The sequence below is a fragment of the Neolamprologus brichardi genome, chromosome 4 (assembly GCF_056152115.1).
Source record: "Neolamprologus brichardi isolate AB-2024 chromosome 4, ASM5615211v1, whole genome shotgun sequence".
Lineage (NCBI taxonomy): Eukaryota > Metazoa > Chordata > Actinopteri > Cichliformes > Cichlidae > Neolamprologus > Neolamprologus brichardi.
The window spans coordinates 1,355,361-1,492,962 of record NC_142107.1 but is presented as its reverse complement, the minus strand read 5'-3'; the positions used below and the strand labels follow the sequence as shown (position 1 = coordinate 1,492,962).

At 42.2% G+C, this 137,602-nt stretch overlaps 5 protein-coding genes across 7 annotated transcripts in view; 1 reads left to right on the top strand and 4 right to left on the bottom strand.

Annotated features, from left to right (window-relative positions):
* Positions 1–17,487: 17,487 nt before the first annotated feature.
* Positions 17,488–20,243, top strand: LOC102799753 (uncharacterized). Its single transcript, XM_087840233.1, has 5 exons — positions 17,488–17,758; positions 17,993–18,162; positions 19,410–19,553; positions 19,651–19,816; positions 19,909–20,243. Exons 1-5 carry the CDS (start codon positions 17,500–17,502, stop codon positions 20,103–20,105), a joined length of 936 nt encoding a protein of 311 aa, XP_087696359.1. The 5' UTR covers positions 17,488–17,499; the 3' UTR covers positions 20,106–20,243.
* A 3,014-nt stretch (positions 20,244–23,257) lies between these two features.
* On the bottom strand, positions 23,258–40,443 carry engl (endoglin, like). Of its 2 annotated transcripts, none has more exons than XM_006805066.2 (17): positions 40,167–40,443; positions 38,529–38,644; positions 37,936–38,108; positions 36,233–36,370; positions 35,977–36,151; positions 35,544–35,715; positions 33,567–33,711; positions 33,134–33,326; positions 32,337–32,506; positions 32,083–32,238; positions 28,083–28,163; positions 27,738–27,989; positions 27,095–27,589; positions 25,504–25,645; positions 25,330–25,431; positions 24,953–25,060; positions 23,258–23,974 (listed from the first exon to the last, which is right to left on the bottom strand). In XM_006805066.2, the coding sequence occupies exons 2-16, from the start codon at positions 38,596–38,598 to the stop codon at positions 24,954–24,956; spliced, it is 2,571 nt and encodes an 856-aa protein (XP_006805129.2). In that variant the 5' UTR covers positions 38,599–38,644; positions 40,167–40,443; the 3' UTR covers positions 23,258–23,974; position 24,953. The 2 variants fall into 2 exon arrangements, with proteins under 2 accessions (XP_006805129.2, XP_035769892.2); XM_035913999.2 differs by lacking the exon at positions 40,167–40,443 and adding an exon at positions 39,784–39,903.
* A 2,210-nt stretch (positions 40,444–42,653) lies between these two features.
* Positions 42,654–85,091, bottom strand: pkn1b (protein kinase N1b). 2 transcript variants are annotated; one of them, XM_006805065.3, is made up of 23 exons: positions 84,821–85,091; positions 84,539–84,670; positions 61,664–61,964; positions 60,462–60,607; positions 60,234–60,354; positions 58,445–58,590; positions 57,234–57,447; positions 56,953–57,147; positions 56,691–56,800; positions 55,508–55,651; positions 55,257–55,332; positions 53,488–53,617; positions 51,333–51,423; positions 49,248–49,339; positions 48,804–48,876; positions 47,460–47,551; positions 47,143–47,319; positions 46,642–46,704; positions 46,465–46,541; positions 46,213–46,355; positions 44,190–44,297; positions 43,928–44,008; positions 42,654–43,848 (listed from the first exon to the last, which is right to left on the bottom strand). In XM_006805065.3, exons 2-23 carry the CDS (start codon positions 84,563–84,565, stop codon positions 43,645–43,647), a joined length of 2,811 nt encoding a protein of 936 aa, XP_006805128.1. In that variant the 5' UTR covers positions 84,566–84,670; positions 84,821–85,091; the 3' UTR covers positions 42,654–43,644. The 2 variants fall into 2 exon arrangements, with proteins under 2 accessions (XP_006805128.1, XP_006805127.1); XM_006805064.3 differs by lacking the exons at positions 84,539–84,670; positions 84,821–85,091 and adding an exon at positions 65,893–66,183.
* Positions 85,092–90,379: 5,288 nt separating this feature from the next.
* Positions 90,380–127,021, bottom strand: prr36b (proline rich 36b). Its single transcript, XM_006805063.3, has 6 exons — positions 126,677–127,021; positions 109,653–110,384; positions 109,199–109,286; positions 99,184–99,404; positions 94,351–97,491; positions 90,380–91,430 (listed from the first exon to the last, which is right to left on the bottom strand). Exons 2-6 carry the CDS (start codon positions 110,275–110,277, stop codon positions 90,487–90,489), a joined length of 5,019 nt encoding a protein of 1,672 aa, XP_006805126.3. The 5' UTR covers positions 110,278–110,384; positions 126,677–127,021; the 3' UTR covers positions 90,380–90,486.
* A 6,179-nt stretch (positions 127,022–133,200) lies between these two features.
* The window catches only part of mcoln1b (mucolipin TRP cation channel 1b), a 13,182-nt gene continuing 8,780 nt past the window's right edge, over positions 133,201–137,602 (bottom strand). The window contains exons 12-13 of the mRNA XM_006805061.3: positions 136,021–136,227; positions 133,201–135,686 (exon numbers count right to left, since the gene is read on the bottom strand). Of these exons, the coding sequence (XP_006805124.1) occupies positions 135,552–135,686; positions 136,021–136,227 (342 nt within the window). The 3' untranslated portion in view covers positions 133,201–135,551. The remainder of the gene's footprint in view (positions 135,687–136,020; positions 136,228–137,602) is intronic.

Here is a 137,602-nt window from a genome sequence, read left to right as displayed (position 1 = left end):
GAAACAGAGTTAAAACATCTTCAAGAAACTTAAAGAAGTCCAGTCGCTTTTCTTTCTAAGCTCCTTAGACCTCTAATATTTCTTTTTTCTACAGGTTTTAGACCTGTAAATAAGTTATCATTGGCGTTATAACTATGGTCACCACTAGTTAACAGTGCTAGATTGTTCTACCTTTTAGCTTTGCTCTTTTTGCCTTCATAGCACACAGTTTTCAAATGAATATATGGAATCTTATGAAAAATTAAGTACTGCCGTGCTCCCCACCATTCAGTAGGTTGTAGAACCACATTTAGCACAGCTCTCTTGCACAGCATTTCAGTTAGGCTGAAGTCTACAAACCGAGCTCAAATCATCAAGGCTCTACCACTGTGCTTTAAGAGTTGGTAGGAGGTGTTTGTGCTGGTATGCTGTTTGCTTGTGGTGGTGTGTATCACGCCCAAACATCTCTACTCTGGTCTGGTTTGTCCAAATCCAAGAAATGCAAGAATTCTTATGGTTTGTTCAAATGTAACTGCCAACCGTGCTGCCATATTCTTTTAGATAGAAGATGCTTTCTCCTGGCCTTACTTGTTCAGTCTTTTCTAATTGTGCTGTCTTGGACTTTAACATTTAGCATGCTAATTGAGGCCTATAGAGGCCAAGATGTAGTTTTGATTTATTTCAGTTTTTCTGAGCATTGGCACCATCTGACCTTAGCGTGAGTTTGCTGGGAAGATTGTTTGACATAGACGTGAATGTTTAAAACCAGCAAAGTCCACAAACATCTGCTGCTACTTACGGCTGATTTAGACTTCTGCTATGAATCTTTGTATAGCCTACAATGTAATCTACGCAAGTAGTTGATGTCTCTGGTATTTAAGCTTTATGTGCTAATTGCTATGGGATTGTTTTATATGCCGTGTCAACAGAAAGAAATGCTGTGACTTCTTCCTTCCTGGCCAATCACAGCAGTTGTGGGCAGCTTTGCAGTTTGGTTGGCATACGTCAGATTACGCTGTAGTGTTTCAGAGGGGTTTCGCTTTTCGTCATACACACGGTTGTGTGAAAATGTTTTCATGTGTCTGTATGCATGACAGATGCAACACATCAAATTATGGCGTTGCAATGGAACTTTTGATTTAGCGAACAACAAAGCTCATTATTTTCTCCAAAATCTCCTTTTGCTTGCTAACATGTTAAAGCTGAAATATCTAATTTCCTGGCTATTTTAGAGACAGTTCAATAAGCACTAAATGTACTATTGACCTTACATTTCTGCAGCATGTAAAGCTGTATATTTAGGGGTAGATGCTAAAAGTATTTGACAGATGAAAGCTTCATTTTAGCTTTAGCTGAGGTACCCACCCCCAAGAGTCTGTCCATACTTATTTAAATGGGAGGGCTATCAGTATGTGCTAACTTACAGGAAGAAATTAATGCACTTTCATAAACGTCAGTCTACACATTTAGGGCAAATGCTTGTGTATGTGTAGTGGCCAGCTTCAGCACAGCTAAATGTGATAAACAAAATAATATTTGAACAAAAGTCATTACACAGAGAGCTAATCCAAAAAAACTGCTGTACTATGCTGTAAAATCACAAAATACTTGCTATTCTAATTTTCCTGCCTGTGTCAAATGGTCTATGTTCCTTACTACTTTACCCTAGATATTTTTATTTTCTTTTTATAACGTTTCCTGTAAAGTTATAATGACTTGCTTCACCATCTTTATAATGTAAATTGTTACAATCCTGGTCTGTTTCCTTGACTTGTTTTGTATATGAAAATTTATTTCAATAAAAAAACAACAACAAACAAACAAACAAACAAAAAAAACAGAGAGCTAATCAACTCAAGTCTTTGTATTTTTCTCTTGTTTTCAAAAGAGAGCACATTATGGTTTCCATGATCTCACTGCAAAATAAACTGAGGTTTTTCTATCTCTTTCGGGGAACGTGGCTACAAAATTAGAAAGCAGGGCTGTGGTGCGATGAACATTACAAGGGGCTGCTATCCTATAAACACCCATCGGTTTCAAAGTTGTGCTCTAAACCCTGTGGCTTCACACCTTTTCAACTGCAATATACAGATACTGTGACGCACTCACACACCCTTGCCCATAGGCAGGGATGTTTTGGGTGGGGTTGAGTTAGGTGACAGGATTCACACGACCATGTCATGAAAAACATCACAAGTTTGCAACAAACCTCACACATCAAATGGCTAACATCTTTAATCACAAGCAAACAGCCCAGACACCCTTCACAGTGATGGCGAGTTTATGGTAAACATTCTGTAACTCCGACGGAATTATTAGAATTAGTAGCTGACTTATGATCAGAAGCAAGGGCCTGTCTGTAAATGTTCAAGACTTTTTAAAAAGACACAAAGAAAGTACACCCGCTGTTCAATCTCAAGTTTAGGTATCAGTACCACAAAGCATGACATATTATACCGTGTCTTTGTTTATTTATCTAACAAACACCAAGAAAAAATGTAGGCGCACGTGTGACTAAATAAGCACACCCTTAATTCTTTAATAGGAATTAGGAGGGCAAGGAACAGGCAGGTGCTACAAATCACTTGATTAACTGATCATCGCCAAGTGTAAACACCTCTATAAAAGCTAACGCTTCGGTTGTTTGCTGGTCTGGAGCTTTCAGGTGTTTGTTAACACAATAGCGAGGAGGAAAGACATCAGCAGTAACCCTAAATAAGCAACTGTTGCTGTCCATCAATCTAGGAAAGGTGGTATATGAGGTGTAAACAATTTGAAGTCCATCATTCTACGTTCAGGACAGATGCCAGATCCCAGCAAAATCACCCCAACCCTGGCGTTTTGAGCCAGGCTGCCCACTATGATCAGTCAAAACAGCAATGCTAATGATGCAAAAAAAGAGAGAAATACAGTATTTAATCACATTATTTTCTCATTAAAAATGCATATCAAAGAATGATTGAACTCATTTTACTACTTTTTGTTTGTGGTACCATTGATGGTGTAGGTGAAGGGGAATTCTAGTTTCTTTTTCTCGCAGAAGGAAGGTAGGAGAGAGTTCATTGGGCAATCCAGTGTCAGTAATGAAAACAATGCTAGTTCCTGTATACTGTACCAGCAACTTGGTTTTGGCATTCGGTGTATGCTCTGCCTGCTAGCATCTTGCACCCTGGTGTTATGTGCTGGACTGTCTCCGGAGCATCTTTGCACAGGGTGTGGCTGAGGTGTTGTCTGGTGTGGTAGACCCCAACCTTGCTGGAGCTTCTGCTTTGAGCTTGTTCCTGTGCTGCCAGGATTAGTGCCTCTGTGCGGTTTTTCAGTCCAGGATTTCTCAGTATCAGCCACTTCCTCTATCTGCCGATGTGCATGTCGTGCAGGGGCCTGTCATTTCATGACAATTCCTCCTCTAGCTCCTCTTCTTTCTCAAATTTCTGCTGCCTGAGGTATTCACTAAGGGCATGATCAGTTTTGGCCATTTTCCTGATGTACTCATGGATGTTTGCAGCTTTCCTAGGTACGTGTTGTTGTCCTCAGTGTTTGCAGTGCTGCCTTCTGTTATACAATCTCCTCAGTTCTGTCTACCTTCCCTCTCTTTGTTGCCATCCGACTACACTTTCCCACCTTGAATGACATTCAAATGTTATTGCTATAGATCCTAGTGGTATGGATCAGGGAATCGATGTCTCATTCACTCCTGGCATACAGTTTGTTGTCATCCATGTAGAGGAGGTGACGGATGTTTGCTCCATTCTGTAGCAGGTATCCATTGGTGGGGTCCAGGCCTGTGCAGAACATCAGCAGGGACAGCATCTCCTTGGTAATCCAGCACTTGATGGTCACTTGTGCTTTTGGCTTGAAGTTGGCCTCTAGTGTTGTCCGCCACATCCCCATCAAATTCCTGATGAAGGCTTTTAGGGTACTGTGGACAGTTCCAGGCATTCCAGGATCCATGGATCAATCCAGTTTAATGGACCATGAGGAGTGGCCATTAAAGCTGCCCCATAGCCTGTATAATTATATCGACAAAGAAAAAAAGTTAGTTTGAACTATGTCTAAGCCAGATTACCAGTATGTCATTTTACCAATCCAGCCCTGCATGTAAGGCTCAAAAAAAAAAGAAAAAAAAGATGCTACATCTCAGAGTCTACAGGCCTCAGTCAGCATTTTAAATGTTAAAGTCCATGACACCACGATTAGAAAAAGACTGAGCAACTATGAGAGAAAGCCTCTTCTCTCTAAAAAGAACACAGCAGTACAGCTTAGCTATGCAAAGCTGCATCTGAACAAACCACAAGACGTCTTTGGACAGATGAAACCAAAGTGGAGATGGTGCCCACATGAACCTGGGCACATTGCTGTAAGTGAGAAAACCATGAACTCCTCTGTGTACCAAAGTATTCTCGAGTCAAATGCTTGGCTCGGTAAAGCTTGGCTAAAACTGGGTCATGTAACAAGAATTAGCAGAGGAGCAAATTTACCACATAATGGCTGAAAAAAAAAGCATCAATGTGTTGCAACACCCAATTCAAAGTCAGGGACATTAAGATAGCTGTGCATAAACAAATACCCGCAAACCTGTAAAGAACAGCAGGCCAAAACTCCTCCACAATGATTCATGGGACTCCTAAAGATACACAGAAAATGTGTTACTGCTAAAGATGGTTCTACAAGCTGCTGAATCATGGTTTGCAGGGCTTCTGCATTTGGTTTTTTGTTAAAGAAATAGAGAAGGTGTAATATACTCTAAGATTGTACATAGATAGCTTTAAGACTTGGAAAAACCCAGATAATAAATTTTTTGGTATGCCTGTAATCACAGGTCTATTTCCTTTTAGAGCTTGTGGTTATATATTTAGAGTCTCTCTGGGGATGTAGGCAGCAGCTGTCTTGGGTACCTTGTCATTGATGAGTTCTCACACCCCCTTACCTTTCTGTAACCCTGCTCTGTCATAGTCACGCAAATCTCAGTTGGATGAATGTGTAGGAGTGGGGATGCCCATTTGCTTGCTAAATTTGAGAAAATTTCTGTCTCCAATATTGTCATAGTTACCATAATTTGTTTGTCCTCCTTACACAGAGTAGTGGCAGCTGTAGTTAGTTTAGTGGCGCTGAGTTGGGTGGCAAGACTACAAACTCTTCTGGTTCAATAATTTGTTAAATGAAAAAATGCGAAAATTTGGTTTTAAATTGAATCTGTGGCATTTTCAATCTGACAGCAATTGATTGAAAAGAGTAGGAGGATGTGATAAGCGGTAACACAGAAAGAAAATACCTCAGCAAAATACCTCCTTCCTGTTCAGTGGGTGGCACAGGCCTGGTTGGAAGTATTGTGGCTTTGCTTTTGTACATGGCCCTGTAATATAGTATAATATTGAGAGCTACAGCAACCAGTTCCCATGGCTATAGATACAGTGTTACACAACATAAGTGCATCATATCGTAAAGCACATCTGGTGTTTTTCCTGCCACTGCTGTGGCCCTTTTATGTTACTGTATATAGTCTCATTTACTTTCACGAAGCGCTTACTTGACACACACTCAGGACATTACCAACATCGGCATCAAATTCTCACATAGCTGTTAAACTTTTACGATTTCCTCCCCTCAGCTAAAAAAGAAACTCCTGAACTGTCCATAACCTTTGCTTTTTTGCCAACCGGAGTGAGAGAAAGTTGAAAAAGTTGCGAGGAAATGAGTGTAAAACGGGTGGGTGGGGGTAAACTGTAGACACGAGAAGCTGTTGGCCGTGAGAAAGTGGCATAGCACTTCATTTGTCAAGTCCCCTGACTGAAACCACTGCAAGCCACCAGCCACAGCAGCTACACAGATAAACAGCAGCGAGACTGTAGGCCGACCTCGAGGCTGCCTATAACGTGAACCTTCTCTTCCTTTGATCGTCGATAATGATTCGTTTGAAGTAATGATGTCATTAAATGTGCTAGATACACCCACTCTGTTCTTGCCAGTTATAAAAAAGTACAAAGACTGTTTCGTAATTAAGTTGCTGCATATGCAGAATATCCAGAAACATCACTGAGATGTGCTGTCTGGCACAGTGGCTCTGAACATCACATATTATGGAAAGTGATCCATCTTAAGCTGTAGTTTTTAAGCTCGACTAACCTGATGTAGGTGTGTTTGCTCACACAGCTGACTTTTCTTACATGGTCTGGTGCAACTGTGAAGGATATAATGGATTTACTATTGGTGCACTGTCAACCTGATGTATAATAATTAATGACAGAGCTCAACTGCATGCTAGATTAAGCTGAAGAATAATCTGTCACTTGTTATTCTTGCATTTTATCTCACTGCTAAGTGTTTACTTTACATCATCACTATCAGAGACTTTGCAACCACCATGTGATAAAACCAAATGGATGACATCAATGCAGCTTTCTGTCCAGCGTTCTCCCTTTTGAGGTACTGTTTTTACCCATGTGACCAATTAATTACAATATTTATTCTCCTATGTAGCAGAAATACAAACCTTAGAAAAATATCTCTTAAATGGCTTTTAAGGTCACAGAGGACACTATCCAAGTGTTTCCAGTGGTATCTCTAATTATACAAGTATGTGTTAGTGTGTGTGTGTGTTTAATGACCTTTTTCCCTTATTTTAGTAGCTGCTGGGGTGTGGAGAAGGGTAGTTGGACTAAGACTGAGAGAGTGACAGTCGGAGTGTGACAGAACGGAGCAAACACCTCCAACGTGTGTGTGCATGGAAATATAAATAAGCACAGAATCCAAATGTGTGTGTGTGTGTTTGGGGTGTGTGTGCTACACCTACCCTGGGCCTGTGTAAAAAAGTAATTGCCCTGTAAGCGTAATAACTGGTTGTGCCACCCTTTGCAGTAAGAACTACAATGAATCTGGCGATGGGTCTTTCCAACGGTCTGCAGAGGAATTTTATGTTAGCATTCCCGGGTCATGGACCGAGGTTTTTGTGTTTGTAATTTCTTTATGAATTTTGTGATTCCTTGACTTTTTGAGAATGTTTTTATTTGGGTCTTCTGTGTATATTAATATGACTGATAGTTTCCTTAAGCATTTATTATATCCTCTGTGGGCTCTGTTTGTGTTCTGGTTCACCTTCTTGGTTATGTAATATTTAGTTATTATCCTTTGTGATCTCTTTGTTCCCTCAGTCAGATCCCCATGACTGTCTGATCTTTGATTCTGTCTCCATGTTTATTTTCTGTCCACTATCAAGTTTCCAGTTTTACTGTGAAGGTCTCTTGTTCCTTGTGTGTTTTGTTTAATTTAACTTCCCTCGTCTCATTATTCCAGATTTGCTCTCGCTGTATTTCCCACCTGTTTCCTCTCTGCCCCGCTCTCCCCTGTGTATCGTCTTTGCCAGAGTGTACTGTTCAGTTCACCAGCATCATTTTGTCCCATGGTCTTTGTACCGATGTGTCTCTTTTCCCCGTGTCAGTTTATTGGTTCAAACTTGGGTTCTGTTTTGATTTATGCTTTGTCTCATGTTGGTTTTTCATCAGTTCAATAACAGGCTCGCCTTTTGTTAACCTCCATCTGCCTAGAGAGTTTTTGAGCATGAATGTGTGATGGTCCTGGGTTTTTGACCCTGTCTTTATCTTTTTCGACTTTCAGATTCTGTTCATTATTAAATATCTTCCATAATTAATTAAATCCCTTGACTTTCAGTTTTCCTGCCATCATTTCTTCCCCTGTCTAATGTTTCCAGCTAACCACCCACCAGCTGCAGTGATAGCTAGCCACCTTTCTGAGCCTGCTTTATCTGTTTTGCCATCCTCAAAGAGCAAATGTGGTCGCCGGTAACGCCTCGGTAAGCCTGAACACTGCAGCAGAAGCCAAGCACCGAGGCTCTTCCCACCTGGGTCAGTCAACCAGGCTGTGGCTAGCTCTGAGTGCAATCAATGCTAGGTCCACTCTGAGGTTCCGTCCTGGATTGATTAACACAAAGACTGAAGACACTAAAGACGAGAGCTGCGAGGTGCACATCTGTTTCTGTACCTGCGTCAGTCAGCACTGGGCCCACAGAGTGTGTCGCTGCCCACTTCTGTCGTTGCTAGGTCCCAGTGAGAGACTGAACCTGGGCTGGCAAACCCAGAGACTGAGCACACTGCACTTGTCCCAGCTGCGAGGGTGAGGGAAACCAGGCAACCCCAGCCTCCAGAGCTGCCTGTGTGCCCTCTGCAGCCGCAGCCTCTGCAACCAAAGCATCCTGGACCAGCCTTTCTGCTTGCATCTACTGACACCAGGCTTTTCGCCATTGTTGACAACAAGGAACCTCCTGAGGTATCCTGTCAAAATGTGAAAGTTGGTATCCCGACTTATGCCATACAGATTATAGAGGGGAGAGTATGATAGTGCAAGGATAGAAACTGGAGCAAGGAAATGTAAGTAAGAGTTAAGTGAAGTTTCTCACAAAGAAAGTATAAAATGGACACACCGCTGAATAGACTAAACTAAAAGACTAACACGGGAAAATTAAAAAAAAATTACACAGAAATATAAATTCTGGGTAAAGAACAGAATTCATGGTTCCATCAATACAGAAAGTCATCCAGGTACTGAAGCCCCAGACTGCCATCACACTACCAGCACCAGGCGTGACTAATGTTCTTCGTGATATAATGTTCTTTGTGTGAAATGCTGAAATGCTAGTTTTATACCACATGTAATGAGACTATATATGTATGTGTGTGTGTGTGTAGTCACTTGAGGTACTTATGTCATGTTTACCTTATAATAGAGCGTAGGCTCTGAGAGGACGCCCAGCGTTTACGCTACGAAAACACGACCGAGTGTTTTAACCTGACAGCCTGAGGTGTTCTTCAGTAAACTGGACTACCCGACAGAAGGACCCGAGGCCCCGCTGCACTTTTTTGCTGTCGGTCGGTGGCGCTGTCACTTGGTGTTCGCTCGCTCTGTGGTATAGTATCGCTTCCTGTTCCTGCTCAAACACAGTGGTGTTTCTGAGTAGCTTATTTGCTTAGCAGTTTAATTAACAACTTTTAAATACATTCTTTTTTCACAGTATAATCTTCACGTGCTTCATCCGAAGCACACTTTCTGTATACTCACTACCTAATTTATAGCCAAAGTATTCACTCACTGTCTCTGTACTGTTTCGCTAGCTTAGCTTGTAGCCGACCCGTTAGCACCATGGCTACTTCACCTGCCCTTTCTGCACTTTCTTGCTCATTGTGTCAGATGTTTAGTTACTCCTCGGCCTCCTTTAGCAGTAATGATATCTGTAACAAATGTAGCATATTTGCAGCTCTGGAGGCCAGGATTACTGAACTGGAGACTCGGCTTTGCACCCTTCTCTTACCCTTAGCTAGCCAGGCCCCTGTAGCTGGTGCAGCCGAAGATAGCGTAGGCCCCGCTAGCTGTTCCCCGGCAGATCCCAAGCAGCTGCGGAAAGAGGGCGGCTGGGTAACGGTGAGGAGGAAGCATAGTCCTAAACAGAAGCCCCAGGTACACCACCAACCCGTTCATGTGTCTAACCGTTTTTCCCCACTCGGTGACACACCCGCTGGGGGTCAAACTCTGGTAATTGGTGATTCTGTTCTCAGACATGTGAAGCTAGAGACACCGGCAACCATAGTCAATTGTCCTCCAGGGGCCAGAGCAGGCGACATTGAAGGAAATTTAAAACTGCTGGCTAAGGGTAAACGTAAATTCAGTAAAATCATAATTCACGTCGGCAGTAATGACACCCGGTTACGCCAATCGGAGGTCACTAAAATCAATATTGAATCGGTGTGTAACTTTGCCAAAACAATGTCGGACTCTGTAGTTTCTCTGGTCCCCTCCCCAATCAGACCAGGAGTGACATGTTTAGCCGCATGTTCTCCTTAAATTGCTGGCTGTCTGAGTGGTGTCCCAGAAATGATGTGGGCTTCATAGATAATTGGCAAACCTTCTGGAGGAAACCTGGTCTTGTTAGGAGAGATGGCATCCATCCCACTTTGGATGGAGCAGCTCTCATTTCTAGAAATATCGACAAATTTATTAAACCCCTCAAAACATGACTATCCAGAGTTGGGACCAGGAAGCAGAGTTGCAGTCTTACACGCCTCTCTGCAGCTTCTCTCCTCCTGCTACCCCCCCAAAAACCCATCTCCATAGAGACTGTGTCTGCTTCCAAAAAGACAAAAAACAAACTAAAAACCAGCAACAAACAACTTAAACATTTACAAAGAAAGAACAATACAGTATCCACATCTGAACCAAAGAGTAAAACAGTGAAATGTGGATTATTAAATATTAGGTCTCTCTCCTCCAAGTCTCTGTTAGTACATGACTTAATAATTGATCAACAAATTGATTTACTCTGCCTTACAGAAACCTGGTTGCAGCAGGATGATTATGTTAGTTTAAATGAATCAACACCCCCGAGTCATTCTAACTACCAGAAATCTCGAAGAACAGGTCGAGGGGGCGGTGTGGCAGCAATTTTTCACACCAGTCTATTAATTAATGAAAGACCAAGACAGACTTTTAATTCATTTGAAAGCCTGATGCTTAGCATTGTCCACCCCAGCTGTGAAACTCAGAAACCAGTCTTACTTGTTATCATCTATCGTCCACCTGGGCCTTACACAGAGTTTCTGTCTGATTTCTCAGACTTTATATCTAATTTAGCTCTGAGCTCAGATAAAATAATTATTGTGGGTGATTTTAACATCCATGTTGATGCTAAAAATGACAGCCTCAACATGGCATTTAATCTGTTGTTAGACTCAATTGGTTTCTCTCAAAATGTAAAAGAACCCACCCACCACTTTAATCACACTCTAGATCTTGTTTTAACATATGGCATAGAAACTGAACATTTAACAGTGTTTCCTGAAAACCCTCTCCTGTCTGATCATTTCTTGATAACATTTACATTTACAATAATTGATTACGCAGCAGTGGAGAGTGGACTTTATCAAAGTAGATGTCTTTCTGAAAGCGCTGTAACTAAGTTTAAGAATATAATCCAGCCACTGTTATCATCGTCAATGCCCTGTACCAACACAGAGCAGAGCAGCTATCTGAACGCTACCCCAACAGAGGTCGATTATCTTGTTAATAATTTCCCCTCCTCACTACGTACGACTCTGGATACTGTAGCTCCGTGAAAACTAAGGTCTCTAATCAGAAGTACCTGACCCCGTGGTATAATTCTCAAACACGTACCCTAAAGCAGATGACTCGTAATCTGGAGAGGAAATGGCGTGTCACAAATTTAGAGGATCATCATTTAGCCTGGAGAAATAGTTTGTTGCTTTATAAGAAAGCCCTCCGCAAAGCCAGAACAGCTTACTACTCATCACTGATTGAAGAAAATAAGAACAACCCCAGGTTTCTCTTCAGCACTGTAGCCAGGCTGACAAAAAGTCAGAGCTCTTTTGAGCCAACCATCCCTTTAACGTTAACTAGTGATGACTTCATGAACTTCTTCACAAATAAAATTTTTATCATTAGAGAAAAAATTACCAATAATCATCCCACAGATGTAATATTATCTACAGCTACTCTTAGTTCCATTGATGTTAAGTTAGACTCTTTTTCTCCAATCGATCTTTCTGAGTTAACTTCAATAATTACTTCCTCCAAACCATCAACGTGTCTTTTAGACCCCATTCCTACAAAACTGCTCAAAGAAGTCCTGCCATTGATTAATTCTTCGATCTTATATATGATCAACCTATCTCTAATAATCGGCTATGTACCACAGGCCTTCAAGGTGGCTGCAGTTAAACCTTTACTCAAAAAGCCATCTCTAGACCCAGCAGTCTTAGCTAATTATAGGCCAATCTCCAACCTTCCTTTCATATCAAAAATCCTTGAAAGAGTAGTTGTCAAACAGCTAACAGATCATCTGCAGAGGAATGGTTTATTTGAAGAGTTTCAGTCAGGTTTCAGAGTTCATCACAGCACAGAAACAACTTTAGTGAAGGTTACAAATGATCTTCTTATGGCCTCTGACAGTGGACTCATCTCTGTGCTTGTCCTTCTTGACCTTAGTGCAGCATTCGATACTGTTGACCATAATATCCTATTAGAGCGATTAGAACATGCTGTAGGTATTACAGGTACTGCACTGCAGTGGTTTGTATCATATCTATCTAATAGACTCCAATTTGTGCATGTAAATGGAGAGTCCTCTTCACACACTGAGGTTAATTATGGAGTTCCACAGGGTTCAGTGCTAGGACCAATTCTGTTTACATTATACATGCTTCCCCTAGGCAGCATCATTAGAAGACATAGCATACATTTTCACTGCTATGCAGATGACACCCAGCTCTATCTGTCCATGAAGCCAGATAACACACACCAATTAGTTAAACTGCAGGAATGTCTTAAAGACATAAAGACTTGGATGGCCGCTAACTTTCTGCTTCTTAACTCAGATAAAACTGAGGTCATTGTACTCGGCGCTGAAAAGCTTAGAAATATGGTATCTAACCAGATTCTTACTCTGGATGGCATTACCTTGGCCTCCAGTAACACTGTGAGGAACCTTGGAGTCATTTTTGACCAGGATATGTCCTTCAACGCACATATTAAACAAATATGTAAGACTGCGTTCTTCCATTTGCGCAACATCTCTAAAATTAGAAATATCCTGTCTCAGAGTGACGCTGAAAAACTAGTTCATGCATTTATTACTTCCAGGCTGGACTACTGCAATTCATTATTATCAGGATGTCCAAAAAACTCACTGAAAAGCCTTCAGTTAATCCAAAATGCTGCAGCAAGAGTACTGACAGGGACTAGAAAGAGAGAGCATATTTCTCCTGTTTTGGCTTCCCTTCATTGGCTTCCTTTAAATCCAGAATTGAATTCAAAATCCTGCTCCTCACATACAAGGTCTTAAATAATCAGGCCCCATCTTATCTTAATGACCTTGTAGTACCATATTACCCTATTAGAGCACTTCGCTCCCGCTCTGCAGGCCTACTTGTTGTTCCTAGAGTATTTAAAAGTAGAATGGGAGGGAGAGCCTTCAGTTTTCAGGCCCCTCTTCTGTGGAACCAGCTTCCAGTTTGGATTCGGGAGACAGACACTATCTCTACTTTTAAGATTAGGCTTAAAACTTTCCTTTTTGCTAAAGCATATAGTTAGGGCTGGACCAGGTGACCCTGAATCCTCCCTTAGTTATGCTGCAATAGATGTAGGCTGCCGGGGGATTCCCATGATGCATTGAGTTTTTCCTTTCCAGTCACCTTTCTCACTCACTATGTGTTAATAGACCTCTCTGTATTGAATCATATCTGTTATTAATCTCTGTCTCTCTTCCACAGCATGTCTTTTATCCTGTCTTCCTTCTCTCACCCCAACCGGTCGCAGCAGATGGCCGCCCCTCCCTGAGCCTGGTTCTGCCGGAGGTTTCTTCCTGTTAAAAGGGAGTTTTTCCTTCCCACTGTCGCCAAAGTGCTTGCTCATAGGGGGTCATATGATTGTTGGGTTTTTCTCTTTATCTATGAAGCGCCTTGAGGCGACATTTGTTGTGATTTGGCGCTATATAAATAAAATTGAATTGAATTGAATTGAATTGAATAATAAAGGAACAAGTAAAATATAAAGTACTATACTCCAGACTATCACAGCGAGTAAACATCTGGATCAAAACAAAAGGAAAATGAACTTTTGCCTACAATTGTTTTTTCTTGCCTCGCTCTGCTTCACGTTTCAGGTTCCTAGAAAGGCAGTTTTCCGCCACCATCGGGGGAACGAGCAGCCCCTGAACCCCCCAAAACAAATGAAGTTGAAAACCCACCGAACCCACCAGCCCGTCTCGGCTCCCTGCACTCCTCTCGTCTGCTCTCCCTGAAAGCCCCTGGGAAAAGGTTGCCAGCCCCCCACCACATCAACCACAGTGCTCTGACATGCCTGTCTTTGTGCACATCAAGGGGAACTCAGCTTCAGTTTGTGCTGCTCACACCAGGAGTCAGATGAGTTGCTTGCAAAAAATACAGCCACACGGAGAAAAGCGTTGGTTTCAGTTTATGTGCCTTTGATTTGATTTCAGTCTGAGGTCAGATTCGGGCTCCAGAAGATATCTGTTCAGAAATGCCATTTTTTCCACTTGTGTCAGTGAGAACTTGCAGTGGGGAATTCTGACAATTTTGCTGACAATTTGGCAAAGAAGTCAAAGAAGTCAAAGAAATTTCAAAGTCTTCTTTGTTGTTAATGACAGTTGAACTCTTAAGCAGTGACTAACATACCTTAGATACAAAGGTAGATATAGGATAGATGATAGAAGATGTTTTCATCTTGTACATTTAATTACTCTTTGTAGCTGACATTTCCGGACAAACAAGGGTATTCATCTTGTAAAACGATAAGCAATAGTGTAAAATTGAGAGGTCGTGTGGAGTTTATGAGATATGTAAACCGTGGTACTTTTCCCAAGTAAGTTTCAGAGAAACAGCCGAGAGTTCGTCATGCCCACAGGGGGCACGCTGTTAAAAGCTGTACAAACAGGGCAAGCTAACATCTGGGCTAATTATAATCTGCATTTGATCAAGTGCTGTGGCTTCTACTAAACTTACATGCCATCTGCACATATGCTGATTCTAAGTGGTTTTTATGAATAGTAACATCTTGAAGCCTGTAAGTAGTACAATTTAAGAATTTTTCTGCTGTCAGTCAAGGGGTTTGAACATTTTTGGGGCTAAAATTTGGGCAAAGATTCAAGAGATTCCACTTTTGCTCAGCATTCGCACGTGCAAGCTGTAGAATGAGCTGTGAAATTCGGATCTATTTCTGTCTGTGCCTTCAGTTTGATTGGTTAATGTTTTTCTCTCTTCTGTCACTCGAAATAAGCCCGATCTTCCCTGGGAGGGTGTTTTTATCAGACGTGGTATTTTTATTATGATCAAGATAAATGAAGAACTGATTAGTTTATGATACTGATTTCTGTGATATCAGTGTGATAGTACAGATAAAGTAGTTTTTTTTTTCCCCAGTCTTCTTTAAGCGTTTTAGAGAAAAGCAGACATAGATTATGCTGTGCTGGGCACATAAAGGGTAAAGTACTTCCCCTTCAGTTCAAGGAAGTTAGGCTGTGTTTGATGTACAGTGAAAAGCACTAGTTTTTGCCTTTGCCATATATATGCATATTTATTTATTACTTTTCATGTAGACTGTAGATTGTAGATTTGGTTCTGGGAACCATAATTAATATAATTTGGGATCATTTTTACACCTAAAATGTCACATGTTTGTAAAGTGTGTTCAAATGTTGGGGTATTTGTAAACTATAAGAACTTGTACATTACGTTTGGCCTGTTCAGGCGTTTGGCAAACTGAGACAAGTAACAAAGAAAAACACAAAAAACAGGGGCAGCAGTGCAATTTTAGCTGGTTGCTAGGTGAATGCTAGGCAACGAGATGGTGTCATAATATATCCTGCATAATTCAGCTTTTGTGGATATGAAACTAAAACAGTAGGAGTGTCTAAATGGTAAAAAATGGATCAGATGATTGCCAAGCAACATGGTGACATAGCTGATGTAGATGAGAACCCTCAGGAGTCTAAAGACGTACAAGACTGCCAAGTTTGGCTGCTCAGCTCCTGATGGTCTAGGAGGAATCGTCTCATGAAGAAGCACCGAAACACATAGATAGAGATTTGGTGCATGATAACAATGTGAAAACCCTTTTTTTCACTTCTACTTTGACTAACCTTTGCAATGTTTTAAAAACAAACCGCCTCTAGTACCTCTTTCAAACTTGTTACTTTGGTTATTTTAGTTAATTCTGGTAACTGTATATGGGGTGGGCGGGGGTGCGTCTTGTCTTTGGAAGAAGAAGAAGGAAGTTGATTACTCGACACAGTGACGCTATTTTGCCTTTATTTTATTTACAACATAATTTATTAATTATTTACATGATTAATTCCTTCTAAACATTTACAAAGTGTAGCTTACTTAAAAGAAATACGATTACACATAAAGTGTACGATTATAACATGTAATGGAAGGTTTTTTAAGGCTGAAAATGTTAGCTGTATGGGTTCAGGTACAATTTAGGGAAGAATAAAAAATAAAAATATAAACTAAAACTGTGTGGGATAGGGGGACACCACATAAAACACTCCCACATGCTCATACACACGACAGGTAGGTCTACTGTGTAACTGCTACCTCAGTGTCTCAGAAGTAAAGGTTCAGATGTTCACATGAGAACAATGAGATATTCAAACTTTCCAGAGAATGCTTGGTGTATTTACAAGTACGCCCACATGTATAGTCATTAAATCCAGCAGTGACACAAGCAAATTTCTCCCACATTAAATAAGGTTTCATCGTGACTTTGGCATCATGACAACTTAACTGATAGCCCCAAGACACCAGCTGATCAACCCTTTCTTTCTTTTATATTTTTACATTTTTATTTATTTATTTTTGTTTAAGTTTGGATTTTATTGGGGTAAAAAAACAACAAAAATAAAAACTCCTATAAAACTGGCTGTTAAAAAGATGCCTACAGTGAAAATAACTCATTTTTTACTAATAGATGCGAACGGGTCAGGGCATTTTGCCACCTCGTGCCTCCAGTCAAACAATGCTCAGCAGCCTTTCAAAATCAAATCAAATCTCTTTGTGTCATGTCATCAGTCGATGGGTGTGAGAAAGTGAAAAGAGGACGTTGTCAGCTACAAGGACACAAGAAACACTCTCAACATCCAGCTGCGCATCACAGAGGTAAGAAGAGCAATTTATCTGGTATCCACTTGTTACTGTGTCATAGTTAATCTCAGCTATATTTTTCCACATTTCTATTTGCACCTAAAACATGACAAATGTAATCATCTGGTGCACTGTGACATTTGTGCAGGATATTATTTCAGCAGATAGCGAGGTTAAAATATTGTTACTTACTGTCACTCAGGCTAAAGCTAGCAGAAGATTTAGAGGCAACATTTTTAAGCAAGTTTGAATAAACTAGTTTTACATCCATGCTGTTGCCTCGCCTAGTTGTCTTTTCTGTTTTCGTTTTCAGGGTCTTCTCTTCCTTGTTAAATAAATGAAATTTTATAATGCTAAATTTCAGAGCTACAAATATTCGCCCCTTATGTGGTGACTAAAACAAAAAAGGTTGGTCACAATATGAATCAGTTGTTTTGTGCACGCACTTGTTTCATTTTGAAAACGTGCGAGTCAACATGCGAGGTCAAAATCCTTAATGGCGCCGCTGCTGTTATTATTCTTAAGAAAAAAAGAGAGAGAACAGCTAAATATATTGTTTGCACTTCAAATAAAAGTATAAAAAGTAGCAGAAGTGTCAGTTTAGAAGATGTATGACACCACAACAGGGTTATCCTCACTGAGGGCTTTGTGCAGGTGGCAGGCTGTATTTCTTAAGGAAACCTCAAGCTCTGGCATTGTAACTGAACACGTACAGGTGCACGACATCTAAGTGCACGAGGCTCTAAAAGTGACATGAAAGAGTTGGCTTATCAGACTCCTGCAGCTTTCTGATACATGATTTTTTTTTGCCTCCCATCAGTTCAGTCGACACTCTGCCATGCCAAGATCGTTCCTCGTCAAGAGTAAAAGGGCTCACCTCCTCAGCCCGTCTAAGGATGCCTTTAGACAGCAGTGCCTATCCCAGAGAGATGCTGAGGTGCCAGCGGCTGGAAAGGACGGCAGACGCCCTGAAGATGCTGCGCAGCCTTCGTCCCCCATCTATGGGGTCAAAGATTTTGCGGCCGAAGCCTACTTGCCGTGGAGTCGGGTGGCGGTCCGCTCTCACAGTGACCCCACGCAGGACCGTTGGCCTTCAGGTATGAATATTTCTAGCATTGTGTGTGTATGTCTGTGTATACCTGAGCTTGAAATACTACCACAGTAAATGTCAATGTGGTTTGTTATTTAAAACAATACCAAACGGATTCCGGTTACACCAAAGTTCTTTGTTTTTCTTGTACTCAAAGCCACAAAAAGAAAAGCAAAAATGGTTCAGAATGATTCACACATCAATGAACTAATGACATTTGTATTCTCATTCTTAAAAAAAGCCCCCTTGGAGAAAATAAACGCTCCTCTGCTGGTCTCGCCGTGGTTGGCAGACAGACACCAAGCATCTGAGAGAGAGCGAGAGCTGGAGAGACTGGTCTTCATGTTAGTCAACCACACATCGCACACTGACCTCAAATCTCCCGTCAGTGATTGCCCGCTGTGCGAGAAGGTAGGAGGCCTGTGGGTTGTGAGAATTATTAGTCTTTGCTGTTGATGTTCTTATCAGTGTCACAGAGAAAAAGAAATCACAAGTGGAGAGAATACTCTGAACCGCTTCATCTGTCTGTGCGTTCTCATGAGGAGGAATTTGAAATGAGTCCTGATCTCTCTAAAACTTTATTGATAAGAAGATTATACGATCATAAGCTGCATGATAAATTGGAATCTCATATCCAGAAAAATCTCTCTGCTTTTTGAATCAGCATCGATGACAGTCTAAAAAACACGTATGCTGTTTAAATTGAACACCATTTATAATCAGCTGTCCTGTTTCCTAACTGGAGCCCGGCTGATGTTGGATTTTTGAGCTCACACTTATTTCAATAATCTATAAAAAGACATAAAAGATTAAAAAACAAAACAGGATAATAATTTCTAAATATTACAAATGTATTTTTGGCACATCTTATTATTGAACAGATGACATATTTGCTTATAACAGCGGTATGTGTTCACAAGTTTTAACTATTTATTGTGATTTCTAGCAGCATCGCAAATACAAAAGGTTTATTATAATAGATAATTAATGCAAAGCTGGCTGACGCCTAACCCGCGTGTTCTCCAAATATTAAGAAAAGACCTTTTATTACTTTTATTCAAATGTTTTGCTGAAGATGAAATTCAATTTAAACAATCGAGGCGCTTTAACAGGCGCCATCTGGAAACAAACGAAGAGTGAGTGCAGTGTTTGCAGAGCATGCTTAGAAAGCTGAAAGTAACAGTTCATGCATTATTGGATCAACCTACATGCGCTAGTCTGATGCAGCCTGCAAGGAATATTGCCATTTACTCTGGTTACTCACAAAAACAATTGCACTTTTAAAGGATTGTGCACACTGTTTGAGCACCACTGGAGAATTGGCACAGCTGTAGCTCGTCATGTTTTGTGAATGCTTTGACATTTTAGGAAATGAGATAGATGAGATAAGTTAACCCAACGACTGGAGACGAGAAGGAAACAGCCAGCCCGGCTCTGCCCACCGCGCCAAAATCTGCTTACAAGTGTTGTTTTATTATGGATCGAACAAATGAAATGCAACAGTACACTAACATTAGACACTGATTACTCGTTGCAATCAATTTCCAAGGCAATGGCGTTTTGATACAAAGCAATTTTCCATACTGATGAGCTGTTTAAATTCCCCTTATTTAAATTGTTACTCACTAGTATTCTTCTTCATTGTCTGCCTCCCACAGTCCCTTTCAGAAGTCTTAATACCAGGGGGTGGTCTACAGGTTTGTAATGTTTTCTCTTCTCCACTGGCAACATCCCCCACGGCCACAGACATCTCCCACATGCCCTTTGGCTTCAGAACAATCAGCAGCTATGGTAGAGCTAAGGTACAGTAGCCTGATAATACTCAGACTCATAATAAGCTGAACCAAGCTAATCAACATGGTTCTTAATAGCTGTGTGTTTGTGTGTATAAATGTGCAGGAGCGTAGCTTTGGCTGCAAGGTGTGCGGAAAGGTGTTCAAGCGTTCGTCCACCTTGTCAACCCACCTCCTCATCCACTCAGACACTCGACCCTACCCCTGCCAGTACTGTGGCAAAAGGTTCCACCAGAAGTCAGACATGAAGAAACACACCTTCATACACACAGGTGGGTGAACGCAACAGTTTGATTTAAACCTTGCTCTTAAATGCTCCAGCTCTGGAAAAAAAATGTTCCCCTTTTTTCCCTCATCTGCTCAGGTGAGAAACCGCATGTGTGTAAGGTATGCGGTAAAGGATTCAGCCAAAGCTCCAACCTCATCACCCACAGCCGAAAGCACAGCAGCTATCGGCCGTTCAGCTGCCCCCGTTGTCAGCTCAGCTTCCAGCGCAGGGTTGATCTACAGCGCCACCAAGAGACGCAGTGTGGTTACGGGGACATGTACACTCAAACCTGAGCCCATGAAGCAAAGAAAGTAAAAGTGGGCAGGGTGACATCTGTTGTAAATGTAAAAGTCTGAAAAATATGCTTTAAGTAATAACATGCTTAGAAGGGAATAAATGCGGACTGGTTTGCTTGAAGAACTCTACAGGGACATCTTTGATTAAAAAAAACCTCACAAAAGTCATTCACAAATAATGATAAGGTTATTTTCTGAAGAATTTTTGCAAAGCAAACGTGTTCCGAAGGTAATGAGATGTTATTTCCATTGCAATATACGTGCGCCTGTGCGTGATTGTCCCATTACTGACTGAAGAGCATGCTTAATGTCCTGCTGCTGGGTCATGACACAGATGACTCACGGTGATCACTCACTGGATTCCCCTTGACTACTGCATACACATGAAGTCTTATTTGAATTTGCTTTCTGAAAATAAAAGAAAAGCACTTTGTTACCATTTCAACAGCACATTTGGTAAAAGTGTTTAAAGTTGCAATATTGTTACATTAAAGTGGTCAGTCGCTTAAAAAAGAACAAAAGACATCCTTCCTGTTTTGGTATATCAGCCGCAGAGTTGTGTGCCTTATCTTTAAGCTAATGGAAGTAATTGGTGTTTTGCAGTTTAAAGCAGCAACAATGGCTAATTGAGAAGAAAAACCAACAAAAATCACACACGAACTGTTTTCTTTCTACACCAACCAGCCATCTATCTTAGCAGGTAGCTCCAAGACAGGCCGTGCTTATGTAAGCACATGTGTATTAAAGTGTACTGAAGATCTACCCAGAGTTCAAGTTTAAGAATCATCACATCCCACCCAAACGTCAGCAGGTTCAGCAGTTTAGTTACAAATATGAGACACATATTTATAACACAGACTGCTGGGCTGAATTGCAAATGTGCGTTTTCATATCAAAATGTCGATGTTTTTATGCAGCTGCTTTCATGTGATGTTGTGCTGTAAACTATGACCATAAGACATGAAAGGAGGCTTCCATCATTAAAACCATTTTCTTTATCACATGAAACGAGAGCTGCTGAGTCTTTAAGCTCGGAGTCTGTCCCTACACAGCTCCTGTCCATGTCAGTCTTCCGTTAATCACGTATTATTTTTTTTAAATGCATCAAATCAGACAATAATAAATATATCAAAGTAGACTGAGAGCTTAAGTCCCCTGTAATTAAATGTAATTTCAGTGTATTTTATTTAAAACTACAATCTAATTATATTTAGCCACAAAAGCTTAAAGGCAGTGACACTGGAATAAGGTGGTAAAAAGTTTATTATACTGTAAGTAAATTTAAGTAATTTTAAGCAGATGTAAATATTATGAATGAATTCTGGATAGCGAGCAATTTCATGGTAATTGTGGGAAAAATAGGCAATATATTCCAATATTAAAATATGCTGTCCTTTTCGAGGCTTGGGCCATATTATGGAGTTATTATGTTCTTTACATCTTTATTTCATATTCATTATGTTGATGTGGATGATGAATGTTTAATTATTCAACTGTCCTTTTATTTTACCACTATAAATGTGACAAGGACTGTTCTGCCTTTCCAACTTACCAAAAATACAGTTGAAATTTGCAGGCTTATATGATCCTGTAACGATAAAACCAAGAGCCAAGTCTAACTTTTTTTTCACTATGACTGTTTAAACATAACTTTCAAAATGAGTGTTTGCTTTCCTGTAAAACACTGGAAAATCTGGCAAAGTTAAACCGCTCTCTTATTCAGCCTGTGTCCCAAAAACGAAAGCGTACAATGCAAGATGCTTTTCAAGAACATTATCAAGATATTACACAGTGCTTGACACTACTTCAATGTCATTTCTGTCTCCTTCGCTGTAAAGTTCCAAGAATTTGGTCCACTTTAAATGAGTTACAGTATCATTATTCCTTTGTTTCCTGTAAAAACCTGACTTGTTACCCCATTATTCTAGTGTGCCTACCTTTAAGTATCAGTAGGTTAATACACTGAATTATTATAATTTCAAATAAAATACATCAAGATTCCATTTAATGAGGGAAATTCCACCCTTAATTTACTGACTGTATTATAAAGTGTTACCAATTAGACTTTTTCCAATAAGTGCAATACTGTTAAGTTACTGCGTTCCATTTTTCCCTGCTGCTTGATAGTGTCATCCTGTGCGTGTGCAGATGGTGTTGGAGAGAGGACAGGATGGATGGGACTTAACAGTGAGATGTTTATTTAGGATGGGTGAAAAACCAAACAAGAATACAAAACAAAAGGCAAAAGGAGACTCAGGCTAACTAAACCGGGCAAAAGTAAACACTAGGAACACAGAACATGGAACCTGAAACATGGAGGGAGGTGAACTGACGTCCCGGCGAGGGACAAAGGGGAACTGACACATTGAGGGAGATTAGGGAAAGCGGCAGCACGTGGGAACACAGGAGGGACAAATTAGGAATAACAAGACAGGGGAAACCAAACTGAACACAAACATGAGACGAGGGACTGCCAAAACAGGAAGTAGCACGCCCACCAAGGGGATAAAAAACATGGAAACACATGACAGACTGGGGGAGACAAAGAATGAAACACATGGAGAAGAATGTGGAGAGCACAGAGACAGGGCGTGAGAGACAGGGCGAGAGACATGACAGACGGGAGGGGACACCAAGCAACAAACCACAGACACCAGATCATGGGAGCGGGAACATAAACCGATAACCCTAAAGTAACTTAAAAACTGAACTAGAGACCTCGAATAATATAGCAGGGAAATGACCAAACTCTACCATTTCTATTCACAAGAACTAAACAAGAAAACCAACTTAATAAAATCAAAAAATACATTTAACAAGATTCAAAAGGTCCCAAACACAGAACACAGTACCACAACAAATTGATCATTTCTTGAACTGAAACATCAAAAATGGAGAAACAAGTCTGGTCTTTTTTGCACGGTAACTGCCACAGTCTGAACCCCTGAGCAAGGCACAGAGATACATTTCACACCCAGATGCTGTCTACATCTCTTTGATGACTGCAGGATGTAAACATCAATGGCTCTGTCTCGGGTTGAGCTGTGAAACAGCCCAGCAGCACTTCTCAGTTTTCAAAGACAAAATTAAGGTTACTGCACCTTTCAAAATAAATCAGCACAATTTTGTGAAAGGTGTTGTTACTTCAAACCCAAAGATAACAATCAGCCACGGCATGTTTCCCTTAAGCTTTGCTAAGCATGTTTTGTCTATGACTTTGACGTTATGGTTATGCTGTTGAGATGGTTACATTTTTTTGAGACACGAGAGAGAAAGATTGAGACAGATTTTAGCTCATTTAATACATTTTATGTTTCCCACATACACAAAAGATTTCGCACACAGATAAACGCAGTTTTAACATCCAGCTGATTCACAACATAAATAGTGAAAACAAGTGTAAAAAGCTGACTGTTCAGACAGGCGCACTGTGACCTCATCTTTGACCTCGCATTCGCTCTGTACGGGCAAAAAAAATAACGTGGTTTCAGAGTGACTCGCTCGACCATGTTTAGATTCTGTCAGATTCATATATGTGCCTCCACATGTGATGATTCGCTGCTGCTTTTGAAATGACTCTGCATCGAATGGCTGACAACACCACACAAGACAAAGAAGCTCCTTTTCACTTTGAGTCAAAGCTCTTGACTCTTCGCTGCGATGAATTAGCGGCGCTGTATTCACTTTAGCATATACAGTATCAGTCTCTTACATTTCGGATGCACGGCAACGAGCCGTACTCGTGAGGAGAAATGCCCACACATGCACGCACACACACACAAAGAGAGAGAGAAGGCAGCTGCACACACAGAAGTTGTTGAAACCTCTGTCCCAGTTCTCCGTTCTCAGATTTGCAGGAGGAAATCCTGAGAAAGAGATAAAAGAATAACACTGTTCAGACCTATCGGGCATATCAAAGTTGAAATCTGCAGGTGCTCGACATAATGCTGATATATTTTCTGGAAACGACGGCGCTTCTAACCACAACAGTTTATTTTAAATGCACAGCTTTGACATTAGGTCTTTGCAGCCCAGCTGGAGTAAGACGTACAGTTCAACGGCACAGCGGTAGATGCACACCTCTATAAGTGAAACAGCACATAGTTAGAGTTTATAAGCTACCGAATACCACTGCTTTCACTTTAATGGTGGTTCAGTCATCACCCTAAAATAACAAGTGGTCTTATTAAAGTGGTGAAGTATATCCATGAAATTGTATTTTTGCACTAACAAGCTGCAACCCAAATACCCAAAAAGGTATCAGACAAATACTTGGGATTTCTCAGTATGGTGTGCAGTGTGTCCTCAAAAAAATTGAGGAAACCGGACAAGTCGAACGCAGCCACAGCCATCTGTAAAACACGGCGGAGGCTCTGTCGTGGTTGGAGCCGCATTTAAGCCAGAGGTGTGGAGGATCTTGTCAAAATTGATGGAATCATGGAATTTTCCTTAAACACAGCATCTCCATGCATGCAAGCGTTTCATTAAATTGCTGCACAATAACAGATATTAGGGCTGACCCAAATCCTCAGCACAGCAATGTGGGTTAACTGTTGATTCTAGATTGGCTGTAAATATGGATCAGTGTCTCTCTGTGTTAACCCTCCCATGATCTGGCAACTTGTTCAGGCTATACTCCTCCACATGACATGTTCCCCCAAAAGAGACCCTGTGAACTTCATAGTGATGACCAAGTTTTATATTTCCCCCTCAAACTAGAAAGTCGCACTGCATGATAGTGAAATCAGAATATGTTCACAAAATGTAACAGTAATAAAATGTGTGCTTGACACAGTGTAACACATTTAATTCCCCTTTGAGTTACCTTCACCATGAGCTCTTACCTCACACTGAGCTCGAGGACTGATCAGACACAGAAGGCGGGTTCCAGATGTTGTGTTCTCCACGAGTCTGGTCTTTTAGATGATCTCTATAAGATGCTGGCCGCTCGGCTGTGGAATAATACAGAAAATATGCAGATAATAAGGTGTATCCTGTTTTCCATCTTTGAAATGAATTTGGGTTTACTGCTAAAACTGCTCTCTGTTCAAAGCACACGATGCAAATTTAAGTTATGATAATTTGGAACAATTAACTGTGCTGCTGTTTCTTTCATAGACTTTCATAGAATAGTCTGGGATCAGTTGGTGTATAAGCCTGTATTTAAATGAAACTTGATAAGATGACAACATACAGAGAACGCACAAGCTGCCTTCATTACCTGTATAATTATAGATGCACCACAACCCCCCCATCAGACCGACACCCATTACAAAGGCTGCAAAGACGATTCCCATCACTGGTCCAGTCTCCACCACCAGGTCTAGAGACAGAGTGTGATATATTTTAAAGACAAAGACAGTAACATCAGCAAAATACAGTAAATGATACTCACTGCTGTGCTCCGGCTCTGGTCTGGCCAGTGGAGTGACGCTGAGTCTCTTGATTCGTTGGCCAGTAGGGTTCCTCATTTTAGGTGACAGTGAACTAATAGGGTGGGTGACCACCATGGGTCTGGAGAGGTTTCTGATCTCACACTGAAGTGGGAATACAGGAAAAGGTTTATGCTTTAGTTTTACTGGCTTCACCTTCCAGTGCCATGATATCAGAGGAAAGCGTAAGTGTTAAAAAGCGTAAATCATAATAAAGTAATTGTAAAAAGAAAGTAAACCCTGTTTCAGTTCTAAGGTTTTATACATCAGGACATATTAAACATAACCTGGTCCTTAGCAGATATGAAATTAGGTAAATATAACCTCAGAAGTACAAAACAAGACATGAACCTGTGTCATTATTTATTCAACAAAAATTAGAAAATTAAATGTTGAAGCTGTGTGAATATATCCCATAATTCATTAGCTTCTGGAATCACCTTTTGAAGTCAATTCAATTATTTTTATACAGTCTCATATCAAAACAGTTGCCTCAAGGCAGTCTGGTATAATAATAATATTTTTTTGTATTCTTACAAAGTTACTTCAGTTAATTGAGGTTTGCAGGCATTGATTTATGCACAGCTCTCTTAAGGCCCCATCACAGCATTTCAGCCAGGGTGAGGTCTGGATTTTGAGCGGGCAGTTGCAAAACCTTGATTCTTTTTTACTTTTTCAGCCACTCTCTTGTAGATTTGCAGCTGTGCTTGCAATCATTGTCTTGTTGCATGATCCAGTCTGGCTGAAGCTTTCGCTGTTGGACAGATGGCCTACTGTAGAACAATTTGGGATACAGAGGAGTTCATGGTTGACTCAGTAACTACAGTATGCTGGAAAACAAACCCAAATCATGAGGCATTTGGTATTCACCAAACACGGTGTTGTGCATTATAGCCAAACATCTCCACTTTGCTCCTGTCCTTCCAAAGGACAATTTTCCAGAAGCCCTTTGATTTGTTCAGATACAAATTTTCAAACCCAAGTCATTCTGCCATGTTTGTGTTCCAAACAGGTCACACCTATTCAGTCTTTTTCTAACTGTACTGCCGTGAACTGTAATATTTAACATGCTAACTGAGTCCTGCAGAGTGCGAGATGTAGATCCTGGGACTTTTGCAGTTTATCTAACTTTAGGACCTGATAAGGACCAGATTATTTCCCCTGATATACAAAACGATGTCCTGGTGTTTACCATGACTCTACTACAAAACTACTATATAAGGTTGCACATTCAAACGTGTTTTTAGCAAATATTTGGCTCTTTATTTTTTTAAAATAAAGCTGACCTACTTTCTTGCACAGCTTGGTGTGAAGGCTAACACGGTTCACTTTACCTACATTTTTTAAAATCTAAGACTAGGTAAGCTAACTGGCTCCTGGCTTTAGGTTTCTCAGTGAGCTTTCAAACACATAATGGTTATCAATCTTCTCATCTAATGCTCCACAAGATGCCTAACAGGCACTTTATACAAATGACCAAGCTACAGTTTCCCTGCTCCATCTTAGTGCTTTTGACAAGATGATTTATTTGCTATTTCTTCTGGGTTTTTTTACCTGATGCCCGGGTGATCTAGATAGAAGCAGAGGCATGCGTGGCCTGCCCTGACAGTCATTCTTTATAGTTTCCTTCATGGGTTCCCCTCTAGTTGTGTCAGAGACACAGAGGCGAAGGCTGCAGTGGAGGAACTGCATTGAGTCGTTATAAACTGGTCGTAGAATGAAGCTGAATCTTAAGGGCTGTATCTCCTCCTCCTCTCTCACACTCATGGTCCTCTTGTCTCTCCCTCCTCCACTTTCTGCTTTTTCACCTGTTTGATCAATTCTGCCATTTCCCAGGCCCTCTGTCTCTTCCGTTTCCTCTACTGCTTCAACGTTATCTTCAGTCTCCTCTTGCTCATGTTTTGACTTCGCACTGAAGGTCAGTGACGGGTCAGAGGAACAGCCGTTACTTATCACAGTCCAGAAAGGCAATTTTTTGGGGTCTGAGAAAGAAGAGACTACGCATGACTTCACTTCCACGACATCTGCGAGAGGTGCTTTAGCTGAAATCTGCAGCAGAAAAAAATGATGCAGAATATATCATAGTTATAATTAAGTAGCTTTCATGTTCATTAGATGTATTTAAAAAAGTAAGCTGTGAAGAAGTTAGTTTACATCACAATATCAAATCGAAGCAGAGAAAACACATGAAAAAGACCTGGACATAGACACGCTGGTCAGCGGTGATGACACACGGACCAATCCGCCTCTGCTCGTAGCTGTCTGTGACAAAAAGCTGCAAAAGAAGAACAGGGCCAGATCTGTGTCTGGGTGTTGGGAAGTGGCTTAGGTCTGGGGTGGGCCACAAGCCCTCTGGCACCCAGGGGACCAGTTCTGTCTGCACAGTGTTTACATTCTCATTAGCAGCAGCGCTGCTCGGAGGGCCAGGGACAGCAGAAAAACAGCTGAACTGAAAGAAAACAGCACAAGGTTATGTATGAAAAATCTTGCATGAAAACTGTTAAATATAAGACGAATGTAAACAGACACACAGATGTCTCACACGTATGCCAAGTGGACCTTTGGACTTCTCAGTCTCATTGAGTGAAAGGATGGTCTGAGGTTTGTCCCTCCATAGTAACAGCTGGTCAAAAAGGACAAACAGAGAAATCAAACTCAGAGTCACTCTCAGTCTCCTTCTCCTGGGGCATATCTTTCCACTGTGAAAATGAGTCTTTCAGGTGGTGTTTTCCTCACAAAAATATAAAATATACAAATAGTATCAATACCATCATAATGTATAAATTGCATTCATCCTGTGGTGTGTAAGCTTAGTTTTATGCCCTCTGCTATTTTCTGTTTCCGTTCTAAATTTTTACTCTGATGAGGCACTAATGATTGGTCAGTATAGAAACCTGCTCCTCTCATTACCTGCTTTGACTTTACCAAGTCTCAAATGTTCCCAAACTTGCTGCAACTACATGACAAAAATCTAACTTTAGAAGTTTGTTGCAGCATCTTTGGCTTTATGCCTTGATTAGACGTCTTTCAGAGAGAGTTGTAACAAAAGTATTTGAATAATTTGCAGATTAAAGTGACTATAACTAAGGACAGATCTACTGAATTTTCAAACATAGTTGCGCTAAAGAGTACATTGAAAATGTTGGGGGTGCAGGTACCCCAGACCCCTCTCTTCAGCTACACCCCTGCTTCAGTGATCTTGGGCCAACCCATTTGAGAAAACCTGACATCAAGATTTTCATATTTACAACCTTCAGTCTTCTTTAAGTCCCATTTATTTTTCTGTGACTTTCATCAACGTAGCAAGAAGGTTATATGTGTCATGGTTAGGGATGGGTACCGGTATCCGGTGCCATGATGGCACCGGTTCTGACATAAACGGTAGTAACCAGACCAAAAAGCAGCGCACATTTCGGTGCTTTATTTCGGTGCTTTATTTTGGTGCTTTTTTTCCTGAGCTATGATACACTTTAGATTCTAGCCAATCACTTTACATTTCCGAGGATAGTAGGCGGGCCCAGGTACGTACGTTCTTTTAGAGCAGAGCTACAGATTAAAAACGCCCAAGGCTAAGCGGTCAAAAGTCTGGCTGTACTTCACAGCAAAAGATGCAAACTCAGCAGCCTGCAACAAGTGCTTTAAGGTGATACTGTGCAAAGGAGGTAACACCTCGAATCTGATGAAACACCTGGTGACGCATAGCGTTTTTTTTAAAAGCCGAGAAATGCGCCGTATTTGATAGCTTGCTGTGAGACCTCACACCGAGCGCATCTACTGCAGGTGTGGTGCCTGTTATCGGACCCGGAGTTAGCAACATCCCCCAAGAACCCGAAGAGGAGAGTCCTGGCCCCTAGCCCTGCCAGTGTAGCAGAAATGATGACGGATGATGATGGCAGCAGCAGCCGTTCTTCTCTGCATGAGTAGCTTAATATTGTTCGTGTGTAATTTACGTTGAGTAGGCTAACCACGTTATTACATTAATGCATGTAAGGTGAACTAGCAAACATCATCATAGCTACATGCAGCTGTCTTCTTGTTTGATGGCAGATACTCCCTTCACCCTGGCCAAAAAGGCTAAAATGACCAAAGAAAAAGTGGAAAACAGTTAAACATGAGAGGTTTTTGGACAAAGTTTGTGTTTTTTCCATTGTTTAAGCACTGCTTCCAGCCAAGAGTGATACCATGTATGCCCCATAGCTGCAGAAAAGGCTAACATTGTTATTTTTTTTACAAAAAAAACAGCTGAACATGAGAGGTTTTTGGACCAATTTTGTGTTCTCCATTCTTTAAGCACCGGTTTGAGCACAGTTTAAGCACCGGCACCATTTCAAAAGTACTGGTTTGGCACCGGTAACGGATAAAACCTAAACGATACCCATCCCTAGTCATGATCAAGAACTTAAAGTAGATCAAGGAAGCTGAGGGATGTTCTCCCACAGACTTCTACACAACCAAACTTTTCTGAAAACCAGAAGAACTGCCCCCTGCTGTTCATTAAAATTAATACAGGTTTAAGGTACATCCCTCTAATTTTTACAGTCTATGTTCTAAACGTTGTCATCTTTTCTGTCTCGCCCTCCCAGCAAGGTTGTTAGAGCAAATGCAAGGAAGAGGAATCCTGGAGAAGATTGTTCACACTCAGCTGATAGACTATCTAAATGATTTTCAAATTCCAGAAGCTCTTCAGTTCGACTTTAAGCCGTTTCACAGCACAGAGACAGCTCTCATAAAGGTTAAACATGTATTTCTTGTTTTGTTGGATATGACTGCTGATTTGACACAGCTGATCTCTCGACTACAGCACTGTGTAGGAATTTCCGGCATTTTGTGGATAAAATCATATCTCTCTAACAGGAGCTTTTGTGTTAAGTTGAGTTCGGCTTCATCCTCTGCCATGGGGTTTAGCGCAGGGATCTATTCTTGGGCCACTAATGTTTCCATGTTTTCCTGCCACTGGGTGCGATCTTCCGAAAACAAAAAATTTCATTTCATCTATATGCTGACGATTGCCAGCTTTATCTACCTTTTCAATCACTCTGATAGCTCCTCGGTTAGACTCCTGTTTGATTGTCTTAGTGATGTTAAGTCATAGATGGCTCTAATTTTTTTTTAATTTTAATAAACGTAAAGTGGAAGCAATTACATTGGGTTCCTCTGGTACCCCAGATGTTGACCTTGCTGCTCTGACTAATCATTTGAAGAGCTCGGTTACTAATCTTGGGGTAAAAATCGACTCTGCACTTAGTTTTGATGGCCACGTAAATGAGGTGGTGAAATCTTCATCCTATCCCCTCAGACGTCTGTCAAAGGTTAAGCCTTGTTTTTCCAGGCCTGACTTGGAAACTGTCATCTATGCTTTTATAACCTCACGCTTGGATTACTGCAACTACCTTTCAATAGAGGTTGGCCAGGGCCGTCTGTCCCTCCTGCAACTGGTGCAGAATGCTGTGGCATGGTTTTTAACTGGTAAAAGAACATTTGAGCACATTACTTTGCTTCTGGCCTCCTTAAACTGGCTTCCAATTGAATTTAGGATCTATTTTAAAATCCTTTTACTGGTTTTTAATTTGTTTTTACTCATTTTTAATTAATTTTTATTAGCTGGCCTTTGACTCAGTGGGTAACTGACAAGTTATTTTATTGTTATTTATTTATTGTATTTATTATTCTTATTGTATTTTTTATATTCCTGCTGTACAGCAGGGCCATGTGTTGTTTTTAAGGTGCTATATAAATAAATTATGGTATATTATGGTATGCTAAGAAAGAGACACAAGGACGGATGAGCTGAAGCTCGCTCACCTGCTTCATCAGCTCTTCAGCCTCCCTGCCCGAATTCAAATTGGCCCAGATTGCCTCTTCACCTGCATTAACCCGCAGTCTGCCTGACAATCTCCAACCAAAGTCAGCCTCACCAGCTCCAGCATCATCATTACCTCTACAGTAATAAATGTGGTTCTGCTTGTGGGTTCAGCATTTGGACATAATTGGAATTCACTGCTTCAACACAGTTGCCTTAAGCCTGTGTTGTTTGTCTGTTTTTCAATCATGTTTCCATCCAGCCTCCCGCCTCTGAGGGGACATTTGCTCTCACTTAATTTGCCTCTGCGCAAACACCCATTTTAGGCTTGACCTCAGCAATGTTCTGGTCACAATGACCTGGGTCGCAAGTCTTACCAGGACAACTTCCACTTACCATAAATTTAAGTGGCTGTTATGCACCACATGCCTTTTTTTCCTGTACCATGAGTAAAGGACATTTGTTTTTGTTTTGAACGCAGACGCTTTCCTAACTGTGTTCTGAACGTTTTCCTGTTTGTCCTGTTTCCTCCCTTCAGATTTTTTTTTTATTTATTTTTTGACAGCTTGTTTTGAATTACATCCACAGTGATGCAGATTTTTTTCAAAGACAAGATCTGTATCATTCTTTCCCTTGTGTGACAGAAGATATAGAGAGGAAAGTTAGGGTTTAAGTAACAAACAAAGACAGAAAATTCTCCAAAGTTTCAATGTTTTTTTGTTGTTGAAATGTCTTATCTCACCGTGTTTTTGTACTGCACCCCTCTAGGCTCTCCCAGGAGCAGGCCCTCTGTTCCACAGGAAATGACTGGGAACACTAAAAGGAAATGGCTCCCATTGGACTCAGCCTGGCAAGTCAGGTCACGCAGAGTCACGGCAGCCACCGGGACAGACAAGCTCTGAAAGAGAGCACTGATGTGAGGCACTACAGAATATCACAGTGTGAACAGCTGCTTTAGGTTTGTCGCTGCTTCTAATTTAGATTTTAAGTTAAGACCTGCAGAATGCTTCTGTCCACCGTCACGCTGAGGCGTCCGCCCTCACAGTTCACTGTGAAACCCTCCCGGCCTTCTCCTGCTCTGCTGCCACCATTCAGCCACTGCCTCAACCTGCGCTCCTCTGCCTCAGGAGGCCTTGCAACCAGTGGATTCGTCACTGCAAACTTACCTGTGATACAGAGAGGAGATCAAGAGATACAACCATTCACTCAAACATCAAAATCCTTCATTCAGCTGAAAATACTATATGGAATAAATACTATGAGTAAATACTATGGAATAATTTAAATGAAAAAAGACCAAACAAATGATATATACTTTCTTTTGAGTGAAAAAACGAAATTCAAATGTTCAGTTTATACAGCCCATTCTCACTCATGAGGTGTAACATCCTGACGATTTGTCACGTCCTGCGGCGTTCCTGAGGAACGCGAAACTTGACCTTCTGCGTTCTTATGCTACGCGCCGGGTTATGGGTGAAATCCAGTAGAATTACGGTCCCGTGGTACTACACGTTCCAGCCATGTATTCCAGCCCTAGCCATAACCTTATCCCTAACCTTAACCAGCACTTTAATGGTGTTAAATAGTGCTTGCCAAAGCGATTTAAGAAAAATGAACGAACATGTGTAGATTGATTCCAAACGGTTCTCATGTTTCCTCATTTTTTCCGATCTTGTCATTTAGGGACGTGTTGGGTGCCCGGAAGCGTAACATGTTGACGATTTGTCACGTAGCGTAAAATATTACGCTTTGGAAGTGAGAACGTGTTGGTTCAGACACAGAAGAGTCCCGACCTGCTTCTCCCTCAGCCAGCTGGATCACAAAGTGATTGGCCAGGTCGGCCTCAGTGTATGAGGTCACCGTGGTGAAGCCACTCTCACGGGCCCAAAGGAGAAGGTCCGAGATGCTAGACAGGTCAGGGTCGAGTGTGCTGGCCACTGTTAGGCCAGGCTCAGGTGGGTAGGGTGGAGACACGCTGTTGGAGGACTGTGTAGACAGCAAGATGAAGCATAATACAAGTAAAGATCAAGTAGAGTCAAGGACACTGTGGCACAGAGCAATATAATAAAGTGTTTTAGACTATGGCCAGTAACGCTAGGACCAGTTCTTTTTGGATTTGGTCACAATGAGAATGATTTGTAGCCTTAGATTCCTGTTAGCTGTGTGTTAAAAAAACAAAACAAATTCCACCACGATGGTGATGTAAAAGACAGCTGATGCCCTTACATGAACAGAGATGCGACCCTGGACGCCATGAGCAGTAATGGCCCAGTTGACGGGCACAGAGCTGCTGAGAATCAACACAATCTTGTGCGCTCTTGAGTCGGCCACTGGAGGCACAAGCGATACAGTCACCTCTACCTGCATGGAGCTGAAGAAGAGTGGACAGAGAAAACAACGTTTAACCCAAACGGCATCATCTGGGGCCAAATAATTGAAGTAGTACAGAAAAAAAACCCTGCAGTTCCCTGAATCACCACAGGGGGCGACTCTAGAGTTGCTCTATTTCAAATTATCCAACTTTAAACTAGTTTCAGTACCCCTCATAACTACTCTATGATGGGTGAATACATTTTAAACTGAGCTTTTTATACTGAATTAAGGCTTAAGCTTTATATTGTTAGGGGCATTTCAGGGGGTTTAGCCCCCCCCCCCTAATAATCAGACCCAATAAAATTATGAATTATCTTGCATAAATAGGCTGTTGATTTTCTTTACTCATTTCAGGTATTACCAGCAAAATAGTTGCATGTTTAATCATCTGGGAATTTGTGTTTGTGCTGTTGGTGAATTATCTGATAATAATAATAAGGCTTACTTTGTGGTTCATTGTACTAATATACTGTACACTCTGAAGTGTTTTTCTTCTTTGTTAACCAATGTGCAGGTATGTGTAGCAGTGTAATGCAGCCTCATAACCAGGCTTAATAAAGATACCTGACAAATAGAGGTGGGTTTAGAAATTGATTTCCCCGATTCAAATCGATTTTAGCGTGAGTAAAGCAATATCGCTTCATGAAAACCTGAATCGATTTTTAAATATAAATGTATTTTGCCAGAAAAACTAGAATCTCAGCTTAAAGCCCACAAAACAATTTCAGCGACCACCAAAAAGCTAAAACGAGAGCAGAAACGGATTCTGCAAAAAGACGTAAACACAAAGCACGGATCATTCAACCAACGTCACGTACACAGTGTGCTGAAAACCGACATCTCACAGATTCTGATGCTGCAGGTTTTGTCGCATTCCGACCAAAATTCACTGAACCAGCAGCAAAAGATCAAAACTATGCTTCATGTTTGATAAACATCGCCACTAATTCCCTCTTACTTTTGCTGTTTTGCTTCCACTTCCTGCACAGCTCTCTCTCTCTCAGTGTACTTCAAGAACAGTTTCCCATCTCAAATCTCGGTTTTCTGCATTATTCGCTTCCTTATTATGCACCAGTCTACTGTTGTGTTCAGCGCTGTTGCACGTTGCTTTTTGTTTTTCTTAAAAATAACCTTCGACAAGAAAGCCTCATTTCTGATGTTCATACCAAAGAAACGTAAACTTTTACAAAATATGCCAAATTGCAAAACACTTAGCTGTGTCTCTAATAAAACCTCTGTAACTTTGCTCAGCCTACATCAGGTAATTTTCATATCTTGATTCACGGTTTTCTTCATCTTTTAATTTTCTGCAGAATATTTTTAAGGTGGTTATCTGCCATAAAAAGCCAGGCCAGGAAAATCTGCATCATGTTTTTCTGTGTTTTATCCTCTGTTACTTTGACACAAAGGCATCTGCTGTGATGCTTACATCTCTGATGAAGTCTCACAAGTATCAGCTTTCTTTTTATACATAGATATAAAAATATGGATATGTACTGAATTATAATATGAATTATAATTATAATATTACAGAATAATACAGAATTATAATATTATAATATGTCTGAGTCAAAATTGAATCAAATTGGGACCTTGTGAATGAGAATTGAATCAGTTGTAGAAATCCGTGACGATACCCACCCCTACTGAGAAATATCATAATTTCTGCCTAGAAAAAGCAAGATGGAAAAACCCAAAATGCTAAAATAAAAAATGGCAAACAGCGAAACAGAAAACATTGGCTACCATCATTTATATACAGGCTTTGTGGCTGTAAATCGATTCTAATTTCTGCTTTTGCCAGGACATCAAGTGGTTGCTTGTTCTCACCCACAGAGGCCTGAGCCTGATGAATGGAGCTTAATTACGTGGACCTCAGGGATAGCCCCGCCTACATTCAAGTGGGCACAACCGTGCACTTCCTGTGGCTGCAAGTCAGAGGTCATGTAGTTGCGAGAGATGAACATGGACTGCAGCTGACACACAGCAGGCAGGTTTGGATCTGTAATATGGAGACAAAGTAAGAGAAAGTTTTGAAATGGACGCTGACCTAATGCAAAAGTCTGGTAGAAGCAAGAGGGGAAATGACTCATCTGACTCATAAGCCATCAGATGTTTGCAGATGTTTGGATTCATCATTTGTTTATTTTACCGTAAATTATTTTTCATTTGTGGATATTTTTGTGTATAAAAACTGCAAAGCTTAAATACAAAATCACTAAATAAGATTTTTGAGCACAGGGATGTGGATTTGGTGGCTCACCCTCTCCCAGTTGAAGGTAGACTCGATTGCCATGTGATGAGTGTGTCAGAGAGGACAGGTTGCCATGATGCTTCAGAGCCCAGCGATGCAGTGCACGGGGACGAAAAGGCAATGAATGCACCGTCTGGACGTGCAAACGCAGGGCGCTGGACTGTACGCTGGCATTTGAGGACACCTAGCAGTTGAAGGCAAATATATAATGAACGAAACTGCAGAGTGCACTCAATCAAAACTGCTCTTCTGCACAATAACTGACCTGCACCAGGACCTGGAGGTTGGAGGGCAGTCTCTCGGCCTCCAACCACCAGGTAACTGGGACTTTGGAGATGAGCACTAGGTGGACAACCCTCATAGGAGAAGGAGACAGAGACAGAGGCTTCATCAGCACTGTCACCTATAGGGAGGAGAGGAAAAGGCAGCCCGCTGTACGTTCAGCACTTTAAAGGATAAATGTACTTCAGACAGTTAGGGTAGCTCCAAAGCTAACCACATGTAGCAAACTTAACTTAAAATACACCAAACACATTTACAGCACTTGTACAAATAAAAATGTAACAAATAGAATAAAATAAAACTTATTTGTTAGTCTTGTATTTGTGTGCCTGTGTAAGCAGCTAGAGCAATTAAATACATTTCAGCATTTTTGGTTGGGAAGCTAACGCTACTTAAAATGTTTGGTAGAACTTTATAATATGACCCACAACTAACAGTGTAATTATATGTACCTACAAAGGCTTCCCAGCAGATACAGTAGAATAAAGGGGTAGCAATTCAAGTTTTCACAAGAAAGAAGAAATAATTCTATTGTAAGAGTCGAGGTTTCCTCATTTTACAGCATAAGTGTAGCTTGTTTATCCACTAAATTACCCAGAAGTCACACGTCTTACAACTACTTACAGTATAGTTATTTCTTTCCTCTCAGATCATCTCAGGCTGTGTTTTTTTAACATGGCAGTTAGTTGACTACACTCTCGTGGACTCTGCAGTCACAGATCTCGATCCAAAAGATCACGCTTGGGATGTGGTGGAATCAGTAATGCAACTGTGTGACGCTATCGTCTCAATATGGATCAACATCTTATAATAGTGCCAACACAGTTGTAGCAAGATGTACCTAATAAAAGGGGGAGGGAGTATACATCTCCAATGTCACAGTGTACTAAGCCTGTGATCTTTTGCACAAATAATCGTCTGTTCATCATCGTGTTTGACATTTTTATCATAATTAGTCATTCTAGACTTACAGGAGGTTTCATGGAACTTTGACCCTCTTCCTTCCCCCAACAAGTCACAGAGGTTTCTTCCTGTTAAAAGGGAGTTTTTCCTTCCCACTGTCATTAAGTATTTCCTCAAAAGGGGGTCATCTGATTGTTGGTTTTCTCTGTATTTTTGTAAGGTCATTAGCTTCCCATACAAAGAGCCGACTGTAGATGTAATTTCACACAATATAAATAAAACTATCATCATCAATCATCAGTGAGAGTTTGCACCATATTTAAAGAAATTCCCTCGAGACTGTTGTGACTTTTATTATAAAGAAATGTCCACAAGATCATGCTGAGACTTAATATTATTTATTTATTTTAATGTTTTCCCATAAAATCTGCCTTTTTATAACAGAATCAGCTCAGTGGTGCTACTTCTGCTAAATTCTGTAGGTAATGCCTTTGTGATATAAAGAGAATTAAATGGATTTAAAAAGCTTTTTTGAGATAGTTGAGATGTTTAAAGCTAAACATTATCATCACATTTTAAGGGAAAGCATTTGGCAAAGAAACCTCTTAGTTTACAATCAATGAGACTGATTGATCAGCAAGTGACTGGAATCAGATTTTCCAGCTTTCTTACGGCCTATTTGAGTCAAAAATTTAAAGCTAAAACCCGGACTCAAATAAAAGCCCCCCTGCTCCTGAAGCCGGGGTCCTTGGTAAGGATGGTAAGTAATCGTTAGCCGGCTACCTTGTTTTCTGGGCTGTTGGTCACTCTTCTTAATGCAATGACATGAGTCTCCTTGTTTCCCCGTTCTCTAGCAGCACAGCCAGGACCTGCCTCAAACCTTTCCAGCAGACCCTGAACCGGATGTCGAGCGCCCACTGGACCGGCCACTGAGCAGTGCGGCTCTCCACTCTGAGCTGGAGAGGAACAGTGCATGCATCACTACAAAATGTGTTAAACCTGAAATATATATGCACAGGAAGTACATTCATATCTGCTGCAGCAGCGTGATCACTGTGTAAAATAACAAATAACATGAGACATGAGTGCTTCCCCATGCAGGCCTCGCTGAGTTTCACACTATCCTTCTGTATTCCTCCTTGTTTCATTGTGTTTCTTCTCCTCCTTTCTCTCCCTCTAATGTGTGGGTGACACAGTACTCTGATGTTTCTACATTTTCTCAAATCCCCGCCTTGTCCAAAAGAAAACTATGTAGCAACTTTCACTTTCATTCTGACACTTCAAGTAAAGACCTTTGGCTTGGGCACAGGAAATACCACATTTACAATTCGCTATGTCTTCACGCTGTGTCTCCTGCTGGGTGTCGTTGGACTTACCTTCTGGGTGCTCCAAGAGGAAAGAGAGGAAGAATAAAGTCCATCCAAGTCCATACAGCGAAGGCATCATGACAACTACTTCACCAGACTGACCGAATGCTTTTTTAGTGTAACACCTTAAAAACACAATCAAACGTGCAGTTTATGTGTGATTTTTAACTCAGAGTTATCTCAGTATGCCTGTTTTTCACCAAAGCAGAAAAGCTTCAGATAAGCTTGATTAATAATGATCAAAATAGGGACTTTTGGTTTAAAAAAGCAAGCAACCTTGATATACTCCCCCTGGACACATTATTAGAGACATCTGTTCAACTGGCCATTAATGTAAATATCTCATCAGCCAATCACATGGCAACAACTCACATTTAAGCATGTAGACATTGTCTGAGCTTCAGACCAGGGGAGAAACCTGACTGATGTAACATTGACATGGCCGTTGGTGTCAGACAGTGTGGTTCGAGTATTTAAAAAACTGCTATTTTGCTGGGATTTCCCCAAACAATGATCTCTATGATTTATATAGAATGGTCCGAGAAAGAGACAGCGGCAGCTCTCAGGGAGAAAATGCCTCACTGATGTCAGAGATCAGAGGAGAATAGCCAGAATGTTTCGAGCTGAAGACGACAATAACTCAACGAACACGCTTTACAATCAAGGCATGTGTAATAGCATCTCTGAATGCACAACTCTCTCCCACATAAACAGGACCTCATCTGTACCCTTAATGATGAGTTTTGATACCTTAGTAAATATAAACAAAGATGTTGTTTGATGAACATTAGAATAGTTCATGTGTTTTTCCAAGTTTAGGTGCATCAGCAGGGACCACCCTCAATAATTTCTGATGCAAGCACAGTTTATAACAGAAACTGCCCGGGTCAGAAAAGAGGTTCAAGGGTCACTCTTAGTAAGCTTTCAAGGATACAGAGTTAATGTACCCATCAGCTGATGGGGATAACACACCATCAGGTAACATCATGGATGTGCAGCAGCTGTTTGATGCTATTACATTAATATGGACCCAAAACTGCTGCAGAAAGGTGTACCTAATAAAGTGTCAGTTTTAAAAAAAACATTTAATAGCAACAATCAACCAATCAACCAAACATGTTCCTCTGGGAAAGAGTTTTGAATGAACTGTCACAATAAAAAACGGTTTCAGTCTTTTAAATAATACAAAAATATTTCGTCAAATTTATGAAATCAAAGCTTTTATCAAACCATTCTGACTTAAGTGCACTGACCCCTGACTTACTCTGTTCAGCTTTTTTTTCCTTTTTGCTTGCAGAAATGCGCTGACATGGAGCAGAACGTGCTTGAGCATCAGTCTGATCCATGCATGGTCCACGAATGTACTGAGAACCAGTCCATACTGCTCAGGAAAGCATGCAAAACATCCTGAGCAGAACAAACACGCGCTCTGCAGTCTGTGTGAGAGCTGCTAACTTGATTCATGCTTTAAGATAGTGAAACATGGAGCCTGGTGTTCTCATAAATGTATTTTTGTGGCTGCTGTTAAATTCCAAGAAAGTTCCGGACAGATAAGTCGTGCTAGTCGAGTCTTCAGGAAATTGCAGGATTCCTAAAAACTCTCTCCCTCCAGCGGTCTGCGCTCTTGGGGTGAATACAGTCACTCACCTGCGGCTCCTCGAAGGCACAGGCTGACTGCTGGTCCAGCTGTTTGCTTCAGACTTCACTGTATTCACAACTCTGCGCACACCCCTCTCATTTCCTAAACACACTATCACACACCTTCAACATGTCAAACAGACCAAATACAGAATAAGTTTAAGAATAAGGAAAAAAAGCGCAACTCTCAGCTGTGCGGGCCATCGGGCATCTTTAGCCCGCTGAGGTGCGTCTTGTAAGAAATAGATTTCTCCGGGTGAAATTCATTTTACACATGGAGTAATGCCGAAGGGGAGGGGGTGTCGGGGGGTGGGCAGCTGTAAAGACACAATTGAAGGGGCAATGGGAGGGACTGCGGGATGGTGTGACAGAGTGGAGAGAGAGACGGCGAGGAGAGGAATAAAAGGCTCTGGAGACGTCTCCAAACGTAGATGGTAACAGGAAGGAGGAGTAGAGGGAGAGAAGGAGGGAAGAGGAGGGAAAGAGGAGGACCAGGGTGGACCTCAGAAGTTTGACTGGCAGGGGAAATGTGAGAGTGATACCGGGAGGCGGGGTGGAGGGTGGTGGGGTATTTAAAAAAAACCAAACCCAGGCACACACAAACACACACATTAACTGGTGTGTCTTCTTATCCGAACTTCTGAAACACCTTTCTAAAGAAAACATGATAGCAAACCAGTGAAAGCCCACAGCAGCTTTTCCCCAATAAGCAGCCTGAGAGCTTGTTCATCATCTATTTTATGCGTGGATGGGGAGGGGCTTGTTTTTTTAGGGACACTGTGCTGATCACAAAATCTTGTTTTTTCAAACTTTTCAACTTCCACTTTCAAAGTGGAAAGAAGTGATAACAGTGAGCATACATTGTCAAGGTTGTGATTTTGCTCACCTGAAGAGCAAAATCGCAACCTCGCCAACCACAGAGTTTTTAGCTCCATCTTTGGTCTCCCCACTCACACTGCTGAGCCTGCTCGCTGTCCAGTGTGGTGTTGAATAGGCAGTATGAAGGCTTTTTGCCTTCTGGCCAAAAATGTTACTGTGGGAAAGGGAGTTTGCACCAAAGCTGTAGAGTTGTGAGCACAACAACTAAACAAGGAGATAATTCTGCTATAAATTTCAGAAAAGCCAAAGAAATCAGGCGTGATTTCATGTTGTTATGGAAGTTTAGACAGTCCAAATACCAAAGTTTTGCACGAGACAAAAATCTTAAACTGCGCTTTAACAAATGGGCATATCTTCTGAAATGTGAAGCTGACATGGATGTGCCTGAAACCTAATGTCTTTCTAATGGTCAGCAGGGGAGACTCAATGTGATTGTCCCAAAGTGTATGGGAACACAAAACCTCAGCTCCCTCTCTCTTAAAGCTTTCCTGATAAGTCGTGGAGGAAAATCAAATATCATCTCATGATGTAGAGTTTCAAAAAACCCAAACAGATTACTGCAGATCGTGCATTTCTCTGACTTTTACAGTGTCTACATCCTTCTTTTTATATACAGTCCATTAAGTAAACCTGAAATGAATCAGGGGGCTGTACCCAATCAAAATACAAAGATTCTCATCATATCATTGGTGTCACAGTAAGAGGGGGGGACAAGATTTACAGTATTAAAAGACTTGTCTAGTTTCCTCAGATTTTTTAAGAACAGACTGCACACCATGCTGACCTCTTTGTAAATCACCTTGTTGGTGAAAAAATACTATTTTATGTCTGTCAAAGTGTTTTATCTTAGAGTCAACTAAATCAATGGGAACAAACTGTGGTTTAGTGACAGGCTGCAAGTAAATAAAGTGCAATTTTTAAACATGATCTGTGTTTGTGTACTTTAATTGCGTAATAGTTCCCTTAAAGCACCAATAATGATGCCAGCTGGGACCCTGAGTAACTCAGACATGTTTAGTCATCCTTTTACATTTTACCTGTTTTTTTTTTTTCCGTCTAGGCCTTAGTGAGCAGGGATAATCGATCCACTCCCCAAATCCAAAATGCTGTGGGGTCAGTGTGACACAAGAAAGAAATTACACGCACATCTGTGTGCTGCTCTCCTGCAAATCAACCTTCAATTAAAGCAATCACAGAAACTCTGCATACATCTGCGCCATCGCTCAGTCAAAACTCTTTGGACTGGTCGTAACAGACTACATTGTTAGTTTTCATTTTTATTTCATTTTACTTATTGTTTAAAAAGTAAAATGTAAATGGTTTTTATTCATTTTAATGTCACTTTTAGTCCTTTTATTTATTACAGTACGGGGGTTTTCAGGTATTACGATAAACACCAAACACTTTTAGCCTAACAAACTGTTTGTACTGAAGCTTCCCGAGGCTTGTTGACAAATATCACTAAGCTGATATAGAATTAAAATCAAACACACTTCCTGATTATTCTTATTTTATCTTAATTCTGTCGGCTCAAAACATTTTTTCAGGTTTTTGTCTATTTTTTCGTTTTTCTTTTAGTAAACAAAACAAATTCTTCACACCTCTTTTTGAGTTTATTTTTAGTTTAATATAAAACCACAAACCTATCGTAAAGAAACATTTTCTTTGAGGAACCTGGAGTTCAAATCATTTCTTCTATCCGGACCGATAGGTTTCCTTTATTGCTCACATGTGTGTGCGAACAATGTGCTGATGTAAGATTATACAGCAGATGTGTGTGTTGTTGGGGGGGAGGGTGCATTAAATCACCAAATTTTCCAAAGTTTGGGTTCACATTTTTACTGAGTCAACACATTTCACCAGCAAATGACAGAGGAAGAAACACAGATGAGGAAAAAACAAAACTTTAAAATCACAAAAATTGTAAAAGCTTCCTGTCTCTGAAAAACGATTGGAGTCAAAAATCTGTGTTGTACCAAAAGTCGGTGGGAACGCAACACAAAGACGACTGAGCAAGACCCTCCACTTGCTCCTGCCTTTCTTTGGCTTAATCAAAAGAAGAGAGCCCCTCTTTCCTCTGGCTCCCCCGGGTGGTAATGTACGGGTGGTGCACGATTGCGGATCACATGGATACATTCATGACTGAGGCAGGGGACAGTGCACATGGCTAAACACACACTGTAGCAGCAACAGACAGCAGAGATAAAGGGACGACAGAGTGTAGCAAATGCAGGAAAAAAAGAGCGCTTCCTGTCAGAATCATCACATTTTTTTCACTCTTTGTGATTTTGAGGCTCTGTGAGCGTTTCAAACAAACAGCAGGATCTGATAACCTGGATTATCTTCAGTTCTTCTCGTGACCCCCCACCCCCCCACCCCCAAGACAGTCTGTTTGTCAATGCCTGTGTTTGGAACGCGCAATCATTGACGCTCTGCCCGGCCAGTGCTTCGTCTCATCGTGAGCACGCGGAGAAGAGAGTGCTCCTCGCTTCTCATCAACATCAAGTTCCTCTGTGCTTTTACAGCAGCCTTTCACTTCTCAGTCTCCTCTCAGAGTCTGTGGCTGGCAGTGGGAAGCTAATAACCCTTTGACCTCTGACCGCGGAGCCTAGCAGAGGTCAGAGACGTAGTCAAAATCCTTAAAGTAATCTTGCTCCCTACGGGAGAGGGCTCGGCGCTCGCGGGGCGGCGTGAGGGTGGGAGGCTCGTTGGTGAACTCCTCGTCGAAGTTGCTGACGTCTTCTTTCCCCACTATGTTGGGAACGAACGGGGGCGGGACTTTTCTCTGCAGGAGCGCCTCCCAGTCCATTACCTGAATGGGATTTAGGTTTAGGTAGCTGTCAATCAACGTTCTCGCCAAGGAAAAAAAATATGAAAGAAAAAATGCTCACCCTGAAAAAAGGCTGCTTTTTAACCTCTTCTGCATCCTTTTCTCCAGAACCGAGACGTCTTTCGGGATTTCTTCTCAACAGCTAGAAAAAAACAAAAATTTCATTTATGAGCACAAAAAAAAGTGAAGACATATAAAAACCTTCCTAAACAGAAAGCGCTATATAAATGCAATCCATTATTATTATTATTATTATTATTATTATTATTATTAGAAATACACAAAAGCCCAAAATAACTTTAAGAAAGCATCGTCAGTCTGACCCGTCTCATGATGCCGATGGCCTCAGTGGTGAGGAAGCGCGGGTAGCGGACTTCATCGTTCACTATGCTGTCAAAAACCTCCTCTTCATCATCACCTGGGAAAGGAGACTGAAACAAACATTATACATTACACATCTGTAAAATCTGATTAGGTTAGCTAACAAATAACATCAACCAGGAACAACTAATGAGTTGTAAATAATTTTTTATCTTTATGTTATTTCATCCAACATTTTGAAAGGAAAAAACGGCTTCAAAATGTCACTTTTTGATGGTTTGACCGAGTGAAATATCCCATTAATGCATGCAGTTGTCTGGTCTGTTTAAATAAATGTCTCCACTATGAGAATGACCCAGTGTGATAAAACGGCAAGTGCTCAGCTATCAGGGAAACAGCTGCTTTTGTGACACTGGCTATAAGTAAAGAGTTAGACAGCGTCTGTGAGAAGTCTCGTAAACAGGTTTTAGTCTTCGAGGTCCTGCCGACAGTTACTGCCTGTATTATGTTACAGCTCAGCTGATGGTAGAAGTAGATGGAAGAAGAGGACACGGATGAGACTGAAAACATGAGGTAAGTTTACGATATAAGGCTTAATTTAATTATTCTAAAAAATAAAACGTTTTATTCATCTACATTCTGTAGCATACTCATCATTAGTTACAGTGGTATTACACTGTAACTAATGACTCTTGTCACACTTGGTTTAACATTTAACCAACCACACACTCAATATATTTATGGACAAAATGCTGACTTTAAGTAATTTGATTATATGTAAATTTTTCATAGAATATTGGTACATGAGTACAATAAAAATGTTACATTTAATGGAACCTGGTCAAATGAAATTTACATGACGGGTGTAAATTAAATTAATGATTCATTATTAAGATAAATAAACATTGGAGTTTATATATTTCAGCTGCTCTTTTAAGGAGCTTAGAAAGAAAAGCATCTGGACTTCTTTAAGTTGCTTAAAGACGTTTCCACCATTTGACCCTAGAACTGAAGAAGCTTCTCGGATGAGAGGTGAGAGTCCCAGATTTAAGCCCTGTGGGAGTTTCCCCCGAGAGGGACAAAGGACCCCCTAATGATCCTCTACCTAACCCCACGAGCCAAGGTGTGAAAATGGGTGTGGGTGTCACAATCAGCCAAGGTTTGGGGTGAACTCACTGTGAAATCTAGCCCTACCCTATTATGTGATTACCTGAGGTCAGAAGGCCCAGGACGTTGTAGAACATTTTTCTAATGCATAACAATACACCTGAAGCGGCTTAGCCACCATCCTTATTTAAGTAAGACAATAACCAGATCATGTTACAGCACTAAAGAGTTTGGATGCCTAATCACCCACTGACTACCTCTGCTGCACTATGACATAAAAAGTCTTGATGCTCATCATCCAGGTAAGTAAACCTCCAAAAGTTGATTCTGTTCAAGAGGCTGAAGACCGAGACTGAGACTGAAGAAGTCACTTGGATGAGTGACGAAACGTTTTTCCCACTGAAAATGCTACATCCAGATGAACAGAATCAACTTTTGGAGATATGATATATATATAAAATCTAAGTCCCACATCAAGCACGAAAGAGAAAATATTCTGCTTTCAAGCCTTAAGCTAACACCTTCATCTGCTATCAAACGTTTTAAAGTGTTAGAAACAGTAAACATGCCCCTGTCATGACTTTTTATGAAACCTAAAGATGGCATCTTCAGTGTTAGTGTTTCATTTTTTGTCATTTCATTTGACATCCAGGCAGGAGATAAGAAGCTCGAAGAAAGATGGGTATTCATGACATTTACACAACCTTTTCCCCACTCCTGTCATGCTCAGTGGGAAGCTCAGAAGGTAGCAAGTCATGTAACTCTGGGAATCTGGGATCATCTGATCCTCTGCGTCTGAGCTTGGCTCAGCGCTGCAAGGATCATCTACCCTTTCTACCCTAACAACAATCACATGGATGAGAGCAACGTCAGGAGAAAATGGCCCCTGTGTGAATGTGGTGACTGACTAGTTCTCACCTCTCCCACCAGCATCTCATAGACGAGCACCCCGAGGCCCCACCAGTCGACTGCCCTGGTGTACGATGTGTCGGTGAGCACCTCTGGGGCCAAAAACTCAGGAGTCCCACAGAATGTGCTGGTCCTGTCTCCATAACCCATGCCTCAGAAAAGAAAGAAACAAAGGGTGACCAACATGTGAGGGTTGAGTCAGATTTAACCAAACAGAAGGGAACAGAGGATCAGTGTGATCAACATATGATGAACACTCACCTTCTTTACAAAGCCCAAAGTCAGCTATTTTAACATAACCCTCAGTGTCCAGCAGCAGGTTGTCCAGTTTAAGATCCCTGATGGAAGAAAAGGAATCAGATTTATGTCGACTACTTCAAAGAGAAAGGAAACGCGTTACGTGTGGAATGCAAACACGGAGGCGATACAAACACTCACCGATACACAATCTTGTGGTCATGAAGAAACTGAAGACCCAAGACCACACAGGCAGAGTAGAACCTGTTGTAGAGACGACAGAAAGCAAGAGACACAGAAGAAAAGTGTGAAGCATGACTTCAGTCCCATTCCTCCCGGTGTATAAAGTCTGCGCACCGAGCCATTCATGAAAGAATGAGTCACACTAAAGAGCTCGCTGAATTCAAGCTTCGGTTTGTCAAATTTCTTCCCGCCTACATATCCCACAATTAACCGTGTTATTGTAGAGTGGAAGCATTTACGACCCACAGAAGCTCAGCCACAAAGGAGCCTACTACACAACGTTGCAGTGCGTAAAAGTCACAGACGCTCTGTTGACTCAAAAACTGCTTCAAACTTCCGTACACATTAACATCAGCAGCAAAACGGTGTGCCGGGAGCTTCATGGCACGGGTTTCCGTGGCCGAGCAGCTCGTGTAGATATGATGTATAGGTATACATGCATGACAAAGCAGAACTCACACAGCACGTTGCTCAGAAAAGACGTCTGCATGTATGTGCATCATGAGGTCTCCTCCTGCCGTGTACTCCATGACAAAACACACATGTTCTGGCGTCTGGAAGCATGCAAACAGGTTGACCAGGAAGGGATGGTGGGAGCCGTTGACGATCTCAAAGATCCGCTTCTCACACATCAGACTGGAGACGGACAGACAGAGGAAAGGGGGAGGGACGGGGAAGGAGGGGGGATGCACATGAGACAATCATTGTGTAATTATGAGGTGAATGAGCTCTTGTCGTGCAGCAGAGATGTGGTTAAGGTGGTAAAGCACAGCTACCTCTCCACTTCATCACGCGCGACGATGTCTCCTTTCTTCAGGGCTTTGATGGCGTACTGGCTGCCTGTTTTTTTGTACTCCGATAGCAGCACCTGAAGAGTCCGACAAAAGCTTTCGTTAATCACTTCAGAGTTTTTGTTGAGTAACTCTCTGCTAATGGAAATGAACTGGAACAAAGTAACAGAAGGCAGGTGTAATTCTGTAATTTTGTCTTTGTGATCAAAAAGCATATCTAATAAAGCACTCAGTACTCTCCCTCCTACCCAACCTGCCTCAGCCTGAAACCTAAAGCATTTTTCTTTTCAATAAATATGAACTTGGAGCAACCCTGCATTTATCCGGGAGGTATTTTTGCAGTAAGTGTGAGTATTTAGGGAAGTATGGTAAAATAGCCTGTATTTGTATAGCGCTTTGGTGGTGGTGGTGGTTTATTTGGTTGATCGTAGCTCTATTATGTGTTCCTTGGGCTTCGTTCAACAGTATGAATGGACACATTTGAGCTTTATCAGTATTTTCTGACAAGAATATTTTCGTACTCTGCAACTAAATTTAGAACGGCCTTGAACTATGTCCAGGCTGGCTGAGGAAATGCTTTACCTAATATATCCTATCCTCAATACTGATATTTGGTAATCCAATATTCCAATATATTGGCCAAAATGTTGTCTTACAGACATATGAAACATAAACAAATTTCACTAACAATTCTTATGGGTAGTTATTTATTTACTAGTTCATATTCTCCCCGACTCCGCTCAGATTAGCAGGTAATTTTGTTTGTGGCTCCAAACACCTGTTGCCAATAAGGAAGTTACAAAGTGCCCTCTGGTGGACAAATAATGCAAAGTCAACACTCGTAAAACGGTTAAAGGGTGCTTCCCACCATCTCTTCTATCATTTTTAAATATTCATTTATCTGCTGTTATAAATGAAAACGTTTTCAGCTATTTACATCAACAGATCTTAGTTATTATAGATACAGATATATAGATATATATAGCTAAGATCAGCTGATATACTGGCTAAGATTAGTAGGTATGATCTGCCACTCACAAATTGGTTGGATTCTGTGAAAAAGCCTAGAATTCAAAGCTCATAGGGGGTGTAATACCGAGATCTAATACCAAATGTATGATGGAAAGAATAAAACTGTTCAGTGTGCACGTTTCATCAATCAAACAGTTATTTCACATGCCCACATGAATGAGGCCCACAGAGCTAAAACAGGCTAAAATGCTCCATGGAGCTGCATGGAGCTTGCGTTTACTGACAGGCTGCTAATATTAAAATACTTATTTACACAACAGATGTGTATTTTATCATTTTGCAAATGAAACACAGTACCTTCCCGAAGTGGCCCCTGCCGAGAACAGCGATCAGCTTGAAGTCCTGCAGGGAAAGAGGTCCTTTGCTGGGCCTGAGAGAGGGAAATTACTATTATACAGCAAATGCAATAAATGTCTTTCATAACGTTCAACAAAATCTGTTACATACACCAGAATCTCGCTTTTCTGTTCTGCGTTTTAGCGTCTAACGCAGTAAAGCATGTCTTATTCTGAGGTGACATATGCAGTCATCCATATTAATGATGACTCAGCGTTAAAATCAGGTGTTAAAAAAAAGAGGTTACGAAATATGGCCATATTGTGTGAGGGGGTGTCTTCCTGGTGTCATGCTGTGCTGGCAATATTGCAAAAGACATGCTCAGGTGTGGGTTCAAGTGTGCGTGTGTGTGTGTGTGTGTGTGTGTGTGTGTGCGTGTGCGTGCGTGTGTGTGTGTTTCTGCACCTGCTTAAAGAGTTGTGGGATTGTGATCTGATTGGCGTCTCCTGAACAGGGACTTCTGGTTTGGACGGAGGCTCAATGACCGGCGTCTGTTCCTGTGATAACAGGGGAGGGGAAATGTGAAACACCAGCATACTGAATGACAAGAGACACAAAGGGGAGATAATACCAATAAGGGAATACAGCAAAAAGAGGGCAAAATGATGGAGAACATCTGTAGAAGCAGACAATTAGTCAGTGATGCTCATCGAGCCTGATGGTCAGATCCCCCTGTTGGCCGACAGCCTCGCTCCTCCCCTCTCCCCTGTCCTCCTCGCTCCCCTCTCACTGCTAATTAGTTGTCTAAAAAAACATCAGAGTAATTAATCTCATAATACTTCAACCCCGCTGAACACACCATCTGCCACGAGCCCCTCTCCCCCTCTGGCTCTCTCTCTGCTTGTCTAAATCTGTCTGTCTTCCTCCCTGGCCTCTTATATTTAAAGTCACACTAGCTCTGCTGGTATACAGTGTACTGACAAGCCATGTTGCATAAAGTGTATAATTTGGATTATTACATTTAGAATGCAAGGAATGAAATCACCAAATTAAAGCTTATATTTGAAAAGATGATATTTTGTCTCCTTGTTTAGTTCCTGTAATAATGTAATATTATTTAAAGGGATCATGGTGCTTTATAATGTAAAGTAAAGACCCTACAATAAGACAGAGAAAACTCAACACCCTATGAGCAAGCACTTGGCGACAGAAACTCCCTTTTAACAGGAAGAACAGGAAGGGTGTTCCCATGATGCACTGAGTATTTCTTCTTCAGTCACCTTTCTCACTCACTATGTGTTAATAGACCTCTCTGCACTGAATCATACTTCTTATTAACCTCTGTCTCTCTTCCACAGCATGTCTTCCTTCTCTCACCCAAACAGTTCCCAGCAGATGGCCCCGCCCCTCCCTGATCCTGGTTCTGCCAGAGGTTTCTTCCTGTTAAAAGGGAGTTTTTCCTTCCCACTGTCACCAAAGTGCTTGCTCATAGGGGGCCATATGATTGTTGGGTTTTTCTCTCTATGTATTATTGTAGGGTCTAGCCTACAAGATAAAGTGCCTCATGATGACTGATGTTGTAATTTAGCGCTGTATAAATAAAATAAAATTTCTTTCACATGCTAAAATAACAGAAAAAGGTCTGGTAGCTTGTTGTCCAGACAGTCTTGTATTTTTAATAATATCCCTTTTTTCTACAGTAGAACATTTCTACAGTACATACAGCAGATACTGGAAAAACTAATTTTTCTCCTTATTTACTTTGGTATTTCATGAATGGTCGTGGAGGAGATGCAAACTTATAAAAATATAGTTAAAAGTTCAAAATCTATGCACTCCTTTACTTTTTCCAAATCTTTTCAGTGGGTCGGATTGGAATCTCTGCCGGTCCAATTCTGTCCCCCGGGCCTTATGTTTGACATTAGCCAGTTCCCCTATGTGATGCAATTTTAAATAAATTAAATGATTTATTGTCTCTGGATTTAAACCAGAATAAACTGTGTATTTTTGATAATCGTCATAATCTTTAAAGCAGTTCCTGAAAATTATTTTCCTTTTATTCTTACTAAACTGCATTGTTTTTAATAATAACTGTTTCCCTTTCATAAGTAAGTAAAAATGAAATAAGTTTAATTTTCAGGCTCAGTTGGTTCTTTGCTTCGCTGTCACAGCTCCTCTATTTTCCACCTCTCTATTCTTCACTCCCACACTATCACCCTCTGCCGACTGTGTTCTTCACACTGGGAAAATCACACACATTTGGACTTGATCAAATTAAAGCTCCCCTCCATCCAATTATGTCTCATTAAAGCTGTCTCCCTGAGATTTCAGTTCTCCATTTGGCTAATTATTCATTCTTTCTGTTTCTGTCTCCGCTCAGGCCCCGGCTAGGCCGGTCTTAGATTTCACTGCAGCCCACAGGAAGGCAGCCTGTATGACAGGGAGCACTGTTTTCAAGACAGAGGCTGCAGGTAGGAAAACAGGAAAATGGTAACGTGATAGTATAAAGATGCCCATCTTTCCCCAACGGTATCTCTGCATCTCACTCACCACGGGAGCAGGTGAGTCCACTACATCTGTCTTGACTTCAGGTTTTACCAGATGGTCAGTTTCCAGGTTTAGCTTCTCCACTGAGATTTCCCTGCAGAGTGCACAAAATAAAGAAAAAAGAAATAAAACTTTGTGGAGTCACAAATAAAAGCATTACCGTATTTTCTGCACTATAACCGCACTTAAAATCCTTTAACTTTCACAAAAATCGACAGTGTGCCTTATAATCCGGTGCGCCTTATGTATGAATTCTGGTTGCGCTTACTGACCTCGAACCGATTTTATGTGGTACACGGCGCTCAAAAATCTGTCAAACAATGTTTTAGCAGGACTTTGGTAAGCTATGAAGCTGCACCGCTTGATGGATTGTCGGAGCATTACGGCCAGTGTTGCCAACTCCCCAGTAAGGAAAATCGCTATTGGATGTCCTAAAAGTTGCTAGAAGTCGCCATATGACGTCATCGCTTAATTTGCATAATTGGTCATGCTAATGTAATTGTAACCTACATTGTTGGAGAGAGAAATAACATCGTGGAAGAGACATAAAGTGAGTAAAAAACGTCCTAAATGCATTTAGAGTTTATTTAGAACTACAAATTAAATTTCTTTTAGCAATTATTGTTTTTTTTAATGTCACAATTCCAACCCTGCTCCTTTACCCGGGCTTGGACCGGCAAAAGTGACCCGAAATAGGCACTCTGGTGGAGTTACTCTGTGTGTGAATAGCAGCTGGGGGAGGACTATCCTCCGCCCATGAGCGCTTTGGCACGGGCGAGGTGCCCACGGCAGCACCGCTGCTTGTTGAGAGTAAGAGCGCGTTTTCACGTCAAAAAGTCGTCATAAATAAGTCTCCAATAACACCAGAAAAAGTCGCCAGATTTGTCGCAAGTCGCTTTTTAGAAAAAAAGTCGCTAAGGGGGTCTGAAAACTCGCTAAATATAGCGACAAAGTCGCCAAGTTGGCAACACTGATTACGGCTACCGTAGTCAGGAGCCTCGCGGAGTAATCTGGGTCCAAAACTCCCCCAAAGTCAAACGAACACTGCAGCATCACTGAGAGTTAAAAACTGTCTAAATTCTTTCATCTTTAATAAAATAATCAGCGTTGCTGCTTTACCAGGTGTAACAATTAAGTTTAACATCCATGAAAACAGAATTTATTAAATTTAACAGAGTTAGAAGTTAGCAGGAAGTTAGCTCGCTAGTTTCCACCTAAACATGAAATACCATGTTCTGACTGAGAAATTTCTGAAAAAATTAAAACGTACAGCTCTGCTGTCAGTTCCAACATAAATGAAGACAGAAAACTAAACAGCAGTGACGCTTATAGGGTTACTGAAGTTGGGCTAGCTGGTATATAACGATGTGCTATGTGATTGCTAGCGACACAGCTATGTTAGCATAACATAAACACAGTGAAGCTGGAGGATGAACACTAACTTTTTTCCACTCAATAAAAGTTAACGTGAGGGTTCTCAATGGTTAGGGACAAATGCAATCGAATGGCAGGATGCTGTAAACGGACCAAACTTCAGTCGGGAGAACAACTGAGATAATCCATCCACAATACAGGTTAGTCATTAATATACTGCAACAACATGGGAATAGAGCAGCTGCGAGAGAATTCAACATTAATGAATTAATGGTATGGAAGTGTAGGAAGCAAGAAGAAGAGTTGAGTAAAGTTTGACTTATCTGACTGTTTTGTTTTGCTTAATGCGCCTTATAATCCAGTGTGCCTTATGTATGAAAACAGACCCGTTCATCGACAGTGCGCCTTATAATCCGAAAAATACTATTTAGTATTTAGTTACTGGTAAAAAATGAAAATGAATACACCGCCAACAATAAAGTCAACTTCAAGAATACCCGCTCAGGTGTAACTCACACTGTCTAAATGATGCAATAATAACAATAATAATAATGACAATATAAAAATATAAATAATGGCAGACATTAAAAAGTTCTTTAAAGCAACATAAGATCCACCACCCATTAGCAACTGATCCAAAGTGGTCAGATATTGATTCCTTTAATCAGCTCTACACTGATCAATGACCACGACTTAAAATAAACATATCCTAAATTAATAACTGAAATGCATTAAGGCATACCATATGCATTTCAGTCCACCTGCAGACACATTAGTTACATACCCTGCACTGGTTGTGAGCGGGCTGCTTGTGAAACTGGGCGTGCTGCTTCCGCTTGGGATGACGTTCCTCAGCAGGCGGACCCAGGTAGCGATGTCCACGTTCATCTGACGGGCCCGCAGGAAAGCTTTACCTAAACGTACACATTGCCAAATGTGAAAAAGAAACACTTCAGCTTTTTCATGTTTTGTTGAGTTTTTTTTTCTTAATTTTTTACTGCTTTTAACTTGTACTTTCTGCCGTGATAAAAAAAATATTCCCACGTGTGGGACTAAAAGAGGTTTAGCTTATCTTATCTTTAGAATGTGTATCTCATAAATTAACAGATAATATTATTTCAAGTCCTGTGGTTTTATAAACAAAACTTCACATGCAGCAGGCTTGAAGCAAGTAAAATAATATCTTAATTTAGAATAACTGATGTATGTATCATTCAGCAATTCAGTTTATTTATACAGCACCAAATCACAACAACAACCACCTGAAGGTGCTTTGTATTGTAAAGTAATGACCCAACAATAATACAGAGAAAACCCCAAGAATCAGTGGGAAGGAAAAACTCCCTTTTAACAGGAAGAAACCTCCAGCTGAACCAGGCTCAGGAAAGACTTTGCTGCGACCACATGGACACAAAGGTGCTAGAGTTGCTTACCTTGCAAATAGTGGCCGAGCCACTTTACCCCCTAAGCTATACCAAATAATGTTTTAAAACACGCATTCCTTTTCCTTTTAACCTGACGGCATCTGAATGTGTGAATGTGCAACCCGCTTAGACATGCAGTAACGATCACTTTCAACATGGCACAAGTGAGAAAGTCACTCAGAGTCACTGAGGGGAAATTACAGTTGTGCACTTGTCTCTCCGACATGCTGAGTTGACAGCTTAGCTAACAATAACTTTTTAAACAGGGGAAAAACCTGCCATGTGACACACTCGCTTTAAGCCTCCGACTAAAAGTTTAAAGTTTTTGTTGGAGGTACAAACATACCTCTCCAAAGACCTCTCATGCTCATGTCAAATTTTGAAGCATAAAATCTTCACCACTGCTCACCAGTGCTGGCAATAATCCCAGTTAACACTAATAGGAGCTGCTTCAGGAAGCTTTTTGTTGTGCATTTATTACAATTCTGCAGCATCAGATGACAGAAACCTCTCATTATCTTCTCCAGAGTGAAAGGGCTGCACACATTTGCATGCAACGCAGAAAAACATTATTAATTACCAAAAATTAATTATCCCTGACCTGCTGACAGTGTCTAACACCAAATGACACCAAGATCTTTACTTCACAAAGAGCTCTAAGCTTTTTTATTTTGCCAAGACAGTTATGGATGTATCCCTATAACCTCTCTAATTATTAAGGCAGCTACCAAAAAACAGCTGCAGTTAAGAAAACTCTGACCTCATGCATTATGCATCACTTGGTGTACTTTCCATCAGTGTGTTCTGAGTACGTCTGAATGAAGCCGTGAGGAGCAATCATGCAAAGAGGATCCATGTCTGAATGACAGATCGCAGTCACAGACCGATAAAGCCAGCAGTGGTGACTTAACGCACACACGCTTCTCATCTTTTGTTCACTTGTGGAGTCAAGTCTCCTTTTCCACAAGTAGATGGCGCTGCAGAGCACATACACGTGGTTTTACACAGCTCTAAAAATTGATCCGCTTGTCAAAAAAACATGTGAAACAAGAAAAGCAGCGAGCTGGGAAAAAGATTTTAAAGTCTAAACGTGGATATAAAAAGGTTGTGTGTGAACACTGGAGCATACCGTGCTGCTTAGAAAAGACTTTCTTCTGCCTCTGGAGCCTTCGGCCTCTCTCTATGACTGGATTGAAGAAGGTCACCTGAAACATGCACAGTTACACGTTACAACTCTAGTCTGCGCCTGAGGTAAAAAAACACAGCAACCGTGTTTTTTAGGTACTTTTGTGTTTTAGTGTTTGCAGGCAAATATGAATGATGAGGTTCTGATGAGACTAAAAGGGAGCTGTAATGTTCGCGCATGTGTCTGCCCAGTACCTCAGCCAGCAGCAGCCCCTGTGGCTCCAGTTCCAGCTGGACTTGGTGTCTTTGGTTGTCCAGGAAATCCTCCAGCTTCAGGTACTTCAGAGCACACAGGGAGCGATAATCTCTCCAGTACACAGCGATCTCCATCTCCCTGGACTAATCACAAAACACGAACATTCGATTGCTTCAATACATTAAAAAAAAAACAAGTCCGCAGCTCTGCTTCAGGGAAACCGTGAGAAACAGGATCTAAGCTCATGCTTGGCTATCGCTATAGGAACGACATTTGCAGCTCAAAGACAGTGTAAACATTTAACAGGCAGTTTCTTCATCGTGGTTGTGCAGTGCGAAGTTGCTCCCCAGATTCAGGCTGTCAATGCAGAACAACACAATCTTCTTCACTATCTTCCTAACGCCCCTCTGCTCGCCAGATTTGCCTTTCTGTGACTTGGACAACTCCCTCCTCCCCACCAGAATGTAAATCTGGTTGAATGATCACAATTTTGACACACTGGGGGAGATCCAGTAGGTATCACAGAGGCACAAGGACGAAGAGGGCAAGACTTCCAGGGAGAGATTTATATATAGCAGCTGTGCTGGAAATCGTCCATTAGTGCGCTAGAACAGCGGTCCCCAACCTTTTTTGCGCCACGGACCGGTTTATGACCGACAATATTTTCACGGACCGGCCTTTGAGGTGTCCCGGACAAATACAACAAAATAAAACTAGTACCGGTACCGAAAAAAAGAAGATTTATTCATAACACACGTGAAAAGACCCAGGAAAACCGAGTTAACAATAAAAACAATAACAAAATAACACTGAAAACCGATAAAAACCCTGAAAACTATACATTTCACACCTGAGCCTCAACTCTTGCGGCCCGGTACCAAACAACTCACGGACCGGTACCGGTCCGAGGCCCGGGGGTTGGGGACCGCTGCGCTAGAAGATGATACTGAAGGGGAAATGTGTGAATTTAAACCAAGTATGGAATTAGAAACAAATCCAAGTGAAAAAAAACAAAACAAAATCTCTGCTCTACTTTAAAATGAAGGTATTTTTCTGGGTAACAACCCATCAAATGCACTGTAGTATGTGTAAAATCCAATGAAAAGCACTGCTTGACAGCTTAGGCTAGAACCACAGTGTTTCTGTGACAGTGTAACAGATTGAGAGTGTGTTTTGTCGTACTCTTTCCAGCTCTAAAGTGAAGGTCTGGTCCCAGGCCTGCTCTCCAACTGTTCTCCAAGCTGTCTGACCCACCACTGTGTTCTCCAGCTTCAGCACGGCGCTCACTTCCGCTGTTAAAGATACACAAACACTAAGTAAAAATGTCGACTGCCAACCAGGGGCTGCATTTTATTAAATTATAAGCCTCAAGTGTCAATTTGTTTTAGTTACTACAGTCATCTAGAGCTTAATTTAATGGGGAAAAAAGACCAGGAACACTTACACGAGAGGTCCTCGTTCTTACTGGGGATCTTGAGGCTCATGCTGCTGGTGCTCCGGCTGTAGAGGCCGCTCAGTTTGAATGAGGAGCGTCCATCTGGTGTGGAGTAAGAAGGCAGAACGACAGGGGTCCCTCTATTTCTCCCTGGGACGACCTCCAGCAGTCCCACACAGCCCAGAAGACGAACCTGAAGACTGCCTGGAAAGAAAAGATTTACGTTTTGAATAATAAACTCTGACTGAATATGCTGAAAGCTGTTTTATTCTCCTCTTTATTCTGTCTACCTGTAAGGGGTGATGGTTTGATCAGGGTGCTGTACTGGTTATGGACATATGGGGTGCTGTGACGGGAGCTGAAAGCTGAGGAGGAGGCCAGCACTAGCTCCTCCTTGATGAGGCAGGCTTTGGGATGATCCTCAGGCAGCTCCAGCAGTCTTTGTTCCAGAGAGCATCGGAGCAGGTCCAGACGCTGGGACGAGCCGCTCAAACCACACTGAGCCTGCGGAGCGCAGAAAGAATACAAAGCTGTGCGACTGGAGACAGATTTCAGATTTTTTTTGTGCTAACGTCTTTCTTGTAAATGGTGAAAGTCTTGTCCTTAAAAAACAGGAAAAATCCAGCAAAGACCTGAACCAGGACCTGAGAGAGTAACAGGTCTGTGGGTCAAATGGGCTTTCGGCTGAACCGTCAACTGTTCACTGAAGCCTCATAAGAAATGGTTTCACTGGATGCTTCAATAAACTGCTGCATCCATTTCCTATTTTTCTTGCAAAATGAGGAGGCTAAAGACTCCTGCATGGAACTGTAAATGTATGCACTGATCTTTTTAAAGCCACTGACATTATTTAGCAATGCTTAAAGGAAAAAAAAAGCCAGAATTAGAAAATGTAACCAGATCTCTTTGAAATGAGTTCTCTGGATTATGTGGATGTGTTCGCACCAATAAAAGTACAGGTCTTTGCTTCTGCCTTTTCCAAAGAAACACTGACACTTTAAGGATTGGCTCAGTATTTAGGAACAAGTGTTATGACTCTTTCACTTTCTTTCAGAGAGATACGTGACTGATATCACCACAAAGGTACAGCTAGTAATTGGTTAGCATTGTTTGACTAACATCTGTCAGTCAGTCTGTCAGTCTGCCCCAGGGCAGCTGTGGCTACAACTGTAGCTTGCCTCCACCAGTGTGTGAATGTGAGAGTGAATGGGTGGATGACTGGACGTGTAAAAGCGCTTTGGGGTCCCTAGGCGGGACTAGTAAAAGCGCTATACAAATACAGGCCATTTACCATTTACCATTTATCTGAGACTGGCAATTGTGAGAAGCAGCTAGCCTGGATCTGTTTAACGGTAACAACATACAGCACAGAACTCAGCATTTTCTATTACATCTACCCAAAGGAGAGACGCAAATGAAACTTTTTAGGGTTTAAAACAGATGATACTGCCAGGACTGTAGATCTCTGACCCAGAAAAAGTTCAACCATCTCCTCTCTGACCTCAGCAATGGCCTTCTTATCTTGGACCTTTCCCGCACCCAGCAGTCGCATCATGTTCTTGGCTCCCTCAGCCATGGCGTGCTCCACACGGTAGTGATGCCACAGCTCCTCCACACGCAGCTCCGCCCCACACAGGTCCGGCTTACCTGGGACAAGGTGTGAACAGCACACAACATGAACAAAGGGCAAAAATGACTAAATATGACATAGAAACAGAAAGTGTAACGAGGCTTTGTTTCCATTTGCTCATAAATATAACCTTAAACACTGTGAGAGTTCCACACAAACCAAAATTTGCAGGAGAAATCTAATTAAAGACATAAAACAAACAAAAGATGTTTTACACTTGGTCACCCCAGGCTAAAACCTCTATGGTGGGGTTTTAAAGAACAAACCGGTCAGTTAGCAATGATTAGCTAATTAGCCAGCAGTGTTAAGGCCTGGGTAGCTTCCAGGAGGATAAAAGACATCTGTCACGTTTATGAGGCCACCATCAGGAATCATCACCATCACTGAACACGAACAGCGTGCATTGCAGGTCTGCAAGCACAAAGCACTACTCTCATTAAGGAACCATGCTAGCTTGCTTGAATGAAGGCTAAATGATCTTTAGATCATTTGATCTGCAGATCATTTAGATGAAGGCTGTTTAAACAATGCTGTGTGGATGAATGAGAGCAAAATGGATTTCTCAGCCACGCAGTAAGACAACAATCTCCAAACACACAAGTTGCTCTACTAAAGTTTGCTTAAAGTCTTGACCTTAATCCCACTACTGTGGAAATATCTGAGGTGAAAGGCTCATGAGATTGCAGATACCCTCCACAGACACGTAACATTTGATAATTTTGTCTCATGTGTCACAGCGGTACAGAGAAAAGTTCTGTAGTATCGTTGTACTCATTTGACATTGTGTTTTTGTCTGCCTCATTTAAAGCCTCTTTTATCTCTGGTTGAGGTCGCTGCCGACTTGTGGAGAAACATCTGACTCATTTCTGGCGCCAGTAAACGCTCCACCGTGTCAGCTAGCTCGTCTGACACGCTGGGTACATTGTGCGCAGGTCCTTGTGAGTGACCGTGTAAAATAAACATTAAAGCTTAAATGCAAAGACTTCCACGGAGCTGAGAGGAACTGGAAAGTTGGGTAATACCCTCAAGAGTGACTGCATTTATGCACCAACAGTCATATGATCCGCGTTAACATAAAAATGGCAAACTTGGCAGTTTTAAAAAAAGCTGAAGTAGCAACACGCTGGAAGAAAAGTGGCACAGACCAAAACAAAAAACATCTTCCCAATGGAGGTGTGTGTCTTTATGTCAGCGAGCTTGGTGTCCTATCTAGCGTCGCTGCTGATCTGAGCTTTGTTTTATCCTGCCTGCTTATTCTCTTTCATCTCTCACTCCTTCCTTCCCAGCGCTTCGCTCTGTTGTCATCTCTGACTCAGTCCTTTCAGGCTCACTCCCTTCCTGGCTCCCCGCATCTGCCCGGCCTGCTCTCTAACCTCTGTTAAATGAGCCATGGCTTTTAGTTGTTGGGCAACATCAAGGGGATGCAGGAACATCAATAAGACTCTAACCTGAGAGAGTATGAGGGGGCTGTAATGGACACTGCGCTTGTGTGTGTGTGCGCGTATGAGTGTGTGTTTTTGACTGGAAGACTATACGCTGTGAAGTTCTGAACCAAGAATTGATCCGCCCGCATCATAAAATATGCAGTGTTTATAAGCTGAAAGACTGACAGGTGGAGTAAAGGAGGAACTGAAAGATGAGACAAAAGCACGATAGGTACTTTGGTTGTCCTCAGACTGCTCCGTTGCCTGCATGGCCTTTCGGATCTGCATGCGGATGATGTCGATCTTTGTCTTGCTGTCCTGCAGCATCTGCTGAGCTGTCTGGAGAAGCTTCTTGTCCTGAAAAGTGACAAGAGATCATGTCACAGGTTGAACACCGGAAGGTGCAGGTGACAGTAAACATAGTGAGTAAGACTTTTTGCTGGTGGTTGTGCTAGTTCGGTTACCTTGGTACCGCCACTGGAATATATTGGAATCATGTTCTCTGCTCCCTGTTTGACTTTCAGCTCAATGTTCAGCTGCCGCTCCAAAGCAGCTATGCGGTGCTGATTGGTGGACGTCTGGTTGACGGGTCCTGGAGACTTATTTGAATCTGGTAACAGAAAGAGAGTCGGGTCAGGAGGTCAGGTTGCTTCTGATGCAGTCTTTCAAACATCACTTTTGTCAAATGGTCGGACATGAAGCTAAAAACTGTGTGTAGGTTTTCTTTTGGTTGTTTGTTTTTTACTTGTTTTACTCCATAAAAGGCCAACATACAAGACATTTATATGTTTTTACATATTTCCCGCCTAAGGAGGCATCAGGTTTCAGTTTACGTTTCAGTTACAAGTGAGTAAAGTTTATATATAAAGACACTTTCAGATCGGTATTTTCCATCCATCCATCTTCTTCCGCGTATCCGGGGCCGGGTCGTAGGGACAGCAGCCTAAGCAGCCAAGCCCAGACCTTCCTCTCCCGGTCTACTCCTCTAGCTTGTCCGGGGGTAACACCAAGGTGTTCCCAGGTCGCAGAGAGATATAATTCCTCCAGCATGTCCTGGGTCTCCACCGGGGCCTCCTCCAGGTGGGACATGCCTGGAAAACCTCACCCAGGAGGTGCCCAGGAGGCATCCTTGTCAGATGCCCGAACCACCTCTCCTGGCTCCTTCCAATCAGTGTTTTATGAAGCATAAATCTAGTAGCAGAAATCAGCTAAAGCTAACAGATTTTTTTTTTTTTAATTCCTGACTTTTTTAGGAAAAAAAACCTAAAGCTGAGTAATGCACCTTATAGCTGAAACGGTGCATTACTCAGGCTTATGTTATCATCACATCATAACTACAGTTCTGGAGATCGATTAAGGTGTCGTTCATTTCTTAGTTTAGTTTCACAACTGTTTTATAATTGTTAGGTACCATGTGGAAATATGAGTATAGAAAGGTGCTGATTTGATAAAACAGGAATGGAACCCCTGGTGCCAAACAATTTACCTGTTAAACATTAGCACTGATACTATGAGCATGTTGGTATGTTAAAGCATTTAACTCAAAGCTCCAGCGTGCCTTATTAACATCTCAGTATTATCTAAAAGGAGGAAACACAAAAAGGCCTCCAGCAGCACAGGCAACATGTGATGTGTGCTCCAAATCAGATACAGTAAAGCACTGTACCTTTGTTTTCTTCATGGCCTTTGACCACAATGTGAGCATCCAGCTCTTGGAGCTGAGCCTGGAGTGACTCAAGCTTCCGCTTGGAGCTGCGGAGCTGTGAGTCCACCTGCTGGGCATTCCTCTTGTCGGTAGTGGCCCTGCGCAGATTCTCTGCACCCTCCTTGATCTTCAGCTCCTTGCGGATCTCTCTGCGGATCTTCTCGCGGTGCTCATCCAGCCTCTGCTGCACACTGGAGTCTGAAAAGTCTGAGTTTTGGTCCAGACCGAGCTGCTGGAGCACTGACAGCCTGTCTGTGTCACTCTGAAAAAGGGAAAAAAGGAGATGGTTGTTATTGTTAAAGAGTTTAAAGAGAAGGGAAAGGTGATTTCCCACAAGAACATGAAAAAAAGGTTCTATATTTAGGTTGCTGTTTATGAGAAGGATTATTCAGTTTGACCTAAGAAACTGATTTGCAGGGTGACGGAGCAAAGCTGAGGTTATGACAGTAAAAGCTGGAAACAGTCACCCTGCACATATTTGACAAAATGAAGCACTGCAGGATAAAAGGAGAGAAAAACTGTACGTCTGTGAGAGAATCGTCAACATTTGAGACCTGCCAAGCTGATGTGGTGAAGCGGCATCAAAGCAGAGGCAGCACTTAAGTGTGTAAAGAGCTGAGTGCTCACATCAGCTCTCCTGCTGATCAACACTAACCAGATTACAGAAGATTAGAACAGCAACAATGCAAACTAAAATCAATCAGGGTCTCCTTCTGGACGGGTCACTAGTAAGCAAACATAATAGTAAGCATACATGAGATGCAATATTTAGTAGAGGAAAAAACAGAATATCACCAGATGCACAAGAATTTAATTTGTGCTTATTTCCAGCATCATATTTTTTTTTCTTGGTTGCTAATAACACAGATTTACATGATTAACAGTTCATAATCATCCTTATTTTTCTTATACTGGACCTTGGTGCAGCCCAGCAGTTAATCCTATGTCAGAAACAAGCTGTTTTAGTGCTTTTTTCTGCAAGCTAACTTTCTGTGTGTCTCAAACAGAAAGTGTGAACAAAAGGTGGACGGACTGTGTTGATCAGAAGAGAATACAATAAGATGTAAAAGAAAGGGGGAAGACGTTACATCAGGGGTGTTGAACTCCAGGCCTCAAGGGCCGGTATCCTGCAGGTTTTAGATGTCACCCTGGGTCAATACACCTGACTCAAATGATTAGTTCATTACCAGGCCTCTGGAGAACTTCAAGACATGTTGAAGAGGTAGTTTAGCCATTTAAATCAGCTGTGTTGGATCAAGGACACATCTAAAACCTGCAGGACACCGGCACGTGAGGACTGGAGTTGGACCCTCCTGTGTTACATGTTACATTAGCAGCTAATGCTAACAAGCTTGGTTACCAAACTGCATCCATAGATTATGTGTGAGCAATACACAATCAGATACCTGCTAATATTAGCTAGGAATAGTACAAAGTAACACAGTTTTACTCACAAAATCAAACGAAAAACTTCTTGAATGGACTGTACAATTAACCACGCTGGAATTTAGACTGACGTTTTGCAGATATGTGATTGCTAGCCATCTGACATTAACTCTTCTGCCATTCTGGATGTTTGACAACCATGACGGCAATGTAGGGTCACGTGATTAAAACCTAGAGACCAGTAAGTAACCATTTGGCAACCAGTCGTAAGGGGAAAATGAATATTCCGACGACCAGTTGCTGAGTGTTTGCAGGACCTTGATGGGAAATCCTTCGCTAAAGCCTCAGGAAAACAGATATAGAGAGCGGTCAGTGACCTCCTGACAGACTGCTGTGGTCACCCACAGTTTGAACACACTAACTTTTCTACAAACACTTACCAGCTATTCTCCAAGCAGTAGTGAAACTGTGAAAAGTGTGACACAAAACGGAAACGGAAAATGTTTGCTGGCACAGTAAAAGATGCACCTTCCAGTACTGTCTGCACAATTGTTACTTAGAAGCTTTTTAACTCTTAGCAAATACCACGTTAGCCGCTAAGTTACGATTAGCGTGGTGGCTAGTGGCTATGGCTAAAATGAAAAGCTAGCTAAGAGCTAGGCAACAAATATTATCAGGCCTGCACATCTGTAATGTTAACAGACAGCCTTAATTTAACAAGGTGGCTGTAATGTATGAGTTACCAATAATAATAATAATTTGCAGCTAACTGGCTATACAGATTTAAAAAAAATTCTAGCAGGCATTTCCATTTCTTCCACCAAAGTAAATCTATAAAAATGCTTATTTCATTACTGAAGTTGGACATTTTACCATGGGAGCTTAACATGGGCATTGTTCATTTAAAAAACATATACACATGACAGAAAATAAGGGAAAGCATAATTAACCTGCTCTTTTAAATTATGTGCATGGATTAATTTCAAAGTTGTTGACAACAGCTGTATCAGTTGTTACAGGCTACACCTTCATCAACGTATCGTGTAACTTGTCTCCCAGTAAAGCTGACCGTCAAACGCCAGTAGATAGCCAACATGTGAAATGGCCACAAGAAGAAAAAGAAAGCAGGCAGTTCACAGTTGCTGTATTTTGTCTGTTTTCTTATAGAAAGAAAAGACCAGGTAAAGCAAAAATTAACTAATGATATTGTGCACTAAAACCAGCTTCACGTGCAATGACCACAAGGGCAAATGCAAATAAAAACTGTTGATAAAGAAACAAGCTACGCTAGAGGTTACCAGTTTGGGAAAGGCCTGACTGAGGATTGGTGGATCCAAAGAAGAGTTTGACCTCTGCGTTTAAACTGATTTAAGCCGGTTGATTTCGCTCATATTTCGAACTCAGTATGATGATGTTGCGGAACAGGCGACTGGAAGTTAACTGGAGAAAGCAGGCAAGAGTCATTTGATGGGGAAGAACTTCTATGTGTACCAATGGCTGAGCATGGAAGGTAGACAGAAGGAACCTGTGAATCCGTGGAGCTAAACCTTTATGGCAGCAGATGGGAATGGGCACTGATGCATCCACAGTAGACTTTAAAAATAGGAGAAGTTGGCTGGAAAAAAGTTCAGAGATACTAACTGAACCCTCTTCTGCCAATATGAAGAAAGCGGAAAGTAAGCATTTAAAGGCATACAACAGGAAGTAAAGCGTTTTGTGGTGTGGCTCCGTTCCTGAACTTCAGATAATCTCCAGCAAACTCAAACTACAGGAAACATCTTTGGCAATTTGGTCAAATTTGTCAATGCAACCATCATGAGGAGACATGGGAGATGTGTCAGTTGTGTTCTGCACTTCTTTTATCTTACCCTTTATAGATGCAGCCCATAAAACCAAATAAAACCTGATGACACTAAAAATGAAACAAAACATTTTTAAACAGCAAAACCGAGATCAAGTAGGAAACTAAGTGAATTCTTTAAAAACTGTTGTAACATCTGAGGGCTCTCAGCTCCACTGTGCTGGAGTTAAAAGACGAGCTGCCCAGGGCCTTTCCCTGCACTGTGCAGCCAGCTATCCAGCTTAGCGGATCTGATTACAGCCGCTTAGGTCTCCGTGTCCATCCAGCCACACACAGGCTACGGCTACAGCACTGTTCTCATTAGGCCATAATCCATCGGCAACACAATACACAACAACCAAACCACATGGCACAGGCCGAGGGCTTGTGGGATTTTAACTGCAGATTTAATGCAATGTTACGTCACTGCACAGCTCTGAAGCAATCAAACTGAGCGCGTCTCACTTGTTGTTGAAAAAGGTCAACTATGTTATCTTGCTTGGTCTAGAAGAACAACAGACGCACTATTTTATACACGTATACAGATGTAGGCATGTACGTATGCATGCATACTGCTGTATATTATTAACATCGCTGATGATGTGGCAGACCTGAACAGCATGAGCGCGCCAGCAGCGGCCATTCATGGCAGAAAAGAAAGTGGAGCAACCATGAACGGCAGGAAGGGAGAGTTTGCACTCTGACGTAGTCCTGCTCGACACAATACAACTTAATCCCTGGTGTTTTACAACAAAGAACCTCTGGAGTGAGGTATAAGACAAATCAGGCAGCAGGGTGAAATCACAACAGTGGACAGCAGTCAAAATTCACAAGTGATTCGCTGTGAGACAGTAGATGTTTTTACAGGAAATGAACGAGGAAACTGACAGAAAAGAGAAGGGCCACAGTAACGCAGGGAAAGAAAGCGGCGGTGTTGAGGCCTGCTCCGGCCACAGTGGCCTACCGAAGACTCTGGATCACCCTGCTCGGGGCTATCAATCAACTGATCCCGTGGCAGGTCTTCCAATGCACAGTCCTCACTGGCCATCTTTGGCCTCCCTCCGGCTTTGCTCTTGGGCCACCTCCACACACACACACATACACACACCCAGCACTGACAGCAGCACCAATCAGACAACACAAAGTCCTACTCCTGCCTCCCCCAAATCCAGGATGTCCTTCCCGCCAGGAATCAAAAGCCAGGCTAAATCTGGAGCGAGTGAACGAGGTGGAGGAGAGGAAGAAAGAACGGCATAGACCGAGCCCCACCTCGCTGCTTCCTGTTCTGCTCTTTGCCAGATAGAGACTGAGGCGTCATGCACTCTGTACACACACACACACATTTAAGTGGTTTTGTAACTGAGAGAGCTCACAGTCACTCTGCTTCCTGCTACCGAGTCCCCATAGCTGAGAGACAGGCTGTTGTGATAGAGTCTACTACCAGAGCAAGCAACTTGTGTATTTTTGGCATATTCGTGAATATGGAACTATGATACACACACAGATTTTATGCATCCAGGTCAGAATTTCTGCATAGATAATAAGACACTGTCAGAAAAAGTGTTGGATTAAAAAAAGAAACCTCTAAGTGAGTAGGGATGTGTCAAAGAACAAGCTGATGGTTCTGCATTCCCTGGGATAAAGGCTGAAGTAAACAAACTCTTCTCACTTGAACACTAAGCCATGGATATCAAAAACCTGCGCACAGAGATGGACTTTGCCTGCAAGTCTATTTGAAGATGGCACAAAAAATGCTGAGCAGTCACTTCCCATACACGAACAAGCAGTGATCGCACATCAGCAGCACTGACTGATCGCGGCTGTTCCTGAGGGCAATAGATGGTCTCACTGCTGCCTGACTTCTGTACTCTTCCTGCCAGCGAGAGACAAGCAGGTCATGGGTTTATCTGACTCAGATGCTCAGCAGCGCAGTGGCACTGACCTTCCAAGCCCTCACTGTGCGGCAGATAACCCTCTCTGGCCACCGTGTATCCACCATTGCAACAACATGAGACACGAGAAAGAAACCAACAAGCACACACAGTGTGGCATATAAAGAGGCACCAAAGCACATCCAGTTCTTCATATTCACGCATTTTACAGCAAGGGGAATAGGAAGTGAAATAAGATTAAGTTATGCCAACCTATGCAAAGCACAGGCAGTTAGAAATGTTCTGATAACAGATATCCACACTGTGAAACATATCTGTGTGCGGGTAATAAAACATTTCCTTACCGGGCAGCTGTCACTCTCAGTGGCTGGTGTTTTGCGTGGACTGGTAGCTGCGGAGATAGCAGCCCCCATGCATCCATGCTGTCTCTCACCTCTACAGATATGGCTGAGATGTCATCATTAATTCAACAGCAATGAAAGTGAAAAAACTGATCTCAAACTATCTTGAAGCCTGTCAACACAAAACTGTGTCTCATTGTGTCTGTGAAATTGCAGGGTGTGCAGCTGCTAAAAGTGTACTGACCACATTATCAGGAACTAAGACCATATCACTTCGCATACACATACGGCTCTTAAAGTTACAGTCAGTTCATCTGATTTGGATTTAAAATTAACACATAAAATTACTGTCAGTCAACAGTGCCAACCCTCAGCCTCCGAGGAGATCCACATAATGTACCAGTTTGAAAATCCTTGGTGACTTCTTTCATTGGCTATTGCATTCACAGGATTTTCTTGACCTCTGACCTTAAGGTCAAAGTCACTGAGATTCAAACTTGTCTGAGATTTTTAACAGATACATATAATATGAATTTAAAAATCCTAGGTGGTGTCTTTCACAAGTTATCAAGTTAACAACATTTTCACAAAACTTGACCTCTGACCTCTGAAGGCCTCTCGGAGATTTTTCGGAGATGCACCTATGATAGTGATCTGAAAACCCTACGGCACCTTGTTTACGAGTTATCATGTTCACAAAGTTGGTTCACCGGTTCATGGCTGTGGGGTAAAAACTAACAATTTAAATCAATTCAATTCAGTTTTATTTACCAAATCACAACAGCAGTCGGCTCCAGTCATTTTATATCGTAAGGTAGAGACCCTGCCCCTCAGTTTTCACTCAGTCAAAACTGACGTTGTTTTTCAAATAACAGCTGAAGAAGTAAGTTCACCAAAGTCGAGCTTCATTGCATTAGCTGGCTTGGCTGAACCTAAAGCCGGCGTCAGGACGGTGGTTATCAACTGTGCTTACATAAAGAGGAACCTTTCCCTGATCATGTGACTCTTCTTCCACACAAAATCATCCCCATGAGCGACACCTGCGTCAATCAGAGACATTATCAGATTATTATGACGACATATTGATGAAAATCTGTAAAGAACTTTCACTCTCTGTGCTGCTGTTCATTTCTAAGAGCTCTGAAACTTTAAACCGGATATATATTTAAACATTAATGTTACCATCCCATAGCCTAATAAAGGACATGTGGAAATTGCCTTACTTTGTTGGCAGATCAAAGTGAAATTTGTTTCAAGTTGCCCATATAAAATCCATTCCCCCAGCAGATAATCTATACTGCACTTAAAACATGCTGTAAACAAGAGAATCAGTGAAAACGTGGCACTTGCAGTTTTAACCAACCAGGTTAACTCATGTTCAGCATCAGTTACCATAGTGATTTCGCCAGATAAAAAGAGAGCGACAGAAAGCTCGGCATAGCTTGCTAACCCATTCATCTTCGTACTACACCCCTCTGAAACCCAAGGTTTTTTTTTCCATTGTAAAACACAATACAGCTCTCCTTCAAAATCTTCTCCCCGTACACTATGTCCAGTCAGGCCGCTATTTTTAGATCGCTCTACAGAAGTCCGGCTCTGTCCCCCTGCACTTGTGCATCTGTGATGCAGGCTGGATCGCCACTGTGTAAAAACAGGAAGCTTTCAACTCGATTTTTTTAAAACTGTTGTTAACTTAGCATTTTAACAACTGTTTATAGCAACTTTTTAAAAAGGAAAAAACACCAGGCTTTTACTGCCTGAGCAGAAGTCTTGCTCCCCTGCAACCATGTACTCACTATTTAGAGAGTGAAAGAAGGCTGTGAACAGCATCAGCAACCAGACTGAGAGAAAAATAACAACTTTATCTTGGTATTCAGGATGACCCTTGATGAGTTTGAATTGATAAACTTGATGACACAAATATCTGTATGAAAGAATAACAGTTTAACTCAGTTTTTCCTTGTTTGGCACCTTGTCCTCCATCAACGATCAACACCTGCTTGTTATCCATAGCCTCTCTGAACAATGACAGTGTTCAGAGCAGGGTATTTTTCTGTGACCTGGACCGCGCCTTTCATCCAACTGTCCCTGCTGTCCTTCTCATGACTGGCCTGGGGAGTCTTAGCACCCCTGGCAAATTGAAGAGCTGCCAGGGACTGGAGGCCTTAGACAGATGCTCAGACAAAAGTCTGACATCAAAAACATCATCCTGGCTTAATGAGATTAAAACACTGTATAAATTTTACATTCCATCTGTGAATTGATTAGATAAGAAAATACTCCACATAGACTTTGCCATGGCGATATAATAGGACGAGATTATGAATCTGAGAGAGGAATTCCATCCATAATTAAAATACTAGTGTTCTCCTAGTCCTCCTTGATTTTATTTTAAAGTTAAGTCACTGCTAACCGGCTAGCCCTGGATCTTCTAGTCTTATGTTTTTCCCACCACATCATGGCGGATTTCAATCAATCAGCTGCTCATCCAGCAAGAACAAGGACCACCGGCTACAGTTGGAATTGTTTCTAGATGAAACAAGCCTATAAGAGTCAAAGTGTGGAACAAAACAACTCCCAACTTCTATCTTCATCTCTCTCTCTCTGCAACCTCTTCTGTCTTGGCCTGTCTGTATTTTCTTTGCTTTATACCTATTGTAATAATAATAGTGTTGCTCCCTCTTTCCTACCTCTCTTAAGCTTACCGTCCATCCATCATGCACATATCTCTGGTAACAGAGGCTGCCCGGTGATGCCGGTGGGTGACAGAAAGCTATCGCTTTGATTAAGTTTTAATGGCCTGTCAACTCATCTTAACTCGCCTGGAGCTAAAAATAGAGATTAGGCCCATTTTGTTGGAAGTGCAGGCGGTCAGGGAATGCTTCATTCTGTGAGCACTCATTTTATTACTCACTCGCTCACAAACACCTGCAATTCACAGGCAACAATTGTAACGAGGAGGCTTGGGAATGGACTTTCTTACCTGAATCAAGTTATGAATAATTTAATAAATGAACCCTAAGCCGCGTTTTGCATGAGGAGGCGTTTTTGTCCCTGAAAGGGGGATTTGTTGAAAGTTGATGAAAATTCATTTTCTTTCATAAAGGTTAAAAGTGAAATGCAAGGTCATGTTGTCAATTTTATTATGTGCAGATGTGGGCCATTTCTAAAGAACGTCTGTAGTGTGATAAACCTCACCTGAGAAGAAGTGGACTAAACAGAGAATTCCAATTAATCCCTGCACTTACAAACACACACACACAAACACACTTCTGCCCAGCAGATAAAACAAGGCAATGGATACCAACAGAAAACAGTGAACAAGCTCAACCACAAAGATACATTAACTCTCATTTCCAAGACTCACATCCACAAACACACAGGCCTAATGTACTGTAACTGATTGGTAATGAATAAAACAGCACTGTAAAGGAGCATGTCAGTTGGATGTTGAGGGTACTAAGAGGAGGAAGTGTTGCTCTGCATGATGTTGGCACAGCAGATCGGAGGGAAGTCTGCTTTTGGGCTTCAAAGTTAACTTGAGGACACTGTTACAGTCAGCGAGACTGAGCCAACTCCTATGTGAGCCTAGTTTCACTACCGAGCAGTAGAGTTAGGTATGATCTTTGATGTGACTGATGCCATTCTGTCCACCAAAAGCTACAGCAAACTGATCAATCGCTTATTTTAGCTTTTGTCTTGCATTTTGTTTTCTTGCATTGCACGGGGATAAAGTGGTAATAAATACGAGAGAACCAGAAATAATGGGGAATCTCAAGCCCCCCCAACTTACACACTTATCCTGCATTTATCTACATTACATTCCTGGCCATTTTAAGACATTAAAGTAACAGGGTGCAAAATAGTATCATTAAATGTCAATGCATTGCAGATTGCAGACAACTGAATTCTGTTTTCTTACCCATCACAATTTAACCCTTTAAGACCTACCATAGGACCAAGTCCGCCAGAGCTTATATTATATTTTATAAATGCTGTAGTGCCATTTTTGGGATCAAGTTGCTATACATCAATACAACCATTGTAGTCCAAATTTTAATAATATGTATGCATTAAGTGTATAGTAATTACATAAATTGCAAAAAAGTGCAATAAACTACAAAAAAATTGAAAATCGTTTTTGTTTTTTTAACATATATTTCTAGTTAGAGAAATTTAAGAGGCTTATCCCTTAAAACTGTAAATACAAAAAAGTTGCACAAAATAGTTTCCAACCACAGGAAATATATTTTGAGTGTCTTTATAGTTATATTTTTGAAATACACCAATTTTTATATACTGCAGAAAAAACAAAAAACAATCCTATAATGCAAATCTGCAAAGAAAACAGCATGTGCATCAAAATAAACTATTTCCAGCAGTGCAATTTGACTTCTAAGCATCCCAGAAATGACACAGAAAGTCATAAAGTCAAACATAATTTTTAAAAACACCAGTATAGGCTTATGGTAGACCTTGATGGCAAAAAACTACATTTCTGCGAAAATGAAAACGTAGGAAGTGTTGCGAACAGCTGATCGGATCGGCAAAGCGTGTTTCTGGAATATTATGTTTTTGTTGCTGCAAGTGCTTTTTATGCAATTTTTTGCAAAGCTATATGTGGAAGGAAACCGTGACCTAGGGCAAGCTGATGGCACAAGATGTAAGTACAACTCCTCCGGTTTCATATGCAAAAACAATAATTGCGCTAGTTTATGTGGTTACAGTGCTACTGGGATTTAAAAAGTAGTTAAGCAAAGTGGAGCGTGCCCGCTCCGACCGGTTTTAAAGGGTTAAGTACATAATCCTAGCTAAACTGGCCGCTGAGGAGTCCATACAAGTAGATGAGTCAATGAAGCTCACTTCTGACCGATGAAAGTGATACTGAGATGGGTTGAGGATATCCTGAACATTTCTATTAACATTTCTATTAATGCTGTCTTTGCCGCTGTTAGCCCCTGTTAGATTCTGTTAACTGCTGTTAGTTTCTGTTAGTCACTGTTAGATTCTGTTAGCTGCTGTTAGTTTCTGTTAGATTCTGTTAGCTGTTGCTAGTTTCTGTTAGCCACTGTTAGATTCTGTTAGCTGCTGTTAGTTTCTGTTAGCTGCTGTTCGATTCTGATAGCCGCTGTTAGATTCTGTCAGCTGCTATTAGATTCTGTTAGCTGCTGTCAGTGAAACTTTCTTTGAAAATTGTTGGACACGGACATTTAGTGAATAAACCTGTCATATGATGTGAGAATGTAATCAAATTCTTTATCAGAGGGAAAGTTTGATTTTCAGGATACTCGAGCCATTGAGGGGCATAATGTTAGCTTAGAACCAGCTGTAGCTGTATTAGCTAGCTTGTCATCAACTGTCTGGAGAATGGAAGGTTAGGTTTTTTCTTCATCACCATCAGTTTTAAATTCAATTATGTTTCTGCACCATTACACAAGACTAAACATGACTTTCAAATCGTGGTACGTCACCCTTAAAGACATTGCTGGTCAAGCAATTAAACATATATACATTTTGAATCAAATTTTCTCCTCACTGTGAAGATATTAACGCCGCTATTCCCAATCCAGACAGTTTTCTTTTTGCCCCCATATTTGCCCCCCATATTGATGAGTGATTACCCTTCTAATGTGTGTTACACAGCAATATGAGCCTTTTTGTTGGCATTTATGACTCAATACAACCCCAGTTTCAAAAAAGTTGGTCCACATGTAACCTATGTTTAAACAGTAAATAATAATAATATGATGATGAACTAATTGGCCTCTATTGTGTAGACGCTATATAAGCTCCTAGGTCATTTAGTAGGTATCAATCTCTTCATCTTCTAGTAGGAAAATGAAAAAAAGTTCCTTTTACGTTTAACAGAGAGCATGCATAGTAATAGCTGGCTTTGCAGAGTATAACACATGGAGTTTTACCATGCAAGAAGGCTGCCAAGGAAATTGGGAAACATACAGTCATGCTCAATTTTAAATATCAAATATTCTTCATTTAATCTGTTTTTTGAAAATGCACAAACCTTATCGCAGTGAAATACTAAATCACTGCAGTTCTGTTTTAAGACCAGGAAAACATACACCAAACAAATCACAAAATTATTTCAGCCAAATTCCCAGCTATTATCAAATCTGTATTGGGATTTAAACTCTTGCCCTCTATGAATGAGTTAACTGCTTACAGAATGTACCTTGGACTGTGTCTGTGTGCTGCCTGTTAATCCCTAAAATCCCTTATATTCCAGGGAAATTCTCTAGCCAAATCTCCTTTTTACAAAGTGTAACACTGCCGTATGTATATGTGCTGTACTGTACTGAATTCACATTTATGAGGGGAGAAGATTCGCCACGTCTGAGCAGACAGGAGACAAAATGTGCTCCGGTTTAGGTCACAAAAAAAGCGTCTCGTGTCCGAGTGCACATCTGCCTGCATGGCCGTGAGTTTGTGAATGTGCAGCAATGTCCGCTTCACAGCTGGGGAGGAGCTGATCGACATGCACGGCATCGTTGTGAAAGAGTCTATCTTCTCAAGAGACTTCAGTAAACACTAATGTGTTTGTGTTCCTAGCTTTGTCCATTGTGAACTCTCCTGCAACAAACAGGCGCTCTGTTCAGGCTCCTCAGGAATAAAACAGCATAAAAACCTGAATGGGAAAAGCTCCACAGTTCTCATAATTAATATGGCTCTGTCTTGCATGTAACAGAAGCTTAGGATAAGATAGAAATAAAAATGACACAGTTGAAGGATTGTGAATATTTCCAAAAATACCATTCTTTTAAGTCCGTTTTACTCCAACCTTATATTAAATTTTGTGTGCAAGGCAACATCATCTTAAACATTGCTTCTATGTAGTATATTTATATGTCATTAACATGCATGAAATAATACATCCAAAAACAGAAATTTATTGAACTTCTCAGTTAAATAATAAATGACAAAAGGACCAAGGCACATTTTTTAAAAATACACTATTTACCGCATTTATTTGCATCAATCTTATTTCAGCTCAGTGTGAGTCATTACTGCATACTGCTGTTATTTATGGTCATGCTAGACACGCACTGAGGGAACCTCCTCTCACAAAAACACACTCACTTAAGTTTGAGTGTTTCTGATGATGACATTCTATGTTACGGTAATAACACAATAACACCTTCCTAATAAGTGCTAAACTGAACAGCAGGAGCGTGAGAAAGAGAGGAAAACATTGTCATTGTCACTGAAGCTTTTCTGCTGCATACTTAGAAAGAAAATCTTTTGGTATAGCCGGCTTAAAAGACCTCTAAACTGCTGACCTTTTGTTAGTTCTCCTGCTAGCTGCTGCTATAATGTGGTGAGATGAAAACAGAATAACTGAGGGAATAGAACAGGTGGTTGTCACCCACTGTTTAACCAATTCGATCTTTTAAATTTGTATTAGACTGATCCAAATCCCAGATTGGTGCATCCCTACTTGTGGGAAGTTATACATCAAGACCGCCCCTTACAGAGTAGAGGGCCAGTGATGACAGATTTGGCGTTAACTAAGTAAGAAAGGACATGAAGTGGAGGAGCTCGTATGTAAGCGGGTTGTAAAGTGGCTTGCAAAGCTGTATGCAGGCTGAATCAGCTAAAGCAGCAACCCATACATGAGATCTGAGGTCATATATGTGACATTCATTGCTCAAGAGTTGTCTACCACACTGACACGGTAAAGCCACTGATTGCTAGGCAGAAATACGCATTTCCAAACTGGCTTGCAGTGGTTCCTGATGATCTTGTTGCTAGCACATTTCCACATTTGCTTGTAGTTTTTCATGTTTGTCTGCTCTCTACCTATTAGCTGTGTGGCAGAAAAACGTAAGAAAGTGCAAAGCGAATAGAAAATGGAGACGTTGTAGCCAACGTGTTTAAAAGGCACAATTTTTCCTTTGAAGACAAACAGTCTCCATTTCTGGTTTGTGTTGCACTTTTTGCAGTTTTAAAACAGCTCAGACAGTATTTCAAGACCATCCCTTGCATTCAAACTACAACCGCAGAAAAATACGTTTTTGACTATCGGTTGGGGAATACTCATTTGTCTCACTTGGGTGGTGGTTGCCGGGTGGTTGCAGACCAGTCTCTAGGTCTGTATGACACACACATAGAGAGTGGTCTGCAACCACCTGGCAACTACTGTTGTAAGCAACTTCTGGTTGCTGGCAACCAGTTGGGGAAGGCACTATGAAAATGATTGCTATAGCCCCAGCAACAGAGGCATAATTTTCCTAGTGCCTTCCCCAACTGGTTGCCAGCAACAACAAGTTGCTTTACAACTAGTGGTTGCTAGGTAGTTGCAGACCAGTCTTTACGTCTGTATGATTTTGGCCTGCTTCACTTGAGCCTATGCTGCCACTATGATCGTCACATGTCCAACATAGCAGACAAGTTAGTGTCACGTGTTTAGTGGTCACGTGTCTGCAAAACCTTGATAATACACACAGAAGGGTATCAGCTGAGCCATCAGCTTACATGAGATGGTATTATGCAGCTTGCTGGCTGAGCTTGACCCCTGGTGTACACAAACAAACGCTTTGCTTTTGGAGATTTGTAGTTATTTGCTTTTAGGCTAACCTATTCAGTATGTTTTTTTAAAGAGCAGGCCCTGACTGGCTGAGAGGTAAAAAAAGGTCAGTGGAAATGAATGCAACAGACATAACCCACTTTTCCCTGAATGCACCACTGAGATGCACCTGTATATAAAAAAGGCAGAAAACAAAGTTGTTGACCTACAACAGTCAGCCTGCATAAGGGTGTTACTCAGAGGAGAACCCATGAGGCACTTTGCAGTCAGAACTGCTTTAACTCCATGCCTTTCTCCATATTTAAAACTGATTTCAAGTTGGGTATGGGAACGTATGGTGCATTACACTCAAAAAGACTGAAAATATATGGAATATTAAGAGCTCTCAAAATAGGAGAAAACGCAGGGGAGGTCACAAAGGAGAAAAGGCATGTGATATCAGTGAGGTAATGTGCATAAAGACAGAAGCCTGAAGGGAGAGGAGAAATAAAAAGCTGATTCGGTCTATAGATTAAAGTCACACAGGTAGATGGAAGTAACTTCCTGCAGATTCGATTTTAAGAAATTCTACTTAGTGCTCCTTTGTGGATGCTCCATAACTGAAATCTCACAGGAATCCCGCAGCCTAAAACATGAATGAGCTACAACTGCTGCAGGATTTGCCCCATTACTGTACTGTACTCCCCCCCCCCCCCCCCCCCCCCCCACCTCCCCCCAACTTCCTGGTATAAATCCAAACTCAGATGTTGTGTAAATCATGCACGGATGTCCATGAGAGATTTCATCAGAAAATCATGTGTTTTAAATCTGAGGTTATTAAGATGTCATCCCGCAGTGTCTTCCGGCCTCTTGCTCCTGAATCTAACGGGTCAACAACAGGCTTTGTGACACATGCTTTACTCAATATGCTAACATGTCACCTACAGTGATTATCAGAGGACAAAGGGAGCGGAAAGAGACACACTGTGTAATGGAGTGGCTGAACCGGCATGATGGTAATGGAAGAGGAAGATTAAAAATGATTATGGCAGAAGGGCTGAGGGGGATAAGAGGTCCATTCTATAATGCAGACGATTATCCCTCTTTACTGATGCTGTTGATTATGACAGCGAAGTGCTTGGAGCGGGAGGAAAAAACAAACATGCAGAAATGTTTGCAGATTTGTATGATCTTGGTTGCACTATAATGGCTAATGAAAACAAGACCCCATTCATCAGGTCAAAGTAGTCTGCAGAGAGTAGTCTGCACATGATGTGGCACTTTGATTTTTCTGCTGCTCATCTGGGGTTATGCAACGGTGCAATCCTGCAAGGGAATACTTAGTACTTACTTATTCAATATGCTTAGGAGCACTGCATGAACCTCACTTTTAAAAAGGCTCAAAAAATAGCTAACAAAGCATTATCTAGGGACTATTTTCAGATGTGGATTCATGCACCAGCAGCAGATAAGCATGTGTGGATATGACTCAAAATAAAACACTGTTCCTATTTCTAAAGTAGCACGTCTAAGCAGCAACCACTAGAGCTAAAAAAAAATGCAGAAGAGCCGAAAAACTGCAGTCCAACCATGCTCACAGCCATGCTAATGATGCAAACAATAATGCTAAATAATTCTACCAAAAGCTCAAAAATTCCTACTGTTTAGTAAACCCACCTTATGGGCGGGTTATACGTCAGTAAAAAGCATCCTGTGCTCTCATTAGTATTTACTTCAATCACTCACTGCGAAGATGAGAAAAAAATGTATGCATGCAGCTCCACTGGAGTGAGTTTGTGCATGAACCTTAGAATGAAAGCACTGTACCAATGTGTGTATGAATGGGTGAAAGTGCTCAGCTAGAGTAGAAAACTGCTCTAAAGTACCAGTCTATTTCAGCAGCTTGAAGTTGCTGAATGTGACTGACTTTCTATCATTACTAATCACCACATAACCGCCTGTTTGCAGTCTATCAGCAAATCAAGAAGAGCATTTTGGAAAAGTGAGGGTCTGTGGGGACACAGGTTTTGGATACACTGATAACACTTCTTGTAGGATCAGTTTATTATTGGTTCTGGAATTTCAGCATGTGTGTTGATAAGAAGAAAAATATAAAAGTTAGAGCCATGTGACAGCAGTTCTTTTATACAATGTAGTATTGCTGGTCGGAGCTTATCGGAAGAAAAGGCCAGGGTTCATAAAAGTCCGAGTCTGCCGTAGCATATCACAATACATATCCATATCAAAGCTGGTGCAGCCTGTCAGCTAGCTCAGTACCAGAACTATGAGTCAAGCTTTCTCTTCTCTGTCTTCTGTTGGCTTTCCCTCTTCATTAAAAACTATTTATGCTCCTCCAGTTACAGCTTTCATCATATCCCGTGCATTGTTGATATCTTGGGGGGGGGAAAAGCCCAAACTTACAATGGCACCTGGGTGCTTTTTGTTCCTCTGTATCCCAGTGTTCCAGCAATTCAACCTCAGAGACTTTACTAACAATAGCTGCAGTTTGGGTTACATTCTGAAGGGTGGGCTTGTTGTCGGGCTAACCAGCTACTACCTTTGTCGCTCCCTCTCAAGAAGGTAATAACAGAATTTTTTGTTCCATTTCTCTCAGACTTTTACAGCCTCTGGGTGGACAGAACAGACAGCTCGCTGTTGCAAGCGACATCATGGCCGACCACGCTGCTGTTCCCACGAAGCCTCAGCGTGGCGAGCTTCTTAAATCCAACACCACCCCTGCAGCGCTACACACAGGCTATCACATGACCTCTGCACGGCAGCGTGGCAGCTCATCTTATTGCCTCAAGTGTAACCACAACCAGGTCACACAGTACAGGTTCCTCTTTCTCTTTACTTTAGCATGTGGCAACTTCATCGATTCTACCATGTACGTCATTTTGCAACACAAAGGTCTCGGCATCCAGCTGCCATGTGCTGTCATGATTTAAGTGAAATAAGTCTGAGTGTTCTGAAATAAAACTTACCCTTTTAAAAGCTTGCTGATGCTCCAAGTCTGTTTTCTTTTATTGATTAATCCCCCAAACAATCAGATCTTAATCAGTCAATCTGATGTTGAAAATGAGGTTTAACTCCAGACCCCTAGCTGATTTGATCTTTGTACTGTTAGCAAATGGCTCTAGTTTAAAATTGCATTGTACTAACAACATTATAAAGCCACAGGATCAATATTGAGTACAAGAGAGAGGACTGGCCAATAAAAATGACCAGTTTTAACTTTATGTGGAAGTCCAGTGGAAGTGACCAGGATTAGATATTTCGTACATAAAACTGATACATTTCTTTGGCTACAAAAAAAATGAAAATATCTTTCAAATAGTTTGAAAAATGAAACACTCCATCCCTGGAGTTTTTCTCTTCCCAGTATTGCTCACTGGGGGTCATCTGACTGTTGAGGTTGGAGGAGTCAGATGACCACTCCAAAACCAACTCAGTCTTTATGGTCTCCAATATTATTGTCCCTAACTTTAAAAAAATACATGTTTAAAATGTAGCTAGGGGTGTGTCTAGACTTCACCTCAGCTACAGGGACGTCAAGCATGTGTTTGTTAACAGCGCTTCTTCATCTAATATTTGTGGTGGATGTGGTGTTTACTGGCCGTGTTGCCCCCCCGAGTATAAACTTGTTCTAAATGTGAACGAATGTGCAGCAGCCGGCATCAGCGACAAAACCATACACAGAGAAAGGGCCAGACCACATATGGTCAAAAGTAAAAATAATTTTTATCTACGTAATTTCCTTCTTCAGTGTTGTATTTCCTGTCCTGCAGTACAATAATTAGGTTTAAAAAGTACTATACATCTGATTTTGCTGTCTGAGGACAACAAATGGTTTACTACTTTAGAATATCTTAAGCTCAAGCTTTATCACTTCGGACACAGTTTAAGGAAATAATGTTGCCACAAATCCATGAAAAGATTCATTCAGATGACATTTGAACATCTCGTACACATTATGACACGTGGAAAAACTCATATTTACTGATGAAGATTATTCCAGCTTCTTAACAAACTGCTCTGAAAATGTTTTTTCTTATTTATTCTTTGTTTTTGTTTTTATGATAAAATATGGAGTTATCTATCTTGTGGCTTCTCCTTTTTACCTCAGTGAATGGTCCGGCAGTGCCAAGCTGAGGTACAAAAAAAAAACACAGTCCAAGCTGTTTCACAAGCTCACCTCAGCCTCAGTGCCCTCTGGCATCACAAAACTACTTTAGCAACCAGTCGGCGTTGATGGCTCCCTTCCTTTGTGCCCTTCCTGTTCTTGGGTAATACTGGCAGAATTACCACTTCCAGAAGGAACTTACAATACGTTGCGCTTTAAACGTAACATCGTTTCTCCAGCGTGTCCTTCTTAGCGGCACAATCGTGTAATACCACAATCCCTTAAGGCTCTGAAACACTCACCAAACCAGCTTAGAAAAAAAGCAACAGTCTATGCTGATGGTTTTCTCCAGTCTTCCTGCTGTAGTTATAGTTTTGCTTGGTGTCATAGATAATTAATCCTCTGAATGTCTGCCGGGTGACTGAAGCATCAGCTGGTTTGCAGACTGGTCGGCTGAATTTAAACATGACTGGTGAAGTCATGTTGGGAGGTGCAGCCATTAGACTGGAAGACGGGGAGTCATGAATTCTAGCTGACATTTATCTGATTTTTTTCCTACTCTGGCATTTAAGGTGTTAGTATTGCTCTCTGGCACTAATTGGGACTTCGTAGCTGCACCCTGATGAGCAGTGCTACTGCTAGACACATCTATTGGCTTTATTTATGAATTCCATTACGATTTGTCCATCAATACTTCAGAAGCTGTAATGCAGCAGGAAGCTTGCCGACTGGCATGCCTGTGAGACAGACAGATTTCTGCATGCACAGTGTAATCCTGGATTGAGGCAGGAGGGGCTGGATGCTGGGGGGGAGGTGGTTATATATGTGTTTGTGAGCCTGCATGGGTGACTGAGGGCTCTAATGCTACCCTCCAAGGAGGTCAGAGACAGAGTTGAAGTCCACAGTCTCATAATCCTATTATCCATCGCAGTGGCAGCTGGACACATAATTTTGAGCGTGATGCAAGACATCACCGAGTACTACGACACATGTGCTGCCATTAGCCAACCTCATCTAGCAGCGCTTCTGCACGTGAGTATTCTCAAAGTCGTCAAATGCCATTAAAGACCGAGCCGCTTCCCCTCTCTTGGATGATCAATAAAAAAGTAATTTGGAGCCCTCGTTCCTACAACACTGAGAGAAGGAGCAGCGGCAACTCTTCTAACTTGCCTCGTACAGATAATAACTGCAGGAAACCAACAGAAATAAAGAATTCATGAGGGAGAGGCCACAGAGTGTATATAGCAGCTTCCAAGCTATGTTATCAGCTCAGTGCAGGAAGCTGGATTTACACTTCTTACAGCCATCTGATGAGAGACGGTGGGTCAGCAGATAAAGAGGCTGCAAATCGATAAATGCAGGATAGAGATGGCAGAGACGCGCTAATAGTTAAGCTATATTCTCATGATCTCGCGATCTCATTCAGAGAGAAACAGTCATTTTAGTTGTTTTCTTTAGAGTGAGACCAAATTCTTCCATCAGTGCTGCCTTAATGACATTCTGAGGAGAACTAAAAGGAAGGGGACTACGATCAAACGAGCGCAATCACCACATCGATGTGTCTTGGTCCAATCTGACAGGTCCTATCATCATTACCAACATGGCCCCTTGATCTCAATCAGCCATTGCTCACTGGCTGTGTGCCGCTGCTGCTGCTGGCCTGCCGGGATAATGACTGAGCCGTTGGTCATTGTTACGCAGGGAGAATGAATTCATCATAGTGGGCAGAAACAGCTCAATTGCAGCCCAGGCTATGAAGGAGGAATAATGGATTCAGTCAGGGGGCTTTATAAGCTTGAATGTGTCATCAACTCACCGGTCACCAGTCAGTTATCATCTCTGTGTGAAGTTTAGGAAACAAAGGGAAAACTTACTGCTCATGCTACTTACATTTTTTTAAAAACACAGTTATTGTTATGTAATTTAAAAGGGCAGTGGTCATTACTGTGACAGTAGTATATTGATGAAATCAGTGATCATGAATATTTGTGTTAATTTAGATAATAATTGAGTTCAGTAACCATCGTTCCTTTGTTCCAGCGACACACTGATGCAGCCTTATTATATTTTAAGGCTCATTTATCATTATGTTAATGTGCAATATCACTGATCACACTGCACCTCACAATGCACCTGCTCCTCAGATGGCATGTATGTGTATGTATATATATATATACATATATGTATGTATGTTTGTGTATGTATGGGTGTATCCGTACGCATGTGTATGTATAACTTGTGCATATCTTTCTTGTGTAAATGTAAATACCTGTGTTATTTTGTAGATTTACAGAGAGATGCCAAACTGTATTTCATTGTTCTTGTAACAGTGACGATAGAGCTATTCTATTCTATTCTATTCTATTCTATTCTATGTTAGGGTAGCTGAACCTGATATGCAAGACACAACAATATATGGAAAGTAAAGTGTCTGGCCTTTTGGGGTTTGATTAAAACCTAAAAGCGAACTTTCTTTTGAACTTCCTTAGAGAACCACAGGTCCCGGGTTACACAAGTGCATACTACTCCCTCCACAGAACAGCACAATTTGGCTTACAGGCACATGTAAGTCTGCCATTTGAATACCTGTGAAGCATCCAATTACTCTAAGTGAACACTCAGATGTACTTGTCATCTTTTCAGAAGTGCACCAGCATCTCACTCTTAACTTTGTCTTCTGGTTGCTCAGTTTGGTCTATTCTGTGAAGGGAGTAGGACACACCTGTGTGTGAACTGTTGTTTTCTGCATTTAGTCATTGCTTCTTTAACGGGCACGACAGTTTTCTGCTACACTAAAACAGTTAGGTGTTTATAATGATCAAATCACTGATAAATGATGAACACTTCATCATGCCACTGAAACAATGGAGTGTTTGCTACTAAAAATATGTCTCTATATACCTATGTCAATATCTGAGTAAAAGTCATAAATGATTAATGACTCCTTTGATCATCGTCAGTTACAGTCCACATCAGCATTACGTTATATTAGGTGGAAATAGTGTCTTTCTCCTAATGACCCTTAGTTTTTTAATATAAGAGGAAGTCATTTGTGCCTACGTCAGAGGAAACTGCACTCCTACTGTTACTCCAACACAGGTTGTTTTTCCCAGCATTGCAGTCATGATATAGTAATACTGGGATGAAAAATATGGTAGAAATGCAGTATAACTAAAACTTGGCAAACTCGCCAGAGTAAAATGATACTGTTTTACCACCAAACCACCGTCTTCCAGCATTAATACCACTATAAAGAATATATTATTAAAGTTATAATTAGTTTATAAAGGCAAACTACTTCTCTAATCGCAATTTTCATTTTATGCTGGTGGCAGTTTGAGTAAGGTACTTCTTCTGAAAGCACACATGACTGAAGGCAAACTTTGGCCCATATTGTCTGCTTCTGTTGATCCAGACATAGGCAGTGTGCTTTCCAGTAAACATCAAAGGAACCTTCTCCTTGAAAAAAGCCATTAAATGTCAAGGAATACTTGAGCTCTCGCTCACAACAAATGATTCAGCAGTGCTGTATAATGACTGCGATCTGACTATGTTTGGATTTCTGAGAGAAACACTTGCTGATGCCTTATAATAAAACCCAAAAAACATAACAAAAACAAAAGCTATTTGCACTTGCAGCTGAAGGTCACAGGAAAGACGGGTGTCAAATCAAACGCGCAGGTTAATGCTTGTGTACAGAAACAGGAAATGTGAGTGCTTTGTGGTTGTAATTGCACGCTGTCACACATCAATCACAAGCCTTTCTTATAGCCATTTCAGCTGTCCACATCAAGTAAAATTATTTCATACTCACAAAGAAATCTGCACATGCTCTCTGCAGTAGTTTAACTTTGTGACTGGGGTTCTTAACCGCAGAGTGCTGCTGCTTAACCTGCTCCTGGAAAGAGCTGAGCTGAAGCGTCCTTTAATTTTTAACATCCTTCTCCACGGTGTCCTGTGCTGAACTGATACTAGGGTAGCTGTGAGCCAACCACTCCGAGCTAGACCTGGGGCTCTGACACCACAGCACCCTCCATGACCCACCCCTGACTCCACCCGAGGGCAACTGCTGTGTCCCACAGAGGGAAGTCCTGCTGCTTAATTTGGCAAATCAGAACTGTAGTAAAACTGGAGTGGAAGCAGAAAGAGCAGCACTTCCCCCCCTGAAAATAATATGACTAAATGCAGATAAGCTGTTTGCAGATGTGGATTGTTTACTGGACTTGGTGCTGATTTTCTCATAGTCCGAATAGAAAGTCTTTAAAAGGCCATGCCAGGCAGCATAGCTTTAAACAAGGATCAAAAGTAAAACGATTCAGTTGATGAACAGCAACTATTTCCATCTTTGACTCTGGTTCAGCTTTTCCACTCACACGACTCCTGGATGCTATCAGCATCTGAGCTGAGATAAAGTCTTTTAATTAACTCTCTCACTAAATGTAATTAAGCTGTCTGGAACTGTGTATAATGCAAACTGTAGGCTCTAGCATTTTGGGCAGTGAGTGGGCATTTCCTGGTACACTTTTTTTTTTGGAAATGTGCCTTTTATAAATCTCAACTCTGTGGATGTATCCCAGCAAATTCATCATCAGGCATCAAAAACATTAAGGTTTGTAATATTTGTTATCACAGACGCCACACAGAGCCTGTAGTGATGGGAGTCAGCTAAAAACACACATGTGCATGCACACAGCAGCTTTCACACAGCAAGCAGGGAAAAGTTGGAAACTCACTTGTAGCTCACTGAGATTGGCCATCATGCCAGCGACAAATGAGATGACTTCTGCTACCGTTTGTCTTACTTTACAGCCCTCGGATCATTGCGGCACCAGTGGCTAAATGCAAAGAGTCCAACGTTGGAAGTCCTGTAAAAATAATAATAAGTTTAAAAAAAATAATCCGAGTAAAGGCGCAGTCTGATGTGGGGAAGGTGGGTGAATAAAATGCTAACATGGTAACGTCTGGAAAAACGATAGAGAAGCAGGTGGACAGTGGAGAGAGGGGCAGACTATCACCTCCTGGTAGCAGGACGTTAACTCTCGGACTCCGGGCTGCATCACGCAAACAGTGCGGGCTGTCCTGGAGTAGTGTGAGGGCGAGCGCTGCTGCGGGGATCCTTCTCATCGTCAGGGGAGGAAAGCCCTGTGAGGAAACCCAACACCCGCCAGGACTCACTGAAACACCCAGCTCTGCTGCCTGCAGCAATCAGAGGCCATCTTCTCCCCGAAGCGATGCGCTCCGGCTCGGCTCTGCGGGAAGCTGGGAGCCGGTTACTGTTGCTGCTGGGTAGGGAACACAAGCGCTGAAGGAATACAGAGAATATAAAAATGGGACTTCCTGCTTTGACCTTCAAAATAAAATACGCATCGGCGATAACACGCACAGTGCACTGAATGCAAAAGAAATTTGGTTCTTACAAAACTTTAGGTTAAAATAATTATGTGGAGACTTTCTATAGCTGCCACACTCACAGTGATATTTGTATAGAAACTAGAGCATACGCACAGAAGCATTTTTAAACCATTAAAACAAGCGTTTATTTATTTTTAACCAACTTACCACAGAACAGGAAGTCGTCTTAGTACATAGGGAGAATGAATAGTACACATAACAGACCAGTCACACAGGACAGACAGTACTGCATTAAACACTAATGCTGTGCTATACTGCTATTTGTGGTACAGATCTGACACCAAGTAAATAAATAGTTAACACAATAAAATACACCGTTCAGCTTACTGTGTATTTTAAAAACCTGGTATGTTTGTCTCTAAAACACTTAACCTTTCTGCTCCAGGCTATAAATAAAATAGAGGTGACAGTCAACACAAAAAGGTTCAGACATTTTTCACAGTGCGAGTTTAAGTTTTTTTTTTTTCATTTCCAAAAATAAATGTATTCAACATAATCCAGTGGGCCACATACCGAAGTTAGAGGATAGAGACAAAGTATCGATCCTACTACGCTACTATCAATCCGATACCATTACCAGCGCTGATACCAATACTATCAATATTTGGATCGATTCTCCCACTTCTATTAATCAAAGCGGCATAAACACACTAAAGATGAGATATCACCGTTTGAGCTCTTGTGAGAGCATACGTCATTTATTTCGAATTGTATGTCCCAGCAGTTAATAAATAATCCCCCCATCAAACGCTTTAATTTGGCAGCGAAGTCGTGTGGGATTTTATTTTGAAACCAACACAGCCTGGATCTGCTGTTATTGCGGATTTCTTTGGTCAGCTTGACGCAGCTGGAAAGAGGCGCAGACCGTTGCGGCAGCCGAGCGCCCTCCTGCTTTCATGTGAGACCTGTTGATCACATTTGAACGCATCACCGTGCTAACCTGGTTGTAGGAACACTAAACTTCATACAGTCAGTGTGTGACTGTATGAAGTTTGGATCTGTTGAATTTGTGCACTGCAGCTTACTGTGTAGGTCTGAGTTAAAATAAACTGATGATGTCTCTTCTTCTTATAAAATCAGTGTAATGGCCCTTTAAGCTGCTATAAAGGAACTATCAGTTCATTTATGTTTATTTATGTATTACCAGTGCATTGCATTCCTTCTCTTCTACAGGATCAAACAGCTCCTGGTGCCATTGCCAAGTCATGCCAGAGGGGAAGACTGGGCTGCTTACCCTGAACACTACAGCTGTAGATGAATGATGAATTGCGAATTTGATGTCACTGCAGCAACAATATGGCCACTGTGCAGCCAAATCTCCTCACTCAACACAGAAGGAAGAAAAACTTTGAACCTCTTTCTTATTCATGCATTACATTATTATGAATGAACCACAATGCACATTTTGTGAGTGAACATTTTTAATCAGGTACCCAAAGAGTGCAGTTTTGTATATATGCCGCTTTTTATTTAGGACCGACTCTAAGCCTTTAACCAGGCCAGCGTGGTTTTTTATTATTTATGCTGTTCTGTGTGTTTTTCTGCCATGTCAAGCTATGCTGTCAGCTCTCAGAGAATAATGTGACCTCTGACCCTGCATGCTAAACGATGTTGAACTAGAAAAATTGTAGAGGGTGAAGGCAACAGGGATCCTTGTGGTAATCGTCACTCGTGGATCATTATGTCCATATTGTCCTCTGTATCTCACTATATTGTCACATACCTGACACAGACGTTGTTAAGGTTAGTTGATGTGTGAGCCACCACAGCTTATGTTACACACTGTAGCTCATGTTGTGAGGTAGACTTGCTGAATTCAAACCTCGACCTGTTGTTCCAAAGATGCCACTACACCATCCAGCTATGTGTGACATGGTTACTCATTGTGTCATTTCGTATACTTTCAGAAACCGCTTATGTCATATTAACGGCAGGCATCCTAGAAAAGAGATCACTCCCATCAGGATGCGAAATGGGTCCAAACTATACCAGGAAAAAAAAGTCCTATTAAAAAGATAGCAAATATAGTTATTTCTGTTTAGAAGTTAATGAGGTCGTACTGTATGTATTTATTGATATGTTAATCTGCAAACTTACTGAACTTTAGATATGTAGTGAAAAAAGTGTGATTTTGCATCTGAAATGTAGCTGAGTAGAGGCAACATTTAAAATAGAATGGAAACAACTTTAAAGAACTACAAACTATAAAAGGGTTTGATGACACAGCGGGTTAACTCACCTCGGTCTAACAAACCCAACAGACGGCTGAGGGAGACATACAGGGGGAGTGCAGACTGTATACACCCACACTGTCTTTGTGGATGGATTATGGCTGAGCTCAGAGTGCAGGAGTAGAAATGGATTTTATTTGTGATACAGATTTCTGTATGAACAGACAACTGGTGATATTTGGACCTGGGATTTTTATGAAAAACAATATTTTCCACTAAGCAGTGCTATCATATGTGTAATATGTGCCATCTACAGTGTACACACAGTCTTCAGGTACTGGGTTGGACTCCCTTTTGTTTTCAGAAACACTTCAATACTTCACAGCACAGATTTGTCTGTTGCACTTGATGTTTCACCTCATCCCAAAGATGCTCCATTGGATTGAGATCTGGTGGCCAGTTTATGGCGATTTTAGCTTCGTTACACTGTGGTCATAAGAGATGGGCATGGTCAAAAACAATACTCATTTAGGCTGCAGTGTTTAAACAACGCTTAAATGAAGAAAGCAGCTGGTGAGTGTACATTGAGTTAACCCCTCATTGGTTACCGTAACCCCGAGCAAAGGTCCTCTTCTCTTCTGTATGAAAATAATCAGTCTCTGTGTTTTTGAGTAGCTGCTTCTCATTTACATCTCTTTTTAAATTGTTTTTCAAATGACATGAATTTTAAAACAAGACTATAACCAATTGTTTTAAAGCAGTTTTATTTAATATTGAAAGCATAAAAGTTTTGACATTTTATACTTTAAAATGATCTGGAACACTGGCACAACAAAGAAAGCTTCTCCAGTACTAAAGAAGAGGATGACGATCACTCGCACACTGAATATCAAAATACTGAGAATGTAAACAGCAATTTTGTATAGATTCATATGAAATTCAATAGCAAAGGTACACAAAAATATCAGTGTAAAGTGGCTTGAGGCGGAGTAGACTGTACTTTGACAATAAAGGTGCACATATAAGTCTACTCTAATCACACATGCACTAGTTACGCTTGCTCGTATGTTGATCTTTTCAGAAAAAACAAACTCTTAATGATATGATAGAAAGCAGCATACAACAGCAGAGGCCACACAACACATGCATAGTCCAGCTGTAGTACAAATATTTTTGGAAAACTATATTCTGTATGCACTTTGAAATATAATCTGCTTTTTACAATATTCATTTAGGAGACTTCAGACTCATATAAACGGGCACTTTGCTTACAGTAGCAGTAGATAAAGGAAAAGCCCATTAGCTATAATGATGTCACTGCAAGAGATTCACAGGCTGTGTAAGTGGAAGAATGGGTCAGTGTGTCACATGTGCTGCCAACAGGTGGCGGTGTTTCTTCACTTCGATCATCCCAGACAGACATCACCTACCTTGTGCAGACACAAAGAGAAACACAGGTGCTTTTTTTTCTTCACTCAACACATTTAAATATCAGACAGGCTGCCATGTTCTCATTACCTGACTGATACAAATAAACACCTCTTTTAAAAAATATGATAACAAAGGGAAACATATAGAAACTCTTCACAGACTATATTAATATACTTAATAAAAGAAATATAGAGGTTGGTACTTGGGCTGCCCTCCACCCTCCACCCCCCACAGCCTCAGAGTGGGTGCATTGTCTCATCCCCGCATCTCCTCTTCTTCTCCCCCCACCATGATGTCATCTGTAACCTCGGAGACTCCCTGAACACTGGGCGACCCAGGAAATGAGGTTATAACTTCGGAATGTGTGAGGGAGGACAACTCTCCCCCCTGCCAACCAGCCCTGCACCCTTGTACGCCTTCCCTCACCCCTCACAGCAGAACAAGGAGCGCCCTTCTTCTCCTTAACGCCTCCCTCTTCCTCCGTGACTGACAGCTCTATTAAGTCCATGAAAACCTGCTTGTCCAGTATAGTCACAGTAACACTCAGCAGAGACTGGTGTTTGTAGGGGGACACAATACACCGATTTAGGTATTTCACTATGGGGATTTGGGGGGGATGTAAAAGCCCAGAAAAAATAATCATCTATCAACAGTACTGGCTATGTAACACAACACTACTTACCTGTATAAATACTTTGGCAAAGACCATAACAGCGAATAAACAACGGTAGAAAACCAGTGCAATTTGTCATAGCTCAGTCTCTCGTTTGAGAGCGCGACCAGTGTTTGGTCTAGATACAAAAGAGACAACAACGTGGAGCGCTGCACCCACACGACACAAGAGACAACAGGGCTGCTAAAGTAGATCCAGCGCATTTCAGAGTAAGACAGCTGAGGACAGATGTTAAGTGCTTCTGGTAAGGAGAACATGCTCTAATATGAGGCGACGGTATGACAGAATGCATGTCTGGGTTACAGTAATCAATTACATGGGGTCATCTACAGTGAATATGTTCTACTACAAGTAATCTGTTGAAGACCAGGTTGGTATGGTCTTATGGTTAAATCAAGTATCCGGCTTATCCGTAAAATTCTCGTATGGCTTCAGTAACGATGGCACATTAAAATAAGCAGATCAGATCTGTGAGAGGAGTTCAGTCGTATGATGCACGCTGCTCATGAATAACAGCGTGAGATTTTGGCACAGCATTAGATGAGTAGATCAATATCACCCTTTTGGCTCTGGTGTGTGGCTGTATGTAGAAAATGCTTCCTGCAGCTCTCCTATTTGTGTTCCAAGCCCCTCCCATCGGTGAACCTCATCACATGAACTCAGAGCCTCCAGAAATCCACACCAAATCCTGGTGTCAGCAGTTCACCACACAGGAGGGGACCGTTTAACCCCATCAAATAAAAGGTCAGTTGTCGTCTTTGTGCTTTGCTTCCATACAGATTTATTTGTGAGCTTATTTGGATACATTTCCCTCCATCTTTGCCAGTAGATTTCAATTTCTTAGAATAACTGTGGCTCGACTGAGCAGAACAGCAGTGAGAGTCGTATCAATCTTCTCACCTAACCCTGTGCCAAAAACTAAAAACAGATATTCGTAAATATGTGAAACTGTTCCTCGCACCGATTTATTGATGTGCTTCTCCGCCTCCCTTGTTCAGTGATGGGTCTCCACCTCGACCACAGTCCAGTCACTGATTGGGGAGCTGCCCTGGCTGTCTGGGGAGTAGCTGCTGACAGATGTGACTGTAGCGGTAGGAGGGCTGAACTGGGGAAACAAACTGGGCCACATGCTGCTCTCCAGGGGGCTTAGGGTGCCCCCAGACCCCACAGGGAGGAGGAGGAGCGGAGGGCAGTCTGTATCACCAGACAGCACCATGGTCTGGTTGATGAGCTGCTGGACCATGTCCACCTTCTTATTCCATTCCAGTTCCTGCGGGGGCACCGGGCGCAGGTGCTGCTGCCGGTGGGGGGACCGCCCCCTCCTTCTCACCTCCCCTCTGGCTTCGTCCTCCTCGTCGCTGGTTTCCATGGCTTCGTAGATGGTGCAGAGCCCCGAGGAAGGGGAGAGCATCACTCCGGTCGGGCTCCTCCTGAGCTGCTGTTGCTGCTGGATCTGTTTCTGCTGCATACGGTACTGCTGCTCCAGCTCCAGCTGCCACTGCAGGACCTGCCTGCGGTGGCGGTGCTCCTGCTGTTGCTGCTGCAGCTGCAGCTGGAGGAGCTCCCTGCGCTGCTTCTCCAGCTGCTTCTGTTGCTCCAGCCTCAGATGCTCTTCCTCCAGCCACTGCCTCTTCTGCCTCTCCTGCGCCTGGCGCTGCTGCATCTCCCTCAGCTTTTCCTGGTGTTGCTCCAACCTCTTCAGCTGTTCTCCGCCAGCGTGACCGTCAGCAGCAGCACCGGTCAGAGATGGAGGGGGAGCAATTTTGGCAAAATGGGCAGCAAGAGTCGGATCAATGGGCCTCCTGTTGCCCGGGACCATTGCCAAGTAGTGACCATTCGCTATGGGAGCTGCAGCAGTGTGGTTCTGGTTCTGGTTGTCTTCCTGTGAGTGTTTTTGCCATCTGTGAGCTTCGTCCACTTCATATCTCTTCCAATCTCCTGTGGGACAGTCAAGATCACTTGGTGCATCCGTTATAGATGCATGCATCAAACAGAACGGGTAGTACAACAAGGGGCCAGGAAGGAGGAGAGATCTGACACAAATGCAAAAAGGTGTAACAAAAAAAAGGAACAAAAAACAAGGGAAGGGGCTTCCAAAATAAAAGCGATAGAGGAATGCTGAACACCGCAGCTACAAACCGGTACAATGAAACACATCACACAACACTCAGTGCAACATGTTTCCTCTAATGCCACACCTTTGTTTCATATAGGACCACTCGGTTGAGTAGTCTGCACCAAAATCCCAGTCTCACATTTGAGGTGTCATTCTCAGGAACATGATGTCTGTCATGCAGGACAGTGGTCATATATGTGATTCACAGTAGAGTACAGACAACGGGCACATGGGATAGAACTGATAAAAAATATAATCACAAGAAGTTGATCATATCAAGATAATGTGTGGTTTTAATCATGTGGAAAAGTAACTTCAGTGTATGGTAGAGGAAACGGTATAATCACTGAAGTATAATCACCAAGTCAGGGAAGCACAAACCTGAATCAAGTCGTTCATGGTCTCATGAATGTAAATTTAGTGTTTAGGAAATGACAAAAGCTGGTATTTTAGAGACATCTAAGCTACAGCTGTGTCAGTGTGTGTGTGTTGTGGGGTATGTTCCGGTCAGGGTTTCAATGAAGAGCACGAGGCCAGACCAGAGAGGAGATGGTACTATTTATAGCTGCATATGTAGCGAACGAGGATGCAGATTCACCTCATGCCCTTCTGCGCATCTGATTGGCTAAACTCAAACTGGACCTGCATTTTAAGCAGCACGAGTCATCCAACTGTTTTATACCTGCAAGCTGCTTTGCAGCCCACCTCCATTCCACTTCCCCAATTTATGTCACTGCTAACTTAATGTCATGTTCATCATAAGTGGTGGTTTTTCTGGAGGTGGGGGGCTTCTTGACATGTATGTAAATAAAGAGCAGAGACGCCCCCCCTTGTGCATTACTGCAGGAGGGAGAATAATCAGAAATGCTGCTAAATGTGTTCTGTACAGTTTTTGAGCACTGGTAGCCCGATGAATTCATGCCTGCGCCCCTTTATCTTTGTGAAACAATGGGTACAATCTGCTACTACAGCTGTGACAACTGACGGTGGCAACGTGACAAGAAGTGTAGCAATGTGCTTGTGCAAAGACGAGGAGGAAGAGGAACTTTAAGCGATCTTCTTAAATGCTTGTTTGTAGTGTAGGAGTCCCATTAAGCTGACCTTCTTCTGATTGGCTGCTGCTTTTCGGTGGGGCTTCTGTGCCAAGTCAGAGCTGTAAGCCTGACGTGAACATATTAAGGTCATATTAAGGAAAAGTATCATAATAGATCCATTTAAATGTTTTTGAGGCCTCACAGTGTCTCTCACAGAACATCTTTGTTTGTTTACAAGAACCTTAAGCGAGCACTGCCTGTCAGAGAGAGAGTGCTCTGAACAGTGTGTTGGCGGATCTGAAAAGTTGACAAAGGTTTAAGCGTGCTGAAGATCTTGGATCGCCTTTTTACTTTGACCAAAATTCCATCTAGACACAACACCATTGAACAACGGCCACATCACTTCCTGTTTAACAGCAGTTCCCATGGCGAAGAATAAGAGACGCCACTTGGGAAATACTGTTGCATAAACACACACACACACACACACACAAACACAAGGAGACAAATTCAGACATGCTCGGATCCATAGGGAAAAAAGGAAACAGGAACAAAAATGCCTTGCAATGATGTTTTAATGGAATTTTGAAAGATAAGCTAATGTGAACCATTCATTTCTGAACATCATGTCTAGTGTAGAATTGTTGCAAATTTCCAGGTAGTACAGAGTCTTTGTTAATTAAACATGCAATATACTGTTGAAATAGTAAACCAAACGCCCACTATGAAAAGGTTTCAGAGAGTGTAAAGCTGTGATGTGGAGATTATGTAGCGTCTCATCACGAATAAAAAGGCTAGCCGTTAGTCTCTTCTTGGAACACAAATGATCTGCTAACTGAGGCTCGAAGCTTGAAGCCACTTAACCAAACGCTTGAAACACATACTGTACGTGACTGCACGTTATATACCTTAACAACCTATGCAAAGAGCAGTAGAACCTCTTGAAGCACACATTAAAAAGCGTCGCCAACTGCAATCTATTGATCGCCCCCCCGCGCACACACCTACTTCAACTAATCCGTAACGGCAAAATAAAACCTGCTGTGTTAATATCTAGCCTTTATTTTGATAGCTAAAAGTCTTGAAAGGAGAAGACAAACAAATAAAAAAAAAAAGCGACTATCGCTATGGTGCTGTTGAACATGGAGTGTGTGTACACAGGGAAGGGGAGGACCAGGTTTTAACAGAAACCAAACCAAAACAAAAAAACCCAAAAAATAAGCAAATACAAAACAACAACAAAAAATCATTGACATTTGATTGGTAAAAACAGTAGGATAAATACACAATGAGTCCATATTATTCCGTCTGTGTGTTGTCTTTTTTTTTCCTTTTCCTTTTTTCGGTTTAAAAGCTCAGTCACATTGGACCAATCAGTCAATACCCCATCAGGGGCTACAGAATAAGCAGGGTTACTTAAAAAGAACATCCTACTAGAAAAATGGAGTTAAGCCATACACTCATAACCGTGACCATAACAGTATGAAAGAGGGAGGCTTCATTTAAAAATTGCTACAGTCATTTTTTTTCCTTCTCCTTTGTTCATTTTTTTAAAATCTTTTTTCCTACAATCTTGCTCTCCTTTTTTTTCTTCTTCTAACCATCTAACCCAATTGGAGAGAAAACAAAAGAAGAAAACAGGTAAAAGGGGGAGGGTTGCAGGGAAAAGGTGCATTCCGGGGGGTAACAGGAGGGACTTATACGTTACCTGCCAGAAAACTATCAGTCTTATCAGATATGGTAGAGTAGTAGGACGCCTGGTTGTCGCCAGTGTCTCCAGATTCCTCGGCCTCGACTGGATCGATGTCCTCCAGCTGGTCTGCTGCAATCTTCCCTCCCAGCATGTAGTGGTGGTCATCTAGACTGGGATGGTTGTCCTCCGGGTGACCCAAAGGCATCAGGTCCACAGATCTGCCCAGCAGGTCCTCTGCAAGGGCGGAGGTGGCAGCCGATGGCAGCGTCAGCTCCTTGATGAGGGAGGGGTCTTTGGCCTCCTCTGGCAGCTGCTCCTCGTTCTCCAAGGAGAAGATTCCAGGGCTCTTCCCGCAGCTCTCAGCCATGGAGTGGGCGTTGGAGTTGGATGTGGTGCAGTCGAAGCCGTAAGACGCTACAGAATTGGCTGACTGAGGGGTGGCCCCACCCCCATCCTCCTCACCCTCCCCAGCTGGTGTGTCCCCAGCCTCTTCGTCCTCCTCGAGAGCGGGCAGGCTACACGTCTGAGGAGGACTCTCAAACCCGGCACTTTCATCTACCATCATGGGTGCTTCAGGGTCATTTATTTGCATCTCCCCTTCTGTATCGCTGGCCTCGTCTCCCGAGGAGGAAGGGGAAGAAGGGGCGGATGCAGGAGCAGTTGGGGGTCCAGTGCCCAGGACCTCGTCGGCGGGGAGCGTCTCGGCTTCCTCCTCTTCCCCGTCGCCTTTTTCTAAGTGAATACCGAGATCCTGCTCCATGTCAGGCTGAACCGAAGCGGGCACTGGGGTCTGCTGCTTGTCAGAGCGGGACTCTACTCCAGAGCTGCTGTCATAGTCACGGAGTTCCTCTGGTGTGCTTGTCTCGCTGCTGCTCTGGGCTGCCAGAGCCGTGCCGCTTAGAGTGCTGGACTGGGACATGCCTACAGGTGGGGCAGCAAGTAGGGTGGGAGCCTCTGCAGGAACTGAGCCCTTTGTCTCCTCATATGATGACTGATGAAGGTTGGTTTCTTGCTCCATCTCAGGAGCAAAGGATGGGGCGCTGACGTCCAAACATGCCTGGGCAGGAGACTGGGTGGGCGCTTCAGACTCAGCAGCACCGTGGTCGGACACGGGGCTGGGGGAGGAGACGGAGAGCAGTGAGGCTGGCTGAGCCCAGGTATCACAGAAGGGGTTGGTCTGGCCCCAGGAGGATGCCGGGATGGAGGGCGGAGGACCCGATTGATTGAGGTTATCTAAATGTGCCTCCTCATTAAAGTCATCCTCATTCTCACAGCTCTCCATCACTCCTTCACTGCGCATTTCCACGTCTTCATCCTCTTCCTCATCTTGCCCTTGCTCCTGGAAAACTTTATGGTGTTCGTCTACCCTCTCAGAGCTCAAATCCATATCGTCCACCCGCTCATCCTCATCATCCTCGTCCTCTTCTTCATTGGCTAGGGTTTCCACATTGGGAGAACCCATGAGGTTACCATCTCCTTCAGAACCACGGAGGCTAGTGTCAACCAGGGCATCTGAACTCTGGGTGCCCTCCAGAATTGCGGTATGCTGGGTGCTACTAAGGTCTGAGACCCCCTGCTGTCGGCTGCTGGTGCAGCTGCTCACATCCTCGGAGTCCATCCCAGACAGCAAGTCGTCACCGTGCCACCCTGTTGAACCTCCAAAGGCAGAGGAGCGCACTTGGAAGTCGTCAGAGGGCTGAGACGTGCTCATGTCAGTGATCAAAGACGAAGGCTGATAGCCCAGTCTCCTTTGTTCCTCATCTTCATCATCATCATCCTCATCATCATCCTCGTTGATTTCCTCATCAGCCTTTTCCACGGCCTCCTCCTTTTCATGAGGAGAGATCAGGCCTCTGGGGCTGAAATTATCCAGAGGGGAGGCACCCAATAAGTGAGGTTGCACTGTGTTATTAAAGGCCTCGGGAGCTGCGGGGGTATGCATAAACAAATTTTCCTTCTCTTCTTCTTCCTGCTCTTCGTCCTCTTCCTCCTCTTGTGTCTCCTGAGCCTCAAACTGCTGGCACTGTTCCTCTTCTCTCTGGAAGTTCATCATACTGCTTGGGCTTTGGTTTATGTTCCAGGGATCAGAGTGGACATGGGTGCCCAGGAGAGAGTAGGCATTCTGTTGGTCTCTGACAGGAGAAGCAGGGCCTTGTGGGGAACAAGGAGGAGACATGACGGTAGTACCCAGGGAGTCGTTGGCAGGCTCCTCAAATTTGAAAGGATCTATCTGTGCAGGGAGCTGAACACCACACACTGCTTCATGGACCAGTTCTGCCTCCTCTGCTGGTGGGTCAGACAGGAGATCTACAGATGCCTCGGGGAATGGTTCTTCTTCTTGATGTGAAATTAGTTCTTGTACAGGTTCTGGAGTAGGTTCCCTAGCAGGTTCTGGTGTAGGTTCTCTTACAGGTTCTGGTGTGGGTTCTCTTGCAGGTTCTGGTGTAGGTTCCCTGACAGGCTCTGGTGTGGGTTCTCTTACAGATACTGGTGTGGGTTCCCTGACAGGCTCTGGTGTGGGTTCTCTTACAGATACTGGTGTGGGTTCCCTGACAGGCTCTGCTGTGGGTTCTCTTGCAGGTTCTGGTGTAGGTTCCCTGGCGGGTTCTGGTGTGGATTCCCGTGCGGGTTCTAGTTTTGGTTCACAAACTGATTCAGCCACTGGTGCACAGACTAGTTCTGGTTCTGGTGTGAGCTCTGCTGATTTTTCTTCAGGAGTTGCAATGGATGGCTCCACAGCTACTTCTGCAGGAGGCTCTGGTTGTTCTGGCACAGCAATAACAGCTGCTGTGGCAGCAATCGCTGCTGCAGCAGCTACAGCTGCGGCAACTTCCTTTTCAGGTTCAGCGGCTGTGGCAGCTTTAGGGGCGCGTTTAACAGGAGTTGGTGTGCTGCTTCCCACAGTTTTCTTGGGGCTGGAGGTCTTGGTTTTGGAGCCAGGAGTCTTAGCTGGTGTAGGCTTGCTCTCTTGTGTTTTGGGGCGGTTAGGTGTTTTGGTGTCTGCTGGCTTGTTAGTAGCAGGCTTTTTGGCAGTGACCTCTGATTTTGAAGCGGACTTGGAAGTCTCGGATTTTGCTGACTTCGTTGTAGAAGAAGGGCGAGTAAGGGGGGAGTCTGCAGGCTTTTTGGCTGCTGGCGTGGATGGTTTGGTGACATCTAGAAAAAACGCACAAAAGCACACAAGGGGTGGTTTAACAATGTGATATTGTAGAAAATTAAAATACATCATTGATGATTAAACCCACAGTGTAATGTTTAACACATTTGCATAATGTACAGTCAAGACCCAGAAGAAAAAACCTTAGAAGGGTTGTGTCAGGAAGAATATCCCCAATAAAAATCTGCTAAATCAAACATGTGGATCCATCTGCTATGGCAACCCCTTGTAAACAGGAGGAAGACAAACAACGTTTTATTGATCCCTTCAAAGTCACCACTGTGTTTTCTGTAGTTAACACTGTAATCAGGCCAAATATATGGAATATAAAATTGAAATTAATTAATTTATTCATTTATTTTGAGATCTCAGAACCATAAAACACATATCAGTATTACACATAATTATAACATACTAGAGCGGGCAGACATAAACACATTTTATGTTTTAATGTTTTATTTTTACATCCATCTGAGGAAATGATGTGATCACTTTACTTTGGACAACCCTTCACTGCTGTTTTTAAAGTTCAGCCACTGCTCACCAGCCTGTTTTGTCACAGGAGGGCAGACTGTACGGGTTGCTGTGACGGGTATCAGTGTCTCTGATCCTGTTTCAAAGTCAGAATTCAATGTCTTGTTTTGCTCTAGAGTTCTGCTGGAGGGCCACTCTAACCAGACTGGTGCTGCTTGGAGTCTGTCCACAGGATGAGGAATATTTTGCAGTGGCCGCTCCATTGCTGATAATTACACCGTCTTTACGGTACAATTTACTTATTTATTTAAGACTAAGAAGTGTGACGCCTTTCATGCGCATGCATATGCATGTAGTTAAAATGTACTCCTACAGTACTTTTCTATCTCCACTCCATGATATGTTAACGGATCTCCTACCACTCTTACACCGATGACACCCAGCTGTACCTTCGATTTAAAACCTGGTGATCAAACTTGTGGATGCCTAAAGAGCCAGTCACAATGTCATGTATTTGACCCAAAACATGAATGAAGTCTTAATATTCAGCTCTGCTACTGCTCCAAAACCTCTTTGTCTTTGGTTTAAAAGGCACAGATGCCAGTGGTGGGCTGACAGCTGATGCTAACAGTAGTTTTATTGTTCATTTTCTCTTTGTGGTTATTTATTCTCCCTTTTGTCCCAGTAACACAGACAAAAACCTTTAACACACCATCCCTGAATAAACACTCATTCAGAAGTCCATTTTCCCAGCGCACAACAGGGAAACACAGGTGTTACTAATGACATTAATTAACGTTCATCTGTATTTAGTGCAGAGCTTTTATCAAAACGATTATTCACACCTGTGTTTACCTACTAGTGCATGGAAAACGTTTGTCGGAAACATCATCTCGACTCTTGTTTTGTTACAGGTAGTCCTATTTCCTCTGCAGCTGGTGCAAAATGCGATGAGCAGGCTTCTGTACGGACTAGCACGCCATCACAACTTTTCCAGATCTGCTTTTTCATTCATTTATTTATTTATTTTCAATCAAGGGGTGTCTGTTGTTAGCCCGAAACTATGGAAGTACCCGTCATCCAGAGCTCTATTCATCACTGGCATCTTAAAAACATCTCTTTTTCTTTAATGTGTTAGTAGTCATAATACTTGCTATCAATTGCTATTAATTGCAATCAAATGCTATTGTGTTTCTTTTCTCATTTCTTTTCCTTACCTTTTTTCACAGGGGTTGTGGTTTTGGATGTTTGAGATGGAGGTTTGCCACCAGAGGGGGTAGTGGAGGTTGGTTTGGGGGTAGCCGGCTTGGCGGTGGCAGAGGGAGTTTTAGGAGTGGCAGGTTTGGTTGTAGCAGGGGAGCTCTTGGCGTTGCTGCTAGTAGGTGGCCGAGATGAGCCCGTAGCAGGACGAGGGGATGAAGTTGTGCCGGTTGTAGGCCTGAAGAGACATAACAGAGAAGAAGGGTTAGCAAATACTAAGCTGCACTACACAATATGTCCAAATCACGAATGAGACCGACAGTGAAATGAGTTTAACAGACAGTGAATCCCCTGGTTACAGAACTCAGGGAATGGAGATTAACTGAAAGTGACTCAAGCATTTGAGTTTTTAAAGTCACCCACATCTTGGGGCAAACATCAAGTCTCACCCTGACTGTGTGTTGCTCAACCCTGTGCTCAGAGTGCTTCAGAACGGCTCTGACAGCGAGCAAGAGCATGACATGTCAGCAGCAGACACTTCTACTGCTAAAGGGTACCTTAAGAAAGAGCACACACAAGCAACAATGCTTGCATAGCTCACAACACTAACATTAAACACACATAATATTAATAATGAAAGCAATATATAATGGCTCATTTGCAATCTTTCTAGACAACAAAGGCTAGCCATCTATTTTAAAAATGAAGTGCAGAGTAGTGCAAACATCTTTTGTAATAATAAATTAAAGCATGTGCAAATAGCCAACGCACTGACCTGATTAGCTGTTGCAGCAACGCTAAATACAATGAGTCAACGGGTTCACATAAGGTAGACACCTATTGAGACTTCCCTCTTAAGGACAGGAGGCATGAATGATTCAGAGCTACCTGAGTACTGATTTAAAAGCCTTTACATTAGTTCCCTGTCAGGTTTTGTAAGGATTTTCAAAAGGCACACAAGTAATACACCATCAGGGCAGCCCCTGAGATGCTTTGGCACAAATTCATTTCATTTGTTTTTATTTTTATTTATAGATGCAGGACAAAAACTTTATCTTTTGAGCCTTTGGAGCAGTCAGAAAACACGTGATACCAACCTAAAAGTGCCAATTAACCCTCTCCAGGCAGACGTTGCAGATTAGCAACAGTTAAGAACTAACAAACTGATTACCCCACATACATATTTTATGAGTTTCTTTTACTCAGAAGTACCACTGGACTAGTATGAAAGCAAACTTTCTCCAAGTCCATGACAAACTCCTCCAGGGACAATCAAGTTGTTGAAGGTGAGTCAGAGCGGCCCCAGAGAGGCACACTGACCCCAGTTGATCCCTCCTTGCCCACTTCCCTCCTCACATGGGGGTGATCCTTTGGGGCAGCGTGCGTCAGCTCTGCCTGCTCTGGCTCTCCTGGCCTAGATGCTGGCTCCTATGTCACGTCTGAGCGAGGTAACCTACATCTAGTAGTCCTGACAGGGCTGTGGTGTGCAGTCTCCCGGGGCCACGCTACACTAACTGCCTGTTTCTAAATAAAGAATTGAGTTAATACTGGCAGAAAGAGAACAGGCAGCGGGAGGGAGGTGGAGGGAGAGTGAAGATGCCTGGGACCATGTTAATCTTTAATACTGAAAGGAGAACAAATATAACTCTTCCAAATCCAGCAGCACCAGCACCACCCCTCCCCTCAGCTGGAAGCACGGGCTATGTTAAAGGCACGCTCACTTCGTAAAGGCGAGGAAGTAGCGTGTGCTATTCACAGCCTGGCAAATGTACGGGAATACAGTGTGGCAACATGAAATGAGAGTGAAAACCCGATAAGGGTGTGGTGAACTCGGAGGTTCAAAGAAGCTTTTGCAGTTGATTCACATCATGCAGGCTCTGGGGCAGTGAAGGTGTGTTACTAATAGTGAGGCTGCTGGATCATGTCAGGATCGTGCTGATCTGTGGTTCACTGTTTTAGCATGTCTGACGCCGACTGTTGTCTGCTAAATCTGGGAGTTACTGTTGCTCACGTTCTAGTGCGTTTGCTGTGAATTTTGCTATGGAGGCAGCGTAAAAGCCACATCTCAACTGTAAAATCCCGCCTTAGTGAGTAAGATACTAAGATTTTAAGCTCTCAAATTTAGAATCTGTTCTTCAGGACAAAAAGAAGATGATGTCTGAATTAGAGAGTGAAAGATGGGAATTACAGGGAAAAGAGAATGGGGAGAATTAAGAGATAGAGACTGGCATTAGAGATGAAGTATGCTAATGGAATATTCAGAGAGAGCATTCACAGTAATCTGCCTGATAAAAGGAATGTGGATAATCCAAAAAGGCAGGAGGACTTTAAAGAGCGCTGGAAATTAACCAGGTCACTGAAAAAGAAGGAGGCGCGACGGAGATGGAGACAGTGAAGGAGATTTCTGTTGAGTTGTAATGCGTATCTACTGGCTCTCAGTCCAATTTACTTGGATCAGTATTTCTTTACTTGTGTTTATGTTCTTTTGTTCTTGCACTGGTTTTGATTATTTATTACCATGATTTCCTTCCTCATTGTTAAACACGGCCGTCTCCACATCCACAGTATTGTAAGGCTCCATCTCACAGTAGAATTAGATCTTGTGTGTTCCAAGATTAGTTTACCACAACTTGGCTTGTGGTGACGAGGCCTAAACACGGTGATGCTTGCTTCTGTAATTAAGTTCTCTTGTCAGCCAAATGACTGAGAAGACTGCAGGACTCATTGTAGTCTTTAAATGATGCGCCTACATTTAACTCAAAGGGCAGCTTGTGCTAAGGGAAAGAAGCTTTGTTTATTGTTCTCATCCCACCACAGGCCTCACTCAGAGAAACACTATAAATTGGGGCTAAAGCAAATTGTTCAACGCGACACCGAGAAATGGACCGAAGCTGAAAAATCAGATGACTCTCATTGCTACAGGCGGGCTGTAAAAAATACTTAAAGACGCCTGAGGATCACTGACGACACTTCAGCTCAGAAAGGATTGCTGTGTGCAAAAACATGGCTGCCTGCTGGTGGTGCTTTGTTGCAATCCAACGGGATTCGGGGCTATGATTTAAATAATGAGATTGACAAAAGGGGGAGGCAAATGAGTAATCAGGAGCAAAGCAGCCGTGCAGGCAGACATCTTCCCTGCAGCACAGACGGCCATCTACGGTGGAGACGAGCTTCCTTCTCCAAAGACAAGCAGATAAATTAAAGTATGATGCTGTGATAATTAAAGAGGCAAGATAACCCCTCCATTAAATGAACCTGATCAGAGCTCTGCTCCTTAGAGCGCTTGTTCCTTTAATAAGGTGTTTTTATTTAAGACAAAGGTTGCAGTAGGGTAGCCCTAAGCAATGCAGGTGTTACACTGCTCTGCAGCAGGAAATGAGCACCTTGAGGCTCTATGATTCATAACCTGGATGAAATTTCATCTAAACCTTATCTAAATGCGAATCGAAGAGAATGATGACTGCAGGCAGGGTACTACACTTCAGTTTATGTGAGGGATGTGTGCGACTTCTCGGCATACTTAGTTGGTTAAATGAAAGCACAGGATCAGATACATGTCAGATCTGACATGTTATCCAGTCACTCACCACTACTCACCGCTGCAGCTCTCACACTCTCTGAGGGGAAGTTACAAACAAGTAAGGTGGAAGCTAACACAGACGACAGCTTGATGGTTCTGCAGTACTTTGATCCACGGATCAGCTGTTGTACTTCACGCAGGCTGCGTCACAGCAAAGTGCCATATAAGCACTCGACTACATTTTTCTGTGCTCACGTGTGGATGTGACTGGCGGTGCTAGCTGTAAATGATTTATGCACGCTTCAAAGTGCCACACATCTCGTCTTGTGTTGACAATGTTTAACACGTCTGTTAGATTTTGCTCAATTCTGGTGGATTTCTATTTTCTTACTTGACTAGTTTCCTCTTGTTTAACCCTTTATCACAGAAGTATCATACAGGACATCTGGCCTCATTTTATAACTCTGGCTGAAAAAAAAAAAGCTTCTCTTATACCCCAACAATCCTGTAAAGCTCAACTTCTCCCCAAATAGTTTTTTTCTACCTTAAACAGTAACGGCATTAGGGTCATTTATAGAGTGCTCGTAAAATCTCCAGTGGATGACCTGTTTAACCAGGATGCAGGGTGGATAAAAACATATCACCTCTCTAGTCTTTGAAATGTTTGACTAAAAACTGCAGTGTTTGAAGAACTGCCACATGTCTTTATCATGAGTGGAACACCCACAAACAAGTCTGCCTCACATTCAATCATACTCTGTCCCTCCCTCCGATTACTAAATCCATTTAGTAATTGGCTCTGCGGCTGCTCCCTAATAACATCATGGCAGCGGGACTCTGCTTCGTGGAGTGGTTGGCCACACCCGTGGCACGAGGGAAGATTTACAGCCTGCGCCGTGCGTTGTTTGTCTTCATATCGGACTGCTGAACACTGTGTGGGACGAGCTGCTGCTTACCACACAAACCGGTGTTGGACCGTTACATCAGCAGTAATTTGTTAGATGACGAGGAGGGCTGCATTCAATCCCCTCCAATAAAAATGTATCATCCCTGAGGGACCATCAGCGAGGAAAACACCATGACTAATGTGGGAACATGGGCAGCTGAGTGGGCAGCATAAAGGTGATGAAAAAAAGATCCTGATAGCTCAAAGGCTACCACATCTACTTCTCTGAGTGCATTTATATAGCACTGAATGCCCTTGATCTGTCCTCTGATTTCCAACAGGGCAATTTCTTTCTTTTTGCTTGAAGCAGAGTTACCCTCTGCTCCTTCCTCCTTTCTCCACCTCTGTGCCTCTTTCTCAAACACTCATTTGCTGCATGTAGAGCCCTAACAAGACATGCATCTCTGGCAGCAGTGACGGGAGCTCATCAGTGACGTATGCGATCGCTTAGCGTCCATACTCCACCGCCACCATTTTTGTCTTCACGTCACTACGCCGCAGCTAGAGACGGCAGAGCAAGCGGGAGAACCCGGCTCGGCGTCACGTGACCGTGTACTACGTGTCCAGCGAGCACGCACGTACGCCTCCCTTCCCCCCACCTTTAAGTCCACATCATACACAGCAATATATCGGCAAATGAACACATGCTCTGCATTCTAATGACATGCTGTTTCTCCAGTGCAATCATCCGTGCACACACAAAAGCACCTATAAGGGGAATGCACAGTGTGCTGCAGTCTCCTATTGGGCAGTTTTCATGCTAGACGCCAGCACTCAAGTCTCAATGCAAAACAAGACAGAGGCAAGAAATTGGTAAATATTCATGCACACAACTTGGGACATAAGCTACTAGCACACACACTGCTGCATGTGTAGGTAATATAATGTTCAAAGATCCAACAGTGATTTCCACTTCCTGTGTTTTGACACAAATATTTTCCCTCACATGCTACATGCTGTATGCAATCAGCATCAAACAGCAGGTGCACATATAACACGTACACACAATTTAATGAGTGTCCAGACACAACACCTTTATGAAAAACAGAGACATGCACATACTATAAAGTGAGCAGGTAGCTATACTCATGCACACTGCAAACATGCTTAACAAGTTTAAGCTTGATGCTGGTAATGTACTGCTGACACAACAGGCTTCATCTTCATTTGACAAAGCCATCTTTCTGTTAACTTTAAGAGTGCGATTACGAGGTTAAAGAGAACAGAAAGGATGAGTTACAAGAAAGAGTCCCTGCTGTATTTAATGTAACTCAATTTAGCAAAAAAACCCAAACCCTCCAGCTCAATAGAGAAAGAAAACATTTATAAGTGGCCTCAAATTACATAGATTAATGTCACTCTGTGAACCAGCATTTGCTGTTTGTCTGATAAGTGAAATCTGCTTTGGACGGAATTAAATCAACTGAGCCTTTAGAGTAACACTGCATAAATTGAGAGCCCCAATGTGTTTGAGTGTGTGTGCGGCAGCAACAGGAGGAGGAGGGTGCGTCTGGTGTGGCAGTTAATGTGTCTGTTGAGCTCTCCCCCACTCTGCCGATGGTAGGCCTGAATTACGGAGTGAGTGAGGTAGGAAAAGGGCAAAATCTAATTAAAGCTGAAATTTATGGCCCTGTCAAAGCACGTCACATTTACTAAAGCAGACATGCACATACACACACTTAACAAAGCATGCCCACAAGGGTACAAGGGGCTGTCAGAAGAGCCAATCGTGACTAATAGTTATACTTCTCTCATGGGGATTCATGGAGATTTACTGCAGGAGGAGGCTTCTCTGGACTACACATCCAATGTATGAGCACATGCACCAATAGCACTGAATATTGCATGTTATAGATGCCTATAATTACAACCTCAGCTCAGTCTTTTGAACAAAGTGTTCACGTTACCTACTCAGGCTATTAGCTAAAGATTTAGCTTGGCATGCTTACAAATAATAATAATGATAATAATGATAATAATAACAGAGAATGTGTTAAGATTTCAATGTAAAACATGGATATTGACATGGATTGACATGAAGACTGACACAAGTCACGCTGGATAATAAATGGATTTCACCCTGCCAGCTCTGCGGTACAAAGCCTTTGTAAAGACTGATGGAGGCGAAGTGGGAACAGAGCAGCCTTTAAATGTTTGAAATGGCAAATCTGGCCTCAAACCGTGACATGGTTGATGTGTGTGGAGGTGGGGCGGTTAGCTAATAATGCTGTGCTGGATTAATGTAACAATATCCACCCTCTATAATGCTAATTGTGTGACACAGACTGAACAGCGGATGTCTGCAAAAGCACTATGGTTGACAGGAAAGAGTGAAACGGGTGAGTTTATTTCCACTTCCAATCTCTTGCAGTGAGTCATTGGTAACCTTACCTTTACAAAGCAACGAATTAGCACTTGCTGACGTGAGTGTACCTGAGATATCAGCTTAACAGATACATTTTTTTTTAAATTTCTTTCAACTGGAACAGGAGGCTAATAACACTGATTAGCTAACCTGTTACTAAATTCAAGCAAAATTCAATTTTAGAAAAGCAAAAAAAAATGATTTTAGCCATTAAATGAAATTTTAAAAAGTAAAGAAGAGGCGGGATACGTGCAACTGTGTTGCGAGTCTTGATAATGCATCGTTCGCCCATAGTTTGGGCACTTTACAGTGTCCCCGCTAGCAACACACAATCCCACAATAATCTGAGAAGGATCGGGCAGTGTAAGCGAGTAAATAAAAATCCAGCATCTAATAATCATCAGTCAGTGCCCAATAATTAATAAATGTTAAATTCATAGTTAATTCACTTTTACTATTACCAATCAATAAAATGATAATAAGTCAGTTAATCTATTTAACTAGTTCATGTAATAAGAAATGTAATTCTATATAATGTTATGTTTGGTGCCCAATAAAAGGAGGGAACGACAAGATTCAGATTACTTTGGGACATATAACGTTGTCTGTGCTGTGTATTGATATACTCTGTGTTTGTTGTTGGTTTGTGATAAAGGTTTCATTATTCATCAGTGAGCCTGACCTCACACCGAGGCCACGAAACACTAGCTGGTTAGTCAAAGCTGCTGGCGTGTTAGAGATACCCACAAGGCGTTAGTCCTGTGATCAGTGTGTCAATTTCCTGTTTATTATTCATGGGGTATATAGAGTGTTACAGATTTCTAAAGCTAATGTAAAATTATTATTACATGTTTTAAAGTGTTATGTGATGCACAACTAAAACACCTGCGAGTGAGTTTCATCTGCATAGATAAATTGCTGATTAAACACTGGTAATGAACTAACTAGTGAATACAGCCCTAACCCTGATAGTGCTCATGTGTGTTTAATGGTTTTATATTTCCAAGGAGTGGAGACTGATGCACAATGGTGGGACGTGACGGAGCCAGTCGGTATAACAGAAATGAAATCATCAGAGCAGTTCATAAACACTGCACATGAGTAAATTGCACCGCAATATAGATTATCAAAGTGCCCTTGTGTAACTCGTTTTAATAAGATGTTTGTACATCAACCATTGCATAAAGCTGTAATCTGAGTGTAATCTCCTCAATCCAACTGTTACCCGTGGCACAGGGAGAGTGAGAGAATGGACGGGGGTGGGGGTGGGGAGGATCTAAAACACTTTGCGGGTCAGGTGGGAGAAAGTGGTTGACAAACCAGTGTGTGCTGGGAAGGAAAATGTTAGTATAGTGAATAGTATTAATACAATATATAACATACTGTCAGTGATTTAATAGGGAAGAGAACAGGGGAGCTAGCTACAAACAAAATCGAGCTTTCCTCGGTCATATAAGGACCATCTTCGGGAGCGGGTATAGCTCACCGTAAGACTATTATGGCTCTGCACTTTCTCCCAGCTTTCTTGTCTTCCCTCTGCTGTCCAATATAAAGAAAAGGCTTTAAAAAGGCTGTCTTCCATTCTGTTACAGCAGCAGATGTGTGTCTGAAAAGCATTTTTAATGTCAGCAATTATGATATTTGACAGTGTTTATAATTCCTTAATTTGGTATTGAAGAAACGTAATAAAGAGATTTATCTGGATCATTCAGGTAAGGAAATCCAATGAAGTTGATTCTGTTCATCTGGAAGTTGAGTTAACAGACCCTTCTGCTGTTGAGGAAGTAGCTTAGCTGGTCTTTCTTGTTATTAACCTTTCTAAATATACTGTTACCACCGTCATGCTAGCACAAAGTTGCAAAAAGCAGTGGGCTAGCTTAGCCTAGCCTAAAGAATATGAGAAAGAAACATCTAACCCTGACCTGATCTAATGCTTTCTAAGCCCACTAAGCACTTTGTGTCTAGTTTGAACTCTTTTAAGATGCTATTTTTGGACACTTGCTTTTTGGGTGGATTAAAAACATGTTATAACAAGATGCTGTAATTAGTGAGCTTCAGAGGAGTTAGTGGCCAAGAATGGTTATTACCTCTAAACTGAGCTAGGCTAGCTATTTCCTTTTTTTTAAATTTGATATCTTTCCAATTTATTATTTTCTAAAATGTCCAACTTTTAGCATCTTCCTGGGAATGCTTACATGGTCGATCTCTCAGAGGCTATTTGTTTACTCCAAATAATGCAATCTCTTTGAGATGGTGTTTCGAACTCAACAATGGGTCTACACACAGACATACCAACAAGATGACATAACACGACAGGGAAAAAAAGGAGGCTTTGCATGAACAAAACAAACAAAGTCAAAGACGAGGCAGAAGGATCAGCTATTCAAAGAGCAGCTTGAGTCCCAAAGGCTCCTCTGCCTGATCATGATCATCGCGGCGTCAGACAAAGGCCTCCTTCAGCCTCCTCTCTTGGTCTGTTGCCAAGTCACCTCAGGATTCGGCACCATGCATACAGCATGACTCAGGTGAGGAACACATGTTGATCTGATTTCCACATAAACATAGTGTCACAGCACACACTGCCACACAGAAAGAGCAAAAAAACCCAAACAAAAACCAAAAAAACCCAGAAAAATATCTTGTTCTTCGTTTCATCTTCCCAACGCTCATCCTCCACTCTCTAAATCCCTCCCCAAACTTGTTTTATTAATAATGCTGTATAATGATGAAAGCCTGCAAGGCATTACTCTAAGGCTTGTTCTGACATTGCCTTGTTGCTGGCCTACTTATGCCCGGCCCCTGTGAGCCTGTATGTGGGGGACCATTGTCCCCGATTCCCCCAGGGTGCTCTTTCTTAAACAGCGCCCTCTTTGAACCTGTAGCCAAGTGAAAGCCTTTTGAACTAACTGCTTCTCACTTGGCACTGAAGAGATTTGTAGTGCTTAGCTCAGTCCCTGCAACTTTTGTCATTTGCATTTGCAGCTGTTCTGAAGCAAATTTTGAAATTTGGTAGCAGTTTTCAAAAGGAAGAAAAGAACACTGAACATTTTTGCCTGGAGGAGTCTGCGTCTGCGTTATAGATAGCAGCCTGTGTTATCTACAAACGCACAGAAAGTATCTTTGTGCGTGCTTGTATGTGTAAACAGATTCACACACTTGAGCACGGCTGAGGCTTCAGTCCAACGCAAATGTCACACCTACCTGGTTGTCTTGGAAACGGGGGGCTTATCGGGTTTGGGTGAGGCAACAGAGCCGGGCTTGGTGGAAGTTGCAGAGGCAGGCTTGGGAGCTGGAGACAGGACAGAAGAGCAGAGGAGGGGAAAAAGGCAAAAAAAAAAAAAGACAGCAGTGTAAAACAATAAGAACATTATTATATGCTGTAGTAAAGAAGTATATAATAATAATTTTCCTCAGATATAGGTCAGGCAGAGAGCTTTTATCCAGTGTGTCACAAGGATCTAGGGCAAAAACATTTATAGTTTAGCAGGAGTCACTGTAGCATGTCTAATATGTGAGCTGAATTCATCTGATGAGCAGCTATATGCATATCATCACATTACAATGAACACTCCTCATTAGAGCTTTGAAAACATTTGCTAGAATGCTAGAATTATATTTGTCTTTTCACGCTGATCTTGATGACATTTTCACCAACCTGGGGGCTTTTTAGCAGCTGCTGCAGCGGTATTGGATTTGACACCATTAGCATTTGTAGATGGGGTCTTTTTGGCTGCTGTCGTTCCGGTGGTTGACTTTGCGCCGTTGGTGGCAGGAGCGGCCCCCGTGGCTTTCTTCTCAGACACTTTAGCCGATGTTTTGGAGGCTGGGGCGCCGGCAGTTCCTGTTGGTTTTTTCGACGAAGCTGAGGTCAGGGTGCTCTTTTTGTCCGCTGCAGGCGTGGTCTTCTTAGCAACACCGTTGGTCTGAGGTTTGGACACACCGTTTGAGACGCGGCTCTGCGATGTGTTGGGCCGTGAGCCGGTTGTAGCCTTGGTTTGAGTGGTGTTGCCGGGTTTCGTCTTGGTCGCGGTCTTGTTGGTACTCTTGGCTTTGGGGTCTCCCGAGGTCTTGTTGTTGGTCTTGGCAGCTGGGGTTTCCTTGGCCTGGTCTCCCTGTGTTTTTTCCTGATCTCCTTCACCCCCCAGCTGCTGTGGCATCACCTCTTCCACCCCGCTGGCTGCCTGATTGGGCTCCCCGGGTGGTGCGCCATCATTCACGGGATTGGATTCCAATGTTTCCATTGGCTCCAGCGCTGCCGTGGCAACCCCATCCGGCTTCATCTCCCCTCGAATGGCCGTGGTCTGACACTGCAAGGCAGGGCTGACTGGGGTAAGTTGCGCGGGACAGCCACAGGTCAAGATGCGTTCTGCAGATGTTAAGGGTTAGTCTGGAAGGAGAGAATACACAGAGAAGCTCAGTTAGTCAGCAGCAAGACCAGACATGAAAAGCAGTTCTCACTGCTATCAATAGATGGAGGCCCAGGAATGTTGGTACCCTCAGGAATCAGATAAAGGATAAGCTTATATCTTCTAAAAGCTTCAGCACCACACATTCAGAAATACTTTTACATAAGTATCAGAGAGGTGGAATAAAACTGTAAATGTGCAGAAATAGAACAGTATGTCTCATTAAAGTATATAAGGGGGGACTAAACTTCTACAGAATATGAAAAACAGACAAAATTAGTACCAACTAATAGCAAAATGTGCGTGAAGTCTCAGGAGTTATAGAGGGAAGGACAGAACAACATGTTTACTGCAGAAACAACACATTCTACTTATAGCCTTCATTCATTTCAAAAGCAGCTGCACTGCAGTTGCAAACGGTCCCCTCTGTGGCACGAAAAAGCTCAGTGACACACTTGGCCAGTGTTGCTGTGATGGTTTTTTTCTTATTGCAAAAGACATCAAAGTCACTAGTGTGGAAGACTAGTTTTCTAGGATAGTAAATTTAAGGGAGTGCAAAAAAAAGTTTATCATGCAGATTTGCATGCACACACACACAAATGTACAAGCCACCTGTAATAAATGTTAAGACAGGCAGCTTTTATAATGGAAGAGGAAAGTCAACACAGCCTGCTTCCCGCTACCAGGCTAAAATGGTTATAAAAAGAAAAGTAGCACGAGGTGGGAGAAAGACTTGGATGTGTTTGCTAACTGGGTCAAGGCAAGTACAATAAACCCAATAAGCCCAAAGGCAGGCGGCAGTTTGACTGATGGTATGCAAACAGAGCAGTCAAAGACATAAATGAACATGAAGCATATGAGGCCTGAAAAAGGTCACAATCTACAATAAAATAGGTCCACATATCTAGTTTTTCCCCAGCTACTTTTGCGGGGAAGGATCAGCAGAAAAGGACAGACCTTCACAAGTTTAAGAGGAGCGGGGTGGGTTGGGAAAAGCAGGAAACTGGCCTGCTGAAGTTTACAAACAGAGCAAGGAGCCGGCTGCGAGGAAGGCTAAGCAGTGAGACAAACGCTTAGGCAATACAGAGGCCAGCCCAGAGGAAGAGGCTTGGCCTGTAGAGCATGGGAACAAAAAGAGAAGGTGGGAGAGAGAAAGGGAGAAAAGAGATGGGGAGAAAAGAAAAAAAACGCAAGACAAAATGAGATCACTATTGGCTTATGTTTGCTGGTATGACGTTAGGACCCAGACATCAGTAGTCATCCCAGTTTCCACTGATCTAAACTTGTATGCGCACACTCACTCTCCTATTTCGAGACGAGAGGACAGACTTCATCTTTATGCCGATGGCTTCCTGGAAACAATTCCCTCACTCACTTCATCTTTCCTTCCCTCATCTTCGCTCATCCACTACTCATCCCCTAAACTCAATCTCAAATGTCAAAAGGCCTTCTTTCTTTCTCTATTGATCCTTCCTTTCTCCCAACCATACCCCCCATCCACCCACTCCCCTTCAATTTCCTTCCTCCCCCCAACTGCTCCCTCTCTCCCTCCATCCCCTCTGTTCTCTGTTTGGTTTTGCACAGATGGCCGGAGCAGCTGAGCAAGGCCAGAGGGGGAAGGAGAAAAGGATCCGTGTATCCCAAACAACACATAAGAACAGATACACACAGCTAGTGCAACAGGCCACTGCTCAAAACAAGCAAACAGGCTGAGAGGGAGCTGACGGGTAGCTGCTGGGAGGGACTCATGGTCACAGGAAGGTTTTTAAATGCCACGAAATGTGGGTGGTTGGTCACAGATTTTACCAGAAGGGCAGGGTGGGTGATGAACAGGGAACGGAGCGAGGTCTGAAGCAAAAGATTTGGGTTTCATCATCTGCACTTGTCTTATTCAACATTTTAGGAAAAACCCTAATCTGCTTTTTTGCCTAAGATTAGATTTTAGGGATGATTCATAAAAGTGGATGTGGATGTGCAGTATTCAAATGCCAGGCTAAGAGTTTTTGGGTTTTTTTTGCAAAGCTGACAGAGCAGACTGGCTGCAAGATCCAGCTAGATAGTCAGACAGGGAAAAAAAACCATTATGCTACAATGGCGGTTGGGGGACCAAGCCATGAACAACATATTTGCAAACGTGTGCAATAAACTTGTGATCTTGTTGCTTTAAAGACGGGGACCAGGCCTGTAACCACTCATAGTTGGCTTCCATCTTCAAAGTGACTTTGGTACGTCAAGATGGCAATAAGACAACAAAAAGACAGAAAAGTCAGTCTGCTATCAGTTTACAATTGAACAGAGTCAAGTGGACACAATCTGTTTGCAATAATATGGTGATAACTGTGTTAAATCAGCAAAAAATGCAAATCCTTTTCATCTGCATACACAATCTTTCTCATTTAAAACTTTTATTCAGACTCCAGCAAGAACTCTATAGATTAGAAACAGAAATCCCACCACAAATAGAGTCTGCATAAAAAATATATGTGCTTGGCAACCTTGCTTTATAGTCAGTGTACAACACAACAAGTTGCCAACCAGTTTCCAGCTGTTCCGCTCATAGACACAGACTGTGCCAAAACAGACTGCAATATGTTGTTAATATGTCTGTGTTAATAATTAAGTCAGGTGACCGGTGGAATTTCCTTACAAGCAAAAGTGGTGTTAGGGGCGTCAAACTGTAAACTTCTGGGCACCTAACATCAATTTTTTGAAGAAACAACCATCTGATGTTATTTATTCTAAACCCTGCTCCACCAGGTGAAAAGTGTGCTATAGTAATATAACGTGTGCTGCTAAGAGTAGCAAGACAATACACTTTGCACTGAACACTTCCACATTTTGTTCAACAACAAAACAAAACCTCATTCAAATTGTCCCACTTCTAACCTTGGGCAGTTCCTTTGTTAACAGAAAGCCATGTGATCAGCTTTGTATATCTAGAGTTTCATTACCCAAACGTCAAGGCTTCATTTCAGAGTTAGGTTCATGTGTAAGTACAGAGCTAAAGTAGTCACAGCTAGTTTAGATATATCTGACAAAACAGCCAGACATATGTTTAATGTTTAAGTCTTCAGGTAATGACATCAGGTTCTTTATTAAATTGTTATATGTGAGCAGTTATTTTAGACCATTTTATTTTCAATTTCAGATTGTAGGTGACCTACAACATGAGAAACTACACAAAGAATCAGCAAGAAAACACTCCCTAGTAACAATTTTAGTAACAAAGTAACAAAATATTTGTTTAAAAAAAAGTAAAAGACAAAAGCCCGTTTATACAAAAATCAGTTCAATTCAAATTGAGTTCTAGTCAGCCACCTCAAGGTATATTGGGAGGTAAAGATCCTAAATAATACAGAAAACATCCCAACACACAGATGACTTGCTATGAGCAAACACTTCCTGTTAAAACTCCCATAAAACAGGAAGTAACGTCCAACAGAACCAGAGTCAGGAAGGGTTACGATGCTCGGCCACTTGGGTTACGGTGAAGGAGAAATGACCCCAAGAATACAAATCAGCAAAAAACATCCAATCATAAGCTTAAAATGAGATCCAGACCGATACATCCTTAGGCGAATATCAGCCTACTAAAAGATACTGATATCAGAATTTTTCACCTACAAAATCGGTGAAGATATTTTCTCCAAAATATAGTCAGGCTCTAATTAAAAGTGTCACTCTTGGCCCACTAATGACAGATGAGAAATATATAAAACATAAAGGGACAGAAGAAACATATTGTAAAAACAATAAGCCACAATGCAGGATCTTGACACTCTGATCCCTTTAGCATTTTATTCAAACTCACCACACTGGTACTCCTTAATCTTTAATACAAATCTGGAATAGCTATTAACACTGTGACCTAACGTGACACCAAAGTCAACCAGGAAATAAGACTGTATCTAATCACTACTCCCTCCTCTCTGTTTCTCAGACTCTGGTGTGCAGTTTATGTTTGGTTGCCGCTCTTCCCACAGCAGACTACAGCATCTGGCCATGATCTTCAATTCACTGCTCCTCTCCAAATTGTGTGTGCGTGTTATAGAGGGAGATAAATCCTGAGTGCATGTTCACAGCCACAGGAACATTTCTCTTTCTCCTGCAAGTTTCCAGATAGCTGTGAGATTGTACTTGTTCCTGGCTCTTTGGCTCATACACCCTTCCCTGCGTCATCAGGACCATCAGTCAATGGTAGGCATAAACAGGCTGGAAACTGAATGTATGTTTTTCCCCCCATTCGCTCTCAGAGAAACTGACGGAGTGAGGCATCCAGGCCACATTAATACACTATCGTGATTCCAGAAGCTAAATAAACAGAACTGAAGTTTAAGAGTTCATGTTTAGTTTGCTGCCAAAATGAAATTGCCTACTGGACCTTTAATACTCCAGTATCCTGTTAGTGTTTTGCTTTTTATTTGACCTGTCTTTTCATCAGCCTTTTCTTGCCACGTTCCTCCCCCTTAAACTCCTTGGCTTCCGTTTTTTCGGTTGTTTTTGGACTATTTTAAGAAATATGAACTCATTTATAAACTACAGTGTGCACTTTCCCATATTTAAGCCCTTGGGCTTAAACATTTCTGCTATACAGTCTTCCTCAATGTGTTCCAACAGCTTTACTATCCTAAATTTCAACCTTAATTAACGTGTCTCTTCCAACTGAAAGATCTTCATTGCACTAATGCTATTACAGGTTTTCATTAAGCCTAATTAAATTAAAAGCAGTTATAATTTTCCTGTTGCTGTGGGGGCAACATTTTAAAGGCTAAGCGTGATAAATGAGCCTTTTCAGACCTTGTAAAATAATGTTACAAAACACTGGACAGCTGTTTTCTACAAGCTGGGTATAATAGTTGATTTCCATTTGGTGTGGTCCTTTTTTTATTTATCTACGGAGGATCTTATTGAGAATGCCTCCTTTCCAACTTCATGCTTTACATTTCCTCCGATGACACACATTTGTACAGCTGTGAGGCATAATTCTGGCATTCTCCGAGCAGCCTTACTAAAGCAACTAGGAATTAATTTTTTTGTTTCACTGGCACTTTAACTATAGCAGCTGGAGATGGTTTTACATTCAGAGAGCTACAATGAGATTACAATAATCTCTCTTACATTATATAATGACGGACCTGCTTTTTTCCCTCCTGCAAACAGTGTAAGTCTTAAACCTATATCTTCTATGTTGAGTTTATCAGGTAGAGCATTCTCTAGGTAAAACTGCCCCTAACACTTGTGCTGCTGTGCCAAGAACCCACACCGTCTGTGAAATCTTACATAATACACAAGCAGGCATTTTTATCCCACATGGGACAGAATGTATTCAATGACCTGAGATGTAATGTCTTTAGATTTGAGACAGATGGCTTTGTCAGCTCCATTTCAAAACTGTTTCACATTAGGCACAGTGCACTGTGTGAAACGTTTACACCATAAAACAGTTAAATCTGAGGAGACTTTCTGGTCAAACTACCCCAGAAGAAGCAGCTGCACATTATCAGCTGCCCTGACCTTCCGTGGCCTGAGCAGCACACGAGTGCGGGCGAGGGATCTGCTGCAGAAGAACTACTTCCTTCACAAAGAGTGGGTTAGATCAGCTGCTGGCTGTGTCTAACTTTGTTTACATAAAAGGTTAATTTTTCTTATGTACCTATTTAAGGCATCCGTTACAATTGATAGTAATATATACCCAAGGGAGATTTTGTTATGTACACCTGTTCAGCTGCTGAGTAATCCAATCACATTGCAGCAACCAGCCGGCAGTTCTTTGGGTAAAAATGCCTCGTTGATGTCGGAGGTCAGAGGAGAATGGACAGACTGCTTTGAACTGACAGGAAGGCAGCAATAACTTAAATAACCACTTGTTACAAACAAGGTGTGCAGAAGAGCATCTCTGAACACATCGAGCTTTGAAGCAGATGTGCTACAGCAGCAGAAGACCACACCGGGTTAGAATATAACAGATTTAAACCAACAAATGCTCAAATGAAAAGACTAAACAAGGATGAGTCTTTTTAAGGGGTTAATTTAGCTGCTTGGCTTGTTGCACTTGTGACCCTTTTTTCTCATCAGTGCTGAAACAACAGCTCCTCTGAAGAAACAAATATGCAGTGAAGCAGGGATGTTAAATCCATTTTACACGGTGGGCCACATCCTGGCTGAACTCCCCTTTCTGTCAGTGTAAAGAAATCTAACTACACATTTAGCTGAGATGTCTTAATATAAGAAAAAGAAGTCATCTCAACAGTGTTTCTTAGTTTCTTGACATGAAAAGAAACAGTGCTGCAGTAAATGAAAGAAATGTGACTTCAGCTGTAAGAAATGAATGTGTAAAATTACAGAAAAAGATGAAGAGAAAGCTGAAAATGTCCTATTGGGGTTTTGTTTTTTTACAGTTAACCAAAAAAGGTTAAGAGTTAAGTTAACAGCTGCAGACAGAGGATGAACAGACATCTCCACCCTCTATGTCTGAGTGATTATCTCACAGCAAACATTAAATGTCCACCCTCTGTGTTTTCAGCATTGTTGACTTTGTAAAAATGTGATTGTCGGCCTCTGCAGTGGGTCATATGCTCGCAGCGTCCAAGCGGCGTCCTACACCGAATTCCTTGCGAGCCTCAATGATGAGCTGCGCAGTAACTGAGAACAAAAGAAAGCCACACAAATACAAAGACAAATGCACTGGTTCAAGCGTGGAATCAGCAAAGACCAAAAATGGACTCGTTTTTTTCCCTCCCTCCCATCGTCACCCTCACACACACACAGCTCACATTCTTTGTGTGATAACCATTCACTGGACGAGAGGCGGGGTCCACCCTGGCCGTCCATCACATACAGGCGGTGTGATAACCCCTGCGTCAGATTCATGGCCATGTTTAAAGTTCAGCTACTACAGTCCAAAATCCCTCATATGTGTACTGCGAGTGTGTGTATATATAAACACAGAATGTTGCCAACGCTGTTATCAGCTGGTGTTTTTGAAGCTGATCTCGTTTTTGGGGCCTTTATTTTCCTGTGTCTACACTCAGCCTCTTGCAAGTTTGCCTTCATGCAAACTGTGATATTTGTTTATGTTGTTTATTTGGGTTTTTTATTACACTTAATAAGCCTTAAGCTGATGATGGGCCAGCCAGTTCTGCAAGGTGAGATCATCCTCCTAGGCATCATCCCTTCCTAATTCCCACACTGGGACATAAACAAAACGTGTGTGCGAGGGTGTGCGTATATGTGTGTGTTCTCACTTGTGCGTGTATCCCAGCCACGCTACAGTGTTTAGGCCAAAGCTGTCAGTAACTGGAAGGCATCCAACTCTGCTGAGGGATCGAAGCTTTTCTGACTGTCTAGACACAAAAATGGCATTTGTGAATAATCAGGTCATCAGCATAGTTAAACGGAAACCCGGTATTCCAACCCCACCCCCCACCCCTATCTTTGTGCTTTTTTTCCATCGACTACGATCTACTACAGTGTGTATGTGTGTATATCAGCTGTGCTTATTGGGAACACAGCAGCTTACGTTTAAAGATTGAAGAGGGAAAGAGAGAGATGTTCTTAATCACAGCAGGGTTGCTTTGATTCATTATGCAGATTAAAATTAATAAGCTGCAGCGTCGGTTATAAGCTAAATGATAAGCGAATGTCATCTGTGCTCCAGCACTGTGGTCTGCCTTCACGCCTAATTGCAGACTTTTGGCCTTATTCTACACAAAAAGACTAAAATCAAAGTGTGACACCCCCACCCACCCCCTTCCCCATCCCACCTCCTTCCCCATCCCACCTTTACCAAAGCCGACCAACTGCCCGAGAGCGTGTATGAGTAGCTGTGGTGGAAAGACGAGTCTGCTTTCACAGTGCACAACTGTGCACGCACACATATGCATTCTGTGAGCCTTCTTCTCTCCTCGGGGTGTACTCTAAATAGTAGTCAAAGGGAGGGATTGTGGGGGGAGGAAGCAGTGATGGTGATGAGTGCAGTGGGGGTGGGGTAGGGGAGACAAGAGAAAAGATGCAAGAAGAAAAAGCGAGCTTGTGTGGATAATGTAGCACGCTGCTAATGCTGACACGCACTTGCCCGAGCTTGATCGAATCATTCGAGGCATAACTGATGTCTCTTTAAGAGGATAGATGGTTCAAGCTGTAATCTATGTGATTAATCAATATTTTAATTTATTTCATTTTTAGCATTTACTTTCTCTATGAAGATGAATATAATTTCAGTATCTTTGCTTTACGCCACTTACTTAACTTTATGTTTAGAACAGCCTAAAGAGCAGGAAGAGAACTATTAGTCAAAGATTTGGAGAAAGTAGAAAACAATCAATGAAATCTGCAGTTTTTATGTTTAGTAACTATTAAATTATTGTGAATTATGGTCTCAGCATTAACCAAAATAATCCTCAATGTGATTTTGGTGGCAAAGCAAAGCAGCTCTGGTGAGCAGTGAGAGGACGGGACATTGTTGGGTCAGGGCTAGTTTTTAATGAGCATGCGGTGGCCTTTGACCCTGGATTTGACCTGCTTTTATATCCATAAACTGTGAACACAAGATAAAGGAGAGTGGTGTGTGCTCTTTAACACCCCTCCTGCCTCTGCCCACTGCAGATTTACTGTTGAATTTATAAAATGAAGTAAATTCATATTCATATTTTCAATGATGCCACACAGTTTGGCTGTCAATCTAACGTTGTCTTCTGTTCTGCATTTCACATTCAATGGCATAAAAGCTCCAAACTTCTGTCTTCAAAGCGCGCAACTCTGCAGAGCTGCTTGAATAATTTACGGCTAACTTGCCTGCAGCCTCACTGCTCATGGGTGAGCGGGCTGATGCAGACTTGACGCAGCTTTACTTGTGACTGCGACCAGAAACTATCGAATGAGGTTGACCGTAGGCATGGAATTACGGTTACGTATAACTCCTGCTCTCTGAAAAAAACGAAGAGGGGGGAGAGAATGACACATTCAAGATGCCACACGCTGGCACGGTGCCTCAGATTGTCCATTCAACCTAGTCTAAATTACAACAAGTAGCCTCAGTCAGCTCTCCATCCCCAATCAGGAACACTGGCTCCATTTACTGGATTCATCTTTGAAATGGATATTTGCATGATCCTCCATAAAACCCATAAATGTCTTTCTAGCTTTTCCAAACTTTTTTAGAAAACATTTTTTATACCATTAAAAGTTATAGTGGTTCAAGAGACTTAGACTGTGTCTGTAGTAGAGTGTAGTTCTAAACTACAAATATGGAAAAAACAAATTTCCAATAATCAGCTGCCTCTCCAGTAAGCCTCTGATCCTGCAGGTGTACCACAGTCCAGGACTGCAGCTGGAGACAGCGGTCTCCGTTTTGCTCTGCAGTCTTGGTAAGCTCAGTGTAGGGACATGTGAACAAGTTCTCCACCTGCTGCAGGTTCTCTAATGGAGTGGCCTCTAAGCTCTTGAGGACTACCACTGCCACCTGCGGCACAGGACAATGCACTTGGAATCTGACCAGGGGAGACTATCTGGAGTGGCGCCTTGAATGACACAAAGGATCGCCACAACAGAGACTGCTCAGCCAAGAGGGGATAACTACTGGTTAGAAGCGAATGAAGATTCAAAATAAGAGCGTGGCCATTCTTTTGCTTGCAAGAAAAATACTAAAGTGAATCTGCAAATATATCTGGGCTTATATGTGTGGGTAAAACTGGTATATGTTTCTTTGTTGAAAAAAAAAATAATAATGCAAAATAAGAGGTAGAAGAACTCATTTATTAGTGGGATACAAATCACACCAGCCTTTATTTGAGTCCTCATAAGACAGGGATTCAATTGTGTACAAATAAAGCCCTGATACAGAATGTGGGTTTAAGATATGGAGAAGAGCAAATACATAGCAATGATGCTGAGGAGGCGCAGGGATGCACATCAGAGACATCTGACTGCTGAATGTTTCATCAACTCTCAGCCACATCTTGGCAGAGTACTAACAACAGCAGCATCAGTCACTGATCTAGAACCAGAGATGAGATATTTCCTTAATTATACACTAACAGGTACTCTACAGTATCCTTTATGACTATAACTCAGTTGGCACACGGAAGTTAAAGTTTATATCACTTCATCGCTGCAGCCACAGACTCACACCTGTGCCACTTAGTGGGCTGGTTTTGTTGCATGTGACTGCCTCTTCCGCAGCTTCAGCACTGAACATAATGGCTGGCAGCTCATCCATGAGATAAGAGACTGATTAATACCAAACAAATCCCCATGTGCATGATGAGGATGTGCATAAGGATGAAGGAAATAAACTGATAGGTATGTGATGTAGTGGCTGCGTGACACGCCGATAAATCCAGCTAGATGGCTGTGAGTGGCGCCGCTACCTTAATGCTAATCGCAGCCCCCCCCCCAAACACCCCTAACATGAGGTCAGGAAAACCGCCTCTGTCCCACACACAAATAAAGTGCAAACAAAGCCTGCCGCTCTCCATGGCATTCCCCACAGACCGTGGGAGGGATGAGTGAGCAGGGAGAGAGAGACAGAGTGAGGAGACAGCCAAACGGGAGGAGGGAGACACAGTGAGCTTCCAAAAAAGTCTTCTGCAAAGTGAGAAATCTGGCTGATAATGCAACTTTGTTTCTTTTTTAACTCCTCTCTTCTTTTAACATTTTTTGTATCCCCAAAACTCCAAAACTAGATCACATTATATGTGTTTTGATTGTGATTGTCCAGCTGGTTGTGGACATTACAGGCTCTCTAACCCTTTAATCTATTTACCAACCTGTCACAGAACAAATTTCTATCCTTTGCTGTCAGTGGTAAGTGCTTCAAATTTGACCCACTTAACATCTCCAACATTTAGTTCCCTTGTACCTGCTACAAGTTGCTGACTTTCATTAGCATTTCATGGCAGCACTCTTACTCTTTTCCTGTGTGCACACAAGATCCAAGAGAGCACTATTATGCATTTTCCTTTTGATCTCTACTACCTTAAGTCTGATTTATGTTGTAGCCTGGCATCTTTACGTTCCACTATCCTTTGATGATGTTTACACCCTTGCTAGGCATTAAAATATCTAGCATTTTTCCTCCCAGACATCACATGGAAAATGTACCCAAATGGATGGAAATACGATTAAAAGAGAAATATTTTAAGGACGTGGATGCCATCAGTTCTCCAGACCTACCTCTTATAGACGGCACGACCAAAGCAAACATAAACACCTATCGCCTTCTTTGCTCCTTGTCAAGTGAACTCCTTAATGGTGTATAGTATAGTCATTCCTACCGAATGATTTCCAGTTGTTCCCTGGGCTGCTCAGTAAGACAAAGTGAGGCATGAGAAATACCCTGCAAGTCTTTTTTCTACTTTTCTTGGCTGAGAGGGAGCAGCAGATTGTGTGACAGTCACCTGGATCACAGAAACATGTGATCAGAAAGGCTGGCACTAATCCTTAGGACTCTTCAGGGGCACTAAGATTTTACAATGTCATCAAGTCAGCAATTGAATTAAGAGTTTACAAGCCTATAAAAATATTTTGTTAATGTTGTAAATGTGATAAAAAAAATATAATAACAACTACTGAACAATTTTAAAGAAAAGGGTAAAGAATAATAATGCACCTAATATGTCCATGCTGTATAGTAAAAACCCCACCCACACACACCAAAGAAAAGAGATAAAACATATACACAGTATGCAAACACTTGAAGCCTTTGGTTCTCATAGTGTGGTGTGGTACAGGGAAACTCAGCACCCTGGGGACAGGAAGATTAACACATGACAGAGCTCATTAACCCTGGACAAAGAGAGATGCTAATCTTGAACAGTTAGCTTCAACTGTCCACAAACTGTCCACAGAAACAGAGAGGCGGGCAAGGAAGGCAGGCAAGAAAGAACAAGGAAGGAATATGAAGCAGTTAAAGGGGCTGTAGTATGTCCCAGAAAGTAGACAATACTGTGTGGAGCCAAGGCTAGAGGGGCAATCAGCCCCACAACAATAAGGGTGGAGACAGAGCCCAACTACAAACAACGGCCCCAATGGCGAAGGCCCTACTACAGTCTGGCTAAGCTCCACCGCCTGCAGGGGCAACCAGCAGGGCAGCGCAGAGCTCCACTGTGTGGATATCGATCGCACAGGAGAAAGTGGGGAGCCAAGCAGGCAACTCCACAGATGGCCAGGGCAGTGAAGGAGACAGAAACAGACAGAGGAAGTGCATTAGTGAGGCAGGTTCCTCTGATGCTGTTAGCGCTCCCCCCTGGGAGATAAGAGAGATGTTGATGACATGGTTTTAGAGAGGACAGCTTTAAAAAAAAAAAAAAAAAGAGGGGGGGGAATAATGACAGAGAAAGACACAGAGAGAGAGGGGGGACCTAACAGAGAATCTAAAGCTAATTTGTAACTTGAAGAGCTGCTGGATCATCTCCATAATGGGCTGTCTGCCCGCAAACAAGCTCCTCTCAGGGGGTAAATGAGATCAGGCCGGCCCAGGACCAGCTGGTGGCTTGGATCAATGACACCAGATAGAGCAGATACAGAGACAGGGGAAGAGACCAGAACCGAGGCATCTGGACAGAAGGGCAGAAACGCTGCTGCCCAAGAGGCTCTGGTGCTCTCTTGAGATTTACAGAGGGGGGACACGGACTTCCGCACGCAATGTACAACCGGAACGTCTCTGTCCTTAAGAGGATTATGCCGTCACGTTTTAAGTGGAACGTGGCACGTTCCAGATGGAATCTGATCTCTTGCAGGATGGCAGACAGGTTGCATGGTCGGGCTGATCAGCACCTACAAAATACATCCTTTTGAGAAGCACACATCTGGCCTTAAAACGGCACATCTGTCCAGGACAGAGACACTTATTTTAGCAATTCATAGGAAGTTGGTGATTTATGTTAAAGCAAAGAATGAAAAAGGCAAAGCAAGATTTATGTCAACAGGGTAAACTGATATGACTGAGAAATAAATTGGCTGTTACAGCTGCTTATGGTAAGCACCAGTGTCAGGCCCAAATGCCTATCATTCCTGTTGAGCCTGTGGTGAGGGTAGGCTGGCTAGACACTAATATAATCTTGACCAGTTTAGCCACAAACACACGGCAATGGCAATGTATGGATGACGCCATTGACTCCATTATCTCAGAGCAAAAATTGTTAGAGGAGATTGAATGACTGAATGAGGATAGAGCAACTATCAGTCTGGACCAATTTTTTAACTATATCGGTGACCAGATTGCACCAAAACGCAAAAAAAAAATAATCAAGGCACCACAAACACAATGTGCTATGACAAATCTGGTCTTGAAGCCTAGCAACAGGGCTGTGAACCATGTCCATTATCCAGCCTCCCACCAGAGGAATTCAGAGAGCCCAAACACAGCAAATTACTGCAGCTGCTGGCAAATACAGTCTCGAAACCACGTCGCCAGTTGCCAACTGCATGCCCTGACAACTGAGACGCCACCAACCGAGGCTGCTATCAAGGCCAGACGACAGCAAAGTTTATCTCTTCTTTGTCCTCACTGTGAAAATTCAATGCGGTGCCCGCGGCGGTTTCCTCAAACCTCTATCAGCCAGCAAACAAAAGGAAATGCAGCCAAACATACTGTTTCTGTTGGTGTTTTGATAATCTCCAAACAAGAAGCTATTGTGCAGCTGTTGCCATGGATTAAAAGAGAGCTGTGGGGCGATAGTGGTAATTTCTAATGAGGCCATAAAGTGCAAGGGCCATGGGTTCAGGCTGAAAAAAGCTCGATGACCAGAGGGCCAGTTTTGTCCTTGTCACTGCTGAGAAGTTCAGAGCTGGGGGGGCGTCATTCTGAGTCACACACCCACCAACACCAGGCCTTTGACTAAGGGCGAGCTGACACACAGGTCTATTAATGCAACAACCATCTCCCCCTCTCAAGACCGAGGCATGGGTCGAGAGGCCAGCTTAGGGCAAAATAGGTCATTAGAATTTAAATTGCCTTGAAACAAATGCTTATGAAAGAGCTTTTCTTTGAAAAAACTAAAACAGGTATGCATATTTCAGATATTTTAGGTATGTTTTGCACAGACAAATGCAGGGGGAGAGAAACAATTACTGCAGTTTCTCTCAGTGAATCTGCAAGACCTAAGAAAGCATTTATAACATCCTTTTTTTAAAGATATGAGCTACAATCATTAAGTTAACTAATGAATCTCATTACCACATGGTTCCTGTTAACGGGGCTCTAGTATTTATTTAGTTCATCAACTGTCTGAAAAAAGCTCTTTTAGCCATCTTCCCACTATCTTAAATGCAGATGTCTTTTGATTGGCTGCACCTGGCAAAACACAAGATGGGCGTGGTTTATTTGCCTGAGCATGACCATATTAGGAATACCTGCTCTCACTGACATCATACAAAGCCCAGAGTAGAAAAAACAGTCTGAGACATTGTGATTAGTTTTACATATGGTGATTTTATCATTTAAAACTTTGGTCAGGTTTATTTTAAAGTGATTAAGTAGAAATCTGAAGCAACTCTTCATTTCATTTAGTGGACACATAGTAGTAGTAGCTGTGCGGGCTATGGGAGACTATTTGAGACAGCGGCGGTTAGTCCTCGTGCACCGCTAACACTGTAGACACCCACACCCTTGATTCCAGCTCCAAAAGCAGACAAATGACAGAGGGATAAATGTTAATTTTCTAAAAGATGCAATACAAACAAAGACAGAGAAGATACAACTAGAAAGAAAGTAGAAAACTCCATCAGATTTTTCCTAATTACAATGATCGGCTTCATTGTTTAGCTTCTGACAAATCTCCCTCCACACACACACACAAACACAGTGCCTCTGGCAATAATCTCCACTCTCCAAGTAATAATCTTTCTGAAACATCTTAAATAACTTCATAAAGCTGAGTGTGGTTTTCAATGGCAGATAAATTTAATTTCACATGATTGCATTAGGCTGCATGTCTGTCCTCCATTTGCCTGTCTCATCCCACTGACTCCATGAGTCAGCCATTCTCTCATCCACGCACCAGAGAGAGCAAGGGGGGGCGGCAGACTCACCGATGGCTTAGCCCACCCCCTGACTTAAGAGTCCTGGAGGGTCTCCAAACCCCAAGCCTGAAAAGTGTCCGTATTAGTTGCCCTGGGATGGCGTTTCCTCACGGTCGATCGCTACTCATTATTTGACCAAGCCGTGCCCACCAAGGCCACAGAGCTCAAGACAATTTATGTCCCTTGTCTGAGCCACCGCTGGGGGAAAAGAATACACTTGTAGGCTGAGGATAAAGATTTTTAATGCTTGCATGTTTGCAGTTTATTAAACGCTCTTGGCAAGGCTTTGGGAACTGTCAGTGTTTTCTCCTCCCTATTGTTCAGCAGAGAGGGAGCTTAATCTGTCTTGCTGCACTCACTCACCCCCCCCAAACAAAAAAAAGGAGTCAGCGAGGGAGCCCCTCCAGCCTTATGCCACAATAGCTGATCACTTTTTGGAGACGAGGTGCTGGTGATTGTGGGGGAGTGACATTAATCACCTCTGATTACATGGCAGCATGAGACTGTGCACAAACTCTCTCTGAGATTTACACTCTCCCTGCAGGATCTGCGCAGAGATTTGCTTTAACATGCTCCAAATACGCCCAAAGTTGGTCTGTTGAATTAAAACGAAAGCTGCAAATTTATTAGCACGATATCTGCCAGCTTCTTTCCCCCCACTGAGACGGCTGAAACATTGCTCAGCAACTCACACTAGTTGGCTCATCACAGAACAATGGGCAACCGCGATGGAGGATGGAGAAGGAAGGAGAGGTCAGAAGAAGAGAAAGTTTAGAGGTTAAAAAGGTGGATAATACAGTCACACAGCGAGAGGAAACACTATGAAAATAAACAATAGCGTGGATTTAAAAGGCATTTAGCTTTTTTTTCCTTTTTTTTTCAGCTTTGGTCTAACAGGTCCTATGAGCACTTCAAGCTACCATGCAGCCTGCCACCGCCCCATCAAGCCCCTTTGCACGGGAATTAAAGTGACTGAAACGGAGCGGCTCGCCCTCAAAAATGATGAAGTGACACTAAAACAAACCCGTTTGTACATTTCCGACGCAAATATCCAGTCACACAAAGAGCAAGCCGGATTCCACTGCGCTGCTTAGCGTTAATGTGAAAACACGAGTAATAACACAGTAAGCAGAGCAGACACTCCGTAACGGACGGCAGACAGTCATTATAAATTGTGGCTTTTAACTAGCTAAACATGACTTACTGACTGACAATAGCATGCTAGCTAACGTTAAAGAAATCTCGACCTTACCGGTTAGTGCAGCGACGAGCTAGCAAAATCCTCTCCAGCTACGCCCAAGTGTTAGCCGGTACACCCAGCCTGGATCCTCGAGTCCGGCAAAAAATAACGACAGAAAGTGAGGATGGGAATTAAAAACGAAACCGGGAATGAGGGGCGGAAAATCGCGGGAGAGCTGAGCAAATAGAGCCGAGACGTTAGACAAAAAAAACTTCTAGGTCTCAAGCGCCGTTTTTCACAAGTGATGCGCGTTCCCTGAAAGGAAGAAAGGAGGAGAATGAGGCTTTGCTCCTCTCACACACACACACGATAGTAGACCGGTGAACGGATGGATGGACAGGCTGAGGAGAAGGCTGACGCCGCCTTCAGGTGCCCCTGGAAAAAGTGGGAATTGTGATAGGTTTCAGTATGAGAGACCCGCTATAAAAAATTAACTAAATCTGTTGACGTATCTAGAGCAATTAGTAATATTTGACTGATACTGATAATGCGAAGGGATCGTTGAATTTTTGTTTCGTTTTTTGCCGTTTTACCGTCAGTTAATGCTACTTAATAAAATGAATACCATTTACATGTCTCGAAGAACAATAAACTACACAAAGCTTCAGTTTGCAGCAGGTTAGCAGGTAGACCATTTTTGACGATGGGTAACAAAATCCACAAGCATCGCCAAATAAATAAATAATAATAATAAACACGTATTATTATTATTATCACTACTATTATTATTATTTTAAAATTTCAAGATAATCCTAGGACATTATCAAACCATAGATTCAGCCCAAGTGAGCTAGTTTATGTTATTTTACTTGTTATGATTGATGATCCATTGATGGCGCCGCGGATGGCAGCCTCGGTACTGCGCTCTCTCGCACTTTTCTTTCTGTAGTATTTATTCCACCTCATTTCATTTCTGTATTTTATGTATATAAGTTTAGATTAGTTATTTATAGTTGGTTTACACAGCTTTGTGTATGTATGTGTATGTATGTGTAATGTGTGTATATAGACACGTGTGTGTGTGTGTGTGTGTGTGTGTGTGTGTGTGTGATTTACATTGCTGTGCTTGAGAGCCACCATCTACCGGAACCAAATTCCCTGTATGTGTCTGCACATATACTTGGCCAATAAACACGATTCTGGATTCTGATTCTGATGCTCATTTTTAACGCCATGTTTTTATTCTTTGAAAACTAGATCAACATAATTACAGCCATCCTCCTCAGGGAGCCTGCCCTAGCTATCACAAGGTAGGTGGGTCCAATGCTGACACAGGGGAGAACTCCACAGAGAAAGGACTCCATCCCAGGACCTTGCTGTGAGGCATCAGTGTTAACCACTGCACCACCATGCTACCATGCAGTTATTCGATAATAAACCCAGTTTTTCTTATACCTGGCATCCCCTTTGAGTTCAGTCTGAAAAAGAGTTTTAGCTTCATGTTAAAAAGTAGGTTTGAACAAGCAGGTGGGTGAGGCCTGCCTGAGATGACCATATTAGGATTACTCGCTCTCCATGACATCATAAAGAGTCATGAGCAGATAAGGCCTGTCTAAAACTGAGAATTTAAAAGACACTGAAGGCTGACATGTTGTCTCACAGGGATTATTGATACATATATTGGCTTTATTATTTGAAACTTTAAATTGTTTGATTATGAGGATTTACAATTTCAAGAGCAAACAAATGCAAAGCAAAAAAAAAAAAAAAAAAGATTTCCTGTAATGATGTTGATGAGATATAAAGTAATCAAACAGACAGGGGGTATGAATTAACAAAACTCCCAGAGACCCACAGCAGACATGTCATGCCTGCTCTTAGCACTGAAACTGTATAATTCCACATTTATTGAGAAATAAGCATGGTGAAACACACGAAACAGGTGGTAGAGAGCCTGGACAGGTGGAGGTTTGGACTGGAGAGAAGAAGGATGAAAGGCGGTAGGATCCAGACAGAATACATGTGTGTGAATGAGAGGGAGATGGACGGAAAGGTGAAGCTGCAAGGAGTAGAGCTAGTGAGCACAGGTGAGTTTAAATACCTGGAATCAACTATCAACTATCCAAGGCAATGGACCGCGCACAAGAGAGGTGAAGAAGAGAGTCCAGGCAGGGTGGAGCAGTTGGAGATGAGTGTCAGGGGTGATTTGTGACAAAAGGATAGCAGCAAGAGTCAAAGGAGAAGTTTAAAAGTGAGTGAGTGGTAGTGAGACCTGGTATGATGAGTGGTTTAGGACGGTGGTACTGATACAAAGACAGAAGGATGATTTGGAGGTGGCAGACCTGAAGATAGTGAGATCTTCCCTGGGAGTGAGCATCATTGTCAGGATTAGAAATGAGTACATCGCAGAGACAGCTCTTGTTGAGCAGTTTGGAGACAAAGTCAGGATGTTGAAGATGGATCTCCCAGGCAGGAAGAAAAGAGGAAAACTTCATAGGAGGTTGCTAGGGATATAGATGCTTCACTGTGACGACCCATAAAGGGAACAGCTGAAAGAAGAAGAAGATCAATTGTAAACTGCATCATGTTAAAAAAAAAAAAAGTACTACTCTGTCGTTCTGTGAGTCTGGGTCTTTCTGTGTTGCATGGCAACATCTAGCACATCCCGACACCACATGTTCACTGAGGGAAAAGAGGAACTTACACTCCCAGTACGTTTTTCTTTTCGTCCTCAGAAACAGGAGCTCGCTATGAGTCCTTGAAGGCAGCATTCACCAGGACAGCGCGCCATACTGAAATTGAAAAGGGTGAATAGCAGCAGAGGAGCTCTGCTTTCTCTAAGAGGAGCCAATCACCTCCCAGGCTGGGGGATTATTCAAATAAAGGATGATGTCACCTCTTGCAAGTCACCCTACTCTCTTGTCCGAGTTTCTCCTGGCTGTCTGTTGCCCTCCCTCTAGGCCCCTCAGACCCTTTTCTTCCATTCTCCATGCTCGACTGAACACACACACTCATGCACGCTCTCGCTCTCGCTCTCTCTCTCTCTCTCTCTCTCTCACACACACACACATACACACATACACACACACACACACACATACACACACACACACACATTACTGCTGCACCCCATGCATCAAGTTGCCTGCATTGTCTGCCCTCGGTGCTACTGTTGCATCAAGAATTCAAAAACCTTCAGTGCATTTCAGACCTGTTGATTGTAATATCTGGAATATTTTTCATGTTTCTCCTTAACAGGTTCATCTCCCACAAGGCGTTTCCAAATTGAAATTACATTTCTTTTGTTTTTGCCGGAAGGTCTTGCACATTCTTTTGTCCTCAAAGTCACATTTCCACCAGCCAGATCCCAAATGCCCACCTGCCCGTCACGTCAGCCTGTCCCAGTTGGAGCGAACAAATCTCAAATTGGATGACACTAATTGAAAAGGGCGAGGCAGCCAGCGGGAAAGGAAAGGGCAACTAAAGAGCAGAGCATAGAGTGTGTCTGGCTTTTGGTTAAAGTTGCACGTTTTCTCTCAAGTCACAAACAGATACTGGAGGGCATTGTTTCATTCCCTGAAAAGCTTTTGTTTCTTGTGCAGCGTGCTCTTCACCAGAACAGAGCTTTTCATCAGACACAGTCTGGGTGGGCATGCCGCCTGTCTGTCTGTATGTCTGCCTGTCTGCTGCTGCTGCCTCTGCTGCTTAGCTCCCAGCAGCCGCCTGCCTCCTGTCTGCATGAGCCAGGCTTTTGTGTGCTGGTCTAAGACAGGCTTCTTTTCATGTCCAGCCTGTGGTGTGCTCTTCCTTTTCCAAGTGCTGCAGAGGTGAGATTTATTTAGGCTTGTGTTTCTCGCCTGAGCTCAGGGCGGAAACGTATGACTCAATGTATGACACTACGCCGATCACCTGCTTGCATGAAAACCTGTTATCGCCCTTTATCCCTCTCGATCAGATATCCAGAGGAAGCTTTGTTTCTCTTCCTGCAAAGTGGATTGACCTCAGATTTGTCAGTTTGAAGAGGGTGTGTTGTGTTGTCTCACACCAACAAGAAATCCTGCAAGATTAGTTAGTTGTTTTTTTGTTTTCTTTATTTAAATGACAGATGAAGATTCCAGCCACATACTGTAGAAATGTGTGAATTTTGTCACGTCAATAAAGAATGCAACTAAATGGAAGGAGACCAGGAGGAAGGCAGGGACTCGGGTGCGTTCGATGCCTGCTAAGTTGATGCTGACGGACGTATTGGCATGGTCAACCGGGTGCAACAAAGAGAGGAAGGCGGTGGTGTGCGGCACCGGAGACAGGAAGAGGCAGGGCCGTGTACCCTGCTGCACAGTTCCCGTGTTATTTACCTCATTGTTTTTTTGTCCACACAGCCCGCAGTCCAGCTGGGGCGGCTGCAGCACAAAAGGGCCTGGCGCTCAGTCAAACCCCCCCATCAACAAAAACCAAACAAATCTGGCCGCTGGTCAAGAGTCTGCTACCTTTTTTGCAAAACTCTTACACAACACATTAGTTATTTAACAAGCAGCAGATACAGGCATGCTCTAATTGTGTTTCACATATTCCAGCATGTAACAGTCAGATTGCACAGAGGTCTGAATCTCGAGTGTATCTGATGCATCCCGGTGTTGGTGTCGTCCCTGTGTCATTACAATTAATGTTGGTCCAGGTTCAGCAGTGCAAGTCACCAGTCATGTTGTTATGATGTCATAGATTTCCAATGTGGAAAAAACAAACAAAAACGGGTCGGGGTTAGGGTTGGGGGTTTGCATGTGGTTGTGGTTAGGGTTATGGGGTTAGGGTTTGGTGTGATGATGTTTCTGGGATGCCTGAACCACCTGCAAGTTAGGGGTTGGACAGATTGATCCAAATGTCGATAGTATCGATACCAACACCGGTATTGGTATTAGATCAATATCATCACAACAGGATCGATGCTTTAGCTTATTTGTCTCCTCTAATTTCAGAAGGAGACATGTCTGTGCAAACACCGCTCCTCTCCTGCTGGCACACTTTGCGCTGCCCTCTCCTCCCTGCTCTGCTTTTTTTAGTTGTGGTGCAGTCACATGACTCAGCGGTACTGAGCAGCAACATGTAGGCTCAGAATTTGCACATTTGTCTTTTGTTTTAAAAAATAAACCTCATCTCATAAATCATGGCGCACTGCTCTCCTGTACATAAGCTGTCTTTATGAGTAAAAATCATCGGTAATGGTATCAGCAACACCGGCGCCATTTATTTGTTATCTGATCAGTATCAAAATCTGCAGTATAGCACACCACTGCTGCCAGCCCTCTCGAGCCACCCAGGAAAGCAGCTGGCACTAAGAGACACACCCTTTATTTTCCCCTAAATATATTCACAAATCAACCCCCTTTTCAGACAAGTGTCTCCCAAATGCATGAGAGCGATCACCCTGCACAGCACTTCACACTCCAATAGCATGAATATCATTATCTCACAAACAGGGTGTGTACGTGTGAACAAATACCAAGCGGATGCAGGTTAGCGCACGCCAGTGCAGCTGCTGCTCTCTGTGCACAGCGTGGACTCCCTGAAGACAACAACGTGCCAGCACTGCATGTCATTAACATACAGGATGCTTCTACAGCCACTAAAAGGCAACATGTGATGAAGGAAGGCAACGAGACCCTCATTAATGCGCCATCATCACACAGCAGGCGTGTTCTTTTGTGTGTATCTGTCGCCCACAGAGCACGATAGTGATGATAGTGACAGTCATATCTCGTTGCAAGGATTCATATCCACTGTGGTTTTTGCTCTGGTCCTTTATTCAAAAAGGCCCTGGTCAACTATATTTGGCATGCAAATATAGTTGACCAGGTAGAAGCCATTTGCAAGGCTTTGCCCTGCAGCCTGCTTTCTCTTTGGGACTGTTTAATCAGCTCCAGGCTAAAATCTGATGATGTTAAGAGCAGGCTGGCCAGTTCCTCAGCCAGCCCTTGGCTGCATCTTTGAGTGAATAATTGATGCAGGTTCTGAGGATATTGGAAAGCTGTAGCAGCTCACCTCACTAAGAGGAGCATCTGCTTTGATCTTAGTCTATCACATGCTATCTACTTCCCATCTTCACTGTGTGGTTTTGATTTAGCTGAAACAGCCGCCCGCTTCCTCTATTTATTTCATGCTGAGTTGCAAGGTAGTTTGTGATTATGGCAGACTCAAAGTTTTAAGTACTCTACTCAGCGTAATTTAGCTTTTATAAGGGTGATGTTTTATCCCCCCGCTCTTATCCACCAAAGTGCCTGTGTTTTGGCTTCCTGTTATTTCCTTATTGCTTCGTATTGCATAGATTTCCTGTGACTGGTTGGCAGTTGGCTTCAGACAAGAGCCTGCTCTCTCCCTCTAGTGGTGTCAGACTACCACAACACAGCACAAGTTCATCAGACTGCAGTGCAAGTGTTTATTTTTTAAACTTTGCAGCTGCTAAGTTTCAGACATTTTGAAATGAAAATATTGTGTTATTTGTTTTCATTCACATAAATTGCCCAATTTATTTAGGATTAGTCCAAGAGATGTCATCAGTGCTGACCGAGCCACGACATTTTTTAAATTCTTTTTTATTTTGCGTTCAGAAGACAACATCTTCACAAAAAAGAAAGTAAAAACCTGTACAAATACCTCAGACTGGCAATCTTGCACTTTCTCAAAATTAGGTAAAAAATAATTAAGACAGCATGAAAAAAAGCAGCCAAATAAACAGTGCACAGCTGTTCCCATTAAATCAAAACAGACTTAAAGAGCTTTTCCACAAGTGTCAGGAGAACACTAACAAACATGTTGCATTTATAGTGCGTTGTTCCACTGTGATATACAACTCCTATGTGGCACATTATATCACTGTTCTAAGTTGTGCATCGGTCTTTAATTAAAAGGAAATAAATACGTCTGCAGAAATGCCACTTAAAAAAAACCCTCTTTATAATTGTAAACAATATCAAAGAAAACAAATCAGTTCACATTAAAAATAATACAAATGCCAGATATCTGTTGCATTTCAAAACCCCTTGTTCCCGTTGTTCTGATCCAGTTTTTGTGCACTGAAAGCCGTTCATATCATCCTATGCAGCATACTGCATCTTCACCACTACTTCAAGTTTATATAGGTACTTCAAGAGATGTCCTTATCCATTCATAAATAAAATAATGGAGCCATTTCCCACATAGCTTCAACAGAAAGAGTCTAAGTGAACCATTATATAAAATAGAGACACAACTATGCTGCTTACAATCCAAACTAGCATACAAAGACAAAAAGTATTAGCTATATATTTCAAGAAATATTAGAAAGGAAGATGTTTGGACTGGCATTTGACTTTTGGAGATTTTCCCTGTAATATTGTTATACTGTACAGCTGTGTAATTAGGAAAGAAATGAGGGGGGAAAGAGTAAAAATGAACAAGAACAGTTAAAACCAAAGTCTTGTGACTGTAACGTAGCTATAAAAGCTACTAGCCAAAACTGCCTTAGTTAAAGCGAATTTAGCCAACTTCTTCTCATTTACTAGAAAATGAAAATTCAGTTTTGATAATCCGGCATCTTAGTAACTGAACTATACAAAAATAAGTCAATACTGTAATGGGGAAGGGTAAGAAAACATTACCCGCTAAACAAATGCTGCTAAAACAAAATTAGCCTAGCTTAGCAGAGTAGCAGTAAACAGAACCAGAGCAATTCCTGTGAGATCACGTGGTTCAGCTACATTTAAATCAAACATTTGAATGTATTTTTAAACCTTTAAAAAGTCACTGGCTGAAAAGAACAAGAGAGGGAAGGGGAATCAAAAATTCATTTGGGTACTGAAAAGTCTCCTTCATTTTTTTTCTTAGTCTAACAGCTACAACAAATTTAAAGATTTTTTTTAGCGCAGCCATTCTGACATTAAATATAAACATAAATGCAGGTATTAAGGGGAAAAAAATCACTGATGTCATTAGACAACGCCTACATTTACATATTTCATTGCTAAAAGGCTGCTGTGAAAAAGGTCTACTACCAATTAACATAAAAAGGCATAAAATTATTTAGCATCTTCAGTAGTTACTGTGTGTTTGTAAGGCAGCACATTAACCTCACATGTTCTAGCTAAGCACACCCTGGCTTGCAGTGCATTAGCACAGACCTACACCTGCCACCTCATAGCAAAAATGGTTCATACATATTGATGACTAGCCGGTTGGCCGCAGGGCTTGTCCTTCCTCACACGGCTATCATCTCCTTCCAGTCACAGGAGAACGTGAACAATGGAGATGAGGACCAAGCAAACTGAACTGGAGTGGAAGAATGACCTTGACTGTTAGCCAAAGCACATGTACTGCAGTTAATGATCAATCTTTTTTTTTCCAGTTTGCCTGGCTTCACCCTTATGCCTAAAATCCACAAGACATACATATATTTACATAATCAAGATGTATGAAAATCCTTTTGCCTAAGTAGCCATGCGAATAATAAAATGATCATGAAAACCCTGTAAATGGTGGATCATTCAAGCAAAAATGCATCCTAATTTGACCCGACAGACCCGGTGTCCAGCCTTTGTTTACCGACATTATGCTTCTAGCCATCAAAGCCTGACCAACCTGACAAGTCAGAAAGACAATAAATTATTCATACAGTACAGTACAAAAGCTGAAGCAGGTAATTGGGCCTTTAAGTGTTCAGTGCAATCTACCGTTCCAGCACAAATTAAAATGCAAAATTCAAACAGGGTCAGCAGGGGACAAAGTAGTCCAAGGTCACTCAGTTCTGCCTCAAGACGTTAATCGTCCCTCTTTGCTGGGTGTCTGGAAAAAGGAGTGGAATAGCAGTCAGCTACTGGAGTGGAAATATGGTGCTTTAAAGATGGGGGAAAGAAAGACTCCCGTGTCCTTCAACGTACACACTGCTTACTCCCTCTGTGCTTCTACTAGGTCACTGTCCTCACCACTCACAGCAGCAGAGGAAGGAGCACGATGAGGCTTCGGGTGCACGGAACTTGCCAGAACTGGGCGTGTCCGTGCACTGTGCAATGAATGCATGTAGATCTGTGATGTGTGCCTGCTCCTGTGTTTGGGCCTGCAGGAAGACAAAAAAGCTGCAAATTTTCAAACTGCTATTGTCACTTACTAAATAAAGTCCCCGTATTTATTGGTAAAAATAAATCAATACATAACTGCACAAGTATCCTGCATTAATGTAGGCTCACATTTACCAGTATTAACCAATAAGTATGATCATTATCTTGATTTAGCAGATTGGCATTGGGAAATTGGCAAAGTAGAGGAGACGTTGATGGGAAAAAAAAATTGTTTTTAGATTTTAGCATTTCTGTGACCCAATTCATATGATTAGAAAAAGCACTCAAACCACCACCCAACAGTATAATAAAGAAACAAAGCAGCAACTGTACCATGATGGTGTCATAAGCTCCGGTGATGAGCGCGATGAAGAGCGACAGCACCATGTAGATGAAGAGGGAGATGAAGGTGTAAAGGTAGATCTGGCTGAAGGTCCACACCAGCGTGCCGCTGTGCTCCATCTCAGCGAATGTTACAAACATGTCGTCTCCATTGATCAGAGAAAACAGGCACTCTGACACCATGGACAGGGAGCGAAACTGGATACATGGAGTCCAAGTTAGCACAATCATTTAAAAAGGAACGTTTTGCAGTGTTACCGTGTTTTTATTTATTTATTTGGCACGGACTACAAAATTGACTTCTAGAGAATGTTTCTGTGTGAAAGGCAAATTTCACATTCATTGAATTACCGTATTTTTCGGACTATAAGGCGCACTTAAAATCCTTTCATTTTCTCAAAAACCGACAGTGCGCTATATAATCCGGCGCACCTTATATATGAATTCTGGGTGTGCTTACTGACCTCAAACCAATTTTATGTGGCACACGGCACTCAAAAATCTGTCAAAACATGTTTTAGCACGACTTTGGTAAGCTATGAAGCTGCACCGCTTGATGGCCTTCAGGTCCCAAAGTCAAACAAACACTGAGGCACACTGAGAGTTAAAAACTGTCTAAATTCTTTCATCTTTAATAAAATAATCAGTGTTGCTGCTTTACCAGGTGTAACAATTAAGTTTAACATCCAGGCATCCATGAAAACAGAATTTATTCAATTTAACAGAGTTAGAAGTTAGCAGGAAGTTAGCTCGCTAGTTTCCACCTAAACATGATATAGCATGTTCTGACTGAGAGAAACGTACAGCTCTGCTATCACTTCCAACATAAATGAAGACAGAAAACTAAACACCAGTGACCTTTGTAGGGTTACTGAAGTTGGGCTAGCTGGTATATAATGATGTGTTATGTGATCGCTAGTGACACAGCTATGTTAGCATAACATAAACACAGTGAAGCTGGAGGATAAACGCTAACTTTTTTCCACTCAATAAATGTTAACTTCCCGACGGTTATGGACAAATGCAAATGCAATGCAGGATGATGTAAGGATGCTGTAAACGGACCAAATTTCAGTCAGGGGAACAACTGAAATAATCTATCCACAATACAACGTTAGTCATTAATATACTGCAACAACATGGGAATAGAAAATGTAATATTAACCTCCTAGGACCTGCTGTCCACATATGTGGACATCACATTTTGGGTTATTTAGACCAAAATACTCAATTTTGCTCTACATGGGCCTGATATCCACTTAACGAGGACATTATACTGCTACTGTTCTATAAATTTTTTTTGATAGAACAGAATATCCTCATATGTGGCTCTTATTTTTCTTAAAAACAAAAATAAGGTAAAATAAAAATCTGGTAATTCTTTGTTTTTACATTCATCGGGCCCCAATGTGACCAAATATCAAAGAGAAATTAAAAAAGCATGTCGTGGAAGAGTTCGGGTCTTAGGAGGTTAATGAATCAATGGTATGGAAGTGGAGGAAGCAAGAAGAATTAGTTGAGTAAAGTTTGACTTATCTGACTGTTTTGTTTCGCTTAATGCACCTTATAATCC

Excerpts from the sequence above, each read along its gene's own strand:
- LOC102799753 (XM_087840233.1), top strand. The coding sequence starts at position 17,500 with ATGCCAAGATCGTTCCTCGTCAAGAGTAAAAGGGCTCACCTCCTCAGC. Across the intron at positions 17,759-17,992 it reads GCAGGACCGTTGGCCTTCAG|CCCCCTTGGAGAAAATAAAC; the intron begins GTATGAATATTT and ends TCTTAAAAAAAG. Across the intron at positions 19,817-19,908 it reads ACACACCTTCATACACACAG|GTGAGAAACCGCATGTGTGT; the intron begins GTGGGTGAACGC and ends TCATCTGCTCAG.
- engl (XM_006805066.2), bottom strand. The coding sequence starts at position 38,598 with ATGATGCCTTCGCTGTATGGACTTGGATGGACTTTATTCTTCCTCTCT. Across the intron at positions 33,327-33,566 it reads AGGGTCGCATCTCTGTTCAT|TCCTCCAACAGCGTGTCTCC; the intron begins GTAAGGGCATCA and ends CTGTCTACACAG. Across the intron at positions 32,239-32,336 it reads TGGACAGAAGCATTCTGCAG|AGCTTGTCTGTCCCGGTGGC; the intron begins GTCTTAACTTAA and ends GCTCTCTTTCAG.
- pkn1b (XM_006805064.3), bottom strand. The coding sequence starts at position 65,976 with ATGGCCAGTGAGGACTGTGCATTGGAAGACCTGCCACGGGATCAGTTG. Across the intron at positions 55,333-55,507 it reads AGGGGCTGCTGCTGGCTGAG|GTGACCTTCTTCAATCCAGT; the intron begins GTACTGGGCAGA and ends TGCATGTTTCAG. Across the intron at positions 47,320-47,459 it reads GCGCGTGATGAAGTGGAGAG|TCTGATGTGTGAGAAGCGGA; the intron begins GTAGCTGTGCTT and ends GTCCGTCTCCAG.
- prr36b (XM_006805063.3), bottom strand. The coding sequence starts at position 110,277 with ATGAAGCCGGATGGGGTTGCCACGGCAGCGCTGGAGCCAATGGAAACA. Across the intron at positions 97,492-99,183 it reads CACAACCCCTGTGAAAAAAG|ATGTCACCAAACCATCCACG; the intron begins GTAAGGAAAAGA and ends CGTTTTTTCTAG. Across the intron at positions 91,431-94,350 it reads GACTGATAGTTTTCTGGCAG|GAGATTGGAAGAGATATGAA; the intron begins GTAACGTATAAG and ends ACTGTCCCACAG.